Source organism: Astatotilapia calliptera, chromosome 5 (assembly GCF_900246225.1).
Source record: "Astatotilapia calliptera chromosome 5, fAstCal1.2, whole genome shotgun sequence".
In the NCBI taxonomy this organism is placed as follows: Eukaryota; Metazoa; Chordata; class Actinopteri; order Cichliformes; family Cichlidae; genus Astatotilapia; species Astatotilapia calliptera.
Window position 1 is genome coordinate 38,521,134 of NC_039306.1, and position 144,179 is coordinate 38,665,312.

The following is a 144,179-nucleotide window of genomic DNA, read 5'->3' on the forward strand; positions in this document are numbered from 1 at the left end:
AACATTTAATATTTAGATTTAATATTTAACATTTAGCATTTAGATTTAACATTTAGATTTAGATTTAACATTTAACATTTAGATTTAAATATAATATTTAGATTTAGATTTAACATTTAATATTTAGATTTAATATTTAACATTTAGCATTTAGATTTAACATTTAGATTTAATATTTAACATTTAGATTTAACATTTAACATTTAGATTTAACATTTAGCATTTAGATTTAACATTTAGATTTAGATTTAACATTTAACATTTAGATTTAAATATAATATTTAGATTTAGATTTAACATTTAATATTTAGATTTAATATTTAACATTTAGCATTTAGATTTAACATTTAGATTTAATATTTAACATTTAGATTTAAATATAACATTTAGATTTAACATTTAACATTTAGATTTAACATTTAACATTTAGATTTAACATTTAACATTTAGATTTAATATTTAACATTTAGATTTAACATTTAGATTTAAATCTAATATTTAGATTTAATATTTAACATTTGATGAAAAGTTACAAATATTTTACTAAATGTTGTAAAAAATTACTCGAAAAAACATGTTTTTGTAAGGTTTTGAGCTAAATGTGGAACAATGTTGTCATTAATTTCAGCATGTTTCACTTTACAAACGGCGCCCCATAGAGAGCTGGACACTTTTATCTGCACTAACAAGAAGAGGGGCCACGTCCTTCAGAACCACACACACACTCCCTACACACTAACATCCCTCTGCCTATGAATAGATGTATTCACTGTTGTATTACTTTTGTATATAAATAAAGACAAGTGCAAGAACAGAGCGCACATCACAGGGCCCCACTCTGGTGGGAGCGTTCTGTGATCATGCCCTTGCAAGTAAAATCTGCAGCGTCTGTGTGTTTCTACCTTTATATTCTCAGCTGAAGAAGTGTCTTTAGAATAAATCTCTTGACACAATTAAATCTCAATCACAAAATGTGGATCACTCTTCATTGCACAAGCATGTGTGTGTGTGTGTGTGTGTGTGTGTGTGTGTGTGGATCACTTCTCAGTGAATTGAATCAGCATTTCGACTTGTGCGTGTGTGTGTGTCATTTCTCACTCAGTCAACGAGTGCAGATGTGTTCATATTAGAGCTGGGCGATAGAACGATAACGATATGTATCGCGATATAACTTTTACTCGATAGAGAAATTAAGCTATCGCGATAGACCTCGCCGCTCTTGTCCTCAAACAAAAAAAAAAAAAAAAAAAAAAAGGTCAGCCAATCCAAATTAAGTAGCGCAGAGCCGAACCAATCACAGCCGCAGCATCACGTCGCGTGACTTGTTACGTACAGCACAAGTGCCAAGCCGCACGTGTGTTTGTTTGGGAAGCAGCCAGCGGGTAATGGAGGAAATGAGTGTGCCGACTAGAAAAATCAACCGAGCGTGACCGAAGAGAAAACAGATGATGGTTCCAACGCCGGAGAGATTGTCGAACGGAAGAGCCAGAGAAGCTCCGTAGTGTGAAGGTATTTCGGCTATTTCAAGTCTGACAAAAAACAGAGCAGCGTGCACTGTAAATTGTGCCGAAAACAAGTCTGGAAATACAATAAACTGGTGCATGCGTCACACTGTGCGCCACGTTATTGTTTCGGTGAAATGAATTTCTACAACACTGTTAATTCTACTCTCTGCAGTGTTTAAATGCTTACATATACACACAGTTACTGTCCCTCCACACATACGACTCGGGTCTGCTTCTATGCCCCAGCTTTGTTTACTTTTTCCCACCGAGGCTTCTAGACTTCTGATTGGCCAACATTTCTGCACGGTTAGGAATCTAGCGCCACCTGCTGCTTTGGCATGTTCATAGCAGCGTTTTCCTTCATTTCTGCCTTTATGTGTGGACGGGATTATTTTTTAAAATGAAAACGGAAAATCTCCGTTTTCAAAAATACCCGTGTACGTGTGGACGTAGCCTCAGTCTCTGACTGGAAGCGCTAATTCGTCATTCGGCTTTTGTCAGACTAAAGTAACTGTTAAAACTGTTTGAAAAGCTCAGCTATACAACAAGGAGAGATTGAGAATTTCCTTTTAGTTCTCAGTTTATTTGATACTGACAAAAGTTAGTCAGTTTTGTCTGTTCTTCTGTAAAACAAACTAAGATTTATTTTTAGAATTAATATTTTGTTTCTAAGTGGAATTGACAATTTAGTCTGTTTCGTTTGTTCTATTTTGAAACTTAAACGCTTTAGCGGCTGCCTTTTGTGTAGTTTGCAATATTTGCCTTTATTTATCTGAAAAAGTCTCATGTTCCTTAAGTACATCTACCCTGTTGAACTTATTATGGGAAATAAATATTTAAATAAAAACAAGCTGCTGATTATTTCACATTTTACTTGTGAGCAACGGCACATTTAAATCTTACAAATATAGTTATTTGGCTTATATCGTGATAGATATCGTTATCGCCTGAAATGAAAAAAACATATCGTGATATGAAAAAATCTCATATCGCCCAGCTCTAGTTCATATGTGTGTTTCTCTTCATTCTGAGTCGGTGTGTGTAGATGTGTGTGTTGGTTTACTTAACAGTAAATTACCATGGTAACATATAGCATGAATTTAACCTGCTCTGGCTTCAATTAGGGAATTATAAATGGGTAGTGTTGGCAACTTGTGATGCACCAGAAAAGAGCTGCTATGCTAGTAAATTGTAGCCTAAATGGAAGCAGGGAGACAAAACAGCAAACATGTCAGTGGTGTGAGTTCACAGATAGACCATTATCAAAACTCTAAGATTAGGACACAGCAGAATCTGACTGATGAAAACTGAGTGTTTCTTTGAGTTTGTCATGATGTGCTGTGTGACATGCAGGAAGGACCCAAATGAAGGGCTCACAGATGGAAACTTAAAGCGTAGCTTCATTCGCTAGAAATACTTTCATAGGAAATTAACAGAAAAACTAGAAACTAAACTAAACTCAAGAAACGAAGGAAAAACAAAAGCAGGAGCACAGAAGCACGGACTAGATACAGGACACAGTGACAAGAGTTAGCGGAGAAATGACTGGAACAAGAAAAAACATGAAGACAGAACTAAAGCTACACTTGACTTGAGAGGCTCAGGAACCAAAACCTGAGAACAAGAAATCACAAACCAGGAAGAAAAAATACTAAACACAGACTAAAACACTAGCAGTCAAAAAGCCATGATAACATCTAAAACAAACAAAACACTGGGTCACCAACCCAGGACTGTGACAGAGTGATGTTCAACCATCTTAGCCATCCTCCCCTGGCACTGCCCCCTGCACCCACAGCACCCCACAGGGTTGTGGGGCAAGCAGCCTAAGCAGAGAAGTCCGGACTTCCCTCTCCCTGACCACCTCCTCCAGCATTTCCAGGTTAACACCAAGGCGTTCCCAGGCCAGCCGAGACATATAATCACTCCAGCAAATCCTGCTTCCTCCCTGGGGCCTCCTCATGCCCCAAAACTCTCTGGACACCCAGGAGGCATCATAGTCAGATACCCAAAGCACCGTAAAAGGGGTCAATCAGCATTCTGCAGAGGTTGGCTGGCCTCTGCCTTAGATATAAGGGGAGGAGCAGGTGGTCAGAGTAGAGCAGCTGCTCCTCTGCATCGAAAGGAGCCATTTATTGCCTCAGTTTCAGCTTCAGTGGTGTTAACTTTCTGAGAGTAAGGCTCAAATCTAAAAATACATGTAGAAAACACATCAAATATAGCATGCTCAATCGTAGCTAAGTCCATGTGCAAAACATATTTAAAGTCACCAAGTACAGTGCAGGTGTCGTGTGTGTCTCCTCTGCAGGGAGAGTTCAGGTCCAGGATCAAACAGGGACATCAGGAACAGAAGCAGCTCCATTGATCCGACTCCTCTGATGGCTGAGCGATCAGTTCATAGATCCTCTGAACTGTGACAGAGGTCTCACTCTGGAGGAAGCTCTCAGCACTTTCCAGCAGCTCCTCCATCATGGAGGACGTTCCCTCACTGTAACAGGTGGAGGAGAGAGGAGAGGAAGCACAGGTGGATCCTCTGAGGAAGAGGAGCGTTCCTACAAACCACGTGATCACATGAGCAGAGGGGCGTGGCCTTCAGTGGTAGTAATAAAGGAACAGTCCACATGTTCCACTTTGAAGGCTCCAACAAAAAAGACCTGTGATCACTTTGACTCAGTATGATGGATTCTTTGGATTTGCCTTTGTTTCTCTGGCTTTTCTTGTGTGTCTGTAGCTGTGTCCCAAAACGTCGGCCGCATCCTTCGGAGGACCCGGCCTTCCTGGCCTACGTGGGCCGGGTCCTGCAAAGACCGAGAAGGCCAGAAGTGCGAGGCTATGAAATGGGATGGTCCAGCCTTCAGATCTGTGTCACCGCTGTGTGGGTGGAGTTTAATAAACTCGCCGTCTGCTCCTTGCTATCTAAAATATTACAGGACACTGGAGCAAACTCTCGACCGTCTCACACTTCTGTTTAATCAATTTTCTGTTTGACGTTTATTCAGCTGTGTGAAAACCCCGGAGGAACCCACCCGATGGATTAATAAAGTTGCATTTAATCTAATAATCTAATAACTTTGATCTCAGCCAAACCGATTTACTCCGGAACAAATAAAACACAGAAAAAAGGCAAACAATTACAATTTTAAGTTATCCGAGTGACTTATGGTAAATGGCCTGTACAGCGCTTTACTTGGTCCTAAGGACCCCAAAGCGCTTCACACATCCAGTCATCCACCCATCCACACACACATCCACACACTGGTGATGGCAGCTACAGTGTAGCCACAGCCGCCCTGGGGTGCACTGACAGAGGCTGCCGGACACTGGCGCCACCGGGCCCTCTGACTTATATATCATGTTTAACCTGAGTAGCCAAAGAGCGGGGTCTGAAAACGATGAAGCCGGGAGTCCGCTGCTCTCGCCGGCTGTGTGACCATTGAACCCCCCGGCTTGCTATCGAGTGGGTGGATCCTCATTGCTGTGCACACAGGCCTGTGGCTTATAACCAACTCCAAGTTCAGACTCAGAGGCTGCTGAAGCTGTTTTCTGGAACAGAGACGTGTTGGATATAAAACCAACTCTTCTTTATGTGTCAGCACTGAGGAAAGGAGCAGCTTCGTTTCTAAGTGTATGAAGGACTGTAGCAGTGTGTGTGTGAGCTTTATTTCACAGACAGAACCATGTCAAAAACACAACTTCAGGTAAAAACAATACAAAATCAAAGAGTCTGATCAGAAGGATTAAACAGAGGAGTGTGGGACTGTTTTTAACAGACAGCAGGTTAAGCCAGGCTGGAGGAGTAAACTGAGCCTTGGTGTGAGCAGCAGTGTGTTTGACAGGAAGCTGAGATAAACAGTCTGGAGCCCATTTAGTGCTTCATATGAAAGTGTGAGGATTTTAAAGCAAATCTAAAATCAAGCAGGAGTCAGTGTGAGAATGATTTGTGCTTTTCCTCAGTCAGATGCTGGGAGTTTCAGTTCATCCATGTTCAGCGTGCTGTGCTTTGTGTAACAGGAGAATATGACAGTATAAATCAAGTCTTCATGTCACTGAAAGCCTCCACAGTCTGCTATGGAGGTGCATCAGTTTGGATTTACAAGAAGAACATTTCTTAAACCTGCCACAAGATGGCGCTCCAACAGAAGGGATGTCCACAGTGTAACACAGACACACACATACTAGGGATGGGTATCGAAAACCGGTTCTTGTTGAGAACCGGTTCCCACTGTTTCAATTCCTTGGAATCGTTTGCCACTTTTAAAAACGATTCCCTTATCGATTCCAGTCGCCCCGAATGACGTCATCACGTTGAGTAGCGTCTTTTACCCAGTAGGAAACACGGTGCCTGAGCGGCACAAACGCTCAAAAGTTTGGTTACACTTTATGAGAAAGGATGACAACAGGGCAACGTGCAATACTTGCAAAGTAGAGATTTCATCAAAGGGAGGAAACACTACGAATATGCAAAAGCATTTGCTCACAAAACACGCGATTGCTTTCAACGAATGTCGTGTTTTTGATCCGCTCCGGACTAGCGAAGCTCAACCCAGCAGCAGCGGTAGCGTTTCCACGTCCTCTCCCGTTAATACTGCAGGTAACTAATCAATTAGCATTGCATATTATGTTAGCGCGATTTACCTTATTACAAATCCTGCTATTACTGTGCGTTGCATTTAGATAACCATGATGAGAGAGACAGAGTCTGGCTCAGATGCTGGCAGTTCTCGCTGCAGTCTACCGGTAGCGTCTCCTTTCAGGCCAGGATAGACGAATGTCACCCAGCAGTGTCTAAGTTTGTGGTCAAAGGCTTGCACCCATTTGCCACAGCAGATGCCCCCGATTTCACTTTGGTAAGTGAATGTGTTTAATTGTAGGCAGGACATTACTGGATATTCTTGTGTAATTGCTACAGAATAATTTATGTTAAACTTTGTTATTGCTACAGGAGAATATTTATTTTATTATTTTACATATACATTTTTTTTCCTGGGGACCCTGTGACACCCCATTGAAGAGCCGTAGGCTGTGGATCTCTTAAGATCTCACTGTTGGGTTTGTAAGGCCATGTTACTCTTCTCTTTGAACAAGATAGAATATCTTGTTCAAAGAGAAGATATAAAACACAGTTCTAAGCTAATCGACTTTAGTGTTCTCCTTTTTAAAAAAAAAGAATCGATAAGAGAATTGATAAAGAATCGAATCGTTAAACAGAATCGAAAATGGAATCGGAATCGTTAAAATCTTATCAATACCCATCCCTAACACATACTGTGTGAATGTGTGAGTGAATGGGCTTTCAACACAAGGCTCCTGCTGCTACCTTTAATTACATAATTAGCTAACAAGAACAAACTGTTAATTACCACCAAAGAACGGCTCCAGATTTTAGCTGCTGACCATTTTGTGAAACGTTGATTACATCAGCTTATTGTTTATTTTTCAACCTTAATATCAGCTGCTTTAAAGGAGCCTCGTTCTCTCGCAGTGATAGTTTTCTTCACTAGATGCAGTGCAGGCACAGTCTGTGTTTCTAAACTACACACTAATATTCACTGTTGTGCAGCTAAATCCTCCCTCTGGATGGGAAGAATCCCTGTCAGGCTTCAAACACCTGGCTTGGTGTTCTGGAGCTAATGTGTCACCTGTGAGGACTCTGAGATGAACACACAGCAGACACTTAATAACAATAATAATGGACTGGATTTATACAGCACTTCTCAAGGCACCCAAAGCGCTTTACAATACCACTATTCATTCACTCTCACACACTGGTGAAGGCAGCTACAGTTGTAGCCACAGCTGCCCTGGGGCAGACTGACAGAAGCGAGGCTGCCATATCGCGCCATCGGCCCCTCTGGCCAACACCAGTAGGGTAAAGTGTCTTGCCCAAGGACACAACGACCAGGACAGAGAGCCCGGGGATCGAACCGGCGACCTTCCGGTTACAGATACGCTGCTGTGATGCAGCACAGCGCCACCCTGTGGTCATCACTGCACTGGTGACACTACAAACAACAAGTATACAGGATGGACGGTGGCCCTGAGAGCTCACACACACTGCTGCTTCTAAAACACCATGAAACAGGAAAATGCTGTGAAAGCACAAAATAATCACAGTTCAAAGAGACAATAGTGACAGAAACAGAGGCTTCACTGGTGCTGAGGGAGAAATCCCAGAGAAGCTTCCTTCCTGCCAGTATACGAGCCCACCAACAGAGACAGGACCAGTTCATCCTCCATCACTTACTGTGGCTCACGTTGCTCTTCTGTTGCTTTGCATCACAGACGTGTCTTTACTGGCTTCTTGTTCTAATTGCACTTAGAAACATGTTGTCTTTAACCTGTCACAGCTGCCCAGATGTTGCTGCTGAGAACATGTGGAGCTGATTCATGTAGTCATGTGTCTGTGAACAGCCAATCACAGGAAGACTTTCAGAAGCAACAGAAACTCAGAGGAACAGCTGAGATGTGCTGAGTGACACAAGAACTGACAACAAATGTTAAAGTTCAAATGGTGGTTTTGTTTGCAGGGACTGTGAGTGGATGGAGATCCTGGTCCTCCTCAGCTGTGAGTTCTTCCTCTGTTGTGAGAACCTCAGGGGGAGAACATGTGCTCACTCTCAGCTGCTTTAACAGGAAAGAAGCTCTTTTAGATCAAAGCTGAGAAACTGTTTGTAACAGCGAACTCTGTCACCTTTCTCTCCTCAGCCTGCTGCTGGACAGGCCCATGAAGCTCTGCTGTAAAGGCTTCCATGTCCCAGGCTTCACCTTTACCTGCTGACCAACGGGAGGCGTGGCCAAAACAGCGATGGGGAGTGGAGCAGCAGGTAGCAGAGGTGAGCCTCTTGTATGCAGCCTGTTATCTGTGGGACCAGGGAGGACGTGACAGCAGATGTTGCTGATTCAACATCTGTGTGACAGCTGGAGCAGCACAGTCTGCAGGAAACATCTGTATATGTAGGAGACACCAAGGTTTACATGGTGGAAGCAGACGACTGACTCAAGCAGCCTCACATCACAGGCTGCTGGCTACAAGCACATGACCACAGTGACTGGTTTCACTGGTGTCTGTCCCAGTCTGTGGCAGAGACACAGGAAGTCACAGACAGCCTGCACACAGCGTTTCCTCTGGAGTGTGTTTCACACCCTGTTTGTGTTTCTCACTAACATGTTGTAGTTCTTCCTGCACACAGCAGCACTTTGATCATTTCTCCTGCTTTTCTTCCTTTTCTAGCTTTTATACACTGACAGTAACACAAAACTCCAAAGTCATCATTTGAGGATCTTATTAAGAGTTTCTGTGAGTTTAGTGAAGTCAGCCTCTCAACAATAAGTGTGTGTGTGTTGATTATCTAATATTCAGAGAGGACTGCACTGATGTAGCATCCAGGTGAGCAGCTTATGAGCCAACAGGGGAAATTTAGCTGTATTATTGTTGTTTAAATGTAATAATTTATGATTTCATGTTCCAATATTTCACTTTTCCCAACGTTTTGTTATCATTTGGTCTGAAAACCATGACAAACAGCAGTGTTACTGTTGTTAGCATTAGCTGCTATAGAGCACTCAGTCATTGTATTGGTGTTAGTGACATGAACATATCTGAGCTAACTGTGTGTTCCAGATGTGCAGCAAACCCAACTGTCCCTGTGTTTTCCTGCTGTAGACATTATCCCCATGATGCTGACATCCTCTGGTGGGACGAGCTCACACGTTTATGGATTCAGATGCTAACTGGACCAGACTGGTGTCAACCTTTGTGCGATAGAAGCAAATCAAAGAAGAGCTAGTTGAACCTGAGCTGTCTGTAGTGGTGACACCAACACCATGGCAGCCTGCACATGCTGACCCAGGGTCAGTGTTGAACCTATAAGCTGTGTCCTCACAGTTCAATATGTCCTCACTGCACAGATCAATGACATCAGAGCTGTAATGTTGTTCCCGTCTCACTAAAACTTCTGGCATAAGGTGACTTTTCTGGGTGATTCCTACTCCAGGGTCACCAGTTTGAATCCCTGTGTTACTGCTGGGAACGTGCTGCTAAAGTGCCCTTGAGCAAGGCCACGTCCAGCTTATGAAGCCAACCCTGGGCTCTGCTTGCTGGCAGTGACAGAGTAGATGAAACAGCTCAGTGGATGCTAACTCACAGCTAACAGCGCTCTGTCATGGATAAGTGAAATAAAGCTGACTGACCCACAGCTGCACACAAACACCTCCAACACCTACAGGTCAGCAGGTCCACTGCTGTCTCTGATGGGCCCAAACTTTGCTTGTTCAGCGTTTGCTGCTGCTGACTTTGAAAATCACACCAAACATGGAATCAAATATATCGACTCAGCTTAGACTACAGAGAAGCTCGGCACTGCTCACAAAACTCAACACAAAAGGCTTTTTAAAGACAACAATCACTTTGACAGACACACAAACACGACTGAGTACAGAGCAGCTGCTGGTTTGAAGCCACAGAAATGTTCAAATGTTCAAACACACTGCAGCGTTGCAGCCGTGATGCATTTGTGCTGCTAAGGCCACACACATCAGCTGCCTTACATTTTAGTACCAGTTCATCTCTGACCATGGCAGCACAGTCTTTCCAGTACAGTGATGTTGGTGGGGACATTGGGGACTGATTGTTCATTGGCTGTAAGCCGGTCACATGGACGTTTAACTGGTGCTTTGATTGCTCTGTAGTCTGTTGTGCCTGTGAGCTGCTCCTAAAATGAGACAGATTATAATTGTCACCATTCTGTTAATGACTCTTATTATGTGCGCTCTCCTCCACTGTCACACTAAACACATTAAACCTTTATTTTTGTGTAAAGTCAGGATTTATTGGCTCTTCTTAAAAGCGTCATGAAGTGCAAAACTCAGCAAACATTATACAAAAGTAGATTTAGAAGCTGAACTGAAAACATTTAAAGTGACAGTCAGCACAAATCCAGCTGACATCTCCATCCAACCCAAGTCTTCATTTAAAGTCATTATAACTGTGACACACGTTTGTTACAGTATTAATCCTGCCTGATGCTGCAGGGCCAACATCATGAAACAGGCTCAGCATTTATTTCCATTATGAAACTTTATCATTAAAAACAAACCATTGTTCTGCAGTCGTCCCAGGACTGTCGGTCAAACGTTCTCTCCACATGTTTAAGGCTGAGCTCACTTTATCGTCTGCCTGAAGGAGGAAAGCAGATGTTACTAAACATCACAATAAAACATACGAAATGGGTGCACATGAGGAAAGTCTGCACTGTTAAAGCCATGCAAACATCTTCACACATGAAGCAGCAACACCTCTCAGTTTAGCAGCAGCTGGTAAAACCCACAGTGATCCTGGAGCCTCCCTGAAGGACTCGTTCATCAGTAACTGTCAGGAGGACGATTAAACCTGCTGCACACGTCCTGTAGTTACACACTCGGGAAGAAAGACGATGTCCTCGCTCTGCAACATGATTTGTGTTTCATCCAGGACACTCAAACACAGATTAGTCTCCAAATATTAGACGCACTGGTTCTTCATGCGTTTCTACCTGAGCACGCAGAGTCATTTCTACAACAGGCCTCCTTCACCTGCTGGTGCCTCTGTTTCTGTGTTTGGCTGTTTCCATCAGTGCCTGATGTTTGTGATCTTTGATCTGTTCTGAAGTCTCTCTTTGTAACACAAATGTTGTTTGGCTTCTTTTGCAAACAAGGCAAAAGAACTTTAATGGATTCATTTGCTGATCTTACTTTTCTGATGCAAAGCCGTCCTTTCAGCGCTTTAGAAAGAAAACCAAACAATGTTTTTAAAACTTTCCCAAAATGTAAAAGCTATTAAAACCATAAACTTCTGCTCCTTGATCATGTGATTCTTCTTCTAGACTATCTGTAATTGTTATTGCTGATTGTCAATAAAGTTGTTTTTTATAAGTTATGTTGTAAAGGAAGCTTGTGGCGAGGGAGGAGGGGCGACTAAAAGCAGGTTCATATAGTGGGAAAGTCCTCAGGTCATGTGAGGATATTTACTGATGCGTCAACACTGTCAGATAAAAGAACGGCTGCTGCATTTGTTCTCCCAGAAATAAGTTTGGTGATGAGTAAAAGAATTACAGATGATGTGGCAGTTTATACTGGGAGCTGGTAGTGATGTTACTGGCTTGAACTGGGTGGAGGACGCACTAATATGGAGGTATGTGGTTTGCTGGGACTCTAGCAGCGTGCTAGTGAGTACAGGTGATGTGTCTTCAGACTCTAGGCAACATATTGTTTTTGATATACTTCATTTACTGTATAGAATCAAACACAGAGGGATAGAAGTGGATTTCTTATGGCTTCCTGTGAATATTGGTGTTGATGCAATGAACAGGACGATACGTTTAAAAAGGTGCAGCAAGAAGAAGTCGTGCAGGTTTGACTATAAAATACAGTGAAAGTGAGGTGAAGAGTATAATGAAGGTAAAGATGAAGGACGAGTGGCAGGCACACTGGGACAGAGACGGGAAAGGCAGATATTATTATACAGAAAACAGTCGTGTAGAAGAAGCTGCAGCAGAGACCAGGATGGAATCTGGAGAGTCAGAGTTGGTCACACAGGCTTGAATAGCACACTTAAAAAGGTAAACATGACACAGGAAGTGTGACTTCTGTGGACCAGAGGAGACGTTTGACGGATTGTTAGCGTAGTCAGGATGCTGGATGGAAACGCTGTGCCTGATAGGATGATTACAGGCTGGACTTTGTCTTCCTGTTACAGATGGATCCAGGCCCTGGATGACTGCTGGACACAAATGACCCACACTAGGCTGCCTTCATCCATCCTTTCCTCCTTCATTGAGACTCTGAGTCAGCATGTATGTAACAGGGTGGGTACCTACAACTACCTGGATGGTGGCAGTAACAGCAGCAGTAACAGCTACAGTATGTTCAACCCTGATTCTTTTGTCCCCAAACAGAGAAACTCGACTCATAGTGTGTTAAAATATTGATATTTCTTTTTATTCAATCATCTTCCAGAAGAGAGAGACCTCTGCACAGCTCAAACGCCAGCTGCAAGAGCTCTAACATTAGAATACATTAGAAAAGTATTGTAGACCTGCACCAGACTGGGAAGATAAGATAAGATAACCTTTATTAGTCCCACACGTGGGAAATTTGTTTTGTCACAGCAGGAAGTGGACAGTGCAAAAGTTATGACGCAAAAATTAGAATACAATAAGAATAAATACAGTACACAGCTGTACAGAATAGAATAAAAGTGAATCTACAATAGGCAAGCAGCTTGGTGTGAAAAAATCAACTGTGGGAGCAATCATCAGAAAATGGAAGACATACAAGACCACTGATAATCTCCCTCGATCTGGGGCTCCACGCAAGATCTCATCCCGTGGGGTCAAAATGATCATGAGAACGGTGAGCAAAGATCCCAGAACCACACGGGGGGACCTGGTGAATGACCTGCAGAGAGCTGGGACCAAAGTAACAAAGGTCACCATCAGTAACACACTACAACGGCAGGGAATCAAGGGGGTGGAAACATCATGCTATGGGGCTGTTTTTCTGCCAAGGGGACAGGACGACTGATCCGTGTTAAGGACAGAATGAATGGGGCCATGTATCGTGAGATTTTGAGCCAAAACCTCCTTCCATCAGTGAGAACTTTGAAGATGAAACGAGGCTGGGTCTTCCAACATGACAATGATCCAAAACACACCGCCCGGGCAACAAAGGAGTGGCTCCGTAAGAAGCATTTGAAAGTCCTGGAGTGGCCTAGCCAGTCTCCAGACCTCAACCCCATAGAAAATCTGTGGCGGGAGTTGAAAGTCCGTGTTGCTCGGCGACAGCCCCAAAACATCACTGCTCTCGAGAAGCTCTGCATGGAGGAATGGGCCAAAATACCAGCTACTGTGTGTGCAAACCTGGTAAAGACCTATAGTAAACGTTTGACCTCTGTTATTGCCAACAAAGGTTATGTTACAAAGTATTGAGTTGTATTTTTGTTATTGACCGAATACTTATTTTCCACCCTGATTTACGAATAAATTCTTTACAAATCCTACCATGTGGATTCATGGATTTTTTTCCACATTCTGTCTCTCACAGTTGAAGTGTACCTCTGGTGCAAATTACTGACCTCTGTCATCATTTTAAGTGGGGGAACTTGCACAATCGGTGGCTGACTAAATACTTTTTTGCCCCACTGTATTGTGTATATTGTGCTATTTCTTACTTAGTGTATTGTGTCTTTGTTCCTGTTTGTGCTGCAGCACTGTAACCTAAATAATTTCCCCTGGGGATCAAAAAAGTATTCTGATTGTGATTAAATGAAGTGAAACCAGTCAGAGCAGAGGACGGTGATGTAAGGAATGGGATTTTAATCAGCCAGTCTCCTTTAACTCTCAGCATCACAAAGTAATGTGGTAACATCTGGACTGATGTGTTTACTGTCAGCTAGTTTAAATGCTGTAGGTTGCAGCCGCTGCTCTAACACTATAACTGTAACAGGGCTCAGTGCTGCTTCTAACAGTCTGAGCTGCTTCAGGCTTTATTTGTGAGGAGCACAGCAGCTTACAAACACGTGGCTGGGCCTGGACCCAAAGGAGTGTTTGTTAAAGCCTGCAGTGAATCCAGCAGCAGAATGATGGAAATGCAACACAGCAATGATGAAGAGGAGCAGCATTAAAGCCAAAGTCCAGTTCATACAGTTAGGTCCATAAATCAAATAAGGGAAAATAAAATGTTGGTTGGATGCACCTGTCGGCACCCTTAATGGTCGCTATGGTAACGCGTAAACATTTCTTTCAAAATAAGACACACGACTACAACACAGGAAAAGACCCAGGGAAACGAAGTTAACGATAAAAACCCTGAAAACCATTGTTGGATTTATATTTTATCATTGTCATTTTTATTGGGGAATATCTAACCATATATGCTTAGAGGTGTAGAACCAATTGTGTAATGATAGTAGTCTTTAAAGACTTTGTGTGACTCCAGAGTGTTCTGGCATTCACACCCACGTCCTGGGATCATGGGAGAGGTGCTACCTTCTCTTATTGTTTTGTGGTAGGATGTCTGTTTTAGTCTAAGTGCCTTTTGTTTAGATGAACTGCTGGACTTCCAGACCAGCAGCTTTAGGGAAGTCGTTTATGGGGTCACACTCTGACTCCACACACACACACACATACACACACACCTACATAACATACAGTGTTATGGTACATGTTTGATTTTGTATAATATATTGTTAGAGAACAAATGCTGCGCGTTTAATTTGTGTCAGGCAAGAAAACATTACAGCGCATGTGTGGTAGCAGGTTAGAGTGAGCCAGGACAGCAATGGAAATGTGCGTTGTAGCAGCAAATAGTGCTTTGACCGTGACATCTTTTGTTTGTATGTACGAGTCAGAAATAAATCTGAACAGCTCACAGTAAGAAGTGGAAGAATTATTTTTTCGAAGCTTGGGACAGAAATTTGCCACTACATACAGACTAGTACCTTTGTTCACGTGTATGTTAATGAACCTATGTACAGTGGGGCGAAAAAGTATTTAGTCAGCCACCGATTGTGCAAGTTCCCCCACTTAAAATGATGACAGAGGTCAGTAATTTGCACCAGAGGTACACTTCAACTGTGAGAGACAGAATGTGAAAAAAAAATCCATGAATCCACATGGTAGGATTTGTAAAGAATTTATTCGTAAATCAGGGTGGAAAATAAGTATTTGGTCAACTCAAACAAGGAAAATCTCTTGCTCTCACAGACCTGTAACGTCTTCTGTAAGAAGCTTTTCTGTCCCCCACTCGTTACCTGTATGAATGGCACCTGTTTGAACTCATCATCTGTATAAAAGACACCTGTCCACAGCCTCAAACAGTCAGACTCCAAACTCCGCCATGGCCAAGACCAAAGAGCTTTCGAAGGACACCAGGAAAAGTATTGTAGACCTGCACCAGACTGGGAAGAGTGAATCTACAATAGGCAAGCAGCTTAGTGTGAAAAAATCAACTGTGGGAGCAATCATCAGAAAATGGAAGACATACAAGACCACTGATAATCTCCCTCGATCTGGGGCTCCACGCAAGATCTCATCCCGTGGGGTCAAAATGATCATGAGAACGGTGAGCAAAGATCCCAGAACCACACGGGGGGACCTGGTGAATGACCTGCAGAGAGCTGGGACCAAAGTAACAAAGGTCACCATCAGTAACACACTACAACAGCAGGGAATCAAGGGGGTGGAAACATCATGCTATGGGGCTGTTTTTCTGCCAAGGGGACAGGACGACTGATCCGTGTTAAGGACAGAATGAATGGGGCCATGTATCGTGAGATTTTGAGCCAAAACCTCCTTCCATCAGTGAGAACTTTGAAGATGAAACGAGGCTGGGTCTTCCAACATGACAATGATCCAAAACACACCGCCCAGGCAACAAAGGAGTGGCTCCGTAAGAAGCATTTGAAAGTCCTGGAGTGGCCTAGCCAGTCTCCAGACCTCAACCCCATAGAAAATCTGTGGCGGGAGTTGAAAGTCCGTGTTGCTCGGCGACAGCCCCAAAACATCACTGCTCTCGAGAAGATCTGCATGGAGGAATGGGCCAAAATACCAGCTACTGTGTGTGCAAACCTGGTAAAGACCTATAGTAAACGTTTGACCTCTGTTATTGCCAACAAAGGTTATGTTACAAAGTATTGAGTTGTATTTTTGTTATTGACCAAATACTTATTTTCCACCCTGATTTACCAATAAATTCTTTACAAATCCTACCATGTGGATTCATGGATTTTTTTTTTCACATTCTGTCTCTCACAGTTGAAGTGTACCTCTGGTGCAAATTACTGACCTCTGTCATCATTTTAGGTGGGGGAACTTGCACAATCGGTGGCTGACTAAATACTTTTTTGCCCCTCTGTATATTCATGTAACCTCAATAAAAGAACAGTGTTACGGGGGAACGGACGAGAGCAACTGTGGTCAAGCGAAGGAACGGCATTGGTCCAGTTCTCTCCCGTGCACGAGAAACATAAAGAACTACTCGTGTCTTGCTTTGCTGTGTAGCTGATTGTATTGAACGATCCAGCGAACAGGTTTATGCTACAAACCTATCAACCATAAATTTCACACCGAGCCTCGACTCTCACGGCCCGGTACCAAACGACTCACGGACCGGTCCGTGACCCGGGGGTTGGGAACCGCTGAGTTAACACATGAGTAGTTCAGGGCTGCACGTCATTTTCATTGTTAATATCTTTGTGAAAAGCACATTGATGTGAAAATCTTCATGAGAGTCAGAGGCCCTACAACAGGATTAAAGATTCATTTAAAAGAAAATCACAAGTTATTATCATGTGATCATGTGATTTCCTGTGATCAAATGTCCCAGGATGTGAGTGGGCGTTAAGACGTCCAAGTCCCTCTTCAAGCAACTTAAAGAAGTCCAGACGCTTTTCTTTCCAAGCTCCTTCGACAACATCATTCATAGAACAACTTCCAGCTTCTTTTGCTCGGCTACAGTTTGGATGGATTTGCATTTAAAGATGCAACAAGACTAAAATGGTTAGGGTCAGGAGGTCAAAGGTCAGAGCTCCTGTGGGTCTGAGGGCGGCCTCACGCTGGAGAAGGATGAAGGAGTCTGACCTGAGCCAGTGTTTGACATGAACACATCAGCACTGCTGTCAGTGAGCCTAACGACAGCCGTTAGCATCACTTCAGTGTTTCAGTCATAAAAACACTTCCTGTCACTGTGGTGGTTACAGTGACATCATGCAGTTTGTGCTTTGACCTCCAGAGGGCGACAAATCAGCACAGACAGAGAGCTCCATTCAAACTTTGCTGCCATCAGTAATAATTCTTCAAATATAATCATCAGTGTTTGAGCAGTTATGATATCAGGGACAATCTAGACATGTGTGACAATACTGAACATGTCACATGACACACCTTAAACATCATGTGATCCACTCTCAGTCTGCACTTTCATTCATGACTTCAACAGGTTGAAATGAGCTTTGAAGAAACATTCAGTGAAATAAATCTTTCATGGATTCATGTGAGCAGCAGATGAACTTTGTACCAACAACATCTTCAATAACAGAGTCTGAATGAAGCTCAGGTGTTGATGCTGCTCACTGATTGGACGCTTGGTTTCAGAAAGTGTGACTGGATCTATAGACTGGAAACAGAGAAACATGCTGAACATTTGAAGCTTTGCAGCAGAAATGTTCATGTTACAAATACAGCAGAGCTGATCTGGGATCAGTGTGTTCACACCTGCAGCTACAACAAGGTTTCATGTCTCCACACGTCAGCATGTGAACTTTACTCTGACTCAGTCTGAGCAGTCAGACGGCATATTTTTAAAGTTAACACATCAGCACACACAGAGCTGAGCCCCTCCCACCTGTGCTGAGTTTCAGGTGGAGCCCCGCCTCCTTCCAGGAAGCAGCTCACCTGTGTGTCCGTGTTTAGTGTCCAGGGCCCTGTTTCAGGAAGCCGGTTTAGTGGAAAAACTGAGTAAGTATACCCTGAGTTAACGAAAACTCTGGGTTTTCGGTTTCACAAAGCGAGTTCAGATGAAGCCTGAGTGAGTTACTATGACGACACACTCCGTGAAGCTAACCTGCCCCCTAGCAGGTTTACTTCAACTAACCCTGACCTTCTCCGCCTCTTTGTCAGAAACCTGACTGTAGGAAGTGTCAGACATGGCGTGTCCCTTGCTTGAAGAGCCAGTAGATGTTGAAGCCCAAATTCTCCGCAGAGCTCTCCGCCGGGAGAGAGTGATTAGAGCGCGTTTGGACATTTTAGCATTTCCTGATGATTTTCTGTGTGAACGTCATCGTTTTTCAGCACAATCTATAATTTATTTGAATAACATCCTCAGGCCTAATATTGCTCATGTGACACATCGCGGACATTCTCTCAGTTCTGTGCATATTATTTGTATTGCACTTCGGTTTTTTGCAAACGGGAGCTTTCTGTATAATATTGGTGACGCTGAGCACGTTTCCAAGGCTACCGTCTGTCGGGCAGTCAGGAATGTTACAGTTGCACTGAAACGTCTCCTGTACTCGTTTGTGGTGTTCCCCGGTCATAGACCCACAAGATTTATCAAAGAGGGATGCCACAAAATTGCAGGTATCAGGATGAACGAAACTTAATTCATGATGTGGTGATACTTGGACTACTACTTAAATTTTACATTTATTTTCAGGGTTCCCAGGCGTGATTGGCTGTATAGATGGCACTCACATTCCAATCATTGCTCCTTCAGTAAATGAAGGAGACTATGTGAACAGGAAGTCTTTCCACAGCATTAATGTGCAGGTACATAGTTCCCTGTAGCATTTCAAACTAACAAATTATTTCACTATAATAATGGATGCTAATTTGTGTTCTCTGCACTGTGAAGATCATATGTGATGCTGCCAACATTATCACAAATGTGGAAGCCAAGTGACCAGGCTCTGTGAGTGGTGGTGGTGGAGGACCCCCACCTGTTTTTCGGGCCTCCGCTTTTTTTCTGTTGGCTATAACGGGTCACATTTGAGCATACAGAGTAAGCAAATATGTACTTGTAATGTGCTCAGATAATTTCAATAAGTGCTTACAGAAAGAAAATTAATGTAGCCTCTAACTGCAATTGATTTACATGGGACAAACAGACCAAGCACTATGGCTCATAATACAATTACACCTTACCTGTTTGGACTATATTTTTATATTTCATTTTTACTTGCTGCCAGGAACGTTTGGGGCCTGTTGGGTTGCACCTGCGCTCACATCACGTCACAAAATAAAATGTATAAAATAAAAAATAAAATAAAATATAATAAAATAACGTGTTGAATGGGTGGAAATCCCTAGATCAATGTTTAAATTAACACTCACGCATTGACTCTGTCGGCTATGTTTTGCCATGCATGCACCCTTTCTTTTGCAGCTGAGGCTGTGTTACTTTTTTTCCGCGGAATTTGCATGTTATCGGCATATGCTGCCATCAGAATTTCGGCCTCAAGCGCTGTAAAATACATTGACCGCGCCTTCTTTCCCTCCGTCTCCATGGTGACTCGCTTAATCTGTGCTCCACTAATCAGGGCTTTATGTATCCTCGTGCGCGTGCTTAACTTGGGGTTAAAGCAACTCCGCGTTGACTGAACTAATTGTTATCAGCCTTTCTGAAACCGAATATTCCGAGTTGGACAGTTCGGGGTTACTCAACCGTGAGTGTCGTTTTTCACTCTGAGTTTTCCAAACCGGCTTCCTGAAACAGGGCCCAGGTGTGGAGTGGAGCTTGTTGTTGGTGTGTGAAGAAACTGTAAGTTTGCTTTGTTTCCTCCTTTAACAGTTTGTCTTTAGGAACTTTACTGTTTGTTCAGCTCGTGTTTGATTTCTTCACACAACAAACTGTGTGTGTTTGTATTTCCGGTCTCTCCATTAAAGTCAGTGTGTAATTGTTACGGCTGTGGCCATGTGTGGCCTGTTTTCTGTCTGTGTTTTCTGTACTGTGCTTAAGACTTTTCCAGGTCCCTCCCCTAATGAGGAGTCGTGAGCGACTGATTGGACCATGGAGCGGTTGACTACCTTCAAAAGGCCGCTCTGACAGCTCCGAGAGGGGGAGAGAGAGAAAACCTCGCCGAGTGGGTCTGGGAGTTTGCAGACGGCAGTGGGGGCGGAAGCTGCTGGGGCCGTCCCGAAGCCTTCCAAGGGGCGGATGCCGTCGGGGGCGGAAGCTCCTTCTCCGTTCAGTCTCCTGAATTTGACCCGGCTGGCCAGGTTGGGGCGGGTCTGGTGACGGAGGATCTCAGGCTTGCCCTTCGCTTGAAGGAGGTGGAGCTGGCGGCTAAGGCTAAGGAAGTCGAGCTCATGCATCTCCGTATTCGAGCTATGGAGCTTGATCATTCCCGAGCGAGAGACGCTGCTCCCGTTCCTGTAAGTACATTCCCCGACCCTCCCACCATAGACCAGTTTAACGCTAGCAAGCAGATTGTTTTGGTGCCTCCTTTTAGGGAGGGAGAGGTTGACTCATATCGCAACCACTTTAAAATGGCCAAAGGATGTCTGGAGCCTGTTGCTGCAATGCAAATTAATAGGAAGAGCGCAGGAGGTCTGTGCGAGTCTTTCTATTGTTGACAGCTTGGATTATGAGGTTGTCAAATCCACTATTTTGCGGGCTTATGAACTAGTCCCGGAGGCGTATCGACAGAAGTTCCGTGCCTGTCGCAAGTTTGACAGTCAAACGTTTGTGGAATTTGCACGTGAGAAAACTGTCTTATTTGACAGCTAAAGGAGTTGATCCTGTTGGAAGAGTTCAAGACATGTCTCCCTGAAAACATTGTGGTGTACCTGAATGAGCAGAAGGTGGGGTTACTGTCTAAAGCCGCGGTCCTTGCCGACGAGTTTGTGTTAACTCATCGTGCTGCACTTTCGACAGAGCGCCGTGAGTACACTTCCTCACCTCGTCCTGTCAGAAGTTATAGGGTTTCCCCTAAGCGCCAGACACGTTCTGCTGCTATTCCTATGTCAGATCGCAAATGTTTTTACTGTCATGAAATCGGGCACCTTGTTGCTGCTTGCCCATCACTACAGCGCAGGGAGCAGATGTGTTTCTTCAATCACCGCTCGTTTCGGGTTCGGTACCGGTTGGCGTGCGCGACCAGTTGCCAGTGCCCGGAGTTGCGATGATTCTGGGGAATGATTTGGCTAACGGAAAAGTGTTTTCTACTCCGAGAGTGGTTGAGATACCGGTGCCTGATATTTCATTATCTAACCCTGTCGCTGAGGAGCGTTCCTCCTCTGTTTTTCCTGCTTGCGCGGTAACTCGTGCGCATAGGCGCAAGTACGGTGACATGGATTTATCTGATTCTTTTCTCTGTGCTGGTGGTGGGCCGGAGTCTGAATCTGAATCCCGTGTTCCACTGACGGGCGACTCTGAGGCGATGCTGTCTGTTAGCCCATCAGTGACACCTCAACTGTCTTTGGAAATCAACAAAAAGGATTTGGTTTTGGCACAGCAGAGTGACCCGACTCTTGTGAGTTGTTTTTCCGCTGCCAACTCTAGCGACCAGTACCCTCGTGTTTATAGTGTCGAGGATGATGTGTTGATGCGTACTTGGTATCCGACTACAGCTGGTGATTTGGGTTGGAATGTGTTTAAACAGGTTCTGGTGCCTCAACAGTACCGACCCAAAGTTCTTAGTCTTGCCCATGACAGTTTTTCTGGACATTTAGGTATTAGGAAAACCTATCACCGCATTCTGCGTCATTTCTTTTGGCCAGGATTGAAGAATGACGTTGCTAAGTATTGTCGTTCTTGTCACACCTGTCAGATTAGTGGTAAGCCTAACCAAGTCATTCCACCCGCTCCCTTACACCCTATTCCAGTTTTGGGGGAACCTTTTGAACACATCCTCATCGACTGCGTTGGTCCACTCCCTAAAACAAAATCGGGTCACCAGTAACTCTTGACTCTAATGTGTGTTGCTACCCGTTTTCCCGAGGCAATTCCATTGCGCACCCTTAAGGTGAAACCAGTTGTTAAGGCATTGGTGAACTTCTTCTCTATTTTTGGTTTACCAAAAGCTGTTCAAACTGACCAAGGCTCTAATTTCATGTCTTTTTTTTTTTTTTTCTCCTGCCTGTCCCATTTGGTTCTTTAGCCATCAGAATTGTTGTCTGAAGACCAACAAGGATACCCAATGGATTTACTTTGCCAAATGGATCATCGTGGCATTGCCGTATTGGTCCATTTGGTCGATCTTTGTTTTTATTATTTATTATATTATATTTTCAGATGTTACAGACGGGACAGACATGAGTGAGAGATAGGAAAGGGAGAAAGAAAGAGGAAGGAAAGGAAAAACAGAAGGGGAGAGGGACAGTGAGAAAGGGGGGGGAGAAAAAAAGTAAAAATCTCCTGGATCACCTGTTGAGAGAGGAATAGAACACAAGCAAAAAAGACAAAAACAAAACAAAACAAAGCAACATACTAAACACAACACCATCGCATTAATCTAGCTAAGTGTAAACAGCAGTAAATACTAAATATTCAATGTTGTTGTGCAGCACGCAGGACAGATGTGCTTCGAAGTAGCAGCCAAGAAAGGTGTAATTTGGGTCTACGAGCAGTGAACACCCGTGTGCATACCTGTGTGGATCAGCGCGCTTGTATTCCAAAGGTTTCTCCATGTAACGATCTGCTAGGGAGTGTGGGGGGGCCACAGCCCCGTCCTCCAGGGTGTGAAGCAGGTATGGAGGAGATCAAAACTCCAGACCTCCAGAGGCCCCCAGAACACAAGAGACCATGGAAGACCAACAGAGGGGCAGCCGCGCCACTGTTCCAGTAAGAGCTGAGGAGAGTCCCAGATGAGGGCTCACCCAGCAGCCGCGGAGCAGAAGCCAGGGGGAGTTGCAGTGACGCGCCCATGAGCTCCGCCGGCCGCCAGCTGTGCCTGAGTGACCGAGCCCCAGGCCGAGAGGCCGAGGGCACCCCACCTCCGAAGGGGCCCGAGCGAGCCCCAGGCTCCAGGCCCCGATAAGCGGCCGCCAAGGAGTGAGCCGGTGTGTACCTGGACGCCCACCCCCAGACACAAAGAACCACCAACGCACCGACACCTGAGGGAGTCCGCCACCGGCAGGGGAAGTGGTGGTGGGGGGAGATAGGCCTCCAAACCTTGGAGGGCCTGAGGTGTCCCCAGAGAGGTGGTGTCTGATACCCAACCTGACATATAGACACAGACATACAGGCACACACAGACACAAACTTCCATTCCCCCCCTCATGCTCTCATATGCACTCACTCCACACTCAACCAACGTGGAGACAGACATAAAGAGACGCTGTACACACGATCACACTCCCCAAACGTACTCTACAAACCGGGTCTAGGTACCCTTGCCCCTGGAGGGGGGAATTGCACCCAGACCCAGGTGGTGTTACCCTTTTCCCTGCGGTGGGGAGAGGCAGACCACCCCGACTCCGTAGCAGCAGGGAGGCCCCACACTCCAGACCGCAGTCGGACGGCCAACTCCTCCTAGCCCCCCCGCTCCAGCAGGCCGCAGAGAATGGGAGTGGGAGAAGACTCCAAACCTCCCTCCACCCGCTCATTGTAATGTTGATGCATGTGTGTTCTAAGGTGCAATTAAAACCCAGGAGGGCATGGAGCTACCTGCCAAGGAGCAGCAGGTAAGCGCATAGTCCCTCCTGATAGCCCTCAATATCTACGTGTATTTAAAATTGAGAGGTGGGCAACGACGCCAGGGGTGAGGTGTACACCCTGATGGTAATTTGGACTCCGTGATTGTGCCCACCCCCAAGATCCTATATGTATGTGTAATGAGAGTGTGAATAATGTGAATGTCTAAGTTGTGGGATAAAATCGAGGCAGAGGCAGCCAGAAGGGGACAGAGGGGGGGGTAGCCTCCTCTGCACCCTGGTGACATACCCCTACTCCAAGGCCCTGCATGTGTGGGTGGTTGTGGTGGAGCGGGAAGAGGGAGGCAGCTGGAGATGGGGAGGGAAGGAAGGGAGGGGCAAGTGACCCCTCCCTGGGGCCAGGTCCCCCGCTGACCCCAGTAGGCACTCCCATACTCCGCGACCCGCCAGGGAAAGGGGGCCCAGGCCCATCCAGACCGGGGCCCAGCGCAGCAGCTCCCCCCGGCCCCACAGAGCCCGGGACAGTCCACCCAACCCCACCACAGAGAAAACTGCACCCACCCCACCATCCATTCATCTTCCAGACTACATGAGACAATAGACGCCCAGGCTGAGATCTTCCTCCACCTCTCCTGTCTCTCCCCCTCTTGCAGAGAGTTCCTGAGGAGAGGAAAGCTCCTGCAAGGTGTGACAATCTCCCCCACCAGTTGAAGAGCCCCCCAGGCGGCTCGACGCACCGGCGGCACCCTGCGCCAGGGATGGGCCCCCATACCCCCACCCGCCCACATCCCCAACAACACACAAACCAGGACCCAAGGCCCCGAGGCCCGGCCAGGGCCCCAGCCCAGAGACAGAGCGCCCCCAGAACCTCACGCCCATCCCGGACCCACCCAGGGGCAGACAGGCTACCAGGTCAGTAACCCACATCCGTCAGCACAGACCCTCCCCTAGCCCCGCTGCACGCAGCCACGAGGAAACAGTCACCCGAGAGCCAAAAGAGCCCCCACCCGGACATGACCGCTACCCCGGGTTGAGCCCCCCAAGGAAGATGCCTCCGGGGAACCCCCCGACGCCCTAAGCCTGTCCCTACCCCCACACCAATCACAACAGTGAAGGCGGGACCAAACTATGAGCCCCCCCACCCCCACTAGGTAATGGAGCTGATCAAAGGAGCCCAGAGCAATTGATCTGATGTGGTGGCAGAGGCTGTATCAAGACAAATGTAATCTAATAGATAATTTCTATATTGGTTAGAATTAAGATTGTTTTTATTTTTCCAGTTCATGAGGACAGTTTTCTTGGCTATGCATAGGGCAGTGAAAACCATATGGGCTATATTCTTTTCTGAAGTGACATTATCTAAGCTGCCCAGTAAACACACTAAGGGGGAAGTTGGAATGTTACATTTCAGACACTTTGATAAGTCTTCACATATCTCGCGCCAAAACTTCTGCACTGGTGGACAGAACCAAAGAGCGTGGATGTAATTGTCTGGTGTATTGCCTTGACAGTGTGAGCAGTTGTTGGAAGATGTAAAGCCCATCTTGAACATCCGATGACCTGTATAGTGCACTCTATGTAGTATTTTGTATTGTATTAATTGCAGACTGGGATTTTTAATCAATTTAAAGGTTCTTAAGCATACCTGAGAGCAGAAGTTTTGGTCTAAGCTGACTGATAAATCTGCTTCCCACTTTGCAATAGGAAGGGATATTGATTCATCTAATTTAGAAAATGTTCTGTATATTTTAGATAATAATTTGGGGAATTTAAGAGTAAGGAAATGTGCCGCACTTGGTGGTGTTTGTAATTCAACTTGACTGAGGTTAAATTTCTTTTTTACTATGGATTTAATTTGTTGATATTCTAAAAATCTTTTCTTGTTGATTCCATATTGTGCAACTAGTCTGTCAAATGGAATAAATTCTGTTCCCTCTAATATATGTTCTAAGTATTTAATTCCTTTACAACTCCATTCTGGGAAATTAATCATATTATTGTTTTGTAATATGTCAGGGTTATTCCAGATAGGTGTACGTTTGCATGGGATTAATGAAGACTCCGTTATTTTTAGAAACTCCCACCATGCTGTTAGAGAGAAGCTGATGTTGATACTTTTAAAGCATTCATGTCTTTTGATGTTTGAGCTAATAAATGGTAGGTCTGAAATCTCTAGATCCTTGCATAGTGCCTGTTCAACATCTAGCCAGGGCTCATCTAAGAAGGTATGTTTTGACCATTCTGAGATGAACTGAAGCCTGTTGGCTAAGAAGTATTGGTGAACATTAGGCAGATCTAATCCTCCTCTATCCTTGGTTCTTTGTAGCGTTTTTAAGCTGATACGGGGGGGGGGGTTTATCTTTCCAAAGGAATTTGGAAATATATGAATCCAGAGATCTGAACCAATCTTGTGATGGTTTGTTAGGGATCATCAAAAATAAGTAATTTATTTTTGGCAAGATCATCATTTTTATAGTGGTGACCCTTCCCATGAGTGATATGGGTAAAGATTTCCATCTAGTCAGATCGCCTTCTACTTTCTTTAGAAGTGGGATGTGGTTTAATTTAGTTAAGTCTGAAAGCTTAGGAGAAACATTAATACCTAAATATTTAATATTTCTGGATTGCAGTGGGGCAGAGGAAGAATTATGGAAGGAGCAGTTAATGGGGAGAACTGTAGATTTTGGCCAGTTAATTGAATAATCTGAAACTCTTGAAAACCAGTTTATTAGAGTAATTACCTCAGAGAGGTTGGTTTGTGTGTTTTGCAGAAAAAGCAACACATCATCCACATAGAGACTGATTTTATGTTCTACGTTCTTACATTTTATGCCCTTAATTGTTGTAGCCTGTCTAAATGCTGCTGCTAGAGGTTCGATAAAAATTGCAAACAGTGAAGGGGAGAGTGGGCATCCCTGTCTGGTGCCCCTCAGGAGACAGAAGCTGGAGGATGTCTGGTCATTTGTTCCGATACGAGCTGTTGGGGAATTGTATAATAAAATTGTCCAGAATTCTTTGTAGAATTCTGCAGGGAAGCCGTCTGGACCTGGAGCCTTATTATTGGGCATACTTATCAGGGCTTCCTGGAGTTCACTTGGCGTCAGTGGCGAATCCAGTTCCATTGCTTGACTGTCTAGTAATTTTGGAAGAGTTACGTTGTCAAGGAACAGATCAATTTCACTTTTAGATGGGTTTATTTGTGGTGAGTATAAAGTTTCATAGAAATCCCTAAAAATGTTCAAGTCAAGTCAAGTATTTATTTATTGTCATTGTCAAGAACAATGAAATTGCGTTTGGGGCTTCCGTACAACCCGTAAAAAAACAAAACAAATACCCCTTAAAACCCAAGTGTAAATATTTAACCCAGTGTGACTTCAGTGCAATGAGACAATCCTTAGCAACAACATGAGAACAAGACAGGTAATGTTCATAGGACATTCAGACAAAGACCTGAGAAACATGACAAAATGCAACAATGCAACCCGTTCAATATTATTGTACTGTGAGATATGATGGTTGTCTATTTAAGAAAGGGGGGGGGGAGAGAATAAAGATATAATGCACCAATGCAAACCAGTTCAGTGCTATTAAGAAGTTGGATATGGTTATTGTCCGTGAGAGGGGGGCAGAGAGGGGAGGGGGGCAGAATTCAGGAGCCTCACAGCCTGTGGATACAGGCTGTTGGCCAGTCTGGATGTTCTGGCCTGTATAGACCTGTACCTTCTCCCTGAGGGCAGCAGGTGGAAAAGGTGGCGCGCAGGGTGATGTTGGTCCCGCAGGATACTGTGCACCCTCCTCAGACAGCGAGTGGGGAATGTTGTTTATTCTTCCAGGGTCATATATTGTGTTCCCCGATAAATCTTTATCAGCACATATAATTGTTTTTTCTTTATTTATTTTTAACTGGTTTGCTAGAAATCGACCTGATTTGTTACTGTGTTCAAAATTCTGCAAGCGAAGTCTTTGTATAAGGAATTGTGTTTTTTTATTAATAGTTTCATTTAATTCTAGTTTTGTCTTGCGTATTTTGTTCAATGTTTCCTGATCTTGGTCGCACGCGTAGGCTTCTTCTAGTGATTTGATGGTTTTTTCTAATTCCTGAATATTTTTGTTTTCTTTTTTCTTTTTGTGTGATAAGAAAGAAATTATTTTACCTCTCATCACAGCTTTCCCTGCTTCCCATAGAACAGAAGCTGATGTTTCGGGAGTGTCATTAAAGTCTAAATATGAAGTCCATTCCTTTTTAAAATATTTAATAAAGTCTTCATCTTTAAGCAATGATATATTAGATCTCCAGTTTTTACTTGGCGTAGTATTATTCTTGTGCATTAGTGTTAAAGATACAGGAGCATGATCGCTGACAGCTATAGGATGAATCTCAGTGTCTGAAATGTCGTTCAGCAGTGAGCTGCTGACCAGAAAATAATCCAGACGAGAGTAGGAGTGATGAATATGTGAGAAAAAAGTATATTCCTTACTGGTGGGGTGAAGGGAGCGCCATGCATCGCAAAGACCAAAGTCGCTCATATACTGTTTGATTATATTTGTGGACTTCCAATTGCGCTGAGTTCCTGTTGTGTTGAGCCTATCCATTTCTTCATTTAGTCCAAGGTTGAGGTCACCGCCAAGAATGAGTGTGCAATCGAGGTGGTTTTTTGTATTGTATTGTATTGTATTGTATTGTATCTTTATTTGTTTCAGACATATAAAACAAAAAACAATATATACACACTACATATATTTTCATTTACAGATACGAATATATATGTAGATATACACACACACGTATGTGTTCAGATAAACAAAAAATATATAATGAAATAAAACAAAATCGTCTGACATAATGTAACAATGTTTGGTCTGAAAAGGAGTAGGAAGAAGTATGAACATACTTATTAATTCCTACCCCTGCTCAACATCTTATTGATCCCACATAATTCACCTAATTCCCATCATCACATACTCCACACGATACACGAGGAGAACCTATATAAACTTGGCTACCGTGATTGATATAATTTGGATATAATTTGATATTTTTATACATACAATGGGTGATCATCTTTATCGGTATCATATTCTTCCAAAATCAGTTTTCGAAGTATTTTCATGAACTTACTAATTCCTGAGCATTGCTGTAGATCTATAGTAAAACTATTCCACAGTTTTACCCCATAAATAGTGACACAAAAGGTTTTAACCTTTGACCGTGCTTTAAGAATCCTTAGATTCAATTTCCCCCTCAATTCATAGTCTCCTTCTCTGTCATAGAACATCCTCTGTATATTTCCTGGTAACATATTGTATCTGGCCTTGTACATAATTTTTGCAGTTTTATATTTTATAAGATCCATAAACTTCAGTATTTTTAATTTCAAAAACATGATGTTAGTATGGTCTCTAAATCCTGCTTTATTAATCATCCTGATTGCTTTTTTTTGAATTTTACATATTGGTTGAAGTGCAGTTTTATATGTGTTTCCCCAAATTTCCACACAGTATTCCAAATATGGCAATATAAGTGAACAATAAAGTACCCGGAGTGATTTGGAAGGCAAAAAATATTTAACTTTACTTAGTACGGAGATGCTTCTTGACAGTTTGGCTTGTATATGCTTTATGTGAGGTTTCCAGCAGATTTTGTTATCTATTATCACACCCAGAAATTTTGTATCCGAAACTTGCTCTATTTCAACATTGTTTACTAATAATTTTGCTCCTGCATCTTTTTTACAATTTCCGAATAACATAAATGTAGTTTTTTCCAAATTTAATGATAGCTTATTTCTATCAAACCATGTTTTCAGTTTAATCATTTCTTGTGTGACAATTTCCAAAAGCTGCTGTAAGTTCTCTCCAGCACAAAAAATATTTGTATCATCTGCAAATAGAATAAACTGTAGTATATCTGATGTTCTGCATATATCATTGATATAGAGGATAAACAGCTTTGGTCCCAATACTGACCCCTGTGGAACTCCACAAACAATGTCCATACACTCTGATTGATATTCCCCAATTTTCACAAATTGCTGCCTGTCTCTCAAATAACTCTTTACCCATTCTAACACCACTCCTCTAATGCCGTAGTACTCCAGTTTATCAAGTAATGTGTCATGATTAATTGTGTCAAAAGCTTTTTTTAGTTCAATGAATACACTAACTATACATTGTCTTTTATCTATATTGTTGGTGATATTTTCGATCAGTTCCATTAATGCCAATGATGTTGATCTATTTGATCTGAAACCATACTGACTATCCATTATTATTTTGTGTTTATCTATAAATTTGTCAAGTCTATTACTAAAGACTTTTTCCAGTATTTTTGAAAATTGAGAAAGTAGAGAGACAGGCCTATAATTTGTGAATTGGTGTCTGTCACCATTTTTAAACAGTGGTGTTACTTTAGCTGTTTTCATTTGTTTTGGGAATGTACCAGTTTGTAAGGACAAATTGCAAATGTGTGTTAAGGGTTTGGAAATGCCCTCTATCACTCTCTTAACGATTTCCATATCAATGTCGTCAGAGTCTGTAGAGTTTTTTGTTTGTGATTTCCCAACAATATCAATGATTTCCATTTCTTCCACCACCGTTAAGAACATTGAATGAGGATTGCGGTCAATGAGTCTAGTTTCTTTCTCTACAGAATCTGTTATATCAGGAATTGTTTCAGCCAAGTCTGGCCCAACACTTACAAAGAATTTATTGAACTCATTTACCACATCTCTCATATTAGTAATATTTCTATCATTATTTGCGAAATACGAAGGATAGTCTGCCTGCCCCGAGCCCTTTTTGATGATGGTATTTAATGTTTTCCAGATCCCTTTAATATTATTTTTATTCATAATCAGTAATTTTTCATAGTATTCCTTTTTACATGACCTTAAAATACTCGTTAATTTATTTTTATATTTCTTGTATTTATTTTCAGCTTCTGTACTTCTGTTCATTATAAATTCTCTGTATAAGGTATTTTTCTTCTTACATGCATTTTGCAATCCTTTTGTAATCCATGGGCACTCTGCATATTTTTGTTTTTTACTATATTTCTTTACTGGGCAATGACTATTATATAACAGTTTAAATTTTCCTAAAAAAATCTCATAAGCTTTATCAATATTTTTTTCCTTATACAGCATCTCCCATTCTTGCTTGAGTAAATCACTTTTGAATGCGTTTATTGACTCTTCTGTTCTCACTCGTTTGTATTTTATTGTGTTTTGCTGTTTAACATTCCTGTAATTGCTGTTATACACTATAAAAACAGGTAGATGATCACTGATGTCATTAATTAGGAGACCACTTATGGTTCTATTTTCTATTTCATTAGTAAATATATTGTCTATTAGGGTTGCCGACTGTGCTGTAATCCTGCTGGGCTTAGTGATCACTGGAAAAAGTCCCAAGCTATACATTGTATTAATAAATTCCTCTGTCGCTCTCTGCTTGTTTGGATTTAGTAGATCTATGTTAAAATCCCCACAAATGAACATGACTTTTTGATTTGTCCTAATGAATGTTTTATCTACCCACTCCTTAAAAATTTCAATATTAGAACCTGGTGTTCTATATATACAGCTTACAATGACATTTTTCTCTTTTCCCATACTAATTTCTATTGTTACATACTCTAATATATTATCTACCGCCATCGTCATTTTTTCTACCATCTTGTATTTTAAATTTTTATCCACAAACAAGGCCACACCACCGCCATTCTTATTCTTTCTATTTGTAAGATTTAATTCATATCCATCTATTACAAAGTCCTCTCCTTTCTGTTTATTAATCCATGTTTCAGATACTGCAATCACACTGAATGGATGTGTAAATTTGCTTAAATATTCCCTTATTTTGTGAAAATTTGCATATAAACTTCTACTATTAAAGTGGATTATAGATATTTTGCCGTCGACCTTGACAGTTTTGTTGAATTGTTCTTCAGTATGATAGTAGCAGGTATTTTTGATGTTAAAAAAGTTCAGTTCTGGATCAATGTCCTGCTCTGTGAAGTGTGTTTTGTATTCCGTGTTTACTGGTGAATTTATCTCCTGATTAGCAATCCTTTGTGGTAGCAATGTATAATTCCCAGATAATGAATTAATTGATTGTTTCATCCTTGAATACGTTACGCTTTAGCTTCCGTTGTTGTCTTCTATTACCTGCTTTCATGACTGTAGATTGTTTGTCCCGCTCCTTGCCTTTGTAGTCAAGTGACCTGTTAATATTTTTCCAGATCCTGGATGCATTTGATGACCAGCACCTTGGCTTCCTCCGGTGTACCGTTTAGCTTTATAAATATTTTACAGTTTGCAGTCCAGGTGTTCTGAATTTTACCCAGTTTCTTTAGGTATCGTGCTTTCTTCGCTATGTCAGCATTGGATTTGGTTAGATGGTCATTCATGTAGACGTTCAGAGAGTGCACTAAAAAATCCGTGGAAGAATGAGGGTTCATCAACATTTGGACCATATATACTTACAATACATAGTTTTTTGTTCAATATTGATAGTTTAATAATTAGAAATCTACCCTCTGGATCTATAACTGTATCGAGTACTGTAAAATTAACATTTTTATGTATTAAAATTGCTACTCCCCTTTGTCTAGAATTATAACAGGCTGCAAACACGTTAGGAAACTCAGGTGTTTTAAGTTCGTTTAAACCTGTGACAGGTCTGTGAGTTTCTTGTAATAAAACAACATCTGCCTGTAGTTTTTTAAGCTGGTTAAATATCTTTAACCTCTTTCCTCTGGTGCCAGCTCCATTTACATTCCATGTGACAAACCTCAGCATGCCCATAATTGTGTGTGTATGTCTAATGATGTACGCTGGGTGTTTCGTTTAGACAGGTGGAGAGAATGTGGAAACATCCCTTGTTTGTAAATAGAAAGAGAGAGAGAAAAAGAAGTGTGGTGAGAGGCTCCATAAGTCTGACTATGTGTGTGAATATTCACTAATATGAACAAGCGTGGCTTGTGTTATGTGTCCTGCAAGTCTGTGCGTGCTGTGAGGCTGTTGTGAATGTGCTGCCGTTGAGCTGATGTGTTTGCGTGATCGTGTTGTGAAAATATGGAGAAATAGAGGGTGTTGTTTGTAGGTGAGTGGGGAAGTAGGTGATCACAGCAGTGAAAGACAAGAGAAAGAAAGAAACCACATGAACTGTGAGCAACAACAACAAAAAAGAAACGAAACGGAAACATTCCAATTAAAGCAATGACGGAGGGTGACGGTGTTATATCTGCTATGACATCATACTGATATTACTAGGTTAAACCCATGTTAAAGGAGAAAGTGTGAATGAATAAGAAAAGAGTGTAGCGGGTTCTTATCTGGAGTGCAGTCAATATAACCACGGTGTGGTGCCGGGGTCGCGGTAGAGCTGTCCGTCCACGTAGAGCCGGTCCACGGCGATGACAGCACGGGAGCCTTTCTGGATGAAGCTACGTCGAACTGGGAACAGGACCTTGCGTCGTTCCAGGATCTCTTTGAGGAACTGGTCGTTCACGCTGAAGTCCGTTCCTTTCAGCTCTCTGCCGCGACTCTTCACCTGTTCCTTCTGTTTGAATTGACCGAATTTGGCCACAATAGGCCGTGGTCTCCCGGTCCGCGACCTCACGCCCCCCAAGCGATGTGTGTAATGTTTTCCAACAAGGCCGAGTGTCTCCGCCATTTTCCTGGCTTGTGTGATCAGAGTCCGGGAATCAGACTAAACATACTGAATGTGGCCTGAGCTCAACCGGAGAGCCGCTGAGCTCCAGATGTTTTTATTTACACGGACAGCAGGAGACAGAGAGCGGACTTTGTAAATGAATACTTCGTATAGATGTGTGTTAGATACAGGTTCAACATATCGGTCTTAAAAATACTACGTCACAAACTGTTGGCTCCTCTCCAACAGGAAGAAGTGTTACAAAACACACAAAACTGAAACTCAACTTAGAACTACAGCTAGATCTGAAAAAAGTTAAAGTAGAAATAAAAACTGCAAACACAAACTAAAACTAAATTATTGAGAATGATCAATGAAATGATTTTGGAAAACTGATTAACATTTTACAGGAAATGGCCTGTTAGTGTTGTTAGTTTGGCTAAAAAAAAAAAGACTGAGTCACTGCTTTCAAAAAGTTCCGTTTTTATCATAAAATCTGCATTAATCTACGTCAGTCCAGCCTCTGACACCGTAAATATATAATAAATAAAAAATCAGATATAAACTGAAACAAGCAAACTCACCGTGGAAATGAACTGAAACTAAACAGAATTAAAACAAAGTGAAAAAGAAATGCAAATAAAAACTAATTAAAAATTACAAAACTACAACAATCTTGCTGTCTGTGGATATGTTTTGGGTGGAGGTTTCAGCCACCACAGATGTCTCCTTCATTTGTCTGTAAGTCAGTGAGATCATTTAAAGATGGTTACATATCTGTAGAGCTGAGCGATATGAGATTTTTTCATATCACGATATGTTTTTTTCATTTCAGGCGATAACGATATCTATCACGATATAAGCCAAATAACTATATTTGTAAGATTTAAATGTGCCGTTGCTCACAAGTAAAATGTGAAATAATCAGCAGCTTGTTTTTATTTAAATATTTATTTCCCATAATAAGTTCAACAGGGTAGATGTACTTAAGGAACATGAGACTTTTTCAGATAAATAAAGGCAAATATTGCAAACTACACAAAAGGCAGCCGCTAAAGCGTTTAAGTTTCAAAATAGAACAAACAAAACAGACTAAATTGTCAATTCCACTTAGAAACAAAATATTAATTCTAAAAATAAATCTTAGTTTGTTTTACAGAAGAACAGACAAAACTGACTAACTTTTGTCAATATCAAATAAACTGAGAACTAAAAGGAAATTCTCAATCTCTCCTTGTTGTATAGCTGAGCTTTTCAAACAGTTTTAACAGTTACTTTAGTCTGACAAAAGCCGAATGACGAATCAGCGCTTCCAGTCAGAGACTGAGGCTACGTCTACACGTACGCGGGTATTTTTGAAAACGGAGATTTTCCGTTTTCGTTTTAAAAAATAATCCCGTCCACACATAAAGGCAGAAATGAAGGAAAACGCTGCAATGAACATGCAGGTGGCGCTAGATTCCTAACCGTGCAGAAATGTTGGCCAATCAGAAGTCTAGAAGCCTCGGTGGGAAAAAGTAAACAAAGCTGGGGCATAGAAGCAGAACCGAGTACCGAAGGTACCGAAGCATTCGGGCACACACATCCAGACTGTGCAACAGCTTTTTTCCACAAGCCATCCGTCTCCTCAGCAAAAAGGGACTGACTGATAAACACGCACACACACACATACACTAACATTATCACTCAGCTTAACTCAAATACCTCAAAACATTGAGACTGGACTGACTAACCAACACAAAGCGCAAACACACGGACCTACACCACCAAACCATCGCACACACCAACCTGTAAATCAGGCCGGGGTCTTTCTGTGTGGAGTTTGCATGTTCTCCCCGTGTTTGCGTGGGTTCCCTCTGGGTACTCCGGCTTCCTCCCACCGTCCAAAGACATGCAGCTTGTGGGGATAGGTTAATTGGATAATCCAAATTGCCACTAGTAGTGAATGAGAGTGCGAATGGTTGTCTGTCCCTGTGTGTTGGCCCTGCGACAGACTGACGACCTGTCCAGGGTGTACCCTGCCTCTCGCCCTACGACAGCTGGGATAGGCTCCAGCGCCCCCCGCGACCCTGAAAAGGATAAGCGGAAGCAAATGGATGGATGGATGGATGCGCTGGCTCCATTACCCGCTGGCTGCTTCCCAAACAAACACACGTGCGGCTTGGCACTTGTGCTGTACGTAACAAGTCACGCGACGTGACGCTGCGGCTGTGATTGGTTCGGCTCTGCGCTACTTAATTTGGATTGGCTCACCTTTTTTTTTTTCTTTCTTTTTTTTTTTTTTAAGAGGACAAGAGCGGCGAGGTCTATCGCGATAGCTTAATTTCTCTATCGAGTAAAAGTTATATCGCGATACATATCGTTATCGTTCTATCGCCCAGCTCTACATATCTGTCACAGTGTTAATTTAAAGTTCTCACCCTTTGTATTCAGAGGCAGCAGGTGGAGGGACAGCAGAGGACTTTGTTTTTTAAAACAAATTTGATTCAGCAGGTCGGCCTCTGTTAACAATATCACGAACTGTCCGCTCAGACTGTTCACACTGAAACAAAGATGGAGGATAAAACATGCTTTACATTTCTCAGACTGAACAAAAGTTACTGTATTAAATTGAAAACACTGTTAATAAATCGGAACATTTAAAGATGCTTCAGTCACGGTTTTTATATTATTAGTAAGTCAGATGTTGAGCTTTAGTGATGGGCAGATGAAGCTTCATGAAGCACTGAAGCTTTTCATCCAATTGGTTCATCCCAGTGCAAAGCTTCTTGAAGCCTCATTTGCTCTAGTAGGACACCTACTGGACATAAAAATATTAGTTGGCATGAATTTAAAGAGTGTGGCCTTTTGCACACAGCCTGTAAATGTCAACAACAAAAGGAGTGTGTAAAACATGTATATTGTAGTGATGCAGTATACTGTGTATATTTATACTGGCAGTATGGAAAATGATCATTTGGAAATGCTTGAAATGGAAATGATCCTTTACTGTGAGGTGAGGTGTGGTTGGGGTGTGGACAGTAGTTGTGCTTTTGTAACGTTGAGGTATGGACAGCTACACACTGAGGCTTTGAGCCTCAGTCCTGCCTGTTCACATTTTATTCTGTAAAAACTACATTTTCACTGCTTTTATGACCTTTTTAGTGGGGAGAACATAGCTAGGATTTAATGATTTAACAAATCTTTTAAATCCTTTGTCCTCCACAATGCTAAATGGCTGGGAGTCCTCAATCACCATGCTAACCAGGTCTTCATCTATTTGAGATTGTTCTCCTGAGGAAAGACAATAAAGACAAAGCACAGATATAAATATCACACGCGTAACTTATTACAGTTGTATAATATTGTTATATCATTTAGTAACATTACTGCATGCTATATTATCATTGCATTTGATGGCTCACCTGGTCTTGCTCCACAATCGGTGTTCCCCTTATTCTCATGCAAAGCTCTGTAGTGCCTAAGCATGGATGAGGTGTTGTTGTTATATCCCAGCTCCCTGGCACATAGCAAACACTTCACCTTGTACAAAAGTCAAGACAGCTTAACATAAATTGTATTGCACCATCAGTATTATGAAAATACATCTTCTGTAGAAATTTGCATACCTTGTTGGGAGGAATAAGATCAAAATGTTCCCACACAGGGGAGGACATCCTCCTCTTCTTAGCTGGCTCCATTCTCTCCTGACTTTCTCTCCTCACTCTCATAAACCTCCAAACTGTCTCCAAACTCTCACTAACCGCAACTCTCCATCAAACACCCACATTTTGATTGAAGTCTGAGGGGTTTATATCGCTGTCATAGCTCGCGGCAAAGTTCGAACAACTTCATGAACCAGTCACGTGGTACAGCCGGGCAGCGAGGCTTCGGACGTCATCATTTTCAGCTCCTCCCATAAATGAAGCAAGCCTCGAAGCATCGCGGAAATGCCCCCTCAATTACTCGACACAACCTTCGAAGCCTCGATACAGAACATCACATCACTATTGAGCTTTGACGTGAAAAAAGTTTTGCTTTTTTCCTGGTGAGGAAAAAAGTTTGAAAAAAATCAGTTTTAAGTTTTATATATACATATTTGATTTGTACGGGACTCGTATTTTAATACTAAAGTAAACCTTTTGTCTTCTGTCTGTACAAAATACCAGATATCAAAGTGCGGATGTTACAGATGTTTATATCTATATTTTATTATGAAACAGAACAAATGAACAGTTTAGCACAAACAAACGTTAACATGTAGATATTGTACTAAACTGCAGTGAATATGAACTCAAACTTTGACTTTTAGAAGATTAAACTTCATAGTGACGTGTAGGAGAGGAACAGATGAACACTAACTTTGACATTTGAATACAAACGAGTGATTCTGAGGATTTTTTTTCTCACCTCTCATCATCTTATAATATATTTGCTTATTCTTCATAAACAGTAAAAATCCGATCAGTGGATCTATTTTACTGTTTTAATGGCAGAATGGACAGAAGTTTTATATCTCTGTGTTTATTTTTGAGGGGATCACTGTGTATCAGTACTGTTATAGTTTAATATTATTTCTGTACAACTGCTTGAGCAAAAAAGCTTAAAGTTTGAAACCAGGACTTTAACTTTGATCAGAGTTCCCATAGTGAGTTAAAAATATTTGCACAGCAGCTCCAAGAACTTTTATCAATATTTCTTTGAATCCTCTAAATTTCATTCATAGGTGTTGGACTGTTCATAGGTCTTAATAAAGTTTGTTTCAAAAGAAAAAGACTGACACAGGCTGTATCCCAATTCAGGATCTGCAGCCTTAAATTACGCAGCCTCAACAATCCTCAAGGGCCGCGTACTTATAGACCACTAAGGCCGGAAGTGCGAGGCTTGTGAAATGGGACGGTCTAGCCTCCGTTGCGCTGCCCTAGCAACCATGATACTAACAGCTGGAAACGTGTCATACAGCTTTGTTTGACAGAAATGAAGGAGAAAATCTTTTGTTCGAATACGAAACGAATACTGCAGTTCGTGGTGATTCGCTCTGAGTACCCGTGCAGCACGGTAATTATCTCGAGTGTCTCAGTGTTGATTATTCACCTGACTGTTTGTTAACTGTAAATCTCTGACAGTGAGGCATATGGTAGCAAGTCCTTTTTAAAAGTCGTGTTTGACTTTATGCCTTTCTGTATAGTTCCTGGGATGTTTAGAACTCAAATTGCACTGCTGGAAAGAGTTTATTTTAATGCACATGCTGTTTTTTTTGGCAAATTTGCATTATATTTATTGGGCGACCGTGGTTCAGGGGTTTGGGAAGCTCATCTGTAACCGGAAGATCGCCGGTTCGATCCCCAGCTCTCTCTGTGCTGGTCGTTGTGTCCTTGGGTAAGACACTTTACCCTACCTACCGCCTACTGGTGTTGGCCAGAGGGGCCGATGGCGCGATATGGCAGCCTCGCTTCTGTCAGTCTGCCTCAGGGCAGCTGTGGCTACAACTGTAGCTGCTTCCACCAGTGTGTGAATGTGAGAGTGAATGAATAGCGGAATTGTAAAGCGCTCTGGGTACCTAGAAAAGCGCTATATAAATGCAGTCCAATCCATTATTATTTACGTTTTCCTGCAGTATATAAAAATTGGTGTATTTCAAAAATAAAACTATGAAGACACTCAAAATAAATTTCCTATGGTGGGAAACTATCTTGTGCAACGTTTTTGTATTTAGAGTTTAGAGGGATAAGCCTCTCAAATTTCTCTAACTAGAAATGTATGTAAAAACAACAAAAACGAATTTCAATTTTTTTGTACTATATTGCACTTTTTTGCAATTTATGTAATTACTATGCACTTAATGCATACATATTAATAAAATTTGGACTATAATGGTTGTATTGATGTATAACAACTCAAAATGTTCCCAAAAATGGCTCCACAGCATGTAAAAATATAAAGATAAGCTCTGGCGGACTTGGTTCTATGGTAGGTCTTAAAGGGTTAAACTGCTGTATGGTCTTGGCCACTGTGCTGCAGCTCCGTTTTAGGGTGTTGGCAGTTGTTAGTGGAATTCTTCATTCATGTGATTTCAGGATTCAGTAAATGTGACACGTGTCAGCTCCATGTCATCAAACTCAGGACTGATCTGTTCATCATTAGAATCCAGAGTGATTTTCCTGCCTCCATCAGTCTGTGGAGGAGGTGGAGAGGAGCTGCTGCTCTCACTGACACACTGACTGCAGAATGAGCTCAGCTGCTGTTCCACAGTAACTGCTGCGAGGTGGACACATCTGTTTGACCATAACCAGTTACTGTGTCAACAGCTGTTGGAGGTCAGGGGTCTTTATAATTACAGTGCAGGTGGATGCATATCATGGATGCATCCATATGCATGCATATCTATGAAGCGCCTTGAGGCGACTTTTGTTGTGATTTGGCGCTATATAAATAAAATTGAATTGAATTGAATGTAGTGTAGAACTGAATTAAACATGCTGACGTTATCTGTTTAAAAATCCTTCATTACAAATATTGGATTTGCTTCAACAGGAAGTAATTATGACAACAATACAAAGGTTGTTGGGTTTGATATTTAGACTGACTTAATTACATAATGGTAAATGGCCTGTATTTGTATAGTGCTTTACTCATCCCTAAGGACCCCAAAGCGCTTGTCACATCCAGTCATCCACCCATTCACACACTGGTGTGATGGCAGCTACGTTGTAGCCACAGCCACCCTGGGGCGCACTGACAGAGGAAACATTCCACAATCTCCACATCAACACAAGTACAGAAACAAACTGTCACTTCTAATTTTTCTTATTAATAGTGAATCGGTGTGTGTCAGTGAATGCATCGTGTGTGCTTCAGGCTCGATCTAGTGGACTGATAGCAGAGCAGCTGATGGCAGCTTCCTCTGCCTCACACTGCTGTCTGACTATATTCAGCTGACACTGAGATGAAGCAGGAAAGAAGCAGCTGATATTTGGACAGCACACATGATGGAAAGGAGGATTTCAGTTGATGTGCACATAAATGATTTGTGTTTCCTCTACAGGTGAAGGTAGAAAGTGTGTGTGAGCTGATGTGAATCATGTGACCTGGTTTCTAGGTTACATGACAGGTCAGAGGTCAGCGACTGTAACTCACTGAGTGTTAATGTGAACTCACTGAGTGTTTGTGGTTTACCTCTCAGACTGACTGAAGATGATGATGGAGGAAGAGGAGGACAGAGCAGAGTCTGCAGGGTCCAGCTGTCCGTCTGTGAGGAGTGACCGGTCCAAAGATCAAAATCCAGCCTTCAGTGCTGAACCTGGAGCAACGAGGTCAGAGAGCTGAACTCACTGAGTTACAGAAATAATTCTGCACTGACATTATAATCAGTGTTGACTCTGGTTGATTGTCTGACTGTGTTTGTGAGCTGAGAGGAAATGAAAATGAGTTTGTAACAAAAATCAGTTTTGTCCAGTTTTCCTGTAAAAAGCTGAACTCTAATCTAAGAGGATGCTACTGACAGGAAACAACTGCATTATCTGCAGTCTGTGTGATCACAGCTGCTTCAATCATGTTTGTGTCTGCAGAGGTCAGAGGTCACAGTCTGCAGGGTCCAGCTGTCCGTCTGTGAGGAGTGACCGGTCCAAAGGTCGACCTCCAGCCTTCAGTGGTGAACCTGGAGCAACGAGGTCAGAGAGCTGTGATGACTCCTTTACATGTTTGTGTTTCCTGGATAAATATGACCTGAAACATCCTCAGATTGTTACAAAGATTCATTAAAAAGAAAACAATGAAAGAGAAAAGATCCAAATGTTCGACTTGGTCATTTGCTGTTTGAGGACAGTGATGCTCATATCTGTGGGGAAAGTGTGACCTGAGTGGGTTCATGTTTGTCTTTAAAGAACAGAGCTGCTCTGATTCTCTTTGTGTCTGATCTGTTAAACAGTCTGAGAGGTCACACAGAGACCCAGCAGCTAAAGCCTGGATCATACTGGCTGCTGTTACTCCATCAGGACAACACTGAACCACAGTGGTGTGGATGTAGTGGATAAATCCCACCATACTGATGCTCAGAGTTAACCACAGGGAACAAAACCAGATGTTACCTTCAGATTGTGACCTTTGGAGTGGACGATGCAGATTTCAATACAGAATAAATGTTGTTTTTCAGCTGTGAAGAAAGAATCTAATTTTCTGAACTTAAGAATTTATGATGATGGAAACAACATGGAGACTATAACACAACATTTCCACTGTATTCATAGAATGAATGTAAAACTGTCAGACATTCATTAAATATGCAAAATGTCTACAGAAGCATCAGAGGGTCAGACGTGAAGCACTCAGTGATTTTGATCAAATGACTCATCAGTTATTGATCTGTACTACACTGATCTACCACGTTAGTAAAGCTGGTGTTCTGGTGGTGGAGGGAGACTCGGATCATGTTCTGGTTTTGGAGCAGTGATCTGCTGATGGTTCAGTTTGATGAGCTTCTTCAAAATCATCCCTGACATCACCACTGAGAGACTGAAAATTACTGATATGTTCACAATCTGAGAGTTTAAAGCTTGACAAACTTTTTTCAGATAAAGTTATTTGAGCAGAAACTCGTGGATCTTTATCCTGTGTTGATCTAATCCTTCATGGTTCCTCCACAGAGTGGACCAGCAGAGCTCAGAGGTTCCCAGTGGTCAGTCTGCCCAGCAGCATCAAACACAGCTGGACTCCATATTTATGGTCTGTACATGTACAACAATAACTACTGTTACATCTGTTCTGTTCACAGTCGTCTCCATGCTGCTCTTTGTAGACCAGTGGATCGTCAGTGTGTCCAACATGGATCTGATGTTTGGCTCCATGATTTCAGCCTGATTGGCTCATTCATAAATATTCTGTTCCAGCTGCTGGAGGACAACATCATCACTTTTGTGAAGAACGAGCTGAAGAAGATCCAGAAGGTTCTGAGTCCAGATTACCCAGAATGCTTAGAGAGTCAGAGGAGCAGCAGCAGAGAGGCATTTGTGAAGATCACAGTGGACTTCCTGAGGAGAATGAAGCAGGAGGAGCTGGCTGACCGTCTGCAGAGCAGTAAGAGGATTTCTGTAAAGATTTAAAGTTTTGGATAAATGAAAATTTTCCAGAGATGGAAGATGGAGCAACATGTTTTAAAGATTAGTTCTTTTTGGAATTGAGTGTTGTTGAGAAATCAGTTTTACCCTGGTTCTTTTTATTCCTCAAGCATCCAGAGATGGCACCGGACTCAGTAGTCCATCCATCCATCTTCATCCGCTTTAACCGAGGCCGGGTCGCGGGGGCAGCAGCCTAAGCAAAGAGGCCCAGACCTCCCTCTCCCCAGCCACCTCCTCCAGCTTATCCGGGGGAATACCAAGGCGTTCCCAGGCCAGCCGAGAGATATAATCTCTCCAGCGTGTCCTGGGTCTGCCCCGGGGCCTCCTCCCGGTAGATTGACCGGTAAATTGAGAGCTTCGCTTTTACACTCAGCTCCCTCTTCACCACGACGGACCGGTGCAGCGTCTGCATTACTGCAGCTGCAGCCCCAATCCGTCTGTCGATCTCCGGCTCCCTTCTCCCATCACTCGCGAGCAAGACCCCGAGATACTTGAACTCCTCCACTTGGGGCAGGAACTCATCCCCGACCCGGAGTGGGCACTCCACCCTTTTCCGGCTGAGAACCATGGCCTCAGATTTGGAGGTGCTGATCCTCATTCCCGCTGCTTCACACTCGGCTGCGAACCATTCCAGTGCGAGCTGGAGGCCCTCACCCGATGAAGCCAACAGAACCACATCATCCGCAAAAATCAGAGATGAGATTCTGAGGCCACCAAAGCGAAAGCCCTCCGCCACTTGGCTGCGCCTAGAAATCCTGTCCATAAAAATTATGAACAGAACCGGAGACAAAGGGCAGCCCTGGCGGAGCCCGTCACCCACCGGGAACGAGTCCGACTTATTGCCGGCAATGCGAACCAAGCTCTTGCAACGGTTGTATAGGGATCGAATGGCCCGTAGCAATGGGCCAGACACCCCATACTCCCACAACACCTCCCAAAGGACACCCCGAGGGACACGGTCGAATGCCTTCTCCAAGTCCACAAAACACATGTAGACTGGTTGGGCAAACTCCCATGCACCCTCAAGTATCCTCGAGAGGGTAAAGAGCTAGTCCAGTGTTCCGCGACCAGGACAAAAACCGCATTGTTCCTCCTGTATCCGAGGTTCGACTAGCGGACGAACTCTCCTTTCTAGCACCCTGGCATAGACTTTCCCAGGGAGGCTGAGGAGTGTGATCCCCCTGTAGTTGGAACACACCCTCCGGTCCCCTTCTTAAAGATGGGGACCACCACCCCGGTCTGCCAGTCCACAGGTACTGCCCCTGATCTCCACGCAACATTGCAGAGGCGTGTCAACCAGGACAGCCCTACAACGTCCAGAGCCTTCAGGAACTCGGGGCGGACCTCATCAACACCAGGGGCTCTGCCACCAAGGAGTTGTTTAACTGCCTCAGTGACCTCGCCCCCAGAAATTGGCGGGTCATTCCCCTCATCCCCAGACTCTGCTTCCTCCTCGGAAGACGTGTCAGTGGGATTAAGGAGGTCCTCGAAGTATTCCTTCCACCGCCTGACAATTTTCTCAGTCGACGTCAGCAGCACTCCGCCAGCACTATACACAGTGCAGGTAGAGCACCGCTTTCCCCTCCTGAGACGCCTGACGGTTTGCCAGAATCTCTTCGAGGCAGTCCGAAAGTCTTTTTCCATGGCCTCTCCGAACTCCTCCCACACCCGAGTTTTTGCTTCAGCCACTGCCCGAGCCACACTCCGCTTGGCCTGTCGATACCTGTCGGCTGCCTCCGGAGTCCCACAGGCTAACCAAGCCCGATAGGACTCCTTCTTCAGCCTGGTGGCTCCCTTCACCTCTGGTGTCCACCATTTGGTTCGGGGATTACCACCACGGCAGGCACCAACCACCTTGCGGCCGCAGCTCAATGCAGCAGCTTCGGCAATGGAGACTGTGAACATGGTCCATTCGGACTCAATGTCCCCAGTCTCCCTCGGAATGCTGTTGAAGCTCTGCCGGAGGTGTGCGTTGAAGATCTCGTGGACTGGGGCCTCTGCTAGACGTTCCCAGCACACCCTCACTACGCGTTTAGGTGCACCAGGTCTGTCCAGCGTCCTCCCCCGCCACCTGATCCAACTCACCACCAGGTGGTGATCAGTTGACAGCTCAGCCCCTCTCTTTACCCGAGTGTCCAGAACATATGGTCGCAGGTCTGGTGATACGATTACGAAATCGATCATCGTGCACTTATGGACACTCTTATGTTCGAACAGGGTGTTCGTTATGGCCAAACTGTGATTAGCACAGAAGTCCAATAACAAAGCACCGCTCGGGTTCAGATCAGGGAGGCCGTTCCTCCCAATCACGCCCCTCCAGGTCCCGCTGTCGTTACCCACGTGAGCATTGAAGTCTCCCAGCAGGACAACAGAGTCTCCAGGTGGAGCATCTTCCAGCACCCCCCCACCCCCACCCCAGGGACTCTAAGAAGGCTGGGTACTCTGAACTGCCACTCGGCGCATAAGCGCAGATGACAGTCAGGACCCATTTCCCGACCCTAAGGCGCAGGGAACAAACCCTCTCGTCCACCGGGAAAAACCCCAACGTACCGGCAGCAAGCCGAGGGGATATTAGAATACCCACCCCAGCCCACCGCCTCTCACCAGGGGCAACTCCATACTGAGACAGAGTCCAGCCCCTCTCCAGGAGACTGGTTCCAGAGCCCAAGCCATGCGTAGAGGCGAGCCCGACTATATCTAGTCGGGCTCACCTCTCAACCTCACGCACTAACTCAGGCTCCTTCCCCACCATAGAGGTGACATTCCATGTCCCTATTGCCAGTCTTGGCAGCCGGGGGTCAGTCCGCCAGGGCCTCCGCTCCTGGCTGCCACCCGGCACACAATGCACCCGACCCCTATGGCGCCTCCTGCGGGTGGTGGGCCTGCGGGAGGATGGGCCCATGTCTCCTCTTCGGGCTGTGCCCGGCCGGGCCCCACAGACTAAGGCCCGGCCACCAGACGCTCGCCCTCGGGCACCCTCCCCAGGCCTGGCTCCAGGGCGGGGCCCCGGTAACCCTATCCCGGGCAGGGTAAACTGTTCCTTCGATGTCCTTTTCATAAGGGTCTTCTGAATCGCTCTTTGTCTGGTCCCTCACCCAGGACCAATTTGCCATGGGAGACCTTACCAGGGGGCAAAAGCCCCCAGACAACATAGCCCCTGGGATCCCTGGGACACACAAACCCCTCCACCACAATAAGGTAGCGATTCAAGGAGGAGGACTCAATTGATTGGTTGTATCTTCCTTTAAATGCCAATTTTTTTTGGCATTTTTTTTTTTGACTCAGTAGTCATTTTTACAAAATCTTTATTCATCTTTACTCATCTTCATTTACTCATCTTTTACTCATCTTCATTTACTCATCTTTTACTCATCTTCATTTAAGCATGCACTTCTAGAAGGGAAGACAAGGCCGGTGTCCCTCTGCAAAAGTCTTCACCCCTTTGTTAGTTACAGCCAGCTTTATAGAAGTGACCCCATCATAAAACCCCCTACGGTGTGCTGCAAACTCTGTCTGTGTCTATGTGCACGAGCACATGAATGCCTACATGTGCACGTTCCCATGTGTCTATGTGAGTGCTCGTGAGTGACTGTGTGCGCGTGACAGTTAAAACACTGTGGGTGTAGGTAACTCCCTAGAGGTCATAAAACCCCTCTCACTTCCAGACCACAGTTACAAATGTTGAGACCCCCACCCAAAACATCCTCTGGGGAATTTCCACTCAGGCGGGGGAGGTCTACAATCTACTCCTACAATCAGCCTTTATTATAGTGAGGGCAGTGTCAGTGTCTCTACAACAGTTCTACATTATATTTTAACACATTTCTAAACTCTAAATCAGCTAAATATTCTACAAATCCCCCTTTTTATCTGCCCTATGGCAGATAAAACTAAACTAAATCCCTCACCATAATGTTTTCATACGGTGACTCCCCATTTCCCAAAAGTGGCATCATGGTGTCTGCCTTTGTATCAGACTCTCCCACAGCACGATTGATGAGTCTTACGAACAAGGCTCTGATACAAGGCACACAACAACACCCACATGTCACTGATACTGCAATGAAAACAAACAAAAAAACCATAATTGACATAATGAAACCTTTCCATTGCCCAAAGACAGAGGTCATCCATGCTTCCAACGGGTTATCCACTCCCGAATGCTCATGCATTGTAATGGACAACGTTCTCAGACCTTCCAGCGCTCGGGTCCCAGAGCCATCGGGAGCTGTATTATTTGGAATGAAAGTACAATACATAGCCCCAAACATCGAGCAAACGCCCCCTTTTTTCTCCCAACAACATATCTAACGCCATCCGATTTTGTACTGCCATTAAAGATGTTGGACCCAACTGCTCAGCAAGCCCTTGCATTTAATGCCAGCACAAAAATCAAATGTATACGAGATTGTGGACCCTTTAACGTAGTCCAACTCTACACCGCCATAATAATCAAAACACTCATCTGATTTACCTGTTTCACTACGTTTGGTTCGCTTCACCGTGGCCTGTGATGGTGGAGTCGCTGGAATGGATTCAGGTCTGTCTCTGGGCAATTCACTTGTAAGAAAAATCACAGTTACAATAACCACAGTCACACCTAACACTACCGTTTCTCTCCAATTCCCCCTCAACCAGCCTAGAGAAGTTGACATGATTTAAATGTAGATAAAAGGCTTGTCTATTTACATCTCTCCCTCACATAAGGCTTCTCTGCAGAGCATCAAATCTGCATGGCAAAGTGACACACTTTAGGTGATCTTCATCCTTGGGAAAAGTGGTGTCAACTATTTCCCAGTCTCTTAGTATTTGTGCCTCACACAGAAACACAATTCCATCGCTGGACTTCCTCTGCGCTGTCACTTTTAGAGCTTGGCACGCTCTCTCCATCCCTCAGGTTCTCATGTTCCAACGCTGCTGAAGGTTTAAGGCAGAGCACGTCGTACACCTTAGTTGTCTTCCTCAGCGTCAACATTGACTCTCTCATTTTATTTAAGATTTTGCTGTGGGAAGTCTCCTCTTGATCTCCTGGAAGCTCAGTAGCACAGCTCTCTGTGTGATGTCTGCTGTGCTGAAGATGATCTCTGATCCTCCTGAAGCCTCTCTCCTGGCCTCAGCTCCCATCTTGTGGACGATCCTCTCAGCCACTCCCTCTCCTCATGGCACCTCACGACATCTACAATTTCAAAAATAACACACCTCTCGCCACACGGCTTTCGCCACGTGTCAACTCCCCAATGAGACATGCACAAGAATGTTGCACATTCTCTCTAAAACAATCTCCAGGGTTTCCCACTTGGAGCAGCCATACTCCAACCTGTAACCCTGTGTAAAAACATTAATCAGCAGTCACATGTTAAGCTTGTTTAACTCCCAGCTCCACCTGGAGCCTGTAACCTGGAAGACAAATCTGTTAAATCAAACTTCGCATTTGCAACCAACTATAGATCATGAGAGTGATAAATTACTCAGCATAACAGACAAGTATCATGTGCAGGTTTTCTCCAATCATTAAATCACTATTATTACCATAATTTGTCCCAAATCATGAATCATCCCAATTTATTCCACAATTTAATCTGTGACTTTCCTTAAACAATGTCACTCCACCCATTTTATCACTATGAGCTCAATAGCCCATCTTCAACTATTCCATAAACACTGCATCCCTTATTTGTTTTTCTCATGTCACTTGTCCACTTCTGCTGAATCTTCCACAATGCACTCTTAGAAAAAACAAACATTAGCAGCACACATGGATCGTGTGGTTGGCAGGCGTCGGCCATCCACATTCTAGAGGTGCCGTAAAAAGACCATAAAGTTAGCCATCCATAGCTGTGGAAAGAATGTTATTCACATCATCAAAGTAACCTTCACATTTTCCCAAAAACACAGTGTAACAGCATCACCAACTCATAACCTGTAGTAGAGAAACAAACATCCACCAATTGTTCTGTTAGAAATCACATCATCAAATCACATGAAGAACTGTAATGCTGTAGAAAAGAGAATGCAAATGTTAGCGCTGCGCAGGTGTGTACACACTTTCTCACATTAACTTCTGTGAGGAACACAAGCCCATGAATAACACACCCCTGGTAGATTCCCAAACACAGAAAGTGGCATTTAAAAGGTTAAACCATCACGCAACCTCGGATGTTGCTGTCATCTTTCTGCTCCTGTAAAAGGAAACACATAAATTCATCCACCCTTTTGTCCTGTCTAGGTGGAGGTTAACCTTGAGTCGTGGTCAAGTCTTGTCAGCTTTTACCAGTCAGTCAGTTTATTTTTATTTCCATTCATTCATCCATTCTTTCTTTCTTTGCTGATAGTGGAACCTATCGTTGCATTTAGTTTCCACTCTCAGCAAAATGACGTCATTTCAAGAGAAAAAGAAAAACTTTAGATCGGATTACATCGCTGAATCCTTTTTAGGCAGGGACTCTCATTTTCTAATTGTCCCAAATAAGTTTCTCCTGAGCCCATTTTAATGTGGAGAAACTCACTTGTAACAATTTTCTTGACGACGTGTAGCACTTTTAATTCCCGACGTGCAGATCACCTTAAAGAGAAGAAATTCACAAACAAAAATCAGTGCACTGTTTAAAAAATAAAATAAAAATAAAAAATGACAAATAAAACTGAAAAACAAAAGAAAAAAGAAAAAATACAGAAGCCCGGTCTTAAGACTTGTCACAGAATATTCTTTCTCTTATAGGTGAGAAAACACCCATAGTTCAGTAACAAAAAAAACAAAAAACAAAACAAAAATCTGTTAGTTTCACTCATTTAAACTCTGGCTGCAGGATTCTGTTCACCCCTGCTATCATGTTCCCCAAAATAATACTAATTCAGTCGTCTATGTATCAGTTCTCAACCCACTCAATAAACCAGACAGGATGATGGTAACAGTATTACCTACTTAAAATTGTGTTTGATCTTCATTACATGTGTGTGTGTGTTAGTAGGGTTAATACATTTTCTGTTTTTATGTAACCTTTTATGTACCTTCCCCCTTTTTTCTGAAACAAAACTCCGTTCACTCCAAATTTTGTTTCAGAAACATCTAAATGAAAAACTCTGTCATAGTCAGGCACAGCTAAACCCCAAATGCTTGCAGGTTACCATCGGCAACCACACTGAGTGTTGTCAACCCCTTCTACAAATACCCTCTTTTAATGTGTAACACTTTGTGTATGATTTTGTGTTATCTCTGGTGCATATTATCTGCATGTGTGGTGTCACCTTTCCATTTTTCTAACAGTACACTTGCATACCTCAGTGCTTGTCTTCCTCCCCCTTTTGTGGTGGTCTGGACACTGTGTCAATCCTCCACTTCCAGGCAGTCGCTTGTCTCCCTGGATTCCTTAACCCAATTTGATTCCCCACACTAAAACAGCAGCCTCAGCCCTCTTCTGCTCCGTTCTCTCCCACTTTACAGTCCAATGGCAGTCAGTTTTCTCAGCTTTGTCCCGTGTCTCTCTTTGTCCCACTGTCTCTTTCATTGCCATCTCGCTCCAAACATGGCAAGTGTCAAACTCAGACAGTCTTCTCAAAAGTCCTTCACACACAGTGAGGTTGCAGCTTGCTGGAAACGCATCTCCATCCATCCAATCTAGATGGTGGATCTTCTCTTTCTGATGCTGTTTGCCCACAGCGCTGCTGGACCTCTCTGCTCAGAACTCTGGTATTGTCTCTTGGACTCCTGTCCACTGTTGATGTTCATGCTCGTGCTTCTGAAACTGCACTCGGTGTCTTCAGGGAGAGATCAGCTTCCTTGGAGCTCGCTTGTTCAGGACGAGGATGAGAAGCTGCAAAACAATTCAGCCAAAAAATTCTGGCTGGGTGTTTCTATTTTTTCTAATGATTTTAACCTATAATTTTCTTCCGACTGCTGCCCGTGGAGAATTGATCCAGGTCCGTTCCCCACCTGTAATCAACAGACTGAGAGACTTTCATTAGTCACTGTGACTGCATATGTTTTCATCACTCCTAAAGCAACACATCTCTACTTATTTTGTTTTGAACTCTACTGACTTTAAACCCCAAAAATAAAATTTTATTTGGTCTTAACCGCAAACACAAAAATCTTCTTGATGTTGTTGTTAATTATTTTCATCCACCACACTCCAAATTATGTTTTATTTTGTGTCCAGCAGGGGAAGAAGGTTGCCTGTAGCGTCACTGCTTCCCCCAGTTGGAGACAATTTCCCACTCACACTTCCACACTTTTTATTTTCTTTGTTTTCATCATTTTCTTTCTCTTTTTTTTTATTACCCCATTGTTTTACACCCACACATTAACCTGTTAACTCACTCCTCCAACCTCATTTTCCTTTCACCCCAACAGCTCTCATACAGTCAGCAATCAAATTCTCCATTCATCCTTGAGTACTTGGTCACCTTTAAATGTCACTGTTAATTTTATCAATTTATTTATCATTACTCTAACACTAATCCACTTTTTAATTTGCTTTATTTACTTTAGTTCACTTTCTCCTCTTTGATCACTACGATTTCTTAACTATTTATTATTTCACAGAAAATCAACTAATCTACTTTGTCTCCCTCTTTGTCATCAAGGAATTCACACACACTCACAGGCTGGTCACTCGCCCCCACCTTTCTTCCTCTCTCACACACACGCACATTTTACTCTTCGTTCGTTCCACCTGTGAACCCGCCCCTCGAGGCTGGCTCACACACACTTCATGCTTCTCGCAGTCCCATTCAAACTTTCTGCGTGACACTTCTTCCTCTGCTTATTCCGGACAACGCCCTAAGCGGCACACAGAGCTGGTGCCGTCCGCTCGTGCGCCTCACAAATTATTCAAACTGCGCCACGGACTCGATACCGCGGTTTATCTTCCCCTAAAAAAATGTAAAACCAAATTAAACCCACCAATTGACTTCACAGTTTGCAAAAATTCGTGACACGGCCTCCTGCCGCGATTTCTACACACACTCAAAAAAATGAAACGTTGACTTTAATTAAAATTATTTTGTCAACAGGTTCCACGAAATTGAATTATGTTAGTTTAAAGCAAAAATCTTTAGTTCATCTAATTTAAAAAAACTACTTAAGATTAACAAGACATATTTAAGACTAACTAAATCAAGTTATGTTGTATGAACATAGATGATATATTTTCAGGTTAGATAGCTTAGATTAGTTACTTCAACACATTTCTTATTTGTGGCAGGAAAATGTTAAATTTAAGTTAGATTAATTCAAATATTATATTTTCAGCCACCTTGTGCTTTATTAATTAGTTTTACATAAATCTATTTTGTCAACAGGTTCCACACAAATGAATTAAGTACATCCAACTTATTTTTTAAAATTTATTTTATTGCCAACACATTCAGTGAGCATTTGTGTAAACCCAGTCCAAAATAAAACACAACAGCTCATTAGGGTTAGTAATTAACAGTATGTAGACAGATGCAACATCAAGACTTTAAATTAAATGTCTGTATCTACCAGAAATAGAAGAAGAAAAAAAACGCATTGAAGATCACATAACACATTGATAAGATGACACTTGAGTTATGCACATGTGATGCTAGTAAGGTCTGTGAGTGTTTTTTTCTTTTAGTGTCTAAAATGGATAGCAAAGTTGCTATTTGCAATGATTGCTTAGGGTCAGTCCAGTAACACAATGCCAATGAAGTGCTTGCCTTTAACAATGCAAAGTGAAGTGTCCACCTCAACAGCCACAATTAAAAAAAAAAAAAAGTAACAACAACAATAATAATAATAATAATAATAATAATAATAATAATAATAATAATAATAATAATAATAATAAATAGTCCACTGATATTAGCAATCAAAGAAAATTACATCACCATCCCAAATAAAACTTTAACAAAACATGCCAACATTATGGTCTAACAATAAAACAGCTTGTCAGCGTTCAGTTTTTTTGCAACAGCACAGCAGTAACCATTTAATACTCGCCACTGTCAACATTTATTTTACCAGTGTTTGGGCAAAAAACTTCAGATGTAAACATTTTAACATGGAAACAATTGTTCGTCTTTAAAAGTCCACAAAATATACATTCATCCTGCATTCCCAACTTGGATGATCTGATATCCTCGTGTTGGTGTTGTTCCCAGACCATCATGAAAATGTTGTTCCAGGTTCAACATTGCAAGTGACCAATCACATTGTTGTGACGTTATTCTATTCCAAGCCATTCGTGCATTTATGAAATTCCAATGTTGCAAGGACAATATCAATTCTGCTTACTGTTTATTAAAGGGTTACGGTTAGGGTTAGGGTCAGTTGATCGGCGGACAGAGGCGGTTTCTCGCAGCTTAAGTACAGTTTTTTGTTTTACGCCGGTTTTTCCCGAAGTCGCAAAAGTATGACATCACAACATTCTGATTGGTCACTTGCAATGTTGATCCTGGAACAACATTTAGTATGATGATCTGGGAACAACACCAACACGAGGATATCAGATCAACCTCCTAACTTACCCTTATTTTTAGTATGTATTGCAATTACCTTTACAATGCACACAATGTAACACAAACTGAATATGAACATATTTCCACCTCATAACAATATGCCTTGAACGCTAATATACACACCACCCTTCAACATTTCTGGTGCAGTATCATCTCTCAATTAAATCCTTTAAATCTCAATACTTTTGATTGTCTCTTAGCTTTCAGTCTTGAGGTTAACTGAGATTCAGTGCATATATCCCACCCATTAAGAGTGCACATGCAGAGGCCAGGTCTTCCAGGTCATGCAGGACACACTAGATGGTTATACCCACATCGGCTGGAGGAGTGCTGGCATCAGCTCTTTCGATGGTAAAGATAGCAAGGGTAATTTGTTCCAGCTCCCTCTGAACAGCTGTAGCTTAGACACAAAAACATAGAAAAATGGCATCCAGTTTTAAAAAAAAGAAAGAAAAAGGGCCAAAGCTACCCTTTAATGACGTAAACACAATATTAGGAACATGCACCCCAGTGTGCCACTATTTTAGACTACAGATTCAACAATAAATATAAATAGTTTGGGTATACAAGAAGATTTCCCAAAACATTTAAACAGGTTCCATGCAAATTACAACAACAACATTACAACATGCAACAACATAAGTTATTCAAAATTTGGTTTAATACAGATAAAAAACTAAACTAAAATTACCAACCAATTATTCTTTGAAGAGGATGCTTGGGTCTTCATTCAGGTAAAAAGGTAGTGCCCTGAGGACACACTCCCTCCCCTTTTCAATGGTTTCCTTCTGTAGAGAGTGGCAGAGATACAGGAAGAGAGAACAGAAATACTTTAGGATGACAGAAACTCACATTATACACAAAATGAATGACATATCCACTGCACAGATAGACATGAACACAAGACCAACTAATCATCACATGGACATGAATAGTTAACCTGTTGGGCAGGGTTTCCACCACATTATATATGTCCATAATGGAGGTAAAGACAAACTAATACATCATCTTTTTTGCATTCAAAACATAACATAAAAACATTCACTTCTGGTTTAACCTAAATCAAGGGATCAGATTTTACATATGTTTAGGTAATTTAAATTTTCCAACGTTTTGAGTACCAAACTTTGTCTTGCTTAATATAAATGTAAGTGCACTGTGCAGCTACCATACACCAGCTGTTTAAATTTGAAAATGATCTTATTAGCCATAATATTTTGCTACCAACAGAATAACGCACCTGTGTGGCTGGGGCCAAAGTTTGTCTAATTTTCTTCCCTGCAACGCCTCCTTTTTTCTTGAAGACTTTTATGAGCTGGTCAGTGTATTGGTCAAGTTGTGTAAAAAGCCTTGGAACATGTGCAGCAGTAGTAATCCTCACATATTCTGCTTCCACCTGAAAATATGTCAACAAACACAACATACTGTACTGTAAATATACATACTATATGTACACATATACAAACTAAAACTAATGTAGTAAGACCTCATTAAAGCTATAATTTTAACACAAACATTTACACAAAATGCTAATGGAGCCATTACAGCTTTTATTGTTATTTATCAAGTTCCAAAAAATATTGATCACAGCTGATCTGAAAAGAATTTCATGCCTCAGGCCCTTGAACTGCAACCTTTACCATGGTTCAGATGTGGAGAAGAAATAACAGGGGCATGGGATGGGTCACAAAAGAAAACTTAACTTATAAAACAGTTTTGTTTTTAAAAGTATAACAGTTCACATACCACATACAAGCTCAGCAATACCACATACACCACATCAGTATAGGAGGGAGCAGGTAAAGGCAGGATCTGAGATTTATAAAGAAAAAAAATAATTAATTCCTTAATTTCAAGAAGCAAATTATTGTTTGAATTACAACTAAATAAAATACTACTCAGAAGAAAAGCAAGAGATTGACACGGCCATGTGCTAACTTTCTATAGAAGCAATTATCACCAGGTCTGTCGACCTCCATTGTCTGTCCACTCATATGTCTTGAATAATTTTATTAAAAAAATTAAGTGTGTACTTTCACAAACTGTAATTTATAACTACATTGATATTAGGGTTGCCAACTCCCTGAAAAATAAATAAGGGACACCTCGTGGCCAGGGCCGGGCGACCCAGTTGTCTTCACCCTTCCCAGTGTGGTGAATTTTCTAGCTCTTTTTTTGTGTGTGAAATTATTTTTTTAACCATTTGACTTGAAGTTGATTTAAGTACATGCATATTCTATTCTTTGTGATATGAACACATGTGAAACAAATGATCATTTAGCCATTTATTTTTAGCTCAAAATGACAACATTAACACAGTAAAACAGGTCTCTTTCTTAAACAGAAGCCTGTCATGCTTAACTTTTGAGAATATAAGTAAATCTTTCTTTAAAAGAACTCTGTCCTGCTTAACTTAAAATAATAGAAAACAATAGAAAGAAAAATATTCTTGTAACAGTGCACATTTAGTGCATTTAGTACAATTGGCTTCAGTTGAGGTATTATTTCAGCTTTTCTAATGCTAATCAGCTGCTCCTGTTTGTAAACCCGCTTGTTCCCATGATTACGCATCTTAACTCATCATCATTATTCATCTATGTATTACTTTTATGTATTAGTCATCTATTTGTTGTAATCATCTATCCTTGCAGTTGTTTATTACACAAAATAAATTATATTATCACACTTCTGGCCACATAGCGCTGATATTCACTGCACATGCCCATATTAACGTTTTCCAGCCAGGTGTTTTCCTTTTCCCATTCTTCCCTTTCTCTGAGGGGAACAAACATTGCTGCTCTAATGCTGGGCTCACACTGTGCGGTTTTTGGCCCATTTTGAGCCGATTTTTGAGTGATCGGACCGATTTTGGCCTTCATCGTGCGTCGTGTAGTATACGTGGGGTAACGAGAAGTGATTAACACCTCACGACCAGCTCCCGATCATCAATCGCTCGTGAAGGTGTCACCACAGGCGCTCACACTGCTCACGCGCAAACACGTAAACGTCGGTGAAAAAGACTGAGCAGCACAGCAGTGCAGCGTGTGATCTAGACACAAGCGATGGAGGCACTACTTGTAGAACTTCGAAAAGGCTCGGATGAGCTTTCCAATGTGGCCTCACAAAATGATCACGACCACAACAACCGTGAAAATAGTTGGATTTACATTGCTGCTCAATCACAGCTGCCTGATCAATGTTTTTCATTAGCAATTTAGCAAAGTTGATGGTGGTGGTGTGTGTGTCTGTGTGAGTGAAAGACAGAGAGAGAGAGAGAGAGCGCAACAGATTTTCTGTTATAACCTTCATTTTATGGAGGCACAGTGTGAGGACTCAGGTCGCATCAGAGCATCGGGCGGTATAGTGTGAGACCTGCATCGTGACCTATGAACTTCTAACCCCTGCGAGTCAATCGTGCAGTTTGAGCAGGAGCTGAATAACGTGACTGAAAAAATCGCACAGTGTCTGCCCAGCTTTAGGTGTACTGTCGTCCGAGACTTGCACCGCAGTGTCAGCGTTTGTTTCCCTGTCGGCCATGCTTGTTGTTGTGGTCATCTGTTGTCTTCCGGTATTTTCTCCGTAAGCGACCTTTCCTCGACCAATGAGATGAGCGGTAATCTGAATTGTCATACTCGAATTGTCATAAGTGTGGTGTCAGCTCATTGGTCACAAAGCAGGAGAGGGGCTGGGAATTATGTTTTCAAACAAAGCGTTAATTCCATTAACATTTATAGACTGCTTTTGATTCTCACTGTATTACGGGACAAAGTGCGTCCCTTATTAGCTCAATACGGGACGTGTACTTTTGTTTCGAAATACGGGACGATTCCGTATTTTAAGGGACGGTTGGCAACCCTAATTGATATGTATAACTCCGCTAGGAAACATGCTGTATTTACAGACCATTTTTACATAATACAGATTACTGATAGAGCAGAACAATGGTGTCACAGTGGCTTTCGCCCTTGACTTTTTGGATTTTAAATGTCACTTTATGCTATCCTTGCTATCCTATTCGATATTTCCGACTCTCGGATTACAGAAAAGGAATCCCAAGAAAGCAAATGGAAAAATAACCCCTTGAAAGAATAACCCCATGAACCCCTGTAGCTAATCCCTTAATAAAACAAAAAACAATAAAAATGTTTCTTACACAGTCCACAAAATAAGCATGTCCAGGACCCAGTAAAACTAATGTAAAACAAGCACACGCAAACGATATAACATGTCTTGTAAGACAAACGCAAAATATAACCATGCTGGACATATAGATACTACACAACATAGTCAAAGAAAAAAGTGGTCTTACCTCTCAAAGAAACAGCAGCTTGGCGGCAAAACAGCCTTTTTCAGTTAAATTTGAAGTCTTGCGCATGAGCAGGCACAAGCCGTGAAACCTTCTTGTTCTGCGCGGTTTCATTACAACTGTTTTTGCATTACTGCCACCTTGTGGATATACAAGGTATATCGATCCTAATTGACTTAACTTAAATGTTATGCGATCAAGTAACACATTAGTATTATGTACGTTGAATAATAGACACAATTACGTAGACTTGATTAGAAAAACATATGTTAACTTAACAAAAACATATATTTTAAGTAAAATGAAAATAAATAATTAATATACACTGAACAATCCACCTCATTCATTTTTTTGAGTGCACCACAAACACACTTTTAGACACGAATTCTTTTTGTTACTTCAATCGACTCCCGTACTTCAGACGAGACGCCGACTCTAACGGCGCTTTCACACACACACGCAATCTACACACACTGCAGTCAGTGGGCTGAGCCAAGCAGTCGTACTCTCACTAAGAAGCAACTTGCCCCCACTCTCATGCATGTTATCAACCGCGACTAGGATCCAACACCTAGCTTTAGTTATTTAAGGCATTCCCAATATCCCAGCTTACCAACCTAGCTCCTGTCCCACAGGACCCAACGACGCGTCCGAAGATGGGTTGAGTTGCCAAACTCAGAACATAAACACGGCCCTCAGCCGCCACAAAACCTTAAACCCCGCTTTCTAACTAATAGTAACACACATTTCTTGCTTTAACGCACGGGGACGGATCACACACCGCCACTTTTTCTAATAACTAAGACGGATCACACACCGCCACTTTTCCTAATAACTAAGACGGATCACACACCGCCACTTTTCCTAATAACTAAGACGGATCATACACCACCACTTTTCCTAATAACTAAGACGGATCACACACCGCCACGGATGAAACACCGATTCTATTAATCCGTAACAAACGTCTGCTGCTTTAACGCACCGAGATGTCCTTACGGGGCGCTAAACATCAACCTGAGTTCTTATCAAAAGTCTCTTGCTTTAGTCGCTCACAGTACGCTAAACATCAACCTGAGTTCTTAGCAAAAGTATCTTGCTTTAACGCACTGAGACGGACGCTAGCAGCCTTTTTTTTCTACTGAGTGAATTTACACTGGGATACGTTCAACTTAGCGAACAGATAATTTAGGCTTTAAACAATATGCACGGTTCGAAAATAAACAGGTCGTGCTTACCTTTTAATCATGTGAGCTAGCTCTCTGTTCGCCTCGTTTCACGATCTCAGCTCTGCCAATTCATCTCTGCACCTCGAGCGAATCCAAGGGTTTCGGCACCAAAACTGTTGAGAAATCAGTTTTACCCCGGTTCTTTTTATTCCTCAAGCATCCAGAGATGGTACCGGACTCAGTAGTCATTTTTACAAAATCTTTATTCATCTTTACTCATCTTCATTTACTCATCTTTTACTCATCTTCATTTACTCATCTTTTACTCATCTTCATTTAAGCATGCACTTCTAGAAGGGAAGACAAGGCCGGTGTCCCTCTGCAAAAGTCTTCACCCCTTTGTTAGTTACAGCCAGCTTTATAGAAGTGACCCCATCATAAAACCCCCTACGGTGTGCTGCAAACTCTGTCTGTGTCTATGTGCACGAGCACATGAATGCCTACATGTGCACGTTCCCATGTGTCTATGTAAGTGCTCGTGTGTGACTGTGTGCGCGTGACAGTTAAAACACTGTGGGTGTAGGTAACTCCCTAGAGGTCATAAAACCCCTCTTACTTCCAGACCACAGTTACAAATGTTGAGACCCCCACCCTAAAACATCCTCTGGGGAATTTCCACTCAGTGGGGGACAGGTCTCCTACAATCTACTCCTACAATCAGCCTTTATTATAGTGAGGGCAGTGTCAGTGTCTCTACAACAGTTCTACATTATATTTTAACACATTTCTAAACTCTAAATCAGCTAAATATTCTACAGTGTTTATTTTTCTTCTCATTCAGAACTTCAAGCTGCAGTTTGTCATCGTAACCTTAAATCCACCCTGAAGAAGAAGTTCCAGTGTGTGTTTGAGGGCATCGCTAAAGCAGGAAACCCAACCCTCCTGAATCAGATCTACACAGAGCTCTACATCACAGAGGGAGGGACTGCAGAGGTCAATGATGAACATGAGGTCAGACAGATTGAAACAGCATCCAGGAAACCAGACAGACCAGAAACAACCATCAGACAAGAAGACATCTTTAAAGCCTCACCTGGAAGAGATGAACCAATCAGAACAGTGCTGACAAAGGGAGTGGCTGGCATTGGGAAAACAGTCTTAACACAGAAACACAGCCTGGACTGGGCTGAAGACAAAGCCAACCAGGACATCCAGTTCATATTTCCATTCACTTTCAGAGAGCTGAATGTGCTGAAAGAGGAAAAGTTCAGCTTGGTGGGACTTGTTCATCACTTCTTTACTGAAACCAAAGAAGCAGGAATCTGCAGCTTTGAAGACTTCCAGGTTGTGTTCATCTTTGATGGTCTGGATGAGTGTCGACTTCCTCTGGACTTCCACAAAACTACAATCCTAACTGACCCTAGAAAGTCCACCTCAGTGGATGTGCTGCTGATAAACCTCATCAGGGGGAAACTGCTTCCCTCTGCTCGCCTCTGGATAACCACACGACCAGCAGCAGCCAATCAGATCCCTCCTGACTGTGTTGGCATGGTGACAGAGGTCAGAGGGTTCACTGACCCACAGAAGGAAGAGTACTTCAGGAAGAGATTCAGAGATGAGGAGCAGGCTAGCAGGATCATCTCCCACATCAAGACATCACGAAGCCTCCACATCATGTGCCACATCCCAGTCTTCTGCTGGATCACTGCTACAGTTCTGGAGGATGTGCTGGAAAACAGAGAGGGAGGACAGCTGCCCAAGACCCTGACTGAGATGTACATCCACTTCCTGGTGGTTCAGGCCAAAGTGAAGAAGGTCAAGTATGATGGAGGAGCTGAGACAGATCCACACTGGAGTCCAGAGAGCAGGAAGATGATGGAGTCTCTGGGAAAACTGGCTTTTGATCAGCTGCAGAAAGGAAACCTGATCTTCTATGAATCAGACCTGACAGAGTGTGACCTTCATCAACTCTGGACTCAATCTGCTGGAACAACAACAAACAACCTCCAAGAAATCTAAATTATTTAACAAACCAAAACTTCAATCTCTCCACCAGAGTGCTGTGAACAAGGCCTTGCAGAGTCCAAATGGACACCTGGACTTGTTCCTCCGCTTCCTCCTGGGTCTTTCACTGCAGACCAATCAGACTCTCCTACGAGGTCTGCTGACACAGACAGGAAGTAGCTCACAGACCAATAAGAAAACAGTTCAGCACATCAAGAAGAAGCTCAGTGAGAATCTGTCTGCAGAGAAAAGCATCAATCTGCTCCACTGTCTGAATGAACTGAATGATCGTTCTCTAGTGGAGGATGTTAGGTTTGTAGCATAAACCTATTCGCTGGAACGTTAAGACAATATAATTACACTGCAAGCAAGACGCAAGTAGGCAAACTTCTTCATGGTACTCGTGCACGGGAGAGAACCAGACAAACGCCGTTCCTTCGCTTGACCCCAGTAGCTCTCGTCCGTCCTCCCATACACTATCCTTTTATTGAGGTTACATGAATATGCATAGGTTCATTAACATACGACGTCTACATACAAACAAAGAGTACCTTGCCTGTGTGTGTGTGTGTGTGTGTGTGTGTGTGTGTGTGTGTGTGTGTGTGTGTGTGTGTGTTGCTGATCAAAGGGTCAAACATCCTTGGTCAGGAAGAGGGTAGACTAGACCCCCCCCCGGTGAGGAAGTCCAGCAGTTCATCTAAACAGAAAAGCACTTAGACTAAAACAGACGTAGCTAGGTTAATCCTACCATAAAACAATAAGAGAAGGTATGACCTCTCTCATGCTCCCAGGATGTAGGTGTGGAATGCACACCAAGCCTCTGTAGCCTGTTAAAGATCACACAACTTATCACTACACAATTGATTATACACCTCTAAGCATCTATGGTTAAATATTTCTAAGCATAAATAACAATCAACAATACAAACTCTAACATTCCCCCGTTTTTGACCTTTATGCTAGAAAGTTCCCAGTTATGCATGGGACTCTGACAGTTTCAATGCAAACATTTTTTTACTCAGCATATGTCAAATCACCCTAAATTACTGTAAAAGTTACACAGTTTAATAAATGTATTAGCAGTTACCCCATTCATTGAGCTCATCTCATGGCAAACTGCATCTTACGAGCAACCAAAGAAATTGTTAATTTAATAGTGAAACTAAGAAGATAACATTTTCAAAAACATCTCAGCTTGGTGATGCTTCCTCCGGGTGTGCAAATCACATGTCTCTCTGCAGAGTGGTTTGAGTTCTGCAGGGCGTCATAATGTCTCTTCTAGTTGTTTCGTTGTTCATAGGACCAGAGTCCAAATGTATGTAGAATAAACAGTCAAACATACCAGTTAGTTTTGTTGTTTGTCAACATGGGTCTCAGCTATTTCCAAAGCTGCAGACCTCTCAGCACTCCAGTTTTATGGCCTCCCATCACCTCACTTCAGGCCTTCATCCTGCGAGGGGGATATTTATGACTCCTTCATTGTCCACGCTCTGCAGAGAAACACCTCTGTGGAAAGGGTGCAGGGTTCAGTTGTCTTACTGCTGTTATGATCCCAGCAGCCTTCAGAGTGTCATCGTATGCACAGTATAGTGGCACAGCATTAGGTGATGTTCATAGGAAACTGCTGTCATCACCACCGTAGCTTCTGGTTCCTGTGCTTTTCACAGAATCATGATGTCATCCTCGAACTGCTTCTACGCTGTCGATGGAGCTTGGCACGCTCCCCTCATCCCACGAGTTTTCATGTTCCAACGCTGCTGAAGGTTTAAGGCAGAGCACGTCGTACACCTTAGTTGTCTTCCTCAGCGTCAATATTGAATCTTTCATTTTATTTAAAATCTCCTGGAAGCTCAGTAGCACAGCTCTCTGTGTGATGTCTGCTGTGCTGAAGATGATCTCTGATCCTCCTGAAGCCTCTCTCCTGGCCTCAGCTCCCATCTTGTGGACGATCCTCTCCTCTATTTTGCAAGCAGTTTCATGGTCCTTGCTGTGGCTCCAAGGTCTGATCTCATGATGGGCCCCAACCAGCTTGACCTTTGACCTCAACCACTGCCTGGCTGTCAGCTATGCCTGGAATGGTTCACGCTTCTCACTGGGCCTCTGAAGATTTCTCAGGAGATTACTGCTGCACCTGTATTTCCTTGCTAAGAAGAAAAACTTCTATTTGGAGAGCATGTCAACAATCATCAAACCACATTCTTTAGTTCAGTGAACTTCACTTATAGGCCATCAAAGCCTCATCTGAACATGGATGCACCACTTGCATAGGTTTAATACTTGTAAATAAACAGCTAATCACACAAATCACTGCAACAATAATAGTAAACATTGTTTAATGTTAATCCTTGCACTCCACCTCTTGACGCATGGACATTCCCATGCGTCAACTCACCAAACCTGGATCCCTGTCTTAAAGAAAAAGATTAGCTAGATCATGTCCCAGGCAACATCAGGGCACCTCCTCCGGAGTAGCTCCGTAACCCTGCAATAAAAGATGTTAGCGTGTGTTGCATATTAAGTTTGCTTAACACCTGGCTCTCCCAGGAGCCTGCATACACACCATCACGGCCTGGAAAGCAAAATCTGGAAGTGAAATCAAACTTCATACCTGTAAACAATTGTATCATAAGAGTAATAAGCATTCAACATCAGCAAGACAAGTGTCATGTGCAGGTTTTCTCAAATCAGTAACTACAACTATTACCCTAATTCACCTCGGACATGGATTATCCCATGTACTCTGTTAACATTAATGTAATCAGTGACTTCTCTTAAGCAAAGTCACTCCACTCATATATTATTATTATGGGTTCAAAAGTGGCCAGCAAATGAGCCCATAATAAACTATTCCATAATTACCGTAATCTCTTATTTGTTTTACTCATGTCACTTGTCCGCTTCAGCTGAATCTTCTAAATGCAGTCTCAGAAAAACAAACATTAGCAATATACATTGACTATCCTGGTGGGCAGGCGTCGGCCATCCACATTCCAGAGGTGCCATAAAACACCATAAAGTTAACACTCGCTGTGGAAAAAGTAACACTGGTCTCATCACAGTATGTCTCAAACTATATTAATTTCTCCATCAACATATAGCCTGTAACTACAGTTTTCTTCACACATAAACCCAGAAATCTTGTAGTAGAGAAACATTAGCCAGTATTCCTATAAATCACATGATCAAACACATGAAGAACCGTAATGCTGTAAAAACGAAAATGCAAATGTTAGCGCTTGCGCCGGCGTATTGCATACTTTGTCACAGCTATCTCTGTGAGCACACAAGCTAATGAATGACACACACATAGTAAATTCACAGACACAGAAAATGGCATTTAAAATGTTAAATCATCACGCAACCTCAAGTGTTGCTGTCATCTTTCTGCTTCTGTAAAGGGAAGCACACACAGACTCATCTGCACCCCTGCCAGGCGGGGGTCAACTTCACACAGTCGTGTTACATCAGTAAAGTCTTGTCAGCTTTTGTCAGCTTTTACCAGTCAGTCAGTTTGTTTTCCTTTCACTCACTCATTCATGCATTCATTCTTTCTTTCTTTGCTGATAGTGGAACCTATCGTCACATTTAGTTTCCACTCTCAGCAAAATGACGTCATTTCAAAAGAAAATGAAGAACTTTAGTTTGGATTACATCGCTGAATCCTTTTGGACTGGGACTGTCATTTAATAATTGTCCCAAATAAGTGGCTTTCTCCAGAGTCCATTTAAATGTGGAGAACTCACTTGGCACAATTTTCTCGACGACGTGTAGCGCTTTTAATTCCCGACGTGCAGATCTGCTTAAAGAACAGAGATTATCAAACAAAACTTTCAGTGCACTGTGAAAGTATCAAAATAAAAAGGCCTTGTTAAGTCATGACACAAACTCCTCATCAACTTCACAACAGGAGAAGAATCATCAGCTAGATTCACTCCAAACCAACCATCAGCTGCACCACTCACAACATAAGCCTAATGTCTTCTTTAACTTATGAGTTTAGTCACCAGGTCTGTGTTCTTCACTCATTTAGGCCACAGATCTATTTTATTCAATTTTCCTTTTCCATTCATCATAAAACATGTGACATGCTGTCATGCACTTCACAAAACAGTCTGTTCTGACGTATTCAGAGTTGTGTATCTAAATACAGGATTCACTCGCACATCAAAGCAGGAAACTCAGTGTTTTAGAGTCTCCACTCAACACACAACAACTCCAACACATCTCATTCACTCATACTAGAATTCAGTCACCTTTCATTAATCTAAAACCGATCAACTAATTTGCATATCAGCTATTAACCCACTAAGTTGACAGGACGACAGAAAAGCATGTTCAAAATAGTATCACAAAAGACAATTTCCCTCATACAGTAAATCACTTGTGCTGCATTAATCAAGCAGGAAGCTTCTCCCAATTTACTATATTAACAACTAAATTTATTGTCTGATCACTGGTTGGTCAAACCAGGATCTTTTTTCCCACAAAAGTTAAACTGTTGTCCTGCAACCTGGAGAGTCAATTTTTTTTTTTTTATTGGATAAATTCAGTATTTGAGAACAAGTGTCTGCTAAATTGACACTATTTTAACACTGATGAAAGATAACAAGCTAATTTTCATTGCATGGGTGTTTGTGCCTTTCCTACACATTTCTCTGCTATTATTTAATCATTTCTTAACTAATGTGCTATGAGTCCTCATGAGTCATTTTGTGTTTGGAATTGTTAGTAGGGTTAATGCATGTTCTGCTTGTGTGTGTGTGATTTTGTATATGTTTCTATTTTCGCAATGTTTCAGACTCCGTCTCAATTTTCCAACTTAAGCAGTCAGTTTTCTTTTCCCCAGGTTTGCTAACCCAAATTTTGATTTCCCACATTAAATAACAGCATTCCTCTGTGTTCTCACCTAGTCTTCTCACTCTGTCGTCCTCTCACTCTTTTGTCCTCTCCCACATTAACAGTCCACAGCCGGCAGTTCTCCTTCAGCTTTGTCCTGTGTTCCACTGTCTCTTCTTGCCATTTTACTCCACAGGTGGCAAATGTCAAACTCCAACTGTTCAGTTCTCCTCAACGTTTTCTTCACATGCACAGTGAAGTCACAGCCACTCTCACTATTGTCCTCTGATGCGGTTGACTTCGTGCTAGTGGCTGAAATGCTGCTGCTGCTGCCTTCCTGGGCGACTTCTTAGCAGCTGCTGCCGGTTTCTTGGCTTTGGCCGCGGCGGGCGTCTTAGCTTTGGTCTCAGTAACCCTATTCATCTTGAAGGATCCGGAGGCCCCGGTGCCCTTGGTCTGCACCAGAGTGCCCTTCGCCACCAGACTCTTGATGGCGGTCTTGACACGGGCCTTGTTCTTGTCCACATCGTAGCCTCCGGCAGCCAGAGCCTTCTTGAGAGCGGCCACGGACAGGCCGTTGCGCTCCTTGGAAGCGGCCACGGCTTTCACAATCAGCTCGCCCACGCTGAGGCTGACCTTCTTGGGCTTGGAAGTCATCGTCTTCTTCTTCTTGGCCTGAACCTCGGCGCAGGGCGTGTTTATGATGGAGCCTTTCCCACCACAGCGCTGGCACGTTGAACGCATCATGAAGGGTCCATTTCTTTCATGTGGCTTGCCCGAGTCACTCAGTCCTTTTTGAGCATTTCAACATGCTGCCGCCGCAGAACCTGGCCTCAGATCCAGCAAGCTTAGCGCGCTGATCTCCAAAAAAGTCCCGAAAGCCAGAAAGACGTCAAATAAGTGTCTCGTGCTGAGAACTCAAAAAACTCTTCTTCACGCCGCCATCTTGCTCGCCCTTCCGTGGAATTCATCCAATCAGACAGGAAGATGGGTTTGCTTTCTTCTTCTGCTGCTGTTTATCCACATTGCTGCTGCTTTGCTGGGACTTTTTTGCTCAGGACTTGATGCTGTCTCTTTATCATGTTATTGCTTTGGAGCTGCATTCCTTGTCTTCAGGGAGGGGTGAGAGCTTGCTTGCTTGTGAGGTTGAGAGACACATACACATTGCGCTTTAAATAAGTCAGCCAGAAACTTGGCCTGCATGTTTCCAATGATGTTAAACTATAACTTTCTTCCGACTGCTGCATGTGGAAAATTGATTCAGGTCTGCTTTTCACCTGAAAGTGACAAACTAAAACATGTTCATTATCATCATCACTGTTTAATCAACACACATCTCTCTCTCTCTCTCTGTCTGTGTTTGTGTGAACAATCCTTTCTTAAAAGCAGAAAATGACATTGTAGTTGTTTTTCGGCTGATCAACACAAAACCTTTTTCCTATGATTATTTCTCTTCGTCTACAATGTAATTTGTCTCTTTTTCACTCTTTTTTTTTTCTTCACAATAGCTGGTGGTCTGCAAAATCACTGCTCTCACTCACAATCAGAGGCAATTACTTTTGCACAGTGCACAAAAACACTGTGATGTCAGACACATTCACACTCACTTTTTCATCTGCATAAATAAATCATATGGCTGGAGATAAGTGCCATGGTGATCCATAGGCATGATCACACATTTATTTAATTATTTTCAACCCAACAAAACAAATAAACAAAAACATGATGCTGATGTTATGAACACTCTACACACAAGTCAAGATGCAGGAAAACTGCTCACGGAAACGCTGCACACTCCCTGTTTCCCCCTCTTTGAGTAGTTCCCAGACAGCTCTTGATCTGATAACGTGTAGCTTGCTCATCAGCTCAGAAAAAAAACTGCAACGCAACATCACACAGTAGTTGCATGCTCTGCCCACAGCGGCAAAGTCTTACACTTTCATATTCAACACAGCTCCTCCATCATGTACTTTTAGATGTTTCATACAGGGTTGAGCATATTAGTTGTTTTCACAGGTGTGCTGTATATCTCAACAATGGTTCATAATAAGACGACAGTCTTTCACACAGGTCAAGTGCCTCTATGCACTTCATTAGTTTAAATATTTACCTATATCACTTCACCTCACATGTCATCGTACTGAATTTAAGCAACCACAAGTTTAATGTAGGTTACTTTTAACAACTATCCACCTCAATTACGTCTATGGTCTGGCACACAGGCTGAAGAGTTAACGTTTTGTGTCAGCAAGGGGTGGGGGGACAGCCACCCACCAGAGCATAGCTGCTGATGTGGGCTGGCCTTCTCCACACGCTCTTCAAGGCTGGTGTGTTTTCTGAAAACTTCTTAACATCTTAATCTCTTCCATTTATAAGCCTGCGATTAACCGCACGGCTCAGGTCCGCGTGAAACCCGCGTGACCGCGCTCGCGTGAACCCGCGCAGCTGTGGAGCCGTCGCTCTCTCTCTTTTTTACATAAATACTTTGTGCTGCCAGGAGCAAAGTCCAGCACAAACGTCTGTCTCCCTCCGACTCACTCTTGGTTGCATAGAAACCCATGATAACAACAACAGTCGGTGTCACAGACCACATGTTCTGCTCCGCACACACCCACACAACAACAACAACGACGACGACGACAACAAAAACAACACAAAATAGGCCTACTGTCCAGCACAATCTGGACCCCGCGGAACTTCTCAACACCCCACTGAGCGGTGGAGAACTCACTACAGTACCCCACACAGCGGTCTGTATTTCGCCCCACTAAGACGGCGAACCAAAAAAAGTTCGAACTGCGCAACTCTGCGACTTAATGCTTCTGTACAAAAAACCCCACTGAGCGGCTTTGTACATCGCCCCACTTAGACCGCGAATTTTAGCCCCACTGAGCGGCCACAGACAACGCCCCACTGAGCGGCGAAGACGTAATTTTAGCCCCACTAAGCGGCCACGGACAACGCCCCACTGAGCGGCGAAGACGTACAGTTATAGAGTTGGACTCTAAACTTACTCGGTGTTGCTTAGCGTGTAATATCAGCCTCGAATCCCGCCAATCGCCATTCATCGAGGAGAAAAGACATACAGCGAATCCACAGGAACTTCCTGGCTGACGTCAGTCTTTCAGCGTGCCTCTCCTCCCCTCGGTGAATGCGATTCCAGGGCTCCGGCATCGAAGGACCAATTAATGTTAGGTTTGTAGCATAAACCTATTCGCTGGAACGTTAAGACAATATAATTACACTGCAAGCAAGACGCAAGTAGGCAAACTTCTTCATGGTACTCGTGCACGGGAGAGAACCAGACAAACGCCGTTCCTTCGCTTGACCCCAGTAGCTCTCGTCCGTCCTCCCATACACTGTCCTTTTATTGAGGTTACATGAATATGCATAGGTTCATTAACATACGACGTCTACATACAAACAAAGAGTACCTTGCCTCTGTGTGTGTGTGTGTGTGTGTGTGTGTGTGTGTGTGTGTGTGTGTGTGTTGCTGATCAAAGGGTCAAACATCCTTGGTCAGGAAGAGGGTAGACTAGACCCCCCCCGGTGAGGAAGTCCAGCAGTTCATCTAAACAGAAAAGCACTTAGACTAAAACAGACGTAGCTAGGTTAATCCTACCATAAAACAATAAGAGAAGGTATGACCTCTCTCATGCTCCCAGGATGTAGGTGTGGAATGCACACCAAGCCTCTGTAGCCTGTTAAAGATCACACAACTTATCACTACACAATTGATTATACACCTCTAAGCATCTATGGTTAAATATTTCTAAGCATAAATAACAATCAACAATACAAACTCTAACAGAGGAGATCCAACAGTCCCTGAGATCAGGGGCCCGTTCTTCGTACGTCGCTTACTACATCCAAGATCAAATGACACATCCAAGATCAAATCATCGCGCTAACCGTGAGCTCGCTAATCCGGTTCCCCGAACACACCTGCTGTTGACGATTACTACAGCTGGACGCAGGAATGTGACATCACTGGGTGTCGTAAAAGGGGCTACGCATCGATAGTAGAAACATTGATCGGCAACCCGCTGATTGGTCGGCGAAAATGTCCAAGGGGCGTGCTCGGTATTTTCCGGCAGCAGAGCAAGAACTCTTGATTGAGGGATTTCAGGAGTTTCAGAGTTTAATTAAAACGCAAGAGAACACTGCAAAGGCTGCAAAAGCAAGGAGAGAGGGCTGGCAGAAAGTCGCTGACAAATCAAACTCGTAGGTAATTTAATAATAATAATAATAATGGATTGGATTTATATAGCGCTTTCCAAGGCACCCAAAGCGCTTTACGATACCACTATTCATTAACTCCCACATTCACACACTGGTGGAGGCAGCTACGGTTGTAGCCAGGCTGCCATATCGTGCCATCGGCCCCTCTGGCCAACACCAGTAGGCGGTAGGGTAGATCTATCATATGACACTATATTGTCCAATATCATATGGCATTATATTATATTATAATATGTTATATTATATCCCCTTTCACATTAGAGCCACAACAGGACCCACAAGAACATGGGAACAAGTAAAAGTGGAATACAGGAGTATTCTACAGAATGGTAATATTTATCTCTTAGATTGCTTTGCGTCTCTTGGCAAGGTAATACTGGCCTGTAATACTCTGTTAGTTTGTTCATAACAGCAACCAAGAAAAGGGCAGAGGAAAAAAAGACAGGTGGTGGTCCTGCACCCCCTCGTCAACAAGTTGGTTAAGTAAATAATACCCTCACGGGAAAATCGATATCTCTCTATGAGCACACTGTCGCGCTGAGCTAAAGGATCCTGTCTGTCCCGCAATATACGCTGAATTCTGAGGACTCTCCTTATCAATCTTGCACCTTCCGCAATGGGTTGGTCGCGTATACGGACAGGACATGGCTGCGACAGGCTTCCCAAATCCACCTTCGCTTTTATAGCCGTGGTCTCTCATCTTGATTACACGAAGTAATTTACAATTACTACTCTGAAATATGAATTACATCTGAAATAATCACATACATGTAATAGAATGTTAATAGTACATTTCCCTTTTTTAGGAAATGACCTGTATGTATCTGTGTGACATCAATAAAAGGATCAAGTGCTGCATTATCTTTAGTTGCATTGATAATATTTATTTATGGTGAAACAGTGGAAAAATATCGCTGTTGCTTTCGTATAAATGAAGCGGACATACCTGCGTGGCCGCGATCTAATCCTGTTTACATAAAGTAAACCTGCTCCCGAGCAGGTTTACGCTTACGGCTCTGTTGCTATGACAGCAAGTCCCGGATGAGCTTCGGGGAACCGACTGATCCAGGATCACGCGAAATCGTCAACAATCTAATCCGGCTAACCTACTTAGCGAGGTACGAAGAACGGGCCCCTGGACGTCTTTCTACAGGTAAACTGTCTCCTGCTCAGTGGTCAGCTCTGACCTTCATCTTACTGTCATCAGAAGAAGATCTGGATGTGTTTGACCTGACGAAATACTCTGCTTCAGAGGAGGCTCTTCTGAGGCTGCTGCCAGTGGTCAAAGCCTCCACCAAAGCTCTGTGAGTACATTTGTACTCATGTTTATTTTTAAAATTTAAACGTGGTCATAGATTTCTTCCATGACAGATCCATGTCCTAAAACCATGAGCCAGCGTAGTTGTATAGTATAAAAGAAAAAAGGAGAACTTTTGACCACAATATTGTAACTTGAATGAACTTTTGATACAGCCTTTAAACATAAAATTTATGAACAGAATCGGTGACAAAGGGCAGCCCTGGTGGAGCCCATCACCCACCGGACTTATTACTATCCAACTTATTGCCGGCTATGCCAACCAAGCTCTTGCAATGGTTGTAAAAGGATCGAATGGCCCGTAGCAATGGCCATAAAATGTTTCTCAGTTTTATTATTTTCAGTCACATCTGTTTTTGATTATTAACTGAATATTTTAAAATTCAGGCTTTTTATGTTATACAAAACATCATATTTTCTTATGATGTCTTGTATTGATTCTGAAGGAATAGTTTTCATCAGTATCGCAGATACCAGCCTGAATTTTACTTTGTATTGGATCAGAAAGGAAATCAGTGGCATCACACATCACTTACAGCAACTTCAGTACCACTCCATTTTAATAAACTGGGGGGAGGTGCACCAAGATTCAGTATGAGATAAAGAATTATTTTTAACTGTAAGGTTGGAGAAATGGAAATTGTTGGAAATTGGAAGAACAGGTCATCTTAAAAATCACTGCCTTGTAGTTTTATTCAGGCCCCTTCAATCTGTGATCGCTGTTGATTTGCATTGTAAATGCTGCTATTACAAACGTCACAAATATTAGTGTATGTGTGTGTTATTGGGTAATAAACCAAAGGAACAGAATCTACCAGCACCTCACTGATTTCTGCTTAAAAACAACAAAAAAAGTAATAAAGCTCTGATTTGTTTGGTTGATCTTCTCTCCCTTCCCGCTTGATTTCAGACTGAGTGGTTGTAACTTGTCAGACAGAAGCTGTGAAGCTTTGTCCTCAGACCTGAGCTCCCAGTCCTCCCGTCTGACAGAGCTGGATCTGGGTAACAACAACCTGCAGGATTCAGGAGTGAAGCTTCTGTCTGCTGGGATGAAGACTCAATACTGCAAACTGGAAACGCTGAGGTCAGATCAAGCAATATCGATTTTTTTTTTCATCAACATCATTTAATCAATTTCATTTGGAAAAAATTAACATTGTGTGTATGTTTTTTTTTTTTTTTTTAATGAATCCATGCAAGTCACAGTAAACTGCCACATTTGACTTTTGTAACATGAGGCAATAAGGATTCCAGCATGTCCTGGAAACATACATGCCAACCCTCCCGATTTTTCCGGGAGAATCCTGAATTTCAGTGCCCCTCCCGAAAATCTCCCGGAGCCACCATTCTCCTGGAATTCTCCTGATTTTCCACCAGGAAAACAAAATAGAAAAACCATATCCCAGAATTCATAGCGTGGCCCAGCCAATTCCAGTTTCCAACAATGGCTGCAGCTACTTAGTTTTAATATTGCTCTTATTACTCTTTCTGGGTCACAAAATAAACTTTTAACATATTTTCAGGCGAGAATGTCGCTGGGTAAACTTCAAATATCTGAGCCGGTGAGAACAGCAAACCCCCGCGGACTTTTGCTACTCAGGTTAAACATGATGTATAAGTCACTTAGATAACTTAAAAATGTTATTGTTTGGCTTTTTTCACTGTTTTATGTGTTTGAGTAAATTGGTTTGGCTGAGATTAAAGTTATTAGATTAGATTAAATAAAACTTTATTAATCCCTCAGGAGAATTCCTCTGGGGTTTTCACACACCTGAATAAATGTCAAATAGAAAACTGACAGAAGTGTGAGATGGTCGAGAATTTACGCCAACGTCCGGTTATATTTTAGATAGCAAGGAGCAGACGGCTGAGTGCCAGTCCACCGAGAGAGCTCGTGACGTAATTCTGCTCGTCCAATTTCACAGTCACTCACTTCCAGCCTACCCGGCTTTCCGAGAACACGGCCCACTTAGACCGCGAAGGCTGGGTCCTCAGGTGGATGCAGCCTGTGAATTTGGACACCCCCGCTGTTTCCGGCCAGACAATATTAACGGTGACATTTAGCTTTTTTTTTTTTTCTTTTCGATAAATAAACACTGTAAAATTCAAGTTTTTTGTATTGTGTAGTGTTGTAGTGTTGAAATATTGTAAATGTAGTAGCTCCTCATGGCACCATGAATATACTTTAACACAAGTGTTTCATATCTTCTTGTCATCATTTTTTCAGACTGAGGGGTTGTAACCTGTCAGACAGAAGCTGTGAAGCTCTGTCCTCAGTCCTGAGCTCCCAGTCCTCCCTTCTGACAGAGCTGGATCTGGGTAACAACAACCTGCAGGATTCAGGAGTGAAGCTTCTGTCTGCTGGGATGCAGAGTCAATACTGCAAACTGGAAACGCTGAGGTCAGATCAAGCAATATCGATTATTTTTTTTATCAATTAACATCATTTAATCAATTTCATTTGGAAAAAATTAACATTGTGTATATGGTTTTTTTTTAAATGAATCCATGCAAGTCACAGTAAACTACCACATTTGTCTTTTGTAACATGAGGCAACAAGGATTCCACCGTGTCATGAAACAGTGTTGAAATATTGTAAATTTAGTAGCTCCTCATGGCACCATGAATATACTTTAACACAAGTGTTTCATATCTTCTTGTCATCATTTTTTCAGACTGAGTGGTTGTAACCTGTCAGACAGAAGCTGTGAAACGCTGTCCTCAGTGGTGAGCTCCCAGTCCTCCCGTCTGACAGAGTTGGACCTGGTTAACAACAACTTGCAGGATTCAGGACTAAAGCTTCTGTCTGCTGGAATGAAGAGTCAATGCTGCAAATTGGAAACGCTGAGGTCAGATCAAGCAATATCAATTTTTTTTTCATCAATTAACATCATTTAATCAATTTCATTTGGAAAAAATTAACATTGTGTGTATGTTTTTTTTTTTAATGAATCCATGCAAGTCACAGTAAACTCCCACATTTGACTTTTGTAACGTGAGGCAATAAGGATTCCAGCATGTTCTGAAACAGTGTTGAAATATTGTAAATGTAGTAGCTCCTCATGGCACCATGAATATACTTTAACACAAGTGTTTCATGTCTTCTTGTCATCATTCTTTCAGACTGAGTGGCTGTAACCTGTCAGACAGAAGCTGTGAAGCTCTGTCCTCAGTCCTGAGCTCCCAGTCCTCCAGTCTGACAGAGTTGGACCTGGGTAACAACAACCTGCAGGATTCAGGAGTGAAGCTTCTGTTTTCTGCAGTGGAAAGTCCAAAGTGTACACTTGGAATTCTCAGGTCAGGATTCAGTCTTTTCTGATGATGATTTTAAAACCTGAGTCAGGTCGATAAATGGCTTACTCATTTACAACAGACATGATTTGTTAAATCACCTTATATATGTGTGCTTAAGTTCTGTGCTGCTCTGATTTATTGCCCATGCTGTCTTTCAGTTCAGCTTTGTCGAGTCTCTGGTAGGATTTCTTTTACATGACCTGTGTAAAAACAAAACAGTAAACACATTAAGCTGAAGTAAGATGCACAATTTGAAAAATGGGGCACAAAAAATGTTGCTGCTTTCTGGAAAGTGAGTCTAAGAAGACCCAATGGAGAAAATGAAGAGAAAACTCAATGATTAAGAAGAAGAAAAATGGCAGAGGCAGTTTCTCTTGGACTACCTGCAGATGGGACGAGACTCTAGAAACAGGGACGATTGGAGAAAATGTAAAGAGGCCATATGATAAACCAGGAGATGAATACACTGGTATTCTGGGGATAGTGGAAGTGAGAGGGAGAGATGCCAGTAAATGATTTCCAGGATAAATTTCAGAGAATCAGAGCTAAGAAACCAAAGCAAGTGGGGAACTACAAACATGTGGACAGACTCATAATTAGCCCAAAGACACATTAAAGCAATCATTATAGGTTTAGAAACAGGGATGGATATGGAGGAGCTTAGCATGAATTTGCATTGAGGGAAAAATAGCAACGAGCATCAGAGGAAACAGTTAGGAAAACTAAAAGGATGTCTTGGCAGGAATACTGCAGTAAATTCAAACTCCTTCATTAAATGCAGCTGGTTGAGTTGAAAACAATGGAGAATGATTGTGTTAAACTGTTTATTCTCTATAGAAACGGAGCAGAAGGAGTGCATGCAGAGCTGGACGTGGGCTGAATATACATGCGTGTATCTGTGTTGTCTGTGAGCAGAGAAAACAAAGCACTTTTGATTCTCCCACAATGAAATATAAATGTAGTTTACATAACACCTGTTAAACAGTTACAATAATAATGATGCTGTTAGCTTCAACAACAACTCCTCTCGACACACATTAACAGGCCATGCAATAAACTAATATCCACAAAGGTCCTGACAGGTAATAAACCTGTTATTACTTACAGTGGCTTCATAAACGCACTGATGGAAATGTCCAGTGTATCATAAGCCAGCCAGTCCTGTTACTGCAATTCACTTCTTCACCAGAAAGTGTCACCATCAGGTTTCAACAGCAGTTTCCAGTATTAATAGTGTTAATGAGCTACAGGTAGTATGGATGGGAAAATGTAGAGTTGCTGGGCAAACAACCTGATCAAATCCACAGTGGGAATAATTGAAGTGATGACGGCAGATGTGAGAGAACAAAAATGAATCATATTGAAATGTTAAATCAGGAAAATCCTGGAGAGGAGGATAGTTCTAATGTAATGTTTGAATTCAAAGCAGCTCTTAAATGCGTGAAATGACTTCACCTGGGGAGGATCAGGTGTGTTACATCATGATGAAGCAGTTAGAGGAGGCTCTGCTGCTCTTCTATAATAGAATATATCAGGAAGCTGGAAAGAACTGTGAAAGCAGGGAAAGACCCCACTACGACCACAGGTTACAGGCCTACAGCTCTAACACCTCATCCAGGGAAAGTCATGGAAAGACTGACAGTGGACAGACTGATGTATGTGATGCAAAGAAGGCAGCTGTTTGCAGCTTCTCAGCAGGGGGAGGAACACCATGGAGCCAGCAGTCAGTCAGAGTCAGAGATAAGGAAAGCTCAGTGCATTAGGAGATGAGGTGTGGTTTGTATTAGCCAGCTTAAATGATGGAAATGAAGGAGCTGTTCCTGGTTAATATTCTGTTTGCTAACAGTACCACAGACCCAGGCCTAATCTGTCATCTGTTAACACGTCCAACATCTCCTCATTTATTGGTGGATAATCCACTAACATGTTGTAATGCACAAGTTCATGTGATGTCTGTGTGCTGATAACATCCAGTCTGTTCTGTGTGGAAATAAAATAATGAAACCAGACGAGGTCGTTTCTGGAGAAGTTGTGGTGGGATTGTTGCTCCTGCCGGACTCGGTCTGTGGCTCGCTGCTGCTGATGCAAAGTTGGAGGTAAACAGGTCGGCTAAAAAAGCTGAAGGGAGATGGCTCGTAAACAAGTGACCGCCACTTTATTAGGTCACAGGTGAACTGTACCTGAGACAGTGGCCACTGTGTACCTAATAAAGTGTCAGCCACGTTAAATGTGTTTCCAAGAGGAGAAAACCAGCTGGCAGCAAAGGCAGGGAGGTGTCCTTTCCACCTAAACAGGAGATATAAAGATGATGAAGGCCACAGTTTGTATTTCATTCAGTACAGTGATGTACTGATCTAGGATCAGTCCAATCATCGGCAGTTTGATCCACGTATGGATTGAAGTGTGTTTGTGAAAATGTTGGACGGTTCCTTTATCAGTGTGTAACAGTGTGTGTGTGAGAGCCATGTAATGTCCATGTGTGCATGCTGACTGTGCTGCTCTGACCCCCCTCCTCCTTTCAGGGTGGAGCCTGCTGGAGTCCGATGGTTGAGACCAGGTCTGAGGAAGTGTAAGTGTGTTTTTAATGGGATTCATGAAAACAAAGCAGCACACATTCAACCATCTTCATCATGTCAGGAGTCATCATCAAAGTGTCAATCAATGAACAGATGATGGATCAATAACTGCAGCTGGATTGTGTTTGTTCTCTCCATCAGATTCCTGTCAACTCACAATCGACACAAACACAGTGAACACAAAGCTCCAACTGTCTGACAACAACAGGAAGGTGACACATGTGTGGGAGGTTCAGTCATATCCTGATCATCCAGACAGATTTGATGTTCGTCCTCAGCTGCTGTGTAGAAATGGTCTGACTGGTCGCTGTTACTGGGAGGTCGAGTGGAGAGGAGACGTTTTTATATCAGTGAGTTACAGAAGCATCAGAAGGAAAGGAGACAGTTATGACTGTTTGTTTGGATACAATGATCAGTCCTGGAGTCTGTACTGTGATTATAATGGTCCTCAGTCTGTCTGGCACAATAAGATATAAACATCCATCTCCTCCTCCTCCTCCTCCTCCTCCTCCTCTGTCTCTAACAGAGCAGCAGTGTATGTGGACTGTCCTGCTGGCACTCTGTCCTTCTACAGAGTCTCCTCTGACACTCTGATCCACCTCCACACCTTCAACACCACATTCACTCAAACTCTTTATCCTGGGTTTACAGTCTGGACTCCTGGTTCCTCAGTGTCCCTGTGCTGAGTGGAGTGTAAAGAGTGTCTCCTGTTACAGAAACACTCTGACTGTTGAACAGATAGTTCAGTCTGTACATGTCTGTCTCTTTCACTCACAAACACGTTTTCAGATTCATGGATTCAATCAGTTGATGTTTGAAACTCTTCTAAATGATTCCTTGTAAACTTCTTCAGTCACAAACAAACAGGAAGTGATGTCACATGTGTTCCTGTCCACACAGCAGAATGAGTCTATTGCTGACAGTGATGTACAAACAGAGTGAGCATTTCTGAGGCCCAAAATAAACTGAGTAGTTCACTGAATGAACAATGGACTGTGAGCTCAGTTCCTTCATCATTAGTATGGATTATATATGTATATGTATTATATTAGTATCATATATATCAGGTGCTGCTGCTTTCAGTCATTGTGCAAATGTGCTGTTTGTAAGCTTGTAAAGCTGCAGTCAGCTGAGACTGAAGAAGTCACCTGATCAGCGAGCAAACGTTTCTGAAAACGTCCAGATGAACAGAATCAACCTTTTGGGATTAGCCAGCAATGCAGCATCATTGTTGTTCAGCTTCAGAGGTTTGCAGGAATGAACTGATGACCAGAAACAGCTGCAAAGTCCAAGAAAATACCAGCTGGAGTTCAGCTGCATTTGAAGAAGTCAAAGAAAACTATGTTAGAGGATCTATCACAGCAGCTGAAGCCAAAGTCCAACACTGGATACCAGCTGAGCCTGTGCTGAGTGTAGTGTTACAGGAAAAGGGCAGAAACACTGGTAGCTCCCAGTGATGCTGACTGGGGCACAGAGCTGAATGATGCAGCATCAGGACACTGTTTCAGTCTGACTGACAGAGAAACCTGTAGCTGTATCTACATGTGAGGCAGAGGCCACACAAGCAGCTTTCTATGTTTCACAGTGACTGAGATCTTCAGTGGGGGTGGACATGCTGTCACCACGGTAACAGCACCGTCCATCCACAGGTGAGGGGAGGAGCAAAAAGAGGGACTTTCACCATTTTATACTAAAAACACTCAACTAATGTTTCTAATATGAAACAAATAAGCCCACATTAATGTGAGCGTTTATTAAATAATAATAATCATGATTTCCTCCTGATCTCATTTCCACAGCATTTCACAGTCATTAAACTGACCTGAGGTCAGCTGTGCTCCTTACATATGAACCATGTGACCTCACATCAGTGCTGTGGATGACTGTAGTCATAGAAGAGTAGAGCTGTAGCAGGTGGTGTGAGGAGGAGGAGGAGGTGGTTTATTCTAGTTAGCGCAGTACTGAAACACTCCAGCAGAGGGCGCTGTTAAGTCCTTATTGTAACACAGTTACTGTGTGCAGTTAGACTTCATACATAATCTGCACTTATTTCCATCAGACATGCTGTCAGTAAATGATTGGTTTCTATACATTTCTAAACACAAAACCTCTTCACACTTCTAACATGCACATTTACACAACTAAATGGCAGTACTGATGAAAAGAAACACATTCAACAAATCCATTTAAACCTTAAAACAAACAAAAGGAAGCATCTCTATGGACTAAGTGTGAGAGCCTGTATGACACACAGGACAGACTGTAAGCTCTGCTGGCTGCACAGCACTTTGTAGCAGTTTTCCAACATGTCCTCCACCCGTGATGTCAGTGGTGGGACCCCAGTCACAGCACTCGGCACCACCTCCTTTAAATGTATTTTATACCAGTTCCTCCCGTTACTCGGTGCAACACTTCTTAAATGTGTTTTTGCAGGATAAAACACAGCAGGTGGTGTAGAGAGGACGTCAGCTGACGGAGCAGAGGGAGGCAGACTGTGGATAAATGACAGAGTGAGAGGAGAGCAACCATGACAGAAGCACAGGTGTGGCAGATAGAAGTGGCTTTATAGACACTTATTGTCAGTCCTCGTGCATGCTGTGGAAATAAGTGTCTGTGTCATGAGGTGACATGTGAGCTTATCTTTGGTCAATAAAGCTGAACGACCAGTTTTCACTTTGCTTGTTACGCTTGTTTAGTGACGTCTGGGTTTCTGTGGAGCCCGAATTTTGATGAGTTCTGGTGAAATCATCTGAGATCATCTGAGCATCGGTGAAGAGTCAGCAGAGAAAGTGTGGGACAGAAGTTTGCTTTGGACACATGGACTGAAATCAAAAAGTAACAAACAGGATTTCCAATGGACAGTATGGAGAAGTGAAAGTACACAAAGGCTGTGCTGGAACACGTGTGTTACACTTTTTGACAGCTGAGAACAAAACACAATATTTTGCATCATCTCTGCAGTGTCTCTTCTTTCCTCTGCTGTTGTGCTTTTAGCTCCAAACTGTTTCAAATGGTTTGTCAGCAAGCTGACCTCTGACCTCTGCAGTACTAACTCCTGACCCGTACAAAGAGCGGGCGTTTCTGACCTTTGACCTGCAGCTGTATGTCTCTCAGTCTCAGTTCTTCTCTCCGTCACTGATGGAGCAGGTGTAGTTGCTGCTGACAGTCAGTCGTTTGTTTTCTCAGAGTGAGGCTGAAGTCTGAACTGTTCAGAGCATCAGGTCTCATCAACGTGCGCTGCTGTAACGCCGCTTTGTCCTCTGAGATCACCAGGTATGAAACCTGAGTGCTGACAGAGCAGCATGTTCCCCCTCATTCACCTCCACCACCACAGCCAAGGCATGCTGGGAAACTGAGGACACACAGACGGAGAACTGAAGTGTCTGCTGTGTGTTCATCTCAGAGTCCTCACAGGTGACACATTAGCTCCAGAACACCAAGCCAGGTGTTTGAAGCCTGACAGGGATTCTTCCCATCCAGAGGGAGGATTTAGCTGCACAACAATGAACATTAGTGTGTAGTTTAGAAACACAGACTGTGCCTGCACTGCATCTAGTGAAGAAAACTGTTACTGCGAGAGAACGAGGCTCCTTTAAAGCAGCTGATATTAAGGTTGAAAAATCAACAATAAGCTGATGTAATCAACGTTTCACAAAATGGTCAGCAGCTAAAATCTGGAGCCGTTCTTTGGTGGTAATTAACAGTTTGTTCTTGTTAGCTAATTATGTAATTAAAGGTAGCAGCAGAAGCCTTGTGTTGAAAGCCCATTCACTCACACATTCACACAGTATGTGTGTGTCTGTGTTACACTGTGGACATCCCTTCTGTTGGAGCGCCATCTTGTGGCAGGTTTAAGAAATGTTCTTCTTGTAAATCCAAACTGATGCACCTCCATAGCAGACTGTGGAGGCTTTCAGTGACATGAAGACTTGATTTATACTGTCATATTCTCCTGTTACACAAAGCACAGCACGCTGAACATGGATGAACTGAAACTCCCAGCATCTGACTGAGGAAAAGCACAAATCATTCTCACACTGACTCCTGCTTGATTTTAGATTTGCTTTAAAATCCTCACACTTTCATATGAAGCACTAAATGGGCTCCAGACTGTTTATCTCAGCTTCCTGTCAAACACACTGCTGCTCACACCAAGGCTCAGTTTACTCCTCCAGCCTGGCTTAACCTGCTGTCTGTTAAAAACAGTCCCACACTCCTCTGTTTAATCCTTCTGATCAGACTCTTTGATTTTGTATTGTTTTTACCTGAAGTTGTGTTTTTGACATGGTTCTGTCTGTGAAATAAAGCTCACACACACACTGCTACAGTCCTTCATACACTTAGAAACGAAGCTGCTCCTTTCCTCAGTGCTGACACATAAAGAAGAGTTGGTTTTATATCCAACACGTCTCTGTTCCAGAAAACAGCTTCAGCAGCCTCTGAGTCTGAACTTGGAGTTGGTTATAAGCCACAGGCCTGTGTGCACAGCAATGAGGAAATATAATGCAGTAAGTGAAACATGGATGTGTGGAACAGATTATCCCAAAGGTTGATTCTGTTCATCTGGACGTTCTCAGTGAAACATTTGGTCTCTCGGTCAGGTGACTCCTTTAGTCTCAGCTGACTGCAGGTTTCCAAACCTTTGTCACTGGATCACTCACTTCATCTCCAACGTGTCCCTGACTCAGACAGCTGGAGCCGTTACAGCAAAATCATTGATCATCGTTTTTAGAACATTAGCTGGTGTTGGTGGGCAGGCTAGCAGTGCTAATTGTTAGCACTAGTTCTGCTGCTCTCCCTTTGTCTCTGTTATTGTTGGTCTTTAGTGAACAATAGAAAGTGTCTTCATGAGACTGTTGCCTAATGTTCAAATGTAGATAACACCACCTGCACCAACCTGTTACACAGCACAACCCTCTGGTGTAGCTTTGGCTGGAGCACATATTGGCAGCTCCAGTGACATCACCACTCCATGGTGACATCATCTCTACAGACTGTGGCTGTTACATATCCTCACCTGGTAATAATAAGACTGTCCTCAGCTGCACACAGCTCCAAGATGAACAAACTGAAGTAAATACAAATTAGAGTTACGATAGATGGAAATCTTGTAATCAGAGCTAATTCTTAGTGAAACTCTCACAACATCATATCCTGATCCTGGGTTAGTGTCTCGGTCTCAGATCACAACATCAGCACAGGCTTGGCTTGGGTGAGGTATTGAGTGGTTCTTGTCCATGACAGCTGCAGGTACAGTGCCATCAGCCATGCTGCACCACATGTCTGCCCAGGAACATTAGTGTGGCTGAGTCTCATGTAAACATTGTGCTAAAGTGGTGGGAAAGTGGCTGCAAGCTGGCTGCACTGTGTCCAATACTCTCAGTATGATATCCACAAACCTCTGAGTGTCACAGAGTGGGCCTGTGCTCAGCTCACTGTGCCCCATTCAATTCTACTTGCATAGTTTTACAAGTAAAATTAAATATACAAGTTGCTCAATGATAAGTTATTGTAGTAACAACTAAGTCCATGGTCATTATTTGTTAATAGTAGCTTAAAGCTTCTGCACCAATCATGGAGCACCAGGTTTAGAGCATGTGGATCTACAAAAGTAAGTCCCAGTAAGATGGGCTGAGCCTTACATACTAGAAGAAACATGTCATTCCCAGCAGATGAAGCGCCCTTTAAAGCAGGATCTCACTTTAAACCTAAAGAACTTGCTATGAGCATGCAGTGCATTCATGGTTATTATTCATATGATTGTGGGGAGCTAATAAAGTGCAACTATCACATTACATTTTATTATTAAATTGTTGTTAACAATCCCTTCACTTCTGCTTATCTAATTCATGGTTGCAGGATGGCTGACAGCTTCCATTAGGCAGGAGGTAATGTCCATTCTGGCCACAGTGCAACCCACAATGTGTAACTGACACTATTATATTGCATTATGTCACATTGTTACATCTTTTTAATAAATGATGACAGTCAGCTGAATTTGCTGCCCCCTTGGTGGAGGACATCAGGATCAGCAGCTGCTGCTCCATCACAAACACCACAGAAGAAGAACAACACTGGATCAGATTATCTGGACGTGTTTGACAGGGACAGTGTTCATGTTCATGGACATCAGGACAAAAACAGACGATGGAAACCTGCCAGATTTGAGCTAAACTGCTCGTTTCCATGTGTAGTCCCTGGGAGGTCACATGACCAACAAAGACACACAAGCTGTGTCCCAAAACGTCGGCTGCATCCTCCGGAGGCCGCATTTGAAGGCCGATGACGTCACAGCCAGGCGACGAAGGCTGTCCCGATTCCTCGACTCCTTCAAATGCGTCCTTCATTTCCCCGAGTTTGAAGGATGGGTCGGGTGTGTCCTTCGTGGCCCACCATATCCCAGAATTCATAGCACGGCCCAGCCAAATTTCAGCTGCCAACAATGGCGGCACTACTAAGTTTCAAAATTAGTCTTTTTAATCTTTCTGGGCCACAAAATAAACTTTTAACATATATTAAGGGGAGAAAGTAGCTGTGTAAACTTCAAATATCTGCTGGGTTTATCAAGACATCGCATATTTGCAAAAGTGCGCCGACGTTCTCGGAGACGTCTGTTACCCACCCGCTCGATAGCAAGCCGGGGGGTTCAATGGTCACTCCAGCCGGCGAGAGCAGCGGACTCCCGGCTTCATCGTTTTCAGACCCCGCTCTTTGGCTACTCTGGTTAAACATGATATATAAGTCAGAGGGTGGCGCCAGTGTCCGGCAGCCTCTGTCAGTGCGCCCCAGGGCGGCTGTGGCTACACTGTAGCTGCCATCACCAGTGTGTGGATGTGTGTGTGGATGGGTGGATGACTGGATGTGTGAAGCACTTTGGGGTCCTTAGGACCAAGTGAAGCGCTGTACAGGCCATTTACCATAAGTCACTCGGATAACTTAAAAATGTAATTGTTTGCCTTTTTTCTGTGTTTTATTTGTTCCGGAGTAAATCGGTTTGGCTGAGATCAAAGTTATTAGATTATTAGATTAAATGCAACTTTATTAATCCATCGGTGGGTTCCTGCGGGATTTTCACACAGCTGAATAAATATCAAACAGAAAATTGATTAAACAGAAGTGTGAGACGGTCGAGAGTTTACTCCAGTGTCCTGTAATATTTTAGATAGCAAGGAGCAGACGGCGAGTTTATTAAACTCCACCCACACAGCGGTGACACAGATCTGAAGGCTGGACCGTCCCATTTCACAGCCTCGCACTTCTGGCCTTCTCGGTCTTTGCAGGACCCGGCCCACGTAGGCCAGGAAGGCCGGGTCCTCCGAAGGATGCGGCCGACGTTTTGGGACACAGCTACAGACACACAAGAAAAGCCAGAGAAACAAAGACAAATCCAAAGAATCCATCATACTGAGTCAAAGTGATCACAGGTCTGCTTTGTTGGAGCCTTCAAAGTGGAACATGTGGACTGTTCCTTTATTACTACCACTGAAGGCCACGCCCCTCTGCTCATGTGATCACGTGGTTTGTAGGAACGCTCCTCTTCCTCAGAGGATCCACCTGTGCTTCCTCTCCTCTCTCCTCCACCTGTTACAGTGAGGGAACGTCCTCCATAATGGAGGAGCTGCTGGAAAGTGCTGAGAGTTTCCTCCAGAGTGAGACCTCTGTCACAATTGTTACGGATTCAAATATTGGGGATGGAGACAAGAGGAAAAACCACAATAACAACACTGGTCCGGCCGGGTTGAGTCAAACGATGATTTTAATGATCACACGCGTGGGAGATGGACACCGTACGCAGACGGCATCAGATTGTTAGGGTTCCTGGGTCGGTGACCCAGTGTCTTGTGTTTTTGGTTATTTGATTTTGTTATTTCATTATATTCTAGCTTTGCTTTACGGGTTTTTCTTAGTTAAGGTCCTCTGGGTGGGGTTTGGTTAGAGTGTTAGTGTTTTGGTTTTCTGTCTGTGTTCCTTTGTTGCTGTCTTCCTTGTCTGCTGTATTTCCACGTCCAGTCAGTGTCTGTGTCTGCCCTGGTCCCACGTCTCTGTTCCCTTTGTAGTGCCTGAATGTGAGTCTGTGTCTTTGTTCAGTCTGTGTTATGTGTTTCCTGTTTTACTTTGAAGGTGTCTGTCTTTTCTCAGTGTGTTCAGTTTACACTTCTTTGGTCTCGTCAGTTCTGATTTGTCCCAGCTGTGTTTCCCTCCTGTTATTCATTCCCTGATTGCTCCCTCTGTGTATTTAAGCCCTGTGTTTCTCTGTGTCCGTGTCGCGATCTACCGTTTATTTTGCTGTGTGTTTTGCCCATCCACCGGTGTTAGTTTATTTTGAGTTTTTTCCAGTTATGTCATGTTTGCGTTCAGCATTAAAGCTGTTTTGGTTTAAGTTTGTCTTTGGAGTCTGCATCTTGGGTCCTATCCCTGTCCGCACACAGCCGGCACCTAACACAGATCTCAAAATGGTGGAGCATTGATCAAACTCTTATAGCCTCTGGTGCCCCCACCTTATCATAAAAGCCTAAACATTCACATGCTTTCTCTCACACAGCGCCTAAGCTACGACCTTGGCTCCCTGTTTATCTGCTCCTGCTGAGATGGGGCAGAAAACTCCAGCATATTCTGTTCTCTTCTAATCAGACAAATAAGGCGATGACTTTCTACGAACAGTATTTCTTATAACTCAGCAGTATAATGCATCATAAAACAATATCATTCATTCACCATAAATCAGCAGTCTAATGTAATGCAAACCAATTTAACAAATGCAATAGTTATCAGCTTCTTCTAATTCAGGAGAATAATGCAAACTAAAACTACATAATAATTCACAATCTTTAATTAGGGGTCTAACATGGCATAAAATAATATTATAATCCCACAACTGCTTAAAACAACACACATCTCTCTCTCTCTGTTTTGTGAACTCTCCTTTCTTAAAAACAGAAAGTGAGACTGTAGTTGTTCTTGGGTGAGAAACACAAAACCGTTTCCTTATTATTATTTTTCATCTACAATTTAAATTTTGTGTCTCTCTCTCTCTCTCTTCTTTATTTGTCCACTGCGATAGCTTGTGAGCTGCAGAATCACCGCTTTCACAGTTGGAGACAATTACTTTTACACAGCGCCAATGGTATGTGCCATGGTGATCCATAAGTATGATCACAAGTTTATTTAGTTATTTTTCAACCCAACACAACAAACAAGCAAAAACATGATGCTGATACTATGAACACTCTACACACATGAGTCAAGATGCAGGAAAACTGCTGCGCATCTGAGGTGTGAGGAAGAAACTGAACTCTCAGATAGCTGTATGCTCGAGTTATCATAGCTCTGTTTCCCTCCCTCTGATGCATTCTCAGCCAGCTCCTGCTCTGATAATGTGTAGCTTGCTCATCAGTTCAGACGAAACCGCAACGCAACCTCACACAGTGGTTCCGTGCTTTGCCGCACACAGTGGAAAAGACTTGCACAATGGTCAAGATTTTCATATTCAATTCAGCTTCTCCATCATGTAATTTTCAACTGTTTCATACAGGGTTCAGCATATTAGTTGTTTTTATAGGTGTGCTCTATATGTCAACAATGGCTCATAATAGGATGACAGGTTTTCAAACAGGTCAAGTACCCCTATGCACTTCATTATTTTAAATATTTTCATTGTATTCTTCATCTCATATGTCATTGCACTGAATTTGAGCAACCCTAAACTTAATGCAGATTACTTTTAACAATTATCCACCTCAGTGAAATCTATGGTCTGGAGCACAGGCTGTTGTTGATCAGGTCAATCTAAAGAATAGTCTAAACATTTTGTTTCCTAATGAAATCAGCAATGGCGGGTGAAAGCCATTCACCAGAGCATATCTGAACTGCTGCTGATGTGGGCTGGCCTTCTCTGCATGCTCTCCAAGGCTGCTGTGTTTTCTGAAAACTTCTAACATCTGACATTTGAATCTGAAGTGTATCACATCACAGGGAAAAAAAGCACCGAAAATAAAGCAGTGTGCTGCTTTTCGGTCTGGTTACTACCGTTTATGTCAGAACCGGTGCCATTACCGGTACCCATCCCTACTCTTCACCCACAAACACTGGGTGGTGCAGTCGTCTTGCAGCTGTGAGCTGCCCTGTATGATGTGATCATTAAGTTTGTCCTCTGTGGTTCTCCCTGCAGGTTTTCCAGATGATCGTTAATGGTCACAGGAGGGAGGAGAAGAGGATGAAGGAGGTGGGCTGTCAGTGGGAGAGTCCTGAGGAGGACAGGAAGGAGGTGGGCTGTCAGAGCAAGGGAGTGCAGGTGGATGTGCTGAATCAGCAGTTCAGCTGGAGACACTCAGGTGAGACTCAGGGGGATGCGTGATCTATGACTGTTATACGTGAAACACAGAGCTTCAAACTCAGGTCCAGTGTGACATGGAATAGAATAGAATAGAATATCTCTTTATCTTTATTGTCACTGTCACAAGAACAATGAAACACAGTTAGCATCTCTCCATTGTGTGTAATACACAAGTATCTATGCAATAACACAGACATTTACTGACTGAGTGACCTCAGTCCTGCTTACAGTAAACACATCCACACACTGCCTGAGGCTCTTGTGGTTGGAGCTCACATCTGAGCTCAGCATTAATCTGTCCTCCCCTCTCTCTCTCAGGTCTTCCGGGTCCTGATCCGTTAAAGCCCGCTGCTGACTGCACGGCAGAGGAGATGCTGATGGCCTTTCGCTCTCAGTTTATCAACATAGTGTCCGAACCTGTCCTGAGGAGGCTGCTGGATGAACTCCTGGAGCGCCGCGTCATCATTGATGATGAAATGGATTTAGGCGGAGCGGATGGAAGGGTGAATAACGCCCGACGGGTGATCGACGTAGTGCGGAGAAAAGGATCCCAGGCTAGGCTCTGATCGCCGCTCTCTGCGAGTTGGATCTTTCACAGGAGCTGCAGCTTATGTGATGCACTGCCAGATGTTCTCCATCAGACTCACAGGTCAGCACTCACAGGAAAGCAAATTATGACTCACCCAGAAGAAGCTTACACCTTTCAATATTCAATTGTCCAATCCACTTACAGAGTGGAAACATGAGCGCTGGCTCATCTATTTGGTTTTGCGTTTTCACATCAAAGGTTTTCACAGAGACGATTTTCGATTTTATTTTATTGCTTTATACAAACAAAGATGTTCCAAACAGCAGAACATGGCAGAGTTTCAGCAGGTTTCAGGACTGAAGTGCTCCAGAAATTAGGTCTTGAGTCAAACCTGAACAGTGAGCTCTGTGAAAAAGTCCAACAGAAACCAACAGATTAATGGAAATTTTGGTTGCTTTCATGTTGTTGAAGTAAAACGTGTCAGAGAGCAGAGGATCGGACTGTTTTGTGTGTTTCTTTCTGTAACTCTGATCAACGTGAAAATAAAAGATGAGTTCAGTGTTGGGTAAGTTACTTTAAAATAGTAACTTAGTTACATTACTAGTTACTTCTCTCAAAAGTAACTCAGTTACTTCAAGTTACTCGTTACTTTCAAAGTAACTAGTTACTAGGGAAAGTAACTTTGGTTTTACTCAGAATTCTCTTGTTAATGTGTTGCTTCCATAACTTTGCCAGTCTTCTAGCTTGCTTACTTGCCACAGTGCACTGTGCCACCGACCAATAGAAAGGAAAAGATAATGTGCATATTTCCATGAGAGAAATCCCACGCCTGGACCGTCATTGACTGCTGCCATGATTCTAGCCTACGTCACAGCATCATGTGCGCCTTTTACATCCAACACAAAAACTGCAGTCGTGGTGCTTTCGATTGTACTCAGAACTCGGAAATTCTGCCTTCTGAATAGGAAGATGTAGGTAACACCAGACTGCAGATGAGCTGCATACAGAGCTGGACTGGGACAAAAAATCGTCCCGGGCATTTTGACTAGAGACCGGCCCACCATTATAGGAAAAATCATAAAGCCTTTGAATGAAAACAAACGCTGTTGTGACAGTGATGTACACTGTTCTGATGGTGTATATGCATCAATCTATCAATCGTTTGTTGTAAGATTCAGATAATTATTTTTTAAAAGCTAGACATTTTAAATGAGAATAAGAAAGAAAAGTATTTCTTTGTGCCCACCTCTCCCTGTTAATGCCCTACATGCCCCCTGGCAACACTTTGCTAGACCCGCCCCTGCACAGTTACCAGCTGTCAGCTACCTAAAAAAGGATCCTGGGGTTATTTGTCTCTCAGAAACAGTTCATAACTTCCCTTCAACTCATTCATGTCACCTAAAAGGTAAACCTGTTTCTCCATCACCTGTTCAGCTCTGATGATCCAGTAAGGACATCTCCTGGTTTCATCTTCATGTTTCCCTCTCACCACATATCCAAACCGACATCATGACCAGCAGCTTTTTTGCAGCTGTGGCTCCAGCTGTCAAGGCTCGGCTGTGTGGCAGGCAGGAGGAGGACCCAAACGCAAAACTCACAGACACGGGGATGAACTCAAAATCACAGCTTTAATGCTGGAGTGGCAGAACATAGGAAATACAAAACTAAACTGGGAAAAGTAAACTAACATACGCAGAGAGACACAGGGAGATCCACACAACATGAGGGATGACGTCACACTGAACAGAGGGAGACGCAGACAGAAATACACAGAGGGTTAACGAGGGAAGTGGGAACACACGGGGAACACAGGTGACACTGATAATCATAACGAGACAGGGCAGGGTGAACTGAACACTGACGGGAGAGGTGGAACAGGAAGTACAGGAGGAGAGAGAGCACGAGTAGAACACCAACGTAACAGGCAGGGGAGACACGGAATAAACACGAAAGGGGACGAGGGCTCATAAATACATAGAGGGCACACAGGGGGAAGAGAGAGCACGGGGAGAACTTAGACATAATGGGCAGGGGAAGCATGGAATAAAACATAAGGAGAGACGAGGGCTCACAGATACACAGAGGGGCACACAGGGAGACATGAAGGGCAAGGGATCAAAACTAGAAGCCATAGAATAAATCACACACAAGTACAATAATACGAAAAATCACAAAGAACTAAAAACGCTGGGTCAGGAGACCCAGGACCGTGACACCAGCAAACATCAGCTGATACTAGAAATTAATATTAAATTCTAACAACAGCTGATCAAGCTTAAACGTGCTGCTGTTGTTTAGCGCGACATCCGCTGGTTTCCTCTTTCGGCGCAAAGTGAGCGATAAACAAACAAGAGAGCCGATCAGCTGATCATTGATCAGTTTTCATGATTGAAGTAGAAACGGGAGAGGGAGGGGGGAGAATGAGAGAAGAAGAGGCAGCTGTGCAGCAAAGACACAGAGTAACTCCAGCTTTGTGTCTTTTTCATTGTAGCTGAATTACGGGACAAACTGTTCCTTTTCACTTCAATAAGAAACGCGTAATATTTTCTCTGAATACCAGACGGGACGGTTGGCAACTCTAATAACTTATGAACAAAATAAAGTTCAACATCATTAACTTCATAGCACCCACCCAGCTGTATAGAAACTCCGTCATGCTAGCTAGCACGCAGTACGGAAAAAGTCAGCACAACGAAAATAAACTCCACCTAAACTTGGTTTATATCTGACCCAGAGAGACTGCAGGTCATAACTTCTTACCTGAAGTTCAGTTCACACTTGGACCGGCGGCCGCCTCGGGTCTCTTTTCCTTCTGCGTCCCTTTTCCTTCATCGAGAACGTGTTGCTTTCTCTCATCCACCTGCTGCCTCCACCACTTGCTAATGTTACTGAATCTGTGGAAGCTCCGCGATAGCCACCACACGAAGTAACGAGTAACGACCCTATCTAAATCCCAGTAACGACTAACGCGTTCCTGATTTTGGCATAATAACTAGTTACCGTGCTCGTTACCACAATAATAACGTAGTTACTGTAACGCGTTACTTAATAACGCGTTAGTCCCAACACTGGATGAGTTTCCTGTCACTCTGTCTGGTTCAGTCTGGATTTGTAAAATAACCTTGAAAATATTTAGTAACTGATAATCATAAATATCAATCATTGTAGGTTTTCACAAATATTCAGAGATGTTGTGGTGAGTCAAGAAGCTAATAACCATCCACACCTGGACCCTAGTTTACTGTAACCTGCAGTGAGTGGGGGTGGTGGTGACGGGGAGTGATGGTGAGCAGGAGCTCTGACTTCATGATTTGAACAGGACTCTGTGATGGATTTGTTACAGGTAGGAAGCTCTAATCTGTCCATCTTCATCTTCTATGTCAGAGAATAAAGAGAAGCCAAAGATTCAGTTACGGATATCCTGACAGTAGCCCCAGTGAGAGGTTCAAATAAACTAAACCTCCTGAAGGAGGACCGTCAGGGTTGTTCAGATCTTCAGTTTGGGCCAATCCCATGGGCTGAGATCCAGCTACCGGGCACTTGACTTCTCTACCCTGGCTCCAGAGTGGGACCTCTGTAATGATTTATTTCCTTTTTAGGAATCGTCTGAATTGCTCTTTGTTTGGCCACCCTGGACCCATCTGCCTCGGGAGACCAGGAGCAGGGGATGACTTATGGTCAAGATTGACATCTCAATGCTAAATAAATGTTTAATCAAAGTTGGGTGCTAATCCAGCTGTGTGTGTTTGTGATGACAGTAAATAAATGTCAGACTTACAGCTCCTGTTTTACTGCATTAAAGAGATAAGATGAGTTCAGCATTTTGACATGGATGGAAGTGAAAGCAGGAAATGACAAATGTAGCAGCAGCGTTTAACACGTCTGAGCTGGAAACACAAACTCTGGTATGAACATCATTCTTAGAACAGCTTCCAGCTTCTTTTGCTCGGCTACAGTTTGGATGGATTTGCATTTAAAGACGCAAAGAGACTAAAATGATTAGGGTCAGGAGGTCAAAGGTCAGAGCTCCCGTGGATCTGAGGGCGGCCTCACGCTGGAGAAGGATGAAGGAGTCTGACCTGAGCCAGTGTTTGACATGAACACATCAGCACTGCTGTCAGTGAGCCTAACGACAGCCGTTAGCATCACTTCAGTGTTTTTTGTTTTTTGTTTTTTTTTGTCCCATTTGGATCTATAGCCATCAGAATTGTTGTCTTGAGGCCAAGAAAGATGCCAAGCGGATTTATTTTACCAAGTGAATCATCATGGCCTTGCCATATTGGTCCATTTGATTGACCTTTATTTATAATTATGAATTTATTTTATTTTCAGTTGCAAACGGGACAGACATGACTGGGGGATAGGACAGGGGGAAAGAATGAAAGAAAGAGAGGGAGAGAAAGAAAGAAAACCAAAGGGGAGAAGAGACGGTGAGAAGGGGGGGAAGAGAGAAAAAATCAAACAATTTGCAAACGCTTTAAACATGTTTTATGCTCGTTTTAGTTCTTCTGATTTCAGCGAGGATATTTGGGAAGTGAAACAGAAACTGAGAGATACTCAGCACTTTATCATTGAACTCAGCGATGTTAAAAAGGCCTTTCATACAGTCAATGTGAACAAGAGCCAGGTCCTGATAATATTAGTGGCCGCCTAATTAAATCTTGTGCTGATGAACTCAGTCCTATATTTCAGGTTATTTTTAACAAATCCTTGCAAACACAACATGTGCCCTCTCTTTGCAAAGAAGCAGTCGTGGTTCCTGTCCCTAAATCTAAACGACTTCAGGCCTGTTGCCTCACTTCAGTTGTCATGAAAGTCTTTGAAAAAATCCTCAGAAATGTGATTATGAAGAGACTGAAGGTCAGCTGGATCCAATGCAGTTTGCATACAGGCCCAACAGAGGAGTGGAGGACGCACTTTTGACTTTACTAAATCTGATTCTTAAACATGTAGAGAGTAAAGGGACTTTTGCAAGACTTCTTTTCATTGATTTTTCTTCGGCTTTTAATACAATACAGCCCCATATTTTAATTAAGAGACTTTTAGAACAGTTTGAAATCAGGAAAAACCTGGTGGGCTGGATTTTAGATTTTCTAACTGACAGGTCACACAGAGTGAGAATAAATGGGGTTCTGTCTGACCCAGTGTTCTCCTCCACAGGTTCTCCTCGAGGGTGCGTCCTATCGCCCTTATTATTCACTCTCTATACAAACATGTGTCAGGGCAGACATGAAAACAGGGTCATTATTAAATATGCAGATGACTCTGTTATTGTCAGCTTACTGAAAGAGGGTGAAACTAACCACGGCCCAGTCATTGATGACTTTGTTCAGTGGTGGGAGGAGTCTTATCTCCAGCTGAACATATCTAAAACAAAAGACATGGTTGTTGATTTTAGGAAACAACAAAATGGGCACGGAGTCACTTTAATTAAAGGTCAGAAAATAGAGCAAGTACAATCATATAAATATCTTGGGACCATAATCAATGAAAAACTGAACTTTGATCAAAATTGCAAATCAGTTTGTAAAAAGGGTCACCAGCACCTTTATTGCCTTAGGAAACTTGTTCATTTCCACATTGACCAAAAAATTTTAACTTTGTTTATCGTTCTTTTATTGAGTCTGTTTTATCCTTTTGTTTGGTGGCATGGTTCGGTCAGACCTCTGTCACAGAGAAAAACTCTCTGAATCAGATAGTGAGATGGTCCAGTCGTCTGATAGGTGAGCCACAGTCTTGTTTAGCCTCCCTGTACTCTGAGCAGGTACAGAGGATGGCTTTATCAATCCTTAAAAATGGTTCCCATCAGAGGCGGAGCCAGACATTTGAAACACCCGGGGCTTAGCCCAAAAGGGTAGTATGCATGTGGGATTTTGGGTTTTTTTGGGAGGGGGGGGGGGGGGGGGGGTAAAAATGACTGAAAGATTAATAGGCTCTGTTTTGAGTTTTGTTCAAAAAAGAATGACTTCATATAGGGAAAAATATATATCACATGTGCAGGACACCTTAAACTAGTTTTTAAGCAGCAAGGCAGAACAAAATCAGGGCTGTATCAAGACACGAGGACTAAACCCCAATTCAACCAGACCCAGAACTGATCCAGAATTAAAACAGGACTACAACAGTTCAAAATCAGGACTACTTAGGATTTAACCAAGACAGAACCAGAATCAGAACTAGATGATAGTAGCACTAAAAATCATCATAGACCTGCACTACACTTATTTTTTAATTCTACCAATGTACAATATTTAGATTGAGAAAAGTTTATATAATTATTTAGCCTTGTTGTGCAAACAAGCCTGCATAACTTAATAAATATAGAATATGAAAAATAACAAACCTAAAAAGAAACACTAGGTACGAGATACATGAGTACCTATGATACGGTGATACTTTTGGTAAACAACCATTTGACTAACATGTGTGTCTCACCTGCTCTTGTTCATCTCTGTTCTGTCCTCGTTCTCCATCTCCCTCTCTTTCCCTCTCTGTTCCTCTCTCTCCCTCTCTGCTCCTCTCTCTCCCTCTCTGCTCCTCTCTCTCCCTCTCTGCTCCTCTCTCTCCCTCTCTGTTCCTCTCTCTCCCTCTCTGTTCCTCTCTCTCCCTCTCTGCTCCTCTCTCTCCCTCTCTGCTCCTCTCTCTCCCTCTCTGCTCCTCTCTCTCCCTCTCTGCTCCTCTCTCTCCCTCTCTGTTCCTCTCTCTCTCTTTGTGCTGACAATCATCAAATATACAGATATTTACAAACTCTTCAGAAAACACAAACACTTTTTAAATTGTAACATCAAATCAGACTAAATGTTTATTTTTTTAGATTGATAAATATAAAAAACATATATTTGTTAACTTTAAGAGTAAAGAGAGAAACTGTCTGTATTTCTTAATTTTAAATGGCACCAAATTGTATTCAAAATTGAGCCACACTTATGGAGCTCCATAGTTCTTTTCCTGGTGTTTTGGTTGACATCTCTTGATGTTCCCATGTCACAGAAACAGGCTCTGTGTTTTGCCTTATATGCATCCACAGCTGTGCCACCAGTTTACTCACATGGACTCTACGAACCTATCAGAAGCTTCTTCAGCTCAGAATGGAATCGTCTGCAGTTTTCTTATTAATTAACAAACTTAGTGTACATGTACTCCTAAATTTGATCAAAGTGATAAAAATAGACAGCTCTGTCTCTCTTTATTCTGACATTTAACTAATTCAAAAGATATTTCAATATTTATCTAAAACAAAAGTTTACTCTAAATTGATGTTGTACAGTAAAAATGTTTTATGTTTTCTCCCTAAAGTGTATGTAAATATCTGGTTTGTACTGAAATCCCTCTTGTTTTGCATAGAAATATACTGAACAACATACAAAGCATAATATATAAAATAACATTTACCTGAGTTTTTTCTTTGAAAGAAGCCTCTAATGTCCATTCTTATATTTCAGTGCATAACTGAAACCGATTTAGTCGGGGAGGGTAACAACTGAAAATATGAAATAAACACACGTAAGCTAAGACTCTCTAAAAAATAGCATTTGTTCGGCTTTTCATTTCGCCATTTGTTGATTCACTTGAAGAGCAAGTAACGTAATATTGGTCAAGTGATCAGTTTGATATCAATCTTTCGTGATGCACCGTCATATTTACATTATTTGTACGGTACGAATGATTTGCTTTGGTACCTGCTCAAACTTAAGCTCTCCTTAGTATGGCTGACTCCGTTTCTCTAACAGCGCACTCACAGGAAGCAGCTGCCCCGCCCCCTCGCTCAGTCGCTTAGTGCCTGAGCTCGGATCATACCAATATCAGGGGGGGATTCACGCACAGTCGTAAATCCCCACAGTGTGCACTATGTGCTTCGAATATTGTGTGTACTTTTTGTTTTATACAGTTGTCAGCCAGGCATCTAACTATGAAAAAATTACACTCCAAAAGACCCCGGGCTTCTGACAAAACAACCCGGGCTTAAGCCCAGTAAGCCACCCCCACGCTCCGCCCCTGGTTCCCATCCTCTAAGGGGTGAATTTCAGCTTCTTCCCTCAGGACGGAGGTTTCTATTTCCGAGATGTAGGATAAAGCGTTATAAAAATAGCTTTGTCCCCGTTGCTGTCACTGAATTAAATAAGAACTGTTTTTGATTCGAAATATTAAAGTATGTGTCACAGTGAGCTTTATATATTTACTAGGTATGTGTGTTTTTAAAGGGATGTCAAATGCTGTCATTTTTCTGTAAAGCAAATTTACCTTGCCTTTGGGTATAAATAAAGTTACCTTACCTGCAGACGCTGTGCGCAGAGGTTCAGGAGCAGAAGTCCCGTTGTAAACATATCACGGCAGACCCGACGATGTTTGCATGAACGCGCTTTTTTTAAAAGTCAGGTCAAGGCTCCAAAAGCCCAAAGGCGATATAACAGTTTGTGTTTGCTACATGGATCATTGTAGTTCAGCTTTCCTTTGTTATATTTCTTTAAGAGCTCAAAATGTGTTCATTACATAAATCAAATGTAATTTTCTCTGTAGCACTTGATGGATTTCATAAGCAACACACTGTAGTTGTTCACACAAAGCATAAAGGTAAAAACAATATACACAGTGTTATCTTCATTTTAGATGTCACAAAGTATTTGCGGCTCCCAGTGTTTTCCCGAACCCTGACCCTTTGCGTGGAAACCGGGTCCAAAAGGCTCTTTGGGTGTTAAAGGTTGCTGACCCCTGCACTAGGCCCAACTGACACATATATTTGATTCCAAATACAAAAAATAATGTGTAACCTGCTGGAAGAATGTAGGAGGTTGAGACAGGATCTCAACACTTGGTGTCTGCAACAAAAGACAACAATATGTGGGGCGATCGTGGCTCAAGAGTTGGCAGCTCGTCTTGTAATCGGAAGGTTGCCGGTTCGAGCCCCGGCTTGGACAGTCTCGGTCGTTGTGTCCTTGAATGAGACACTTCACCCGTTGCCTACTGGTGGTGGTCAGAGGGCCCGGTGGCACCAGTGTCCGGCAGCCTCGCCTCTGTCGGTGCGCCCCAGGGTGGCTGTGGCTACAAGCTTGCCATCACCAGTGTGTGAATGGGTGGATGACTGGATGTGTAAAGCACTTTGGGGTCCTTAGGGACGAGTAAAGCGCTCTACAAATACAGGCCATGTAATGGCAGAAACATTCTCTAGTGTAAATCCTGACTAGTTCATTAACTACAGATCAGTTTCAGTGAACATTATTCACAGAGGGATCTGAGTTCCTTATACCAGACTCTACAGAAACTGTAACACTGTGCAGCTCTGCGACTCAACAATATGACAACAATGTAACACACACTAGAATCATCAAATAAAGCCCCACTAACCACTAGAACTAGAACTAACTAACTAGCACTGGACACTTGCATATTAGAGATTTCTACCACCATAGGAGGCGAGATATCATCCTTGAACCAGAGCATCCAGCCCTCAATTTCGGACATAAAAAGCGATGTGGCCAGGCATGATAACACTTTGACTGAACTGCAGGACTGTGCCTCGAACCACTCTGACACCATCGCCACTCTCCAGGCCACTGTGGAGCGTTTGTCTGCGGAGGTAAAGAAGTTAGATGAGAGATGTGGAGCTCTTGAGGCACTCCAGGAGGAATAATTTAAGAACTGCAGGAATACCAGAAGGCACAGAGGGACCCAAGATGACTGAGTTGGTTCACACCTGTTGGCGGAGGCCCTATCTCTCGAGGAGAAGCCACTCATCGATCGAGCACATAGAGTGAATCGCCAGCGTCCCAAACAAAGTCATCTTCCTCGGCCCATCATCTTGAGATTGCACTACTACCACATTGGTGAGGAAATTCTGCTGAAAGCTGCAGAGAACAAGAACCTGATGTATAAGGGTTTTTAAAATAAACATCCTCCCAGATTTCCCTCCCTCTGTTGGAAACGCAGAGCCGCATTTGCAAATATGAGAGGAAGACTACGTGGGATGACCGGCGTCAGGTACAGACTGCTATACCCTGCAAAGCTGTTAGTGACCCATGGTGATGTGAGGAAAAGCTTTAGCGATCCCAAAGAGACCGTAGACTACGCAGAGAAGCACCTCTCCCACCCACCTTCAAATGTATTAAAAGCAAGGATGTATCTATATGTCTAACGCTGACACAGCACTGTGTTTCTTCTTTTCCCTTTATATTCCATGTAAAGGTGAATATTGGAGCGTTTATGGAGCTCGTTTATTGACCAGCTGTCAGTTAGAAGGTAAGAGTTACTAGGTTAACAGAGGTTAGCAGTAACAGTACGGGGAAGTATATTGTGTTGTTCTTTTGTTGGTTTTTATTTTATCCTACTTTACTTTGTTATTTTGATTTTACCTGTTGTGAGTGCTTCCCGTAATTCTCCTTTTTCTTGCGCCGCTGCGGCCAGAGTTCACAACATTACATATTTTTGTATCTATAAACAGGAAGCTGACACTCTCCAGACTTTATCAAAGGTGTGAGCGTCACAGCAGAGGCCTTTGTGTCAACGTAGCTGAAGACAAAACACAGAAACACATGAAGGAGATTTTCCTGGCCTGGATTTTATACAAATATTCTGCAGTACATCAAAAATGAAAGAAAACCATTAGTCAACATATGAACATCACCTCTGAAGTTACAGAGCTTTGATTGGAGACACAGCTGAGCGTTTTGCATTTTGCATAATTAATTACATAATTAATTATGTAACCATAATTAAATGGTTACATCATCTTTAAAGTCCCCAGAGATCAGGAAAAGGGCCTGAGGGTGCTGTGTTTGGAGTCTGCTGGTTACAGTGTGCAGGACCTCACAGGCTGCTGCAGCGTTAGCAGAGGGCGGGACATACACAGCTATCATAATCACGTGTGTAAACTCTCGTGGTAGATAGTACGGTCTCATGCTAACCGCTAGCAGCTCAATGTCCTTACAGCATAGCGTCTCTTTGATAGATAAATGCCCAGAGTTACACCATCTATCGTTCACAAACACAGCCAGACCCCCTCCTCCCTTCTTACCACTCTCCGCTGTTCTGTCATAAGAGGCTCAGCAGCTAAAGCAGCACACCTGGGTCTGCCAGCCTATTAAAAGCAGCCCTTTGCTTCACCTGCTTCACTAAACATTATTATTTTAAGCAGAGTGGTGTGATTTATGTAGGCATTGCTGTGTGACAGGAGGACTTTTCTTGCACACCCACCAAATGAGGGCGCACATGCTTCCACGCCCACTGGTGACTGCACACATCCGTTCAAGGAAGCATTTCATTCATCCCTAACAAATGGAACAAAACACTGTGCAGCGTGTTCAGGTTTGAACGTGGCCCCGGCCTCTCTCTGCATCCACCTGGCACATGCAACACACATCCACTCCCTGCTGAACTGCTTGTATTTGATGTGTTGAAGTTTTGGTAAAGTTTGAATAAATTCCACTTTATTTATAGGAACATTTCATCTGTGGACTCCTGCTTCCCCTCTCCTTGAGCCAGTTTGTGACGGGAACATGACATAAGAAAAGTAATTTATCCCTTTTTGATTCTGTGTATCTGGCGCTCATCCAGTGAGTTCACACTTGGCAGAAACAGACTGAATTTGTCTGGAGAACTTTGGCTTCAGCCAAGTTAGATAAACACACTGTGTCTCTGTCAAAACAGCAGTGTAGTTGTGGCACCCCTGTGAGGGAATGACCACATTAATATTATTTTGTGTAAAACACTCATGTAACGGGACATTTTTCATTGCTATATGTATTTATTTTCAGTTTCTTTAAGAGGATAGAAAATCCATGTAACAGGGATTCATTTTATGTTAGAAAGCAGTGAGGGCGGAACTTTGGTGCTTGCTCCGGGGTTTCGGGGTGCAGTAAGTGGAGCCCACCTTCCGCTGCTTCCTCAGACACGTTCTGGAGGAAAGCAGAGACGCATCGTGTCTTCCTTACTCTGCTCTTCACCTGCTTTTACAGGTCGGTACACGGTGCTCGCACCGAAAATGTTGTTTATTGTCACCATGGTTACCCACGTTAATGTGAATGGGAGAGTTAAGGCGGTCCGCCAAAGTTATTTATATGTAAACACGGGAGAAAACCAGAGGAGTGTCCCGCGCGACCGCACCGCGAGCCCGCTCGTTAGGTGGAGCGCTCGTGAAGCAGAGTCAGTGCGCTCCTATGCTCTGTGCAAACGTGTTGTAATGCTCCAATCAAATCAGTTCTGTGAGATGTGAATGTTAATAGTTCTGTTAAAGTGACTGAGTAGATTAGCTAGTGTAACACAAGCACTCTGAGCAACTCTGTGTAGCTAACAGAGGCATTCATGGGTTGATTAAACAAGCTGTGTTTCATGATGCACTAAATAGTGATTTTGCCAGTAAATTACTGGAGGGAACAAATGTAATGTATTTACCAATGCTGTTATTGAATAGAACTGTTTAGCCAGTAAGACACTGCAGAAGACAATGTGATGTGTTTATTGATATGATAAAAGGATGTAGCTGTTATGGAAAGAAGTGTGAACTTGAGAAACTGAACCAGTTAAAAAGAGTATATTTCACTGATGTTGTGAAATAAGTAAATGTAATTGATGTGAATGAGGAACCAGCTGAACAGTATATTGAAAGCTCATGTTTAGTGTTTTATAGCATTTATTTGTGTGAAATAAATCAGACTCAGACACGTTCTGGAGGAAAGCAGAGACGCATCGTGTCTTCCTTACTCTGCTCTTCACCTGCTTTTACAGGTAACATGTTTGTCATCGAGGTCTTCATCCTTGGGACCCGTAACATAGTAACTTCTTCATTGTTATACTTCTATAGTTTTCCCATTTTGTGAGCTGTGGATGTGGAAAGTGTCTCAGTGACACATCCACATGAAAACGGCGTTACCTTCGTTCATTTGCACGTCAAATGAACGAGCTGTTTGGACTTTAACGTCACAGCTGATGCTTCGATACTCGAACTCAAGAGTTCAGCTTCCACTCAGAGGTACAAGTACACACAGCAAAGATAAACGTGTACACAAGGTGGAACCCACAAGTGCACAGCTCCGACCAGAGATGGGAAGTAATCCGATTACTTTTTTCAAGAAACGAGTAAAGTGAGGGATTACTATTGCAAAAAAGGTAATTAGATTACTGTTACTTTCCCGTAAGCACGCTGCGTTACTGCGTTACTAAAACCGCAGCTGTGTGCAGATGAACAATGGATAATCTATCGAGTGTGGAGAGAGTGTGAGCGTGCAGCGTTTAAAGCGTGGAAGCACTGACCTTACTTTGAGTTTGACTCTGTAAAAAGTGACAAAAACATTAGCATCCGCTGTTCACTGCGTGGGAAGACAACATGCTCACTCACTATGTGTTAATGGGCATGCTTATTTATAACTTTGATAAAATGTCATAAAAATAATTCCATGCCAGCTCACCATTGGTGATCAGGTAGTTTCTGTTCCAGTTCCAGTCCCATAAATCATGAAGCTTGCTGCCAGAAAAGCTTCAAATCTCCTTTGAAAGCTGTTTGTGGTCTTGATTGTGGGAGCTTCAGTTGTCTGACTCCAGCTGCCACACAGTGCTCACTGATATCATTTGCAAAAACCCCAGTGTGACAATATTTATCAGTGAAGCAGAAATCAGGAAGTGACGACTTTTCTTTGAACATTTTCTAAGGCTAAGCTGTGCTTTCTACCACAGTTGGGAATTTCCTGGTTTACAACAAATTATTGTGTCAACACCGCATAAGATTTCAAAATACAGGAAAATCACTGGAGTTATAAGAGGCAGACAACCACACACACACCACATGCATGCTGTTGCTATTTATTGTGGATTAACCTGTCAAGGGCAAGAACAAAATAATTCTGCCTCAAATACAGGAAATCATAGCTTTCCTGTATTTCCTCCATTGTTGGCATGCTGGTTAGTGCTGTTGCTCCACAGTAAGAAGGTCCTGGGCTAAATTATCCATGAATGTAAACGGCTGTGTGTTTCTATCTGATAGACTGGTGAGCTGTCCAGGGTGTACCCTGCCTGGTAACCTATCACTTCAGGGTTATTTCCCAGCCCTGCTGCAACCAGGATAGAGATAGGAGGATGGTAGTTGTTGTAGACCCATTCAATTTCAATTGAAGGATTAAAATGTTCCAGGAGCTCAACTTACTCCATCTGAACATGTTTCAATCGTGTTTTATGAACATAACATGCAGGTTTACTGAATATGAAAAGGTTGTGTTGATTTAACTCAGTTGTTTAAGTTTCTGCCAAAGCAAAACCTTTGTGTGCAACCAGTGTCCACTATTGAATCAAGTAAATCCAACATGTTTTTGTCAGTGCAAGAAGGAGTTACGGTGCCTGTATTCCTGCACAATATTGTCCCGGGAGGGAGGAAAACTTTCTGGTGAAGTTTTGGTTGATTTTTGTGTTTTGCTTGACACTAGGTTGATTTTATCAGTGAGGTTTGGATTGTTTTCTTTCTCTAAGAGAGAGAAAGATGGTTTTATGCTTGGACATGTTTGCAATGGGCCCCAGTATTTGTTACTTTATTAGTATTTTATTGATTACGTTTGTTTTGGGTTTTTTTTTTTTAAAATATTTTTATTACTTTTCCAACAACATACAAAGGTAGTTTCCAATAATATGCTGTTGTAATAGAAACCCTTTTCCCCCACCCTCACCTCCCACTCTGCTCTCTTCCGAACAAAGAAAAAAAAGAACAAGCTCACATGAAATATATATACAATTGTACCATATGTGGCATTTATACATAATTCAAGAAAAAAAAAAAAAAAAAAAAAAAGAAATAAGAAAATATAATCAATAGGAATAAACAATAAAAAATAGCATGCACATGCTAAACAATTTCCTCCTACTCCACTCTCCTACATAAGTTGTTCTATATTTACTACTTTTAAAAATTTTTTAAATGGCTTCCAAATTTCATCAAAATATATTAACTTATTTTTCAGAAAGTACGTAATCTTTTCCATTTCCATACACTGTGTCAAGGAGTTTATCCAAGCGCCAATAGCAGGAGGAATTGATGTTTTCCAATTTATTGCAATCATACGTTTTGCCTGTAATGTACAATAATCCATAAACTTAATTTGATAGGTTGTTAATTTAATATTTTTAGGATACACTTGTAGTAGCATCATTTCTACATCCAAAGTGATCTTTTTATTTAAAATTTGGTTTATTTTGTTCATCACCTCCTGCCAAAAGGCACAAACAATTCTACATTCCCATATACAATGAAAAAATGTTCCACGGGCTTCTCCACATTTAAAACATGTATCTGGTATTCTATTATTATATTTATTCAGTTTCACCGGTGTTACATATGTTTGCATGATCCAATTGTATTGTAGTAATTTTAAGTTACTGTTAATCGATTGTTTTTGAGCTTTTAAGCAAATTAACTTCCATGTCTCCTCAGAAATATTAATATTTAGGTCCTTTCTCCAAGCTTCCAACTTAGAAACTGATGTTTCTGAAGAGGCAGAAACAATCCAATTATAAAATGTTGAAATTAAGCCTTTATTACCACCTTTTTTCACCATAAACTCCTCTAGCTTACTTAACTGGGGAAAATTAAGGGATTTATTTTGCATAGATGAAATAAAGCTTCTAATTTGTAAATACTTAAAAAAGTGTTTTTGGGGGATTTGAAATTTTGAGACTAAATCCTCAAATGAGACCATTACTCCATCACAAAAGAGATCACCCACTTTCTTAACACCTTTTACTGCCCAATCCTGAAACCCTGCATCCAACTTTCCTGGTACAAATAAGGCATTTCCCCAGATGGGGCTAAACTGAGAGAGATTGTTCTTAATATTCATCATTTCTTTTATTGTAAACCAGACTTCAATCATGTTTTGAACTATAGGATTATTTGTTTCTTTCTTTAACTGTTTGGATTTTGCAGAATATAAGTACAAATTTAATGGCATTTTAAGAGCATTTGCTTCCATCCCCACCCATGACGGGGTATTTTGGGATGAAAAATAAAATCTTATTGTCCTTAATTGAATAGCCAAATAGTACCAGTAAAAGTTGGGGCATTTCAACCCCCCTGTATCAAAGGGAAGGTACAACAAAGACAAACGAATACGAGGCTGCTTCTTGTTCCAGATAAACTCTCTGATTAGTGATGTTAATTTAGTAAATAATCCAGCAGGAGGAGCCAGTGGGACATTTTGAAACATATACAACAGTCTAGGTAATACATTCATTTTAAGAACACTTATCCTTCCAATAATAGATAGTGGTAGACTTATCCAACGCTCCAAATCTTTGGAAATTTTCTGTAGTATTATATTATAGTTAAGTACCACCACATCTTTTAATGAAGGAACTATTTTAATACCTAGATAGATGAATTCAGAGTTAACAGTAAAGCCAGATACATTCTGATTTACGTTTTGATTGTACCCTTGATTAAGTAACATTAATGATGATTTTGTTACATTAACTTTATACCCTGAGAAAACCCCAAACTGATCTAATAAATCCTTTACAGCGGGCACAGAATTTTTTAATTGCTTTAAAAATATTATGATATCATCAGCAAATAAAGCAATTCTATGTTCCTTTCTACCAATCCTAACACCTTGTATCTGTCCGCTGTTTCTAACAGCTATTGCCAGAGGTTCAATAGCTAAAAGGAATAAAAGTGGAGATAAGGGTGAACCCTGCGGGCACCCTCTTTTAATATCAAATTGTTCAGAGATTATCTCATTTTTCTTAACCTGAGCCACAGAGTGACAATGTAATAGCTTGATCCAATGCAGAAATACCTTTCCAAACCCAAATCTAACAATGACATCAAAAAGATATGACCGCTCAATTCTATCAAAAGCCTTCTCCGCGTCAAGCGAAAGAATGGCTGTATCGTCCTGCTCACTTTGATTATGAAGAATGTTTAAAACTCGTCTTACATTATGAAAACCCTGTCTATGTTTAACAAATCCATTTTGATCATCCCCTATAATAACTGGAAGAATACTTTCTAATCTTTTAGCAAAAATTTTACAAATAATTTTAGTGTCTGTATTGATTAAGCTTATAGGACGCATATTTTCACACTTATTATTTAGTTTTCCAGGTTTAGGAAGCAGTATTATCAGGGACTTCCTTAATGAGTCAGTAAGATTGCCATTATTAAAACATTCTATATACATATCTAAGAGGGGCTGTGCTAATTTATCTTTAAAATATTTGTAAAGGTCAATTGGCAATCCATCTGGACCAGCTGTTTTGCCAGCATTTAAGGAGTTTATTGCATCTATAATTTCATGTATACTAATTTGCCTATCAACATTTACTTTGTCTTTTTCTGAAATTTTTGGTATTTCAAGTTTATCTAGAAATAAAGATTGCATTCTAGTTACATTATTGAGTTCAGAGTTATATAGCGTTTCATAAAATCTTTTAAATGCATTATTTATCTCTAATGGGTCTACTATAGTATTACCATTTTGAATTTTCTAATTTTGTAATTGCCTTTTCAGATTCCATCTTTTTTATACGCCATGCCAGGAGTTTGCTGGGTTTTTCACCTTGGTCATAGAATTGTTGCTTTAATCTCAATAAATTAACAGCTGCTTTTTCACTTGTCATTTCATTATATTGCGTTCTCAATAGTAATAATTCTTTTACAATATACTCATTGTTTTGACCTGATTGAAAGCTAATCTCTTCTAACTTTTTTATTCTTACTTCCAGATATTTTATCCTTTGATTTCTTTCTCTTGTTTTATTACTAGTATAGCTTATAATTTGCCCTCTTAAGTATGCTTTAAAGGCTTCCCATCTTACACTTGCCGATGTTTGATCTGAGTTATGTTCAAAGTATTCATTAATTTGCTTGCCTAAAAACTCAAGAAACTGTTTATCCTGCATCCACTTCAGTTGAAACCTCCATTCAAATCGAGTCTTGATCAGTTTTGGTTCTATGAGAGTCAAAGTAACGACTGCATGGTCCGAAATTACTATTTCCTTATACTGGCAATCTTTTATAAAATGAACCAACTCATTTGATACCAAGAAGTAATCTATTCTAGAGTACGCTTTATGTGTACCTGACCAGCAAGAATATTGTAACTTGGTTGGATTTTGATCTTGCCATATATCACTTAAATTTAACTCCTTCATGAATTGTTTGATCACCTTTCGTGTTCTATTGTGAGTATTATCCATGCCTGAGGATTTATCCTTCTGTGGATTCAGAGCACAATTTAAGTCCCCAGCAATTATACATTTACCTTGCAAGTCTGAGATTTTAAGAAATAAATTGCTATAAAAGTTTGGATTATCTTCATTTGGGCCATAAATATTAATTAAATTTAGTCTAGTGGAGAGTAGATTTCCTTGTATTATTAGAAAACGTCCATTACTATCCTTAAGCACGTGCTCAACTTGAAAAGGTATAGATTTATGAATCATACCTTCATACTGGCGCTGTTGTCTATATGTCTCTGCAGGTAGGTCCGGCAGGAAGGCTATCTTGTTGTCCTTATACGACAATTCCTTTATTGTCCTAGCGGCTTTCATAATGCCTTCTCGATCTCTGTAGCTTAAGCACTTAATTATAAAGGCTCTCGATTACGTTTGTTTGTGCTTTTGTTACAGTGCACTGAGATAAGATCATCTGAGAGGTGTGATCCACCGGTGGTGATATTTTGGTATTTTGTGAGTTCCTGATTTAACAAATCAGCTCTTTAATCCAGACCTGAGAGATTGAACTTTAAAGCGCTATAAAATATTCTTACTGGAAACAGTGGCAAAGTGTTTTTCTCCATGATTATAATGGGCTTGGGAGAAATTCACTTATATGGGACATTGATCACATGAGAAGTCCTGAGCCTAAAAGGATTGCAGCGAGTCAATCCAGTCCAAAAACAAGGAGCTGTTTTCCTTTAAAATGATGACGTCATCTTGCTGGTGATGGAGGCTCGAATAGGCTGCGCGTGAGACTCCATTATCAGCAATATCTGGTATGAATGTGTGTGGATGTATGCATGTGACTGGACTGTGATGGACTGACGACTAAAAATTTAACTGACTTGATACTGAGACAAAAACGGTGCCGACTTTAGGATTAGTGAATGTCCACAACAATTCACCCAGCCTGTAGAAGAAGGGTGGAGGTTTTGTCTTGCTTTGTTTTGTTGTTGCAGGAGCAGAAGGATGACAGAGACTAAAGGGGGAGGCTGTAGCTTCACATGAGTGTGAGCTGCAGACTGAACCCTTTGGTTGCTAATGTTGAGTCACTGATGTTTGCATTAAGAAAATTGTGTTTTATTAGCTGTGTTTTAATTAAGGTATCACATTATATTGTTGGGAATGTTAAATGCTAAAGTGAAGAAAAGCTTTGATTTCACTCATGACTGAACATGTTATTATTAACCATAGCAGGCCACTGTAAAGAGTCAATTAACTGTTATAGAGGAAAAAAAGGCCAAAAACTCTGTTAATACCTATGAATAACAGGCAATGATAGACTTGTCACATTCAAAATAGAGATATGTAATAACAAACACGGGTCCGTGTCATTTAGGTTCTCCATTGAAATAGTCAATCATTTAGAAAAGTAGAATATATATATATATATATGTCTCAACGCTAGAGCAGGGCGATATGGCCAAAAATATTTATCACGATATATATTTGAAAATTTGCGATAACGATATAACCGACGATATAATTGATGCGAGACAAAATACAACTCCACAACTTTACCAGCGCAAAAAGACAACCTTCCATTTATTTTCACTTAAACAAGAAGCTGGTTTTTATGTACATTAAAGCTTTATAAAAATGTAACAGTGCAAATGCAAATTCCTTGCTGAAAGTTTAACCAAAAGGCATTTCCAGTAGAAATGGGCTGACATATCCTGAGCATAACCATGTATAATATCCACTGAAGTTAAAAAGAGGTGCTTTGTAACATTAAACTGCAGTGTGCAGTACGCATTTTTCGGACCATAAGGTGCACGGGATTATAAGGCACATTAAGCGAAACAAAGCAGTCAGATAAATCAAACTTTATTAAACTCATTCTTCTTGCTTCCTCCACTTCTGTACCATTGATTCATTGATGTTGAATTCTCTGCAGCTGCTCTATTCCCATGTTGTTGCAGTATATTAATGACTAACCTCGTATTGTGGATGGATTATCTCAGTTGTTCTCCTGACTGAAGTTTGGTCCGTTTACAGTATCCTGCCATGCAATTGCATTTGTCTCTAACCATGAAGAACCTTCACGTTAACTTTTATAAGTGGAAAAGTGTTAGTGTTCGTCCTCCAGCTTCACTGTTTATGTTATGCTAACATAGCTGTGTCGCTAGCGATCACGTAGCACATCATTATATACCAGCTAGCCCAACTTCAGTAACCCTACAAACGTCACTGCTGTTTAGTTTCCTGTCTTCATTTATGTTGGAAGTGATAGCAGAGCTGTACGTTTGATTTTTTTCAGAAATCTCTCAGTCAGAACATGCTATATCATGCTTAGGTAACTAGCGAAACTAGCGAGCTAACTTCCGCTAGCTTCCTGCTAACTTCTAACTCCGTTAAATGTAATAACTTTTGTTTTCATGGATGCCTGGAAGTTAAACTTTATAGTTACACCTGGTAAAGCAGCAATGCTGATTGTTTTATTAAAGATGAAAGAATTTAGACAGTTTTTAACTCTAAGTGATGCTGCAGTGTTTGTTTGACCTGAAGCATACGGAGTTTAGGACCCAGATTACTCCCAGATTTAAGAGCATCTTAGTCCGACAAATATGACAATAACGACGGCCGCTTGCATGTTCTGCAAAAAAATGTGCTTTGTTGTGTATCTGACGGACAAACACCAAACCAGTTCCACATCACTGAAGTTGCACCATTTTTACAAACCAATTCTGGTTCATCTGTTTCACTCAACAATCGGCAATGTGCGTATGAAAACAAAGGCACTGCGCATGCGCGTTTTACTCCCATTCTATCGCGATATTTCATTTTCCTATCGTTGCCTAACATTATACCGGTATTACCGTGAACGGTATAATATGGCCCAGCCCTACTCAACGCTGTTTCTCAATAATATTAAAAACCTAAAAACTATTGTTGTGGAAGATAGAAGTCACTGTGACAGCCCTCTGACTGTGGAGGATGTTTGTAATCCTATTTCTGCACTTAAGGCCAACAAATCTCCCGGCACAGATGGTTTAACTGCAGAGTTTTAAGAATCATTTTCTAATCTCCTGGCTCCGTTCTTACTGCAGCTTTTCATAGGAAGTGTAGAGAATAACATCCTCCCTCCTACTCTTACTCAGGGTCTCATAACACTTATTCCAAAACCAAACAAAGACTTACTTCTTATTGATAATTGGAGACCCATCTGTCTGCTCAATGATGACTATGAGATTATGGCTTTAGTACTTGCTAACAGAATGAGAGAGTTCTTGGACACAATTATCGATGAGACACAATCAGGCTTTATGAGAAACAGACACCTTTCTAAGAACATGAGACTGGTTTTAGATCTACTTGATTACTCTGATTTGGTATCTGACTATAGCTTCATTCTCTTCCTGGATTTTTAAAAGGCTTTTGATACAATTGAACATCAATTTATTTTCCACTCTTTGGAAAAATTTGGCATTTTTCTGTAAAGCTATCAAAACCTTGTACACGAATGGCAATAGCTCAATTAAAATGATTAAGACTCCACCCCGAGATTTGACCTGTTATACATGGAATCAGCACAGCTGATAAGGAGCTCATCATCAGCCAGCTAGCTGATGACACCACACTCTTCTTGAAGAATGCAAATCAAATCCGTCCAGCCCTTAGTGTTATTAGTGATTTCTCTGAGGCATCTGCTTTATGTCGAAATCTAAAAAAATGTGAATTACTAGCAATTAAAGGCTGCACTGCAAATGCTCTCTGTTACATTTCTGTTAAACAAGAAGTCACATATCCAGGACTGTTAATATCCAAAGACCAAAAGTCAAGATGCTCGTCAAACTTGTCAAACAGTGTTGGGGAATTCTCAATGGTGCTTGGTGCCATACCCTCAGGTACTTTAATGTTATATAAAAACACTGACAGCTCAATATCTGCCTCAGTCACTCTCCCTGATCCAGCTGAGTCAGCAGTGGGAAAAATCTGCTTTTCACAGGAACTTGGTAACAGCAATAAGAGAATACGTAGTTTATTCCAAGAAGATATCATGTCTCTCCCATATATAGAATATCTTACTGGAACCGACATGTTCCAGATATCACCTGGAAGACAGTCTGGATGATCCCATAAATATCTAATTGTGAACAAGGTGAAGGAAATCTCATATAAAATTCTTCATAAATGTGACCCAGCCAGTCACTATATGGTAACATTTAAAAGAGACATAAATACTAATTGAACTTTCTGTGGGGATCATCCAGAAACTGTGGCACATCTCTTTTGGTTCCTCTACACAGAGATTCTGGAAGAATTTAGCAGTTTTGTTATTGTCCATATTTTAAGGGAGTTTTCTTTACGATGGAAAATGTTTTATTCTTTTTCTTTAAGTTGAATGATAAATGTTTTTTATAAAATATTTGTTAATACTTTTAGCTATTTTATATCCATAAATGTAAGTTTATTAATAAAACACCATATTTCTGCCTTTTTATAAGGATATGAATTGTACATACAATCAATTTCAGACTCAACCAACAAAAAGCCTCTCAGAACAATATTTATATTGTAACAGTTGCTATTGTAATGCAGTGTATCACCACATGGCAGCGCCTCCTGTCTCACGACTGGTGTCACCCCCTTTTTGTTCATTATTCGCACTCCTCCTGTAATGGATGCTCCCGTGTGTACGCGGACTAGTGTGCTCTTTAGTAATGTGTGGTAGAGGTAGCACTTTTATTTTTGATATTGTAAATAAATGAGTACTTTTTGGAAAGTCAGAAGCTGTTGCTCATTCGCTATCCACCTGCACACCTCCGCGGCTGGCTTCATCTCCACTGCACGTTACAATATGTTGATTTTATTCGCCTACTCATATCATAATTTTTTTACTCCTGGTTCTGTATGTTCATGTTCTGTTCTTTTGTAAACTTCATCTGTTTGTATGTTGTATACTCATTGTGTTTCAATAAAGTTCGATTTAAAAAAAGGTACGTTCTAAACGAAGCTTCAGACGTCACTGATCACGTGACTCTGGCCAAACGAATCAAGCCTCGACACGGTGCTTCTGAAGCAGCGCGTTGATCTTTCTGACACACGCACCGGAGCGTCAGCTTCAAGCGGACCATCACTACGTCTCACATCTAAAGGTGTCAAGGTAACTTTGAACTGAGTTCAGTCAATCTGGAGTTTTTCCAAGTTTTCTGTTGCTCTCTGTGAGAGAAGAGCGTTAAAGGCGGGGCTCTCCAGAGTCCAGCAAAACAGGAAACCACAGCTGGGTGTGTGTAAGTGTGCAAACCAATAGAATGCATCGTGGTGGGGGGGGGCATCACGGGCAAGAAAAAAATAAAAGAATCGGTCGTACCCATGCTTCCCCGACGTCATGCCAGCGCATATTGGGAAATTCGTAGGCACCGATCGGTTTTCTATCAGCCATTTGCTGGGAGTAAGGGCGCCCTCCGTTTGCGAGGTGCGCCTGCTGCTGGCGGCACAGGGAGGAGAGGGCGGGGCGGCGGGGAGTCTCTGGCTGGCTGGAGCGGCATCTAATAACCAACTCGCAAAACAAAATAAAAACAACAAACAGATATTATGATACAGGCTTATAATCTGCACCGATGTTTTTTCTAAATTCTATAACGTGAGCGCGAGAGCCCTCGGTGCGCCTGCGCGCTGCTGAAGTCAAAGTAAACTTTATTGTCATCTCCGCTACAGACAGTCCAGCATATAGAGAGACGAGACGACGAGGCTGCAGTTACAGCGGTGCAAGTAAACAAACAATATATATAAGAAGAGTAAGAAAATAAATCTACACTTTAGGACTCGGGGTAAAGGATCAATAACAATTTAAATTTATAATTTACAGTTTGATGATTTAAAGTCTCACACAACCCGTCAAAAGGGGCGGGGCCGGCTGCTTCCAAGTAGAGCGCATTTCATTTATAATGATGTAAATCCAAGCCCATCATGAATTCACGATCTGAATCCTGGGTTGTGTGAAATCCCAGAAATCAACCTTAGACAAAGTGAATCTGTGAACTAAGGTGTAGGTCTGTTAGGTTAATTGTGCTGATCCTCGGGTTGGGGGATTTGTGTTTGTACTGGAGCGCAAAATTCAAACCAATGGAAGATGGACAACAAAAGTTCAAAGCCATCAGGTGCTCAGGTTAGAAAAAAGAGAAAAGATGCAGGTAAGCAGACGTGTGATTGGATAATGGCAGCTCATCCTGAACCAATCAGACTAAACTCCAAACAATACATTATGTTACAGATTTTAATAGTAATTAGTCATTGTTACTTGTTGATTTGTCCTTTTCTCATTGTGTGACGAATTATGACGACTGTTTGGTAGCTGTTATTGTCTCTCTCTCTCTCTCTTCATGTGCGTTTCTCTGGTGAAACAATAGTTTTGTGTTAATGTTAGGGCTGCACGATTTTGCATAAAATGAGAATCACGATTTTTTGGCTTAGAATTGAGATCATGATTCTCTCATAACAATAAATAAACATAAAACAACAAATGTCTCACGTTTTGTTGTTGCAGCAAAATGTTGTCCTGCTTGAAATTCCGTCTCCACCGTTGCTCGACGCTGCGTGTATAGAGCAGGTAGTGCAACAATAGAAAAATAGTTGCGGGACGGCACTGTGTAGCGTTTGTCTAGGGTGTTGATCGTTTTCCTAAATCCCTCGTTTTGCACAGTGTTGATGGAGCCATATCTTTGGTCAGGTGATAAGTGATAGCCTCCGTAATGTCTTTGTGCCTGCGGGAGTTCGACGTGTATAGGGAAGCGCTGTATAAGGTTCCCGTTATTGATGTTTGGGTGGTTGACCGGGACGGATTTTCTCCTGTCACACGGCACAGCTTCTGTATCACGTGGTATAAGGCTCCGCCCTTGTCATTTGTTGAGCAGGAAGAGTGAGCGCTTGTTTTCATGCAGAGTACGTCCCGGATCAAAATGTGAAGTTTTACAAATCACCACTTCTTTAGTGAATATCATTTCAGTCTCAGACAACCTCGTTTCTCTTACAGAGGTTGAATGCACCTTCTGCGGATGGCGGTACCACACAGTGTGCGTGGACTTCCCCCGCACAGAAGGCAACTACAAATGCTGTGAATGCTAAATAAACAGAAACAAATGATCCCTGTTGTCTTTGCTTGATGATTGGTTTGAGTCTTGACAATCCACATTGCTGGCGTTGCATCTTTCAATGCTAGCAATGGCAGGTATCAGTGCTCAAACCTTTTGTGTTTGTTTCCAACAAGTTGCCCACCTCGGGAAACAAAAATGTGTTCTTTTACTTGTCAGATGAACATATGAGACACTTTGACTCTTCAGTGCAGTGTGGAGCCTAACAAAGAGCTGTTTTGTGTCCCAGCTGATCAGCAGGAGGAGGAGAGTCTGACGGAGCAGCAGAGGAACATTTTCAGCTACTTGGACTCAGCTCAGCCACTACAGAGGAAACAATGAGCTCAACACAGAAGGTGACAGACAGAGCAGGACCATATGACCAAAGATATTTATCACCATATACATTTGAACATTTGCCATAACGATGTAGCTGACGATAGAATTGACACCAGACAAAATACTTTACAGCTGCACAACTTTATTAAAAACCCATCGATGTATTTTCACTGAAACAAGCAGCTGTTGTTTATGTGCATTAAAGTTATATAAAAATGTAACAGTGCAAATGCAAATTCCTCGCTGACAGTTTAACCAAAAGGCGTTTCCAGTGGAAACTGGCCGACACATCCTGAGCATAACCATGTATAATATCCACTAAACTTCAGAAGAGGTTATACAGTCGTGGCCAAAAGGTTTGAGAATTGCATAAATATTGGAACCTGGAGAAGTTGCTGCTTAAGTTTTTATAATAGCATTTTGCCTGCACTCCAGAATGTTATGAGGAGTGATCAGATGAACTGCATCGTCCTTCTTTGCCATGAAAACGAACTTAATCCCCAAAAAGCCTTACCACTGCATTTCATTGCTGTCATCAAAGGACCTGCTGAGACCATTTCAGTGATCGTCTTCTTAACTCAGGTGAGAATGTTGGCGAGCACGAGGCTGGAGATCATCATGGCTGTATCCCGATTCAGCAGCTTTAAAGTCCTCAAGGGCCGCGTACTCAAAGACCGCTAAGGCCGAAGTGCGAGGCTCGTAGGCTCGTGAAATGGGACGTCTATCCTCCGTCGCGCTGCCCAGGTTGCCTAGCAACCATGATACTAACAGCTGGAAACGTTTCATACAGCTTTGTTTGACAGAAATGAAGGAGAACATATTTAGTTCATTTGTTTCTACATGAGCTCTGTGTGATTTGATGAGTATCTGAGGCTGAGACCACAGGACTGTGAAACATGATTGTTGGGCTTCATTTCTGTGCTGAACAGTCGTTTAAGATTAGCTGTAAATAACAATTAGCTGATGTTGTTCATGAGACTAAAGTCATCTCACTGTGGTAATGTAAATATAATATGGCCAATATTATAGTTATCATATTAATCACTTCACTCACAGACAAGTATCTGTGACAGTGTTTATATAGATGTATCATATATAAGAGACAAATATTGTTCATTTAATATGTTGGTACTAAATGTGGCTCAGTGCTTACATATATGTGTAAAAAGCAAATGTAGGAGCTGTGATAACTGTGTCTGATAGAATGAAAAGTAGACTGATATATGAAATATTCCTTTATTGGGTGAGAAAATCAGACCATGTCATAACTGCTGTAAGTCACACAGAATAGACATCAGAGCCTTAAACAGGCTGATGTCTGCTAAATGGGTCAAACTGGGCAGAAAGTATACAAACACATAACATCCTTATAGAATATGATGTAACACTATAGATCAACTTAGCTCAGAATATATAAAGCATATAAACAGTTACAGTAATATGATGCAACAAACACAGCAGCTACTGATCCAAAATACTCAAAGCTTCATAGAACTGAAACCAACATTTATTTTTAGCTCCATCCTGCTTAGGGATGGGTATTGATAAGATTTTAACGATTCCGATTCCATTTTCGATTCTGTTTAACGATTCAATTCTTTAGCGATTCTCTTATCGATTTTTTTTTTTTTTTTTTTTTTTAAGAGAACACTAAGGTCGATTAGCTTAGAACTTTGTTTTATATCTTCTCTTTGAAGAAGATAGAAATTTAGGAGTAACATGGCCTTACAAACCCAGCAGTGAGATCTTAAGAGATCCACAGCCTACGGCTCTTCAATGGGGTGTCACAGGGTCCCCAGGAAAAAAAATTGTAAATGTAAAATAATAAAATAAATATTCTTCTGTAGCAATAACAAAGTATAATATAAATTGTTCTGTGGCAATTACACAAGAATATCCTGTAATGTCCCTGCCTACAATTAAACACATTCACTTACCAAAAATCGGGGCATCTGCTGTGGCAAATGGGTGCAAGCCTTTGACCACAAACTTAGACACTGCTCGGTGACATTAGTCTATCCTGGCCTGAAAGGAGACGCTACCGGTAGACTGCAGCGAGAACTGCCAGCGAGCGCCAGCCAGACTCTGTCTGTCTCTCTCATCATGGTCACCTACATGTACAGTAATGGCAGGTTTTGGAATAAGGCAGATCGCGCTAACATAATATGCACTGTTAGTTGATTATTTACCTGCCGCATTAACGGGAGAGGACGTGCAAACGTTAGCGCTGCTGCTGGGTTGAGAGTCATGAGTCCGGAGCGGTATTAAAAACACGTGTCATCGCGTGTTTTGTGAGCAAATGCTTTTGCATATTCGTAGTGTTTCCTCCCTTAAATGAAATATCTACTTTGCAAGTTGCCCTGTTGTCATCGGTTCTCATCAAGTATAATCAAACTTTTGAGCATTTGAGCCGCTTAGGCGCCATGTTTCCTGCCAGGTAAATGACGCTCCGCAACGTGGTGACGTCATTCGGGGCGACTGAAATCGATAAGGGAATCGTTTGAAAAAATGGCAAACGATTCCAAGGAATTGAAACAGTGGGAACCGGTTCTCAACAAGAACCGGTTTTCGATACCCATCCCTAATCCTGCTGCTGATACATACTTTAGGTTTCTGAACATTAAACTTGTTGCTGCCTTTCATAGTGTGTAACTTGAAGGCCCTGAGTACTCTGAGTACTTTCTCCCACACTGAAAACACTGGGATGATCACATTATTTGAACATTACCTAATAAGACTGATTCAGCACAGACAGTTATGTTAAACTTTCCTAGCAGTCCTTCACAAACAGGGAACAGTCTGTCTATTCTCTCCATCTGTCAGCTGCTGCTGGCTCTTCCTCCTCCTCTTCCTCACACACTGCTGAGTTTGTCCTGGTGGATCATCAGGGGTGCAAAGCCTCACAGATGATGTGCAGCAGTGTGTCCCTCAGTCTGTCCTCACTCTGGACACTTGCAGTCGTCACACATGGAAATCAAATGTGTGATAAGCTGCAGGATTCAAACACAAGTGTAACTTATAAACACATGTTCATACTTTTATTCCACAATCAGAGAGAAAGAAACAGAGAGAGAGTGCAGGACAGACAGACAGGTGACAGTCTCAGGTGTACACACTGCTACACAACAGCACAGAGAAGCAGGATTTAGTGTTTGTGTTATTACGAGTGTAAACAAGAAGAGTTCCAGATGGTGCAGTGGACACATGTGTGACTGCTGTGATTAAAGCATCTTTCTTTCAGCTTAACGAGTGAACCGTCAGCTCGTTCAAACACACGTTAAAGTCCGTTTGGCTCGACACCACCGAACAGAGGCAGCAATATAACACAGCTCACATTAACAGTGCAGTGAATCCTGCTTGTGCCGTGATGTTCAGGACTGCAAACCGAGCAGCATCACTGACTTTCAGCTTGTTGTGTTTGTGGATATATGACTGACTTTAATTATCCATAAATCATCAGAGTCTCTGTCAGATTAAGGTCGACTATTGAACGGCGTATATTTTAAAGGCTTTAAAACCAAGTTAACGCTGAAAGTACAAACATCACTAATGTCACATAACTCTGCCGACAAGGCATAGCTATGGCTATGAAATGCTCTTTGTGTATCACTTCTTCATTATGAAAGATGTCATTAATGCACTAGTAATGTCTCATCTGGAGTATTGTTCAATCATTTGGTCAGCAGCTAATGAGACAGATCTTAACAGACTTCAGTTAGTCCAGAATAAGGCGTCCAGATTAGTGTGAAGATGTTCATACTATACTAATATTGATAAAATGCATAATAACCTTTCTTGGCTTCCTGTACAGGCTAAAATATTCTATGGCTTACTTGTAGTTCTAAAGAAAGCAATTCTGTTAAACACACCACATTTATTCTGCTCAGCTGCAGTATCCAGATGAAATACATCATCATATTACACAGTTTTCAACAAACTGCAATTTAGTAAATGCTCGAGTTAAAAGTAACGTTTTGTAAAACTGTTACATTTAGAGCAACTTTTAAGTGGAATAAGTTGCCTTAAAAAATTAGAGAATTATTCAAAACTTCAATGAACACTTAAAAGCCAATTTACAGAGCTTTTAGTTGTTGTAAATATTGTAAGACATGATTTGTTTTTGAAATTTGTGTAATGTGCTTCAATGTTATTGATATTATTATTATTGATTGCTTATATTTGAACAATTGTGAAACCTCACTGTGGATGTAAGAGTGAAATTATGTGGATATCTTGAATCGACTTTATTGTGTAATATTTTGTGTGAGTATTTGACGGAAGACGAGCAACATCTGTTGTGGAAGCTAACGGGGTTCCTTTAGAATAAACAAACATAGGATTTATTATCACTGAATAATTCTGTATAAATCTACACAAATTATAGAAATATGTAATAGGAAACAACAAAATAATCTAAATTATAAAATAATGTGTGTGTGTGTGTGTGTGTGTGTGTGTGTTGTGGAGCAGGGAAATTATTTTACTGCTATTGTTAAATAATCATCATTATTACCATTGCATTAATAATATAATCTGTAGTTTATATTGCATTCAGAGGTTGAACAGTGTGTCTTTCAGAAAAGACTAAAAGTCACAGGCTGACAGGAAACAGGCTTGCAGAGAGTTTGCAGAAGTGAAACCAGTCTTAGGTTATTTTGAGCAGCAGGCCAGACGAGGCCATTTGAATTACTAGGTTATTCAAATTGATCATTGCTTTAACAATGTAACAGATAGCTTTAAGAAGGCTTTAAGGTTTTATGCATACAGGTATTAAATTAACTTTGTATTCCAGGTGCAGTTAGAACTATTTTATACATATTGCATATCTGTGCTTATTTGAGTTCAAATTCAAATTCAAATTTTAAATTCAAATTTTATTTGTCACGTACACAGTCATACACAGTACGATATGTAGTGAAATGCTTGGACAACTGCTCGTGACCTAAAGAGAACAAAAAAGGAAAAGGCTATGAATAAGATAGGAAATAAATATGAAAAATTAAAAAGGGTAAATTTAACTAGGAAGGAATAAAATATAAATTAAGGTTAAAAATGAAATAACTGTACAACACAAATTAGAATGAAGGGTAAATTTAACTGGGAAGAATAAGATAAAGATAAATATATAAATTAAAGTTGAAAATAAAATAACTGTACAACAAAATACACAATACACAATATAGAACTATATAAGAATGTATGAAGGAATCTAAATATAAATAAATATATACACAATAACAGCAGCTGTACAAGTATTAACTGGAAATGAAGAATATAGTGACCAGTGTTGTGCAAAACCAAAGTCCAGAAAGTCCAGTGTGTGTGTAAGAACCATATGTGTGGGTCAGTACTGTGTGGTGGTGTGATTGAGAGACCGTATCGCCTGCGGGAAGAAGCTCCTCCTCAGTCTCTCTGTGTTGGTCTTCAGGGAGCGGAATCGCTTTCCTGACCTCAACAGAGAGAACAGTCTGTTGTTGGGATGGCTGAGGTCCTTCACCATCTTCCTGGCCTTAGTCCAGCACCGCCTGCTGTAGATTGAGTGCAGGTCAGGGAGCTCGGAGCGGATGGTGCGCTCAGCTGACCGCACAACCCTCTGTAGAGCTCGTCTGTCCTGCATGGTGCTGTTCCCGAACCAGGTTAAGATGTTTCCCGCCAGGATGCTCTCTATGGTGCACGAGTAAAAGTTCCTGAGCACCTTGGAGGGCAGTTGGAAGTCTCTCAAGCGTCTGAGGTGATAGAGACGCTGACGTTGATGTTCAGGTTCATTAATGGTCTAAAGCTTCACTAGTGAGAGTGTCTAGATGATCCATGCTGAGGGAAAACTAGAACATAGAAGGAATTGCAATACATGCTTACACAACAGTTCATTTTAATATCTTTTATATGTTCATATTCTTGTATTAAGCTTTTAGTAGGGGTTCTTGATTAAAACATTTATTTAGTAGATGACACATACATAGTTTCAGTTCGGTTATTACATATCTGAGGGTGGCTTCTGTCTCTCTGTCTGGTTAGAGGTCAGGAGCTAGTCGGCGAGGTGAAACAGGGTGCAATTGTGGTTAGCACACAGTCACACACACACTCAGTTAGAGAGAATCATTTATAGGTAAAAGTTTAATCATGTTTTGCTTGGGGTTGCAAAAAGAGCAGTTTGTCGCAGAACTGCTGCTGAGGTGCCAAGATGACAAGCGAGCATCCGGCAGTGACAGGAAGCACCTGTTATGAAGATAGAAGACAATTGTTCTTTTAAATTGTGTCAAAAGTCGTTGTGGTTTTGATATTGACGTATGTGTATATATCCTGTCTGTGACGCATGAAGGGGCGTCAGTAAATCAAACCCTGACGGTATAAAATATCTGTTTATGCTTTGATTAAGTCGGAGATCACTTGCTGTCTGCGTACAGAGTGTTCTTCCCACACGTGTGTAGTCATTAAAATCATTGTTTGACCAAGAGCTTCTGGACCATGGTGGTTTGTACTCTCCTTCCTCAATTTTTGAACCTTAACTGTGTGTGTGTGTGTGTGTGTGTGTGTGTGTGTGTGTGTGTGTGTGTGTGTGTGTGTGTGTGTGCGCATGATTTTAGTGTTTGAACAGTCATGAATTATCTTTAACAGCAGGTTGGATGTAATGTGTTAGAACTACCAGCAGGTGGGGATAAGAGACCTTTAAGGTGTTTGGTGCCACGCTCCACCTTCAGGTTTAAAACTAGTGTTAATGGAGTTTGAAGGTTGAGTTTGTTCCACGACTGCATTTCACTCACTGCCTCTGTTTGTATCTCTGTCACTGCAGGACCAACATGGAGCCAGAAGTCAGCGCTCTCAGGAGGCCGACAAACCTCACAGAAGAAAGGGAGAGAAAAAACACACCTGTGACGAGTGTGGGAAGGGTTTTACTGTGAGGGCTAAACTAAAACAGCATCAGGTCATCCACACTGGAGAGAGACCGTTCAGCTGTGACTTGTGTGGAAAGTCTTTTTCCTTCAAGCCTTCCCTAAGAAAACACCAACTCATCCACAGTGGAGTTAAAGCATACAGCTGTGATCAGTGTGGCAGAGCTTTTACTCGCAGTAGCCACTTACAGAGTCATCTAGTTACCCACTCTGGAATTAAGGCATACAGCTGTGATCAGTGTGGCAGAGCTTTTACTCACAGTAGCCACTTACAGAGTCATCTAGTTACCCACTCTGGAATTAAGCCATACAGCTGTGACATCTGTGGAAAAACTTTCAGCCAGAGAGGGCCCCGAAATAAACACCTACGCATTCACATCAGACATGATGTGTACTGCTGTAAACAGTGTAGCAAACAGTTTACAACAGACGCACACTTACAACGACACATGTTTACCCACACTGAGGAGAGACCTTATCGATGTGACCTGTGTGAGAAGACTTTTAAATCTCCACATGACCTGAGACAACACCAACAGATCCACACCAGAAAGAGACTCTACAAGTGCAGCTACTGTGAGGTATGTATTTATATTGTTATCTTGTCATTTTAGCCTGACTGTTTGGAACAAACAAAAGACCCTTATGAAAAGGACACCGAGGGAACAGTTTACCCTGCCCGGGATAGGGTTACCGGGGCCCCGCCCTGGAGCCAGGCCCGGGGAGGGTGCCCGAGGGCGAGCGTCTGGTGGCCGGGCCTTAGTCCATGGGGCCCGGCCGGGCACAGCCCGAAGAGGAGACATGGGCCCATCCTCCCGCAGGCCCACCACCCACAGGAGGCGCCATAGGGGTCGGGTGCATTGTGTGCCGGGTGGCGGCCAGGAGCGGAGGCCTTGGCGGACTGACCCCCGGCTGCCAAGACTGGCAATAGGGACATGGAATGTCACCTCTCTGGTGGGGAAGGAGCCTGAGTTAGTGCGTGAGGTTGAGAGGTACCGGCTAGATATAGTCGGGCTCACCTCTACACATGGCTTGGGCTCTGGAACCAGTCTCCTGGAGAGGGGCTGGACTCTGTCTCAGTCTGGAGTTGCCCCTGGTGAGAGGCGGCGGGCTGGGGTGGGTATTCTAATATCCCCTCGGCTTGCTGCCGGTACGTTGGGGTTTTTCCCGGTGGACGAGAGGGTTTGTTCCCTGCGCCTTAGGGTCGGGGAACGGGTCCTGACTGTCATCTGCGCTTATGCGCCGAGTGGCAGTTCAGAGTACCCAGCCTTCTTAGAGTCCCTGGGGGGGGGGGGGGGGTGCTGGAGGGTGCTCAACCTGGAGACTCTGTTGTCTTGCTGGGAGACTTCAATGCTCACGTGGGTAACGACAGCGAGACCTGGAGGGGCGTGATTGGGAGGAACGGCCTCCCTGATCTGAACCCGAGCGGTGCTTTGTTATTGGACTTCTGTGCTAATCACAGTTTGGCCATAACGAACACCCTGTTCAAACATAAGAGTGTCCATAAGTGCACGTGGCACCAGGACGCTCTAGGCCGTAGGTCGATGATCGATTTTGTAATCGTATCAGCAGACCTGCGACCATATGTTCTGGACACTCGGGTAAAGAGAGGGGCTGAGCTGTCAACTGATCACCACCTGGTGGTGAGTTGGATCAGGTGGCGGGGGAGGACGCTGGACAGACCTGGTGCACCTAAACGCGTAGTGAGGGTGTGCTGGGAACGTCTAGCAGAGGCCCCAGTCCGCGAGATCTTCAACGCACACCTCCGGCAGAGCTTCAACAGCATTCCCAGGGAGACTGGGGACATTGAGTCCGAATGGACCATGTTCAGCGTCTCCATTGCCGAAGCTGCTGCATTGAGCTGCGGCCGCAAGGTGGTTGGTGCCTGCCGCGGTGGTAATCCCCGAACCAAATGGTGGACACCAGAGGTCAAGGGAGCCACCAGGCTGAAGAAGGAGTCCTATCGGGCTTGGTTGGCCTGTGGGACTCCGGAGGCAGCCGACAGGTATCGACAGGCCAAGCGGAATGTGGCTCGGGCAGTGGCTGAAGCAAAAACTCGGGTGTGGGAGGAGTTCGGAGAGGCCATGGAAAAAGACTTTCGGACTGCCTCGAAGAGATTCTGGCAAACCGTCAGGCGTCTCAGGAGGGGAAAGCGGTGCTCTACCTGCACTGTGTATAGTGCTGGCGGAGTGCTGCTGACGTCGACTGAGAAAATTGTCAGGCGGTGGAAGGAATACTTCGAGGACCTCCTTAATCCCACTGACACGTCTTCCGAGGAGGAAGCAGAGTCTGGGGATGAGGGGAATGACCCGCCAATTTCCGGGGGCGAGGTCACTGAGGCAGTTAAACAACTCCTTGGTGGCAGAGCCCCTGGTGTTGATGAGGTCCGCCCCGAGTTCCTGAAGGCTTTGGACGTTGTAGGGCTGTCCTGGTTGACACGCCTCTGCAATGTTGCATGGTGATCAGGGGCAGTACCTGTGGACTGGCAGACCGGGGTGGTGGTCCCCATCTTTAAGAAGGGGGACCGGAGGGTGTGTTCCAACTACAGGGGGATCACACTCCTCAGCCTCCCTGGGAAAGTCTATGCCAGGGTGCTGGAAAGGAGAGTTCGTCCGCTAGTCGAACCTCGGATACAGGAGGAACAATGCGGTTTTCGTCCTGGTCGCGGAACACTGGACCAGCTCTTTATCCTCTCCAGGATACTTGAGGGTGCATGGGAGTTTGCCCAACCAGTCTACATGTGTTTTGTGGACTTGGAGAAGGCATTCGACTGTGTCCCTCGGGGTGTCCTGTGGGAGGTGTTGCGGGAGTATGGGGTGTCTGGCCCATTGCTACGGGCCATTCGATCCCTATACAACCGTTGCAAGAGCTTGGTTCGCATTGCCGGCAATAAGTCGGACTCGTTCCCGGTGGGTGATGGGCTCCGCCAGGGCTGCCCTTTGTCTCCGGTTGTGTTCATAATTTTTATGGACAGGATTTCTAGGCGCAGCCAAGTGGCGGAGGGCTTTCGCTTTGGTGGCCTCAGAATCTCATCTCTGATTTTTGCAGATGATGTGGTTCTGTTGGCTCCATCGGGTGAGGGCCTCCAGCTCGCACTGGAACGGTTCGCAGCCGAGTGTGAAGCAGCGGGAATGAGGATCAGCACCTCCAAATCTGAGGCCATGGTTCTCAGCCGGAAAAGGGTGGAGTGCCCACTCCGGGTCGGGGATGAGTTCCTGCCCCAAGTGGAGGAGTTCAAGTATCTCAGGGTCTTGTTCGCGAGTGATGGGAGAAGGGAGCCGGAGATCGACAGACGGATTGGGGCTGCGGCTGCAGTAATGCGGACGCTGCACCGGTCCGTCGTGGTGAAGAGGGAGCTGAGTGTAAAAGCGAAGCTCTCAATTTACCGGTCGATCTACGTCCCTACCCTCACCTATGGCCACGAGCTGTGGGTAGTGACCGAAAGAACAAGATCGCGGATACAAGCGGCAGAAATGAGCTTCCTCCGAAGGGTGGCTGGCCTCTCCCTTAGAGATAGGGTGAGAAGTTCGGCCATCCGGGAGGGGCTCAGAGTAGAGCAGCTACTGCTCCACATCGAAAGGAGCCAGCTGAGGTGGTTCGGGCATCTGACAAGGATGCCCCCTGGGCGCCTCCTGGGTGTGGTGTTCCAGGCATGTCCCACCGGGAGGAGGCCCCGGGGCAGACCCAGGACACGCTGGAGAGATTATATCTCTCGGCTGGCCTGGGAACGCCTTGGTGTTCCCCCGGATAAGCTGGAGGAGGTGGCTGGGGAGAGGGAGGTCTGGGCCTCTTTGCTTAGGCTGCTGCCCCCGCGACCCGGCTCCGGATAAAGCGGATGAAGATGGATGGATGGATGGATGTTTGGAACAACTCTGCTCATTAAACTGTGTTAGCATGTTAGCAATTCTACTGCATGGAAAAGCAGCTCTGAGTGATTATTCAGATTTTCCTTTCAGTTATGATTTTAGTATTACTGTAGTATTATGGTGGTAGTATTGTAGTTATTGCAGCCCAGTAAACTGAGTGTGTTAACTGAAACAGTCAAATGTAGTTGGACGTCTGCAGAGATGCTCTTTATTTCAGGCGACGTTCAGGATACAAATGTTGAAGGACTGACTTACACTGTCTTTGTGTCTTTGTTTAGAAGCAGAGCGACACAGATGGATCCAGTTCTCAACCCTGTCATCACTGTGGTGGTGGGAAAGACTTTCATTGTGACCTCTGTGGAAAAACTTTCAGTCGGCAAAAGACCCTAAAACTACATCAACGTAGACACACTGGAGACAAACTGAAATACTGCAAAGAATGTGGGAGAAGCTTCACTACATCACATCACTTAAAACAACATGAACTGATTCACAGTGGGGTTAAAAAGCACCTCTGTGATCAGTGTGGGTCATCCTTCACCACTGCAGGTCAGCTTAAAACACACAAAGGAGTCCACACAGGAGAGAAACCACACAAGTGCAGACACTGTGAGAGAAGCTTCTCACAGTCAGGTAATCGTAACATTCATGAACGTGGACACATGGAAGGAAACTACAGCTGTGACCAGTGTGACAAGAGCTTCAGGAATCTCAGTTCATACTCTGCACACAAACGATCCCACGTTACTAATAAACTGTTTCACTGTTACCAATGTGCCCAAACATTCACCTCATTGTCTGCTCTGTGCAAACATCAGCGTGATCACTCAGGGCTGAAATCACTCCCATCACTGGATCACAGTGAATCTGAAGACACAGAAAGATCCTCTGGTTTCTGTGTCGGACTCAAAAAGCTTGAGATCAGGCTCCACAGAGTTCAGATAGAATCATTTAAACTTGTGTTGAACTGAACTGGTTGCTGGGCTGAACTACATAATACAGATCTACATGGGATCTTCTTTTCTGTGTTTTACTGAGTCAGTTTTGTCCTTTTTTCTCTGTCCTGGTTTTGCTCGTCTGTAAATGATTGAAACTCAGTCAAATAGTTCATTGTTCTCCAGCAAAACGTTTTGGAAACTCATGTTTAACCTTTAAAACATGTTTTAGCACACAAGGCTTCATCGGGGAGTTCACTCATGATTGGACCATGAGAACAAAGGTTTTTAGTTCTTTCAAAGAGAGTCTTGGAGATGTTTGATGTTTCTGTTTTTCTGAAACCACCTGAACTATTTTTCTTGCTTTATGTAGTGTGGAAGTTTTTAATGTTTCTTCATCTGTGATGTTCTTGAATGTGTTCACGTGAAGATGGTACAAATAAACTGTCCTTTCAGCTTTAGCTCCTAATTTATTCATTATTTATGGATGTAGCACAGCAGCCGTCTCTTGATTAACACATGGAGGGCTCGGGATCTGATGGTGTCGTCTCCCTAATTTGCCCACTCATGGCCAAGAAATTGAAATAAACCTTGTTTCCCTGCTGGATAGTGATCCACTGTAACTCTGCTCCTCCTTCCTGTTTAGGATTTCTGTGGCTGAAGTAAAATTCCCTCCATCCATCACTTATCCCAGCTAACCCAAAGTGAAATAAAGTTTTGCTCGTCTTAAAAAAGCATTACAATAATGGGCATTACCAATGCAAACTGAATGATACAGAAGATGAAAGAAGAGACTTTGATCAGTTAATAAAGCTCATGATCTGGATTCATTGTGGCTGCTACACAGATACTTCTGGGTCACTTCTCTCAGTTAGGAACCTTCCTCACCAAACTGACTGTTGGACCACACCCCTGGTTTCATGAGAAATTGTTTCAGCCATGATTTCTCTTCCTGTATTTCAGAGTAAAGACTGAAGTGACAAATGGAAGCATGTTTAAAAAACACAATGTGAGAGAGACGTTGAGGTCCTTAGAAGTTACCCTGGGTTTTTCTGTCACCCTGCTAGATGTTACACACCTTGTTATTGGACTGATTTCTACTGCTGGACTACTCCTGCGGAGAGTAACAATACTCTTACTAATTAGCTCCCTTTCACACCTTTGGGGATATTTATTTTTGTGTTTGCAGCGCTGTGAGCCAGAACAGCGAGAGAAAAATCTGCAACAGCGACGAGCCGAATGCTTACGTGAATCGCAGCAGCTGCACGTGTGCTACGCTGAATTAGAGGATATCTTTGCTCTGGATTTCTATTTCTACTTTTTCATTTCTATATGATTCTTCTTGCATCTAAACAAAGATGATTCAATTTGCTAAATGTTGATGGCTCTTCGTGCTCAGGTGTAAATGAGACGTAATATTTGCTCTTGGTTTGGTTCTCCTGTACAGAACCTTGCAGTACAACAGAAACCTAAAAACATTATTTGTAGTTGTTATTCTTAGTTGTTCTGCTGCCTAAATACCACAGGGTCTAAATTGGTGAGCGTGTTTGCCACTATATTTGCCCTGGATGTAGATGCAGAAACTCTTGCTCTGTATTTGAGAGAGAAACTTAAAAGAGATGTGACCTGTCAAAAAATTGCTAGTAAACGTAGCAGGTTCAGCTCTTTCAAGGTTACTGCTGAATGTAATGATGTGGGTGAAATGTACAATCCTGAACTCTGGCCTGAAGGGGCTCTGGTCCGGCGTTTTTATGAACCTCGTAAGCTCGGTACGGTGGTTCCAAGCTCAGTGGATCCAGCAGGGGAGATAACTGCGCCTTCTGGTACCAACGTATCAACATGAAGATGTCTATTAGGATATTATCTTACAACTGTCATGGTCTACGTTTGGGACAGAGTGCAGGGGACAAAGCTCGACGGATTGTTGTGGACAGTCTGCTTGCAGAATGTGACATTTTATGCTTGCAGGAGACATGGTTGTCCAAACAGGACCTGGGAAAACTTAACTGTCTAAATGCAAGTTTTTTGGGAGTGGGGGAATCAACAACTGATCTCAGCACAGCTATAGTCAGAGGCAGAATACCTGGAGGGGTTGCTGTGCTTTGGGACAAAAAAATAGACCCTGTGATAAAGCTCATTAGACTGGATGTAGACTGGTGTATTGGTATACAATATACACAGAACAATAGTAGTTTTATCATTCTTAATATTTATACTCCCTATGAATCTTGTCAAAATGAGCAAGAATACCTCAGTAGGCTGGCTTTTATTAATGCATTTATTCAAGACAATGATACTTACAGCATATATGTTTTGGGTGATTTTAATGCTGATCTCACAGACAGCAGTTCTCAGTTTGCTGACCACTTAACTCACTTCTGTCAAGTTAATAATCTTATCCTGTCTACCAAAGTGTTGCTGCCTGCAGATAGCTATACATACATAAGTGAAGCCTGGCATAGTACATCATGGCTGGACCACTGTATCTGTACAGCTGATGGACATGCAGCTTTAGCAAACATGACTATCAGGTATGAGGTAACTGTGTCAGATCATATACCTTTTGGTTTTACTGTGAATGTGGAACAAATGCCAGCAACAACTGGAAACAATATTGCTACCAGTGTAAAATTAGACTGGTCAGCTTGTAGTGAAGATGATTTCTTAGCTTATCATAGTAATACCGATATACATCTGAACAACATTTCTTTGCCCAAAGAAGCTATTTTGTGCAAGGATGTCAACTGTAAGAATGCTGTGCATAAACCTTTACTCTGCTCCATGTATGATGATATAGTGACTGCTCTGCATGAAAGTGGTACACCGCTTGATAAACAATATAAGCATAAGAAACCTAACATCAGACCTGGCTGGAAAGAACATGTATCCATGTACCATGATGAAGCTCGCATAGCTTATAAATGTTGGGTCATGGCTGGAAGACCTAAACAAGGCCCAGAATTTGAACAGAAAAAATGTGCGAATGCCAGATATAAGTACGCTGTTCGCTTTATAACTAAAAATGAGCAAATGCTGAGAGCAGATTCTTTGGAAAATGCTGTGTAATAATATGACAGATTTTTGGAAAGAGGTGAAAGCTCTTAATAACTGTAAACCATCTCTACCATCAACTGTTGAAGGTGTTTCTGGTGCAGATAACATTGCAGCATTATGGAGACAGCATTACAGTGCGTTGTTTAACTGTATAAAAAGTGATCCATATGAGGACAATCTTGACATGAGTAATGACACAATAAGTGTAAGGACACATGAAGTATATGAAGCCATTCATAGGTTGTCTGATAATAAATCCTCTGGTTTGGATCACATCACTGCAGAACATTTAAAACATGCTAGTTTAAGGCTAGCTCCTCTTCTAGCGCTCTGTTTCACTGGGTTTATGATTCATGGCATATTACCAGACTCAATGCTGTGTATTTTACTGGTACCAGTTATGAAAGACAAAGCTGCAAAAGTGAGCTGTTTGGATAATTACAGGCCGATTGCACTAGCCAGTATTTTATCTAAGGTGTTAGAAAGAATCTTGTTTGATAGAGTTAGTGAGTTCATCTCTTCTCTGGATAATCAGTTTGGCTTCAAACCAAAGCACGGCACTGACATGTGCATATATGCACTCAAGGAAATAGTCAGGTTGTATAGGGCTAAAAATTCATCTGTCCTCATGTGTTTCATTGATGCCTCTCAGGCTTCTGATCGAGTGAACCACAGAAAACTTTTTGATAAACTGAAGAGACGGGGAGTTCCTCAATACATGGTGAGGATTCTCTCTTACTGGTACGCTCATCAGAACATGCAGGTTAAATGGGGAAGCAGTATTTCTGCCCCCTTTGGTGTCAGCAATGGTGTTAGACGGGGTGGGATTTTGTCTCCAATTTTATTTAATCTATATGTTGATGATTTGTCCATACAGCTGAGAGCCTGTAACACTGGGTGTATATTAGGTAAAGCACTGATAAATCATCTCATGTATGCAGATGACCTGGTTGTTTTTAGTCCAAGCAGTGCTGGGTTACAGGATCTTCTTAATGTCTGTACTGAATATGGTGTGCAATATGACATTGAGTACAATGCTGCTAAAAGTGCTGTTTTGATATGTAGAACCAAGCAGGATAAACAGCTAAATTTCCCTTTGTTTAAACTGGCACAAAAAACTCTTGAAGTTCATAAAAAGGTGAAATACCTCGGTCACTTTATTACTGAGCAAATGAATGATGATGATGACATATACAGACAACGATGTAAGCTCTATGTGCAGGCAAATACTATTGCACGCAAATTCAGCTTTTGTTCACTTCCAGTTAAAGTGGCTTTGTTTAAAGTGTATTGCACACCGCTATATACTGCCCCCTTGTGGTCATCCTACAAACAATGTAGCATGCAGAAGCTGCATGTTGCATATAATGATGCGATGAGAATCCTTTGCAGGATACTGTGGAGCAGGGAAATTATTTTACTGCTATGGTTAAATAATTGTCATCATTACCATTGCATTAATAATATAATCTGGAGTTTATATTGCATTCAGGGGTTGAACAGTGTGTGTCTTTCAGAAAGGCTAAAAGTAACAGGACAGGAAACAGGCTTGGAGAGTTTTGCAGAAGTGAAAGTTATTTTGAGCAGCAGGCTAAGACGAGGCTTTAACAATGTAACAGATAGCTTTAAGAAGGCCTTAAGATGTTATGCATACAGTTATTATGTTGACCTTGTATTTCAGGTGCAGTTATGACTATTTTATACACAATGCATATCTGTGCTTATTAAAGAGTTGGAGCTCGGTCAATTAATTGGGGGTCGGAAGCTTTGTTCGGCGCGATGTCCGGACAATCTATTGTGCAAGTGACTTGGAGCCATAGAAGGAATTGCAGTACATGCTTACAAAACACTTATATATCAGATCATTTTATATTAAGCTTTTAAGTAGAGGTTCTTGGTTAAAACATTTATTTAGTAGAAGACATACATATAGTCTCAGTGAGCCTCTGGTCTGGTGAAAGGTCAGAAGTGCAACAGGTGAATTGAGAAAGAGCATGTGAGGTCGTGACACACACACATGAGTTAAATTTATTTAGAGGAGAGATTAGTCATGTCTGGTTGTAACTGCAAAAGTGTCTCGGTAAAAGAGGAACCGTCCTTGTTGTCTCGGCAAGAAAGAGGAACAATTTACTTTAAGACAAGAACGGAAAGTACCAGCCATGAAAATAGAAGATGATCTTCTGGGTTAAAAGCCATTGTGGTGTTGATCTGATCTATGTATAAAATGTATCTGTGACACATGAAGGGGCGTCAGTAAATCAAACCCTGATGCTATAAAATATCTGTTCATGCTTTGATTAAGTTGGAGATCACTTGCTGTCGGCGTACAGAGTGTTCTTCCCACACGTGTGTAGTCATTAAAATCATTGTTTGACCAAGACCTTCTGGACCATGGGTGGTTTGTACTCTCCCTCCTCAATTTTGAACCTTAACAATACCTAGAAGTGGTAGTGCCAGCCAGATGTTTGTAGCTGTGGGTGTCTGGACTTTTAAAGCACTTTTAAGAAAGTTAATGTTCAATTTTAGAGAACGACTCCCTCCTCAATTTTGAACCTTAACATTTGGGGGCTCGTCCGGTGGTTGAGGAGGGAGAATTGGAGGTGTAGATGGAGAAATTTGGTCTTAGGTGGTCTGACGGGCAGACATGAATTCCAGTGGTCGAAGTGAGTGGGCATAAGCCGGCTTATCCAAAAGGTAAGGCACTACCTGTTGAATTATTTCCAAAGTGTGCCAAATTGGATATGATAAAATTTAAGTCTACTCACTGAAGTTACTGGTGGATGTCTGTTTTGATTTTGATGAAAAATCTCATGAGTTGAAGCAGTTAGAGTTCTGCTAAGAAGAAATGAAAGCAGTTAAGAGTCTGATAAGAAAAGTTTAAATACTGGGTTGAAGTCCCAAAGAAATTGAGTTAGAGTCTCAAGTAGTTTGGTAGGGAATTGGTTATTGTGTTGGTTAGAGTCCAAATTTGGTCATAAGAGTGGACCTGAGCGGTCATTTTGTGAGTTGGAGTCTCCATTGACCACTAGGTTGCACCTGCCTCAGTTATACACTTGTTTCGGGTGTTGATTGTTGTTTCAAAGTATTATAAATTATTTTAGAACGGAACCGTGGGGGTTCTAGGAAGTGCAGTTCTCGGAGGTAATGCTCCCTCCCGGCCAAGGACGCTTGGCCCTGACCTATCGGCGAATAGGGTTAGTACGGTTGGCAACCGGGGAGAACTTGGGAACCTCCAAAATAGCTAGGAGTTAGAGTCTCCTTACCGTTTGGAACGGTAGTCTGCGCTTTTTTGGACAGGAGAAGTTGGACTTCGGGTGTGTAACTTTAACTTAACACTTTGGGGTAAGCCTTGGCTGTGAAACGCCAAAATTAGAGCTTCAGGCAAAGTTTGGGTTGGTTGACGCTTTTAAATTGAGTTAGGGATTTTAGAGATGAGGCCAGAAACAGTTAAAGTCTTGATACTGGTTAATTGGTCGCAAAAAACTCAGGGAGTTTATCCGCTGGGCGGTTATTTTAAATTTGTCGAAATTGTGTAGGTGCTAAAGCTGACAGATCTGACAGTGGTTGTAAATATAAGATGTCTTTGTAATATAAAATAAGAGATCTCTGTGTGAAAGGAGTCTGAGGCAATGCTGGAGCTATTTTTAGACGGTGTGTGTGTGAGTGAAAATGCAAATGAGTAAGTAGTGAACTGTTTAAACCACAGTTGGTTTTACAAATACTGCTGCAAACATTGTTGAGTGTGTGTTTCAAATGCCATTTATGTTTATTAGAGGACTATAAATAAAGTTTTGAGTTGCCGTAGTGGATGTATAGTAATTGACTGAGTTTGGATGCAGATATATAAATATATTGAGTGCACTGTATATACTTAAGACTAACACATTACTTTCAGTAGTAACTTTTCTCCAGCATTAGTTGCTGGTGTGGTTTATTTTTTCAATTTCTTGTGTGTGCGTTGAGAATTAATGGAGGTTTCAATTTTTCGTTTGTTTTTTGTTTTTGACTTGCTCTTTTTGATTATGACAAGCATGTCTAAAATACTCTTAGGAAAGTGTGTTTTGAGTTATATTCCTCAACTCTGGTCACACTTTAAGTGTGTGAATGCGGTGACTAGAAGGTTTTGAATGATGAATAAAGGTGTGAGCAGGGGCGGAGCGTGGGGGTGGCTTACTGGGCTTAAGCCCGGGTTGTTTTGTCAGAAGCCCGGGGTATTTTGGAGTGTAATTTTTTCATAGATGTCTGGCTGACAACTGTATAAAACAAAAAGTACACACAATATTCGAAGCACATAGTGCACACTGTGGGAATTTACGACTGTGCGTGAATCCCCCCCTGATATTGGTATGATCCAAGCTCAGGCACTAAGCGACTGAGCGAGGGGGCGGGGCAGCTGCTGCCCGTCAGTGCGCTGTTGGAGAGACGGAGCCAGCCATACTAAGGAGAGCTTAAGTTTGACCAGGTACCAAAGCAAATCATTCGTACCGTACAAATAATGTAAATATGACGGTGCATCACGAAAGATTGATATCAAACTGATCACTTGACCAATATTACGTTACTTGCTCTTCAAGTGAATCAACAAATGGCGAAATGAAAAGCCGAACAAATGCTATTTTTTTTTAGAGATTCTTAGCTTACGTGTGTTTATTTCATATTTTCAGTTCTTACCCTCCCCGACTAAATCGGTTTCAGTTATGTACTGAAATATAAGAATGGACATTAGAGGGTTCTTTCAAAGAAAAACTCAGGTAAATGTTATTTTATATATTATGCTTTGTATGTTGTTCAGTATATTTCTATGCAAAACAAGAGGAATTTCAGTACACAGCAGGATATTCACATTTGTAACCAGATATTTACACTTTAGGGAGAAAACATAAAACATTTTACTGCACAACATCAATTTAGAGTAAACTTTTGTTTTAGATAAATATTGAAATATCTTTTGAATTAGTTAAATGTCACAATAAAGAGAGACAGAGCTTTCTGTTTTTTATCACTTTCATCAAATTTAGGAGTACATGTACACTAAGTTTATTGTTAATTAATAAGAAAACTCCAGACGATTCCATTCTGAGCTGAAGAAGCTTCTGATAGGTTAGTAGAGTCCATGTGAGTAAACAGGTGGCACAGCTGTGGATGCATATAAGGCAAAACACAGAGCCTGTTTCTGTGACATGGGAAAATCAAGAGATGTCAACAAAACACCAGGAAAAGAACTGTGGAGCTCCATAAGTGTGGCTCAGTTTGAATACAATTTGGTGCCATTTACAATTAAGAAATACAGACGATTTCTCTCTTTACTCTTAAAGTTAACAAATATGTTTTTTATATTTATCAATCTAAAAAAATAAACATTTAGTCTGATTTGAGGTTACAATTTAAAAGTGTTTGTGTTTTTATCTGAAGAGTTTGTAAATATCTGGTTTCAACTGTATATTTGATGATTGTCAGCACAAAGAGGGAGAGAGGAACAGAGAGGGAGAGAGAGGAACAGAGAGGGAGAGAGAGAGGAGCAGAGAGGGAGATGGAGAATGAGGACAGAACAGAGATGAACAAGAGCAGGTGAGACACACATGTTAGTCAAATGGTTGTTTACCAAAAGTATCACCGTATCATAGGTACTCATGTATCTCATACCTAGTGTTTCTTTTTAGGTTTGTTATTTTTCAAATTCTATATTTATTAAGTTATGAAGGCTTGTTTGCACAACAAGGCTAAATAATTATATAAACCTTTCTCAATCTAAATATTGTACTTTGGTAAAATTAAAAAATAAATGTAGTGCAGGTCTATGATGATTTTTAGTGCTACTATCATCTAGTTCTGATTCTGGTTCTGTCTTGGTTAAGTCCCAAGTAGTCCTGATTTTGAACTGTTGTAGTCCTGTTTTAATTCTGGATCAGTTCTTGGTCTGGTTGAATTGGGGTTTAGTCCTCGTGTCTTGATACAGCCCTGATTTTGTTCTGCCTTGCTGCTTAATTAAAAAACTAGCTTAAGGTGTTCTGCACATGTGATATATATTTTTCCCTATATGAAGTCATTCTTTTTTGAACAAAACTCAAAACAGAGCCAATTAATCTTTCAGTCATTTCTACCCCCCCCCCCCCCCCCCCCCAAGGGAAAAAAAAATCCCACATGCATACTATCCTTTTGGGCTAAGCCCCGGGTGTTTCAAATGTCTGGCTCCGCCTCTGGGTGTGAGAGGTATTTCTTTGGTGATGTAAAGTAGGATGTTTTAAAGTTTGAAAGTGTTTTTAATTTAAGAGATGCATGAGTGATGTTATAAGAGTTTAGTTTATTTAAAAGGTGTGTGTGTGAGAGGATTATGAAATCATTGTGTGAATGATGCTACATTTTAGATCAAAAGTTAGTAGAATTACAGAGGGTTTGTAGATTGTAAATACAAAATAAGTTTGATTAGCCTGCAGAAACAGAAAAGCAGCTTGAGCTGCTCTGAGAAGCTGTGGGTGTGTGACAGGAAGTTACATGCGCATAAAAGGAAGTGACTGTGACGAGTGAGCACCCAGACAGAGAAACAGATGAGTTAAACTTTAGGCAGATAAAGCGAATGGAGGTTTTGAGAAAAGAAATGAAAAGGATATTAATTGTATGTTTTAGTGTGTTAACACAGATTACAGATAAATAAAGGTGGACTTCTCTCAACCTGGAATTTTGAGTACGGCGCCAAAACCACTAGAGTAGCATAATTGGGAGAAAACAGGCCAGATTTTGGCTTAAAATTTTACAGCTTGACCTCGCACTTGTCCCCATCCTGAGAAGAAGCTCAAAGGACAGTTAATCTCCTGATGAAGACCAACAGAACATCGTGGACTTGAGAAGAATTAATAGCAGGCAAAAGACAGTGCAACTGAAACCACACTGACGACACCAGCAGCAGCATGTAAGGAACCACGAGGTGGAAACATGTACTGTAAATTACAGGCTGGGCAGTTGAACAGTGGGATAATGAGCTGTGGAAAGCACTGGACGCTGATTGTCAGATTTGCCTTGCTTGGAGTAATCTTGAAAGAGACGACTGAAAGGATCAACAGAGAAGAAGAAACCACGTGATGAAACATGCACGGTGGATTACAGGCTGGTAAGAACAGTGTAATATGACTGTTTAAAGGCACTGAATGTGATATTTTGCCAGGCTGGGATTTAATCCGAAAGGAAAATACTGAAGAGAAACAGAGAAGAAACAGACTGTGTTTGCTGGAATTCAAGACAACAAAAGGACACTGAGAGAAGAGGACAGTGACCAGTGAGAGGCGAAGCCGGACGAGTTTGACTGTGAGAATACAGGGTGTAATTGGATTGAAATGATAGCTCAAACTCATGATGGTTTAGAGATGTCCACCGTCACAAACAAAGAGGTAAACAAGAATAGAAATCACACATAGACAAAGTGTTACATGTGAAATTATTTCTGGAAAGAATCAGAAGTGAGATAGTTTTGAATTAAGAAATCAGGGAAAAGATGCATGAATTAAACCTGACTATAACATATAGAGGCAATGAAGAAAGCAGCTTACACTCACTGAACATTAACAAAATACATAGGAAAAGCAATGAAGACCTGCTTACACGTATATACATGACATAAGTTGGGATTTCTGACCAGAGAAAGGGAAACGGGTAGTTTAAGTACTTATGATAATAATGAAAATGTCTCAGTTGTGTTTCTTTAGGGGCTAAACAGACCTGGATCAATTCTCCCCATGCAGCGGTCGGAAGAAACCTGTAGGTTAACTTGACTGGACATGCCAAGGCAAGTTTCTGGTTGAATTGTTCACAGCGCCATGTCTCCATAAACCTGACAAGTGGGCCCTAATTTCTGGCTGAGGAGCAGGAATGCTGTTAATAAGGTGGGAACTTAAAATTTGGGTTAGCAAATTTGGGAAAGACAACTGACGGCTTGAGTGGAGAATTGTGCAGGAGTCTGACACACTGCAAAAGCAACATATGCAAATTCACATACACAAACAGAAAATGCATTAACCTTATAAAGACAAGACAAGCTCATGGAGTTTAATGCATAGACACTGATTAAACCTGGCTAAGAACACAAACATATGCAATGAAGAACAGCTTGCTATTTTGTATGAATGATACAATGGTGTGAATGTTTAATAAAATGCATTTGAGTTTGTAATTGAGGAATAGAAGAAGCCATATGACAAAGGGAGTGAGTTATGTAAACAAAAAGTGATTAAAGTAGTTTTAAAAGAGTGACTTAGGCTACGTTCACACTGCAGGCGAAAGCGCATCAAATCCGATTTTTTTGACCCTATGCCACCCATATCCGATCATGCTATGACAGTGTGAACGGCGCAAATCCGATATTTTCAAATCCGATCTGGGTCACTTTCGTATGTGGTACTGAATCCGATACATATCCGATGTTTTAGAAAGCGACTGCTGTTTGAACGGTCAAGTCGCATTAAATCCGCCTTTTACGTCACCGACACAAGACTGAAGCCAATTATCAGCGCCCGAGAAGACATCGCGAACGCTTCCTAGCCATCCAGTGTAGATGTCAGTGAAACTGTTGGGAAGACAACGTAAACATTTTATTTGTACTGTATAATCTGCAGATTCTGACAGAAATCTGCAGCTATCCTTTGAAGCACCGCTCCTCTCTTAAACAGCAATAAGGATCATTATTAGGTTATTTACATTATTATGTAAATAACAAAATAACTTAAAGCAAAAATTGGGAAACGTAAAGTCCGAAGTCTTTATATTAACGGCCATCAGTCAAACAATACTGTTTGTTCTTGGTCTAAACAGAGCGCGTTGTGTGTGACATCTTCTTTTGCGCATGCGGGCCGCTTTGAGCGTTCACACTAGAGCGCGTTTGCTGTCGCATTTTATTTGTAGTGTGAACGAGGAGACAAAAAAATCGGATTTGATCAAAAAATCGGAATTGAGCATTAAGACCTGCAGTGTGAACGTAGCCTTAGGAGTGCTCTCTCGTACTGAGTGATCAAAACCAGTGATCACTGTAGAAAGAAATAAAATGATTTAATGAGTTGGGAATGTTTAAACATATGTTTCTGTTGTTACAGCAACTCATTGAGAGATGACTCAGTATGCAAATTAGTTGGAGTGAGTGGTGACGAAGGAACTTCCTGTGTGTGGGTGTGTGACTGAGGAAGTGACTTTCAGAAGAGGAAGCATAGCAGAGAAGAGAAGTGCAGATTTGGGTAGGAAATTTATAGTTTAGTGATATGTTGTTGTAAGGGGGGTTATGTTTTATGCTGAATTGAAGTATGTTAAAGTGCATAAAGGGGGTGATTTTTGTGGGCAAATTGTGTGGTTTTAATGAGACTTTCGGTGTATTGAGGAGGTGAAATTATGTGGTGGCAAAACTTTTGTGTGTTTAAGGTTGTTGAGGTTGTTGTGGTGATGGGTTGATTCTGTCAGTTAGGTTTGGGTTGTTGTTTTTGTTTTTAATAGAGGGAGTTTTAGGAAACATGGACATGTCTAAAAATTGGGCCCATTATTTTGTAACAGTGCACTTAAAGAAAACCTGTCAGGTGATTTTGATTTTGTTTTTATGAGCTAACAATCAGCTCTATTTTTTTTTTCATTTCTGTTTTAAGCAGGCCTGCAACAGTGAATAACGGCGCTGAAAATTATCGGGAAGAGCAAATATAAGGGGGCTTTCCAGATTACAATTGGCTGAGGAGAAAGCTACCTGGGGACTATTCAGGTCGTAAGTCCCTGTAAAAAGGATTTTATGCGAGTCAATCCAGTCCAAAAGCATAAAGAAATATTTTCCTATGGAAAATAAAAAATGACTGAGCTCATTTTGCTGAGGGTGGAGAATCTGACGCGGGAAGCTCCACTATTAGCAAAAATATGGAGTGAATGTGTGAGTGAATGTGAGGATGAATAAATGTGGACAAACAATTTGTTTTTACCAGAGAAGATTTCTGTTTTGTTTTATTAAGTGGGGTTAGATTATGGGATTATAGTATATTGTTGGGAGAATGCCAAATGCTAAAGGGGAAATATTTTTTGATGTAACTCAGTTACCATTAATTGAAGAAACACATGACTGATAACTGTTCTGTTTTAAGTTTATTTTTATGACATAGATTGGAACATGAGTGGGGAAAACTGAGCATTTTTAAGTTTTGTATAGTATCTTGACACATGAAATGTATCAAGATAAAGGGGGGTTTAGGGTTTATTAATTTAATTGTTTAATAATTTAGGATCATTTTAGGACTTTTGGGGTTTTTGATCATTTGGATATGGTAAAACTGAAACTGTTATTTTTATGTTAAGGTTAAAGGATTAAAGAACTGAATCCTGTTTAGAAGATACAATATCAGGGTTCAAAGCTGTGAATAAATCTTAGAGGGAAAATTAGTGAGGGTTGAAGGAGTAGAACAGGTTTGATTTCTTTTTTGATCTTTAGAAGAAGTGGTTATAATGTAGGCTTACACAAACAGATATTACACAGAAACACACATGACAGTATTGATTCCAGGCAAAAGGCCTCAAATTCATTTAGCTTTTAACTGAACTTAAAGAAGGACCAAAGAGGAAGGAAAGCATATATTTTGGTTAAGTCTGATAAATTAGAATTAGAAGGTATTGTTACATTAAAGGGAGCAAATGAAATAAAAAGGCTATACCAAAAACGGGTTATAACATAGGAAATGTGAGGTTAAAATGAAGTTAACACATAGGAGTTGTTTTTAGGCAGCATTTAGCTATGATGAAATGTATACAGGAGTAATTGCTTATATGCTTAAACTTAATTGATTAAAGTGGTTGTTTTCTTTTGGATCTTTTAGAGTAGAGGAACTTGCAGCAGCGACAATTTGTGCACAGGATGTTGATGATCAGATAAGGGAAAAATAGAGCGAGCAACCGGACGTGAAAGCAGGGCTTAAAGAGTTTTAAAGTGATGAGGAACGTTGAAGAATATATATAAATACAAGTCAATAAGTTAAGAGCATAATTAGGATCAGGCTTTTGATTAAAGAGTCCCAAATAGGATAAGTTAGGGAGATGCAGGAAAAGGTGTTTTGTTTCCTTTGCAGAAGATCGATCTCGGCGACCACAGGAGGGGCGAGGATCCTGGAGATCTCGAGGCCTGCTGAACCACCAGAGAGGGACTGAGAAAACCAAAGCTTACACATGGAGTGTTCTCGAATGGGAGCTGGTTGAGCCAGAGGACGGCTAGAGAGGGTCTGAGCGAGGACACAATGTATTGCGACCTCTGGTGTTCCAGAGGTCGAGAGAGGGAGTGTGGAGCAGGGAAATTATTTTACTGCTATGGTTAAATAATTGTCATCATTACCATTGCATTAATAATATAATCTGGAGTTTATATTGTGTTTAGAGGTTTAAACAGTGTGTCTTTCAGAAAGGCTAAAAGTAACAGGACAGGAAACAGGCTTGGAGAGTTTTGCAGAAGTGAAAGTTATTTTGAGCAGCAGGCTAAGACGAGGCTTTAACAATGTAACAGATAGCTTTAAGAAGGCCTTAAGATGTTATGCATACAGTTATTATGTTGACCTTGTATTTCAGGTGCAGTTATGACTATTTTATACACAATGCATATCTGTGCTTATTAAAGAGTTGGAGCTCGGTCAATTAATTGGGGGTCGGAAGCTTTGTTCGGCGCGATGTCCGGACAATCTATTGTGCAAGTGACTTGGAGCCATAGAAGGAATTGCAGTACATGCTTACAAAACACTTATATATCAGATCATTTTATATTAAGCTTTTAAGTAGAGGTTCTTGGTTAAAACATTTATGATCTCCTTTTGCAGATATCAGACCCAATTGGGAGTATGCCCCACCTTTTCCGCTGGCTGCGGGAGTTCAGCAACATATCGGGGTATAAGGTTAATTTATCAAAATCTTTACTGTTTCCATTGAACAATCTGGCAAAACAGACCACTTATGACGATTTGCCTTTTAAAATTGAAAATGACAAATTCACATATTTGGGACTGGAAATAGCTGGCTCGATTAAGACTATTTTCCAGTATAACTACAGGTCTATTCTGGACAGTACTAAATCTGATCTGGGTAGGTGGTCAAAACTTCCACTTTCGCTGGCAGGACGGATAAATGTGGTGAAGATGACTGTAATGCCCAGGTTTCTTTATCTATTCCAAATGATCCCCATCTTTCTCCCCAAATCCTATTTTGCCCAGCTGGATCGCTTTGTCTCTTTGTTCATATGGAACAAAAAACCTGCACGCATAAGGAGAGCAAGCCTGGAGAGAGCTAAAGCTGATGGTGGTTTGGGCTTACCTAATTTCTTATTCTATTATTGGGCTGCTAACATTGTCAAGCTGACATATTGGATAACCATGTTTGCGGATGGGGAGGGTCCAGTCTGGGCAGATATGGAACTGAGAGCTACACTCCCAATCTCTCCGATTTCGATCTTAACTGCCCCTCTCCCACTGAATGTCAAAGCATCTGGGCTGAACTCCAATTTGGTGGTTCAAAATTCAATTAAGATCTGGGGTCAATTCAGGAAACATTTTAACTTGACAAATACTTGTAGCTTTTCTCCGATAATGTTCAACCATCTTTTTACACCATCTCAAATAGATCATTCATTTGCAGTCTGGCACAGAAACGGTCTGGTTTTCTTTCAAGATCTCTTCACTGAGGATGGCTTTGTCTCATTTAAATATTTGTGTGAAGACCATAACTTACCAAAGTCTCACTACTTCAGATACCTTCAGGCTCGGAGTTTTGCCTCTAAATTTCTCCCAGGGTACCCGTCTCTGCCCTCTAAGGACCTACTGTATCTAGTTCTTAATGTGAGTCAGCCCACTAAAAGAGCAATATCGAAGATTTATGCATTGATTCTTGAAAGCTGCCCTCATACATGGGACAAACCTAAGGCGGCGTGGGAAGGGGAGGTTGGAGAACTCATGTCAGAAGACATCTGGAAGAAAGCCATACAGCGTATACATACGTCTTCTCTCTGTATTAGACATGGCCTGATTCAATTTAAGGTCGTCCACAGGCTCCACTATTCTAATGACAGACTGTCTAAACTGTACCCTGATGTTGCACCGAATTGTCCTAGATGTGATTACTCTCCTGTTTCTTTGGGGCACATGTTTTGGTCATGTCCCTCCCTGTATGGTTTCTGGACATCAATTTTTCAATCACTGTCAGCTATATCGGGTGAAACACTGCGGCCTGACTCTTTGATAGCTATCTTCGGTGTACCTCGGGAAGAGCTGAGACTCTCTCCCCTCCACGAAAACGCAATAGCCTTTGCCTCGTTGCATGCCCGCCGTCTGATACTGCTGAGCTGGAAGGCGTCAAACCCTCCTTCCTACGTCCATTGGATTAGAGAGGTGATGTTGGGATTAGCTCTGGAAAAAATTAGGTATACCGTGCGCGGCTTGGAGAGTAAATATGACAAAACCTGGTCACGGTTCATAACTCATGTCAAGAGTCTGTCTTTTGCCTGATTTATTGTTCTTTACTTGTTGGTAATTTATGCTCTTGCTCTCTTCTCGGACTGCTGTCCATAGTCTCCTCAATGCCCGTACTTTGACTGTTGGGATTTCTTTATTCCCTTTTTCTTCTTTGTTTCTTCTCTCATGTGCCGGGGTCCGGCTGTTGGTGCTATAATGACTGTCACAGATTGGTTTGAGTGTTTCTCCCCTTTTTTTTTTTTTTTTTTTTTTTTTTTGTGTTGTGTGTATTGTGCTTCCTGGTTGTGGGGATGCCACCTGGATGGGGGTGGGGGGTAGGGTTTGCAACTTTTGTAAGAAATTCTGGACTGTTTTGTTGGAAAACTATAAATAAAGTTGTAAAAAAAAAAAAAAAAAAAAAAACATTTATTTAGTAGAAGACATACATATAGTCTCAGTGAGCCTCTGGTCTGGTGAAAGGTCAGAAGTGCAACAGGTGAATTGAGAAAGAGCATGTGAGGTCGTGACACACACACATGAGTTAAATTTATTTAGAGGAGAGATTAGTCATGTCTGGTTGTAACTGCAAAAGTGTCTCGGTAAAAGAGGAACCGTCCTTGTTGTCTCGGCAAGAAAGAGGAACAATTTACTTTAAGACAAGAACGGAAAGTACATGAAAATAGAAGATGATCTTCTGGGTTAAAAGCCATTGTGGTGTTGATCTGATCTATGTATAAAATGTATCTGTGATGCATGAAGGGGCGTCAGTAAATCAAACCCTGATGCTATAAAATATCTGTTCATGCTTTGATTAAGTTGGAGATCACTTGCTGTCGGCGTACAGAGTGTTCTTCCCACACGTGTGTAGTCATTAAAATCATTGTTTGACCAAGACCTTCTGGACCATGGGTGGTTTGTACTCTCCCTCCTCAATTTTGAACCTTAACAATACCTAGAAGTGGTAGTGCCAGCCAGATGTTTGTAGCTGTGGGTGTCTGGACTTTTAAAGCACTTTTAAGAAAGTTAATGTTCAATTTTAGAGAACGACTGGATGGTTCGAGTAACAGTATAATTTTAGCACTCACAGATCCGACAGTGAGTGGTTCCCGTTACTCATCCAGTCTCAGAAAGCACTGGTTAAAGTGTTTGTGTACTTATTGATTTATTTTAAGTAATTGTGTTTTATGTATATTATGGTTTTATATTTTTACAAATGCTTTATATACTTATTTATATACATATATATATATTTAATGGTTTATACCTTGTGTGTGTGTGTGTGTGTGTGTGTGTGTGTGTGTGTGTGTGTGAGTTGTGTGTTTTTTTTCTTGTCTTGTTTTTATGGACATGAAGTCTGCCAATAAAGATTTAATTGAATTGATTATGAAGTTATTGAGCTGCACATACGTTACGACCTGCTTAAGTTCGAGGTCACAGCGTCTGTAGAGCAGCTGGAACATAATGAAGTCTACAAAGTTAAAGTTTTCTCTTCAGTTATTGTTCTTTCTGCTGCTTGGTTTGATGGATCTGAGAGCTTTTGTTTTTATTATTGTTATTATAATTATCATTAATATTTTACTCTCTAGAAGCTTTAAAATAGTGTTTGTGTTTGAAAAAATTGATTTAAGAATTGAACAGAAACATCTGTCCTTCTGAAAATCGCCCAAAGGCACGGAGACAAAGTCAAAGGATGCAACCTGTAACTTTCTCGTCCTTCATGTCAGGACCATCATCCATGATTTATATAAAATGCATATAGCAACAGTAGCACTTTAGTTTGGACTTTATGATTTCTGTAACTGGAAAATATTATTTTGTTTAAAGACAGAAGTGACCGCATAGTTGCAACATCAAAGGGAAATATTAATTAATTAGCATCAAGTATATTTGTTGCTTAAGCATTTGCACTATAACTTAAGTAGGATTATAACTTTTAAGGAAGGAAAGATTTCAGATATTTAGTTCACTGTTTCAGTTATTTTATATGAAATTAAAACATTTACGTTGGTCAAATATGATGCTCTAAATCAAATAAAAGTTTGAAAATAAATGATGTATTTTTAAATGCTGCAACAAATGTTCACAAAAAGTAACTATAATTAAAACCAGTTAAACAAAATCAAATGTTTGAATCATGCTTAACCAAATGCCAGGCTGGAGAGCTGAACCTAAAGTATACGTAGAAAGATTTCAACATGTGAGCAGTTTTTAATGTTTTTATCACATATAAATGTCACAGCAGTGGGTCCTGGCCCAATGCTTTGTGTTTTTGGTTTTCTTTGACTCTTGTTTTTCTTGGTTTTTGTTCTTCTTATTTATCAGGCTCTCAGTAATCTTAGTTCTCCCTCCCTCAGTGTTCATTTCAGCCTGTGTTTAGTTTCTGTTCCCGTGTCCCACGTTTCATCGTTTCATGTCGAGTCAGCCCTGTCTCTCTGTTTCCTGTGTCTCCCCAGTCAGCCCCGCCTCCCTCGGGCACTCATGTGTGATACAGAGTAATAAACCTGACTACATTTGCTACACTCTCTTTATTACCTGTTACTTTAAAATTCATACACTAATTATGTCTGCCCATCTCTCTAATGTGAAGGTCAAAGGTCAACATCCCAGTGACATAAGAATAATCCCAAAGGGGCAAAGGCAGCGGTTAATTTAGCACATTTAGCATTAAGGGTACAGCAAGGATATACTTTTACTTATTGTGGCAGGGGTGTGGTCTCTGGCCTGCTGCAGTGGAGGCTGGTGGCGGGACGTTGGACGGCACAGGTGAGGGTGATGGAGCTCATGACTCTCCCCTTTATAGTGACGGAGGAGACTGGCGTGGGGGAAGCGTGTAGTGGAGGAAGCCGAGGAGAGAGCTGGTTTCTGGCTACAAAGACGGCGTCAAACCAGAAAAGATTGCTCGTGGTCCAATAATGTGTCAATCACCTGTGAATCA

General features: G+C 42.1%; 3 protein-coding genes, 1 long non-coding RNA gene and 1 pseudogene across 6 annotated transcripts in view; 3 read left to right on the plus strand and 2 right to left on the minus strand.

Annotated features, from left to right (window-relative positions):
* The first annotated feature begins 40,325 nt into the window (after positions 1–40,325).
* LOC113023103 (NLR family CARD domain-containing protein 3-like) lies at positions 40,326–77,347 on the plus strand (annotated as a pseudogene).
* Positions 52,839–57,197, minus strand: LOC113023105 (uncharacterized). The gene is made up of 5 exons (XR_003272504.1): positions 57,173–57,197; positions 54,610–54,675; positions 54,104–54,259; positions 53,559–53,651; positions 52,839–53,263 (listed from the first exon to the last, which is right to left on the minus strand). It is a non-coding gene; the product is annotated as an uncharacterized LOC113023105 (long non-coding RNA).
* On the minus strand, positions 65,076–66,403 carry LOC113023104 (histone H1-like). Its single transcript, XM_026169199.1, has one exon. The coding sequence runs from the start codon at positions 65,923–65,925 to the stop codon at positions 65,422–65,424; it is 504 nt and encodes a 167-aa protein (XP_026024984.1). The 5' UTR covers positions 65,926–66,403; the 3' UTR covers positions 65,076–65,421.
* A 35,724-nt stretch (positions 77,348–113,071) lies between the features above and the next one.
* LOC113021751 (zinc finger protein 271-like) lies at positions 113,072–124,670 on the plus strand (the record flags this gene model as incomplete). Its single annotated transcript, XM_026166466.1, has 4 exons — positions 113,072–113,089; positions 119,863–120,183; positions 120,268–120,543; positions 124,107–124,670. Coding segments are annotated over exons 1-4 (1,179 nt in total), but the record flags the coding sequence as incomplete, so codon positions are not given.
* An 18,838-nt stretch (positions 124,671–143,508) lies between these two features.
* Positions 143,509–144,179, plus strand: part of LOC113023106 (phospholipase D1-like) — a 2,932-nt gene continuing 2,261 nt past the window's right edge. For all 3 annotated transcript variants that reach the window (XR_003272505.1, XM_026169201.1, XM_026169202.1), the window contains exon 1: positions 143,509–144,179. This exon is cut by the window's right edge. Coding sequence is in view for 2 of the 3 variants with exons in the window: in XM_026169201.1 (XP_026024986.1) it covers positions 144,157–144,179 (23 nt within the window). In the remaining variant the exon portion in view is untranslated.

Excerpts from the sequence above, each read along its gene's own strand:
- LOC113023104 (XM_026169199.1), bottom strand. The coding sequence starts at position 65,925 with ATGATGCGTTCAACGTGCCAGCGCTGTGGTGGGAAAGGCTCCATCATA.